General features: G+C 38.5%; 4 protein-coding genes across 7 annotated transcripts; 3 read left to right on the forward strand and 1 right to left on the reverse strand.

Annotated features, from left to right (window-relative positions):
• Positions 1-370: 370 nt before the first annotated feature.
• On the reverse strand, positions 371-27,360 carry SEPSECS (Sep (O-phosphoserine) tRNA:Sec (selenocysteine) tRNA synthase). Its single transcript, XM_065837597.2, has 11 exons — positions 27,079-27,360; positions 25,630-25,784; positions 23,241-23,359; positions 22,995-23,153; positions 20,364-20,517; positions 15,418-15,520; positions 13,056-13,185; positions 12,846-12,937; positions 5,476-5,569; positions 4,764-4,854; positions 371-3,340 (listed from the first exon to the last, which is right to left on the reverse strand). The coding sequence occupies exons 1-11, from the start codon at positions 27,190-27,192 to the stop codon at positions 3,091-3,093; spliced, it is 1,461 nt and encodes a 486-aa protein (XP_065693669.1). The 5' UTR covers positions 27,193-27,360; the 3' UTR covers positions 371-3,090.
• A 3,149-nt stretch (positions 27,361-30,509) lies between these two features.
• Positions 30,510-50,400, forward strand: PI4K2B (phosphatidylinositol 4-kinase type 2 beta). 3 transcript variants are annotated; one of them, XM_065837128.2, is made up of 10 exons: positions 30,510-30,910; positions 35,213-35,370; positions 39,407-39,607; positions 40,122-40,253; positions 40,937-41,090; positions 42,670-42,737; positions 43,238-43,337; positions 44,360-44,493; positions 46,091-46,150; positions 48,727-50,400. In XM_065837128.2, the coding sequence occupies exons 1-10, from the start codon at positions 30,634-30,636 to the stop codon at positions 48,898-48,900; spliced, it is 1,458 nt and encodes a 485-aa protein (XP_065693200.1). In that variant the 5' UTR covers positions 30,510-30,633; the 3' UTR covers positions 48,901-50,400. The 3 variants fall into 3 exon arrangements, with proteins under 3 accessions (XP_065693200.1, XP_071663473.1, XP_065693201.1); XM_071807372.1 differs by having other exon boundaries at positions 30,510-30,796; XM_065837129.2 differs by lacking the exon at positions 30,510-30,910 and adding an exon at positions 31,063-31,176.
• Positions 50,401-50,540: 140 nt separating this feature from the next.
• On the forward strand, positions 50,541-61,752 carry ZCCHC4 (zinc finger CCHC-type containing 4). Of its 2 annotated transcripts, XM_065837680.2 has the most exons (13): positions 50,541-50,642; positions 50,876-50,994; positions 52,332-52,414; positions 52,966-53,241; positions 53,755-53,835; positions 54,146-54,218; positions 55,790-55,940; positions 56,442-56,542; positions 57,656-57,777; positions 58,366-58,441; positions 58,947-58,998; positions 59,753-59,897; positions 61,524-61,752. In XM_065837680.2, the coding sequence occupies exons 1-13, from the start codon at positions 50,564-50,566 to the stop codon at positions 61,645-61,647; spliced, it is 1,482 nt and encodes a 493-aa protein (XP_065693752.1). In that variant the 5' UTR covers positions 50,541-50,563; the 3' UTR covers positions 61,648-61,752. The 2 variants fall into 2 exon arrangements, with proteins under 2 accessions (XP_065693752.1, XP_071663474.1); XM_071807373.1 differs by lacking the exon at positions 53,755-53,835.
• An 810-nt stretch (positions 61,753-62,562) lies between these two features.
• On the forward strand, positions 62,563-84,596 carry ANAPC4 (anaphase promoting complex subunit 4). The gene is made up of 28 exons (XM_065836592.2): positions 62,563-62,796; positions 63,504-63,609; positions 64,693-64,825; positions 66,085-66,159; positions 66,270-66,296; positions 66,390-66,434; positions 66,919-67,003; positions 67,397-67,507; positions 68,069-68,152; positions 68,410-68,496; positions 69,207-69,271; positions 69,366-69,408; positions 69,519-69,595; positions 70,024-70,124; positions 70,201-70,252; positions 70,535-70,590; positions 71,761-71,807; positions 72,534-72,590; positions 72,742-72,798; positions 73,343-73,436; positions 75,092-75,189; positions 75,670-75,731; positions 75,815-75,853; positions 75,941-76,042; positions 77,135-77,212; positions 78,011-78,181; positions 79,388-79,511; positions 79,907-84,596. The coding sequence occupies exons 1-28, from the start codon at positions 62,689-62,691 to the stop codon at positions 80,120-80,122; spliced, it is 2,400 nt and encodes a 799-aa protein (XP_065692664.1). The 5' UTR covers positions 62,563-62,688; the 3' UTR covers positions 80,123-84,596.
• Positions 84,597-112,829: the final 28,233 nt, after the last annotated feature.

Below are 112,829 nucleotides of genomic sequence, written 5' to 3' on the forward strand. Positions count from 1 at the left end.
TGAACCCAAGTATATTCTGAAGCCCAGGCAACCTTCCGAGGTCTCCCACCAGCAATGTGGATGCTGGAGACATCAAGGTGGCTCTTGCAGATTTTTGAGATCTGTTAGTGACATGTGCCTACACAGAGGTTAGGAACAGGGCGGCACAGTTAGTTAAGAAGCTTCTTACTTCACCGTACAATTTTACAAAGATCTTCAGAGAAGGCAAATATATATCAATAGCTCTGTTTTACTCTGCAGAGTTTGACAAACCTATGCCCACACTATTACCATCTTTCACAGTACTACTTTTAGTGGGTCAGACCTGCTGTAGCCATGAAACCTCCCCATATCTGTTACACAAAGGAAATGAAAACTCTGCTCACGGGTGTATGTTCCGATATTATTTCACTACTTTATTACACATATAAGTTAACAGAGAATAAAGTGGTTTATACATTTCCTTGAAAAATACTTTTTGACATCTACTGAATCTCCTGTTTCAAATATGCCGTAAATAACCAAGTCTTCTCTAATTACTTAAAAGTATATTACCATTTGAATTACTTAAAATTTAATGATATTTACAGTGACATTATATAATGCTTCTGTCTCTAAAAAGTAAATATTAAAACTGAAGACATTTATAGGGACAAAGCAAGTAAACAAAACTGTGAACTGGTACAACAGGTAACCAAAGTAATGTAACATGAATATTTAGTTTGAGAGTTTATACATCATGGTGGGGCACATTTCTCAAAATATTATGAATATCTGGATTTTGGGTGACATCCCTAAGATTTGTGAAGAATTTTAATGACAGCGAACATTTTTGTTTTTAATTAAAGCCATCATCTTAAATTGTTTTTTTAAATTAAAAAAATCTTAAAAGGTTGAAATCAAAACAAGCCACTTAATTATTTCCCTGGATACTTGTATATATAATTTTCAGCTTTGATTTTAGAAGGGAAATACTTCAAAGACAGGAAAAACACCACCTGAGAAAGCAGGTCAGTCTACAGTAGAAATGAGTGAATTATTTGCAGCAGACAATTTATTATGAGAACATAAAAGGCAGAGGTTTCTTCCGCTCAGAGAAGGCAAATACTGCTTCCTTTATTCAGTTTCAGGATATTATTAATTAAATGCTTATTTCAGTTGCTACCATGCACCTCCCTAAACTCTCATAACAATAGTTCTAACGTTTGCATTCTGTGACCAGTCATCTAAATCAATCATTTATACTCATTCAGGCACAGAACAGCGATATTAAAAAAACCTAAACAAACAGGAAGAAAGATATCACTAAGGCCTTGTGGTTTTTTCACTGCCTGCTCCAATACACTGAATACTGAGGCAGTGAGCTGCACAGTTTTGGCTCCCAGGCTTGTGGAAATGCTTTACTGACAGGAAAACCTGAGGTATAGCATGCTCTCAATTAAAAAAAGAGAGTGGGGAGAGGCGAAAAAAAGAGAGAGAGGAAAAAAAAAGAAAATAAAATAAATTTACATCTTCTTGGAGCCACAAGGACTCAGTGGCCAAGTTACATTACATTTCTCCTAGGATGTGTTTGTACAGCAAATAACAACCGTGACTGCAGGCTGGGGAGCCATTCCTACACAAGCTGTAATCCATCTCGCCTCTGACTGGAGCAGTAACAACGGAGAAGCAGCAGTTCAATTCAAACTTAAGATACAACAGACCTCACTACGTGAGAACAGCTCCATGATGATTAGCATATTATTAACTCCTGCACATTAACATCACCTCTTGTATCAACGCATTTGAACAAGTTGGATAGACAACAATGCATTCCAAAGCACCACTGTTTTGATGAAGCAATTTAAAGGGGGCTCTGAAGGACACGTCTCAGATCCCACCAAAGTGGCTAGAATACTTCCTGACATTTAGAACTCATTACTTGTGGTGTCCCAAGTACTACTGTACTACAGACAAAGAAAATGCCGTTGAACATTAAACTCGCTTTGAACAGTAAACGACATAAAAACTACATATCATGTAGTAATTGCATTTAAGAATAACTAAAAGCTTTGCAACTTAGAGCCCTGTCACTCCAGTGATACGGAACCTTTGTTTAAGGAACAGTCTCCAAATCTATTGTTTGCTTAATGAATTCAAATCAGCAACTGCACAGAAGCCACAGAAGCAACAGCGAAAATGGCAAGAGACACTTCAGAAATGGAAGTCTATACATTTTAACAACAATGGACTAAAAATGCCAAAATACTCTCAGGTCACACTGGCTCTTGAAACCTCTGCATTAATCCCACATGGCAATCCTCCTTTCCAGTCTCTGACCTGATCGCCCTATCAAAGAAAAGATGGAATAGAAAACAGACAATAAAAGAAAAAAAAGAGATGACTGTACCTCTCCGCTCCACAACCATTTGCTTCCATTATCAAAATTCCTCTGGGTTACTGAATTACGCAAATGTTTTAAAGAGCTGAGTACTGAGAGGATGTAAGGTATTCTAGGTTTCTCTTTGCCACTGAGGGCTGCTTTGTTCTACGCAGTTCTTGAGAGGTGAGTATACCTGAAAAACACTACTATTCCAACTGTATCATTTCCTAATGCAGTTTTACCATTGTATTTAGTAAAGGCTATCCCAACACTTACAGAAATCTTCAACAATAAAAGTGGCAAGTACGCTGGTGAGAAACAAGGCAGATTTTGAGAGCAGCAAAACATTTCTTGCTGGATGGTCTATACCTGGGAAGGAATTCAATCACTGCCATAAAAAATCTTATTAATCAAAACTATGTGAATAAGCATTCCGCGATTTGCTGAACACTGATCCAAACAGTCACCCACTGACTGAAAGGCCAGCTCAAGGTCTTTATGAATGTAAAGCTTTACTTTGGCAGATATTAAGAACATTTTTGTGCTGCAAAAAACTTTTGTCTGGCCCTCTGCCTTGGAGAGAATCTCACCTACTTTCTTTAAAGCTGAATTTCACCCAACTTTCTTTTGTCATTGTTTTCAGATCGGGAATACATTTTCTGCACTGCAGATTCACAATGTTAAACCAATACAAATCTGACATATTTCAAACCATAGCATATCTTCCTGTGTTGCTAAATCTGTATCTCCTAGTCTTCAAGTTGTTCTGTGCCTGTATTAGAATTACTTATTTCATTTACACTTTTTTCTTTCGTTGCTTCTTTTCCAAAAGTCTTCAAACATTTGTCGAGTCTTTTTAGGAATACATCTACATCTTGCTTTTTGATTCCAATTGCTGAGGCAGCATTGAGGTAAGCACAGGGATAGTCATTTGCATGTGACATAAAGCCTTTAAAAGTGTAGTTATTCACTGTCTGTACAGACCCACAGGGAACAACCCTGAAACAAACAAAGCTGCGATTCAGTTAAAGGTGCCTTAGATATTTTATGTGACACTCTGTGACGAACACATTTACACTAGTTCCTACATAGTTTAGTGTCTGCTAACTCTAAACAAATTACCGTAAGCAGGCTTAGAGCAGGCATTCTCCAAGCTAGTGCCCAAGCATCACTATGAGCGACAGTAATAGCAGATCCTGAATTAGCTCAAGTTTATGTGCATACACGTATGTCCCTTCCCTTCTTCAGTTAAATTATTAAGGCTTTCACTGCTGGTATTTACGAACTCCCCAGTGTGGATGGAAAAGACATCTGCCACAAACTTCCCTATTCCATAACAAGCCCAAGCTATCTGACCTGCTCTGTCTCTGACCTGGGTCAGCTCACCGCTCCTTAGGCAACCTGGTGACCCCAGTCTCCCCGGGACATTTAAAATCTGTTGAGAGGCTGGGTCAAACAGTGTATATGCTATAAAAGAATGTGAGTAACATAAAAAAAGGAAAAAACTGGAACCTTTATATCAGGCAAAGAATTGGGCACTTTTAACTTCAAAAACTTAGCCTCTTAAACTATTTCAGCCAAAGATGGCTGAAATTGCAGGACAAGCCAAGGTTAGGACAGGAAAATTAAAAAGAGCATTTAACTACAGTACATATAGATTTACTGTCATGCATCTGTGCAGGAAGCGGAATAATCCAAGCTAATGAAGCATACCTTCTGATGTGGAAACATTCAGCTCTGCCACGAAAAAAATGACATTAAGTCTATGGCAGAAGTTAGCATGGCAGCAGTAATATTCAGATTAAGGAACACTGCCAACACAAATTTTGAATCACTCTCTTCTTCTACAAGGTTTAAACAAAAAACATTTAAAATTATTTGGCTTGCATTTCCATGTACCAGTGTCTCTAAGAATAAATTCAGCTCAGACTGGCCCAGGTTGTAGATTTTTGTTTTGTTTTTTTTTTAAATGCAATTAGTTCTGGAAAGCAGGATTTTCTTCCATATGACAAAAAGCTATATAGGGTATTAAAAGCTTATTCCCCCTGACATCCAGCATGACCATATTTGTGCTGCAATAAACAAAACAAAGATCTTCCCTAAGTAGCTTACAATGTAACTATAAGATCAGACAACAGCTGGAAACTAAATGAAACCAAGGGGTACTAGGGAATAATGACACTAAATTAAATGGGCATGGATTATCTATTTAGCGTACCGAAGCGGCCTCATTGTGAACTCAGGCAGGTAGACATTATTAGCAGATAGCAGTGATGAAGAAGGGTGTATTGCTCTCTGACTTGTTATTGTCAGACTATAACCCATAATCATGAGACAATTGGTACAAAACAAATATAACAGGATTTCACAAAATGTATACTAAAACAACCACCCACATTTTTCAAATTCACAGCATCCTCACCTTGCACCAGAAACTTGTCTTGTGAAAAGCATAGATCCAAGCTGGGTAACAGCAGCATCATTATTTTCATCTAGATTCTTCAGTGACATGGCTAAAGTAACAAAAGGTCAGGTTAGAACTATTACAAAGCTGCTTTTTCTCCGACAAAGAACCACAGGGGACAAGCTGTTTTCCAACAACAAAAATGTACCCAAATATTGGTGTACAGATGCAAAGAAAAAAAGAAATACAAATACTACATTTCATAATTTTTAATTTTTTCACAAGCTGTCATAGATTACTTCTTCAGTTACACAGGTAGACTCTGCACAGGCAGGCAATATTATCTTGATGTTCAGGAGAATTTTTGGTTAGAACAATCTTGAGTAGGAATTCCATAACCTCTTTTACAGCACTATAAAAGCATGGATAAAGGAATTATACCCTAATTTATTTTAAAATTTACTTATTTTTAAAGTATTAATACACGCTAACATCTTCTGCCTGCCTGGATTACAATGAGGATCGGACAGGAACAATTTTGCAAAAAAATAAAAGGCTCAAGGGGCTACTCTATTTTTATAGTAGGTTACCTTATTGGGTTCAATAGTCTCATATCAGCCTAAGAACAATTTAATGGAGTGTAGTGGACAATGTTTAATATATAGGAACTGTATGCGAAAGTGCACAGCATATAAGATTTTTTTTTAAATAGATAAAAACCAACAATTACCTAAGGAAATGGGATTATGTGGTGTTTCTAGCAGTCTCTCATTGTGGCTATCTGCCAGCTTCTTCAGCTCACTTGAAAGATAGGAAAACATCTCCTGGAAAAAACGAGACAATATTTTTGTTATTAGCTATCAAACAGAGAAAATAGTACCTATTTCACAAAATGGTTAAGTCTCCATTATAACCCACAGGTGCCCAGCTGATCCTCTTTTCATGTGTACCAAGTAAGTAGACCAGGCAATTCCCTGAAATCATTCTATAAAGGAACAGCTGCATTTATTGAGCACTGTTTTTCCCCCTCAAGCTGGTACAAAGCTCTCTATCTGGTCTAATAAATGTGCTTGGGATGTCATTCTCTCTGTGGCCCTGAAACCTAAGGAGAAGAGATCTTGAAGAGATTCCCAGTGCACAGCAGGTCTCACCCACCTCCCCCATCCAGGCCCCTGAACCACAGAAAATGAACCATTACCATTGCAGATGGCCACGTTATGGCATATTGCTCCTTACTTTTGTTTTCTCTCTATTCATGTAATACATTCCAGACTAAAAGTAGTGTGTTTTGTTACCAGGTATCACACAACTGCAATTACCACTAGTGCAGACTTCTTTTTCTGTACGAGAATGGCAATGCCGTGGCTTAAGGAGCAGGCTGTGAGTATACATTTAGTTTCACACAGTATCTACTCTCCCGAATCCTCAGCTCTGTTGTGAGGCCAGTCCTCATCCTGGGACTGAGCCCTCCTGTTCAAGCCTACCAAAAGAATGGAGATACCTGAATTTCTGCCATCGCTTGGATTGCACCTTTATTGTAAAAGTGTCATAAAACTGGGACTCATAAATGTTTTGGCTCAGATACAAGTCACACTGCACACAAAAGGTTGCTTCTCTTATTTCATATGCATTTTATTCCCTCTCTCTTCCCCAGTAGTAATCTATGATAATTGCTCATGGTCTTCCTTAGTTTAGTATCTTCACATATTGGCTCAAAACACCTATGGACAGAGAATAAACGCTATTCTTTTCATGGTATCCTTTGGCTTCTTCTCCATTCTTCTCAATGCTTAGCCTCCCATAAAAACTAGCAAAAATATACAAATACTGGGTAGTCTTTTTAAAAGATACTGAACACCAGATTTTTTTTATTTCTGGCCATAAAGGTTGTGCTGCTCTTCTGCTTCAATGCGACTGCCTGTTTAAGCACCCTTATCAATTTCTGGACCTGACAAGTGATTTTTTGCTCTTTAAATAGAATTGCCTCTTCTGTTTGCAGACCAGTATCCTGTTCTAATCTGCACATTCTGACAGATACAAATTATAACTTGTCATCAAAATTCTGTTTTTAAGCAGAACCTCCCAGAGGTCTTAGGAAACCAAATGAGCTTTATGGCAGCTGAGTTAGAAGAACGTTACAGCGGCTTTTCCTGAGCCACTGCAGGGAACCCAACCTCACTTCATGAGTGACCAAACGAGCACAGCTCCTGACCTGGTTTTCCTCCTACCATAAAATGAATCCAGACAGAGAGGAAAAAGTATCATTGTTACTGTCTAAATGATTATGCTATTGATCAAGTATCAACAAGAGCATAATGCGACTGTAATACTTGAACAACAATAAAAATTTCAGAAGGCATCTATGGTTAATTATCAGAACTGGAAATTTGTGAGAAAACACTTATTTTTCAGAGGCATGTGCAAATCAAATTATTTTATGCATTCAATTTACCAGAGTTTATTTACAGTTCATGCACAGAAGCTGAAAAACATTTATGTTTCAAATGTTCAGACACTTTTGCCTTCCTTCTGGTCCCTCACTGAATATAAACACACTACTCACTCGTTGTTTGCTTTCCACAATAAGCATCACCAATGTGTTAGTCATTTTATTAGTTGTTGTTGGTTTTTTTTAATCCAAATCATAAATTAATTTGTGCTCCCTCTGCTGGCTATTTACTTCTACAACTGAAGCAAAGTATTACAGAAATGCGCATAAATTGTGTCTACTATGGAGAAATTACTGGTGAAATTAGGACTGAGAAAAACCTGTACTGGAACAGGAATATATTCCAAATGAATTAATTTTTGTGTGTTGTACGTAGGGAATTCTCTGTCGCATCTCTTGCAGTATTTATTACTGAAAGGACTGCAAGTTGGTGTAACCAGTTAGCCACTGTATAAATGTTTTACGTTAAATCAAGTATTGAGGTTACTAGATGAGCATTTATGTACATAGGAATTTGTTGAAATAAGGGACAATGGGAAGATGGCAAAAAAAATCTAAGTATGTATTTTCATCAGATTGACTGAAGCTATCTGAACCCAAATTCAAAACTTACTTTTTACGAACGACACTATTTTGCATCTTTTCAAAGGAAGCCCTCTAGATATTTTATAGTTTGAGAAGTTAAGCCGTTTGTTGCAAGATAGATTAATGGCCTTTCCAAAAAAAAAAAAAAAAAAGGAAAAAAGCAATATTCTGTGAGGTCAAATCTATAACCAACCTCTATCACAAAATATTTGCTACGTGGAAAAATTATAAGCACCCTAAGCAATTATATACAAATGAGCTCTTACATAATCGATTTTCTGTAGCAAGGACCCCAGTGAAGCCATTATGCTAAAGTTGCATTGAACAACGCAAGTAATGCTAAATGTCAGTTAAGTTTCATTATTTCATTCACTCTTTCCCCTTAGAAACTTATCACAAAACCTCATCAGGCTAGTGAAATGAATGTCAAACTACGTGAAAATGTCTTGCACTTCTTCTGGTCTTTCTAGCACTTGAAACAATAAAATACTTCAAAAATTACAAAGAACAAGTCAACAAGGGAATATGCATCAAATGTGCTAAGTGACTCAATTAGCTGGACAATATGGCCCACCTCCACACACATATACAAAAATATTTTCAATAAGTTTTGTAACAATTATTAAAAGTATTTGCATCGTGCTGTATTTACACTATAAAACTATTTTTTTACTAGAACGTACACTAGTATGGGTGACTTTTCATTTGTTGCTCCATTGTAACAGGTACTGTTCTTCTTCCAAATGAAAATATCTAGAGGGAAAAAAAAAGTAAGGAGAAAGCCAGTAGGTCCAGAGGAGAAGCACAAGATGGGGGTACTAAATATGCCATTAGTCCCACAGCAGGTGACAGAGAGACAACTGATGAAGACCAGAAAACTTTCTGTGCATGGCTGAAACTATCGCAGCTGGTTCTAACCAGCCAACTTGCTCACACTCCCAGCCTGGAACACTCTGCCTTGCTCCCTGTGCCACTCTCCTCTGGAGAGATGAGTTGTCCTCAGAGAAGAGCCATACAGCTGTTTGTGGTGCTGAAGAACACAGTGCAGAAGAGCAATTCTATAACCTCTCTGCACTAGATACAGACTGCCAGCGCTCATGTGCTGTACCTGAGACTGATCTGGTCCCACCTTAATTTACTTTGCAGCAGCAGCAGCTGTTTATAATGCAACTGTCACGGCCTCTCTTCTGCTCTGTGTGTCAGCCTGACCAGCTGCCTCTGACCCAAGACGTGGCCATAGCCCTCGGCCACCGCTGCGCCCAGACAGCAGGAGGCTGCAGCACCAAGCACGCAGAAGCCTCAGCTCCATTTCTTCAAAACCAAGAACAAATGCAAGACAGAAACTGTGCGTGTACATGTGTGATACCTGCATATGCCATCTACCCTCGTAGATAGATTCTCCCGCACTGCAAGATCGAGAATTTTGTTCTGAATTTATAATGTAATGACAAGTTTTAAAAATATGAAACTAATTACAGAACTTTAAAATCTCCATATCAGGTAAAAGTAATCTAACGTGAACTGCCCAGTAAGTCTTGCCTATCTGCTATTGTAACACTAATGCTGACAATCACCACACTCATGTATTTTTGAAAGGTCTTTTTTAACAACATGTTCTCTTCAGCACTTGCAAGACCCGGCGATCGGGCTCCTTGTGGGCCACACCGCTCCAATACAAGCTCTAAGTATGTACAGCCTCTTTGAAGCTTCCATTCATACCTGGCACTTGTTCAACCACACACCGCCATTTAAGATAATAATTGAATTCAGTTAAATTATCTTGCCTCCAGCCACTCTAAAATTTGAATATGGTTCCACATATTTCACACAAGGAAAATCCTGCAATATTACCACATATTTGGCAAACTACAGTGCAGAAAACTGACTAGACCAAAAAAGAGTAACAAAAGTCTGTCTTCTTGTAAGAATACTTCATTTTTTACATGTTCAGTATCCAGCATTAAGTAGCTTTTCTCTTATTCTTAAATTCAATCATAAATAGAGCAACACTATAAACTCACACTGAACTGTACAAATAATTTATTCCTATAAGAATAATTACATCAACGGTTAACCATAAAATGTAAACCCAGGATTTTACTGAATTGTGAAAACCAAACAACTTCCTCCCACTCAGTGTGATTTTAAGTATTTTAGATACATACTTTATAAGGACATAAAAATTACTCCAGTTTATCACTCTTAGAAAGTATACAGACAGAGGATACAGATATAAAAAGCTCCATCATGTCCCAAGTTGCACAAAAATACATTTCAGAAAATCAGAATTATCTTGATTGTTAGATTGCTAAGGAAAGTCTAACAAGAGAATCTATAACTGTTGAAAACAAAAGGAAGCCATCTCTTCTTCAGTAATATACGTATAATAATTAGTTAAATGGATTAAATGGACCACCTTAGAAAATAGTTAACAGGTATCAAACCTGATATGTAAGGTCCTGAATATAAACCCTGAATGTCCTTGCTCTCCATCGCTTCTGAGGTGACAACTGAAGTCTACAGTTTATGCTACTATACTGTGCAATCACTATATTCGCTACACGTGGCCTGGTTCAGACACACAAATGCATATCTGAAAATAGTGTTTTAGACCTTGCAATGCACAATACGGGACACAACATAACGTGTATAGAGGAAACCAAAGGAGCCACTACTAAAAATTAATCTTTACATAACATTATGAGTTATTTAAAAGCAAAGACTAACAAATTTGACTAAGGGTCAGTTGCCGTTATCTGCATTACAAAATAGCCCATAATCCCCTATTGAGATCAGAAAAACACTGTGCTAAACCTTACATAAACACAGAAAAAGGGATACTGAACATTTAGAACAAGTGAGCAAACATTACTGGTGGTGGTCTTCTCCCATCCCTTCTCTGGAAACATCAAGGCTAAATATGACTATTGAAAACGTTCCTTATTAAGCTTTCATATGTGGAAACTTTTATTTAGACATTTGGACAGCAAGTGTATGTTACTCCCTTGCTCTTCTGTTTTCAGATCCATTGAACCATTTTACTCCTTCATATCGTAACATATAATAACATATATTCTCATGCTCTTGGACAATTGCACACTCCATGACTGCCAGCTTGTCAGAAAATACCATTCTATGTACATGCTCCTCTCCCTCATATAATCTTTTCCCCTCCTATATTAAACAGCTCATCTGTGTAAAAGAAAAACTGGGCAGATTGTTTCTTTCCTTGGTTGTGTGAGATTAATCTCTTCTCAGTAATATTCTGGTCTTTCTGGCTTGAGCTCAAATAACCTGAAGTAACACTCACCTGAATAAGGTAAAAAGAAAAAAAACCCCACAACTTGGAAGTCTTTTTACAGCTGACTTTTTGTGCGAGTAGGTGTAGCTGCACCGATATAGAAAGGAGTACTCAATGTCAAGCTATAAATAGCTCCTGCTGGGAGCCTAATAGCCTCTGCCTCTGCTTTCACAAAGCACAGGCAATAAACTGTCACTATTACATTTTTACAATTTGGGAACAAACAGATTTAAGTAAAAAAAGGTTTATATTTCTACAGCAAATCCAATAAAAGAAACATATTTATGCCATATAAAAAGCTGTGTTTATAGAGTATACTCCCATTTGAAACAAAAATACCTGAAATTGTAAAAATATAATGCTTTATTCACTTTAGAATTCTACTTCCAAGAAAATTACATGATTCAAAACATACAGTTATTCATGAAGACTATTTATGAACAAATTATTATTTATGATTTCGAGAATATTTATACTGCCCATTACATTTCTGCTATTTGTGTAAATCTAATACGAAAATCAGCTTTGCAGAAGACATGATAAATTCACTTGAGATTCTTTTGGAGATGAAAGCGAAGGGGGAAAAAATGACAACTTGCTATTAGTGAAGACACAAACCATACACGGCAATACATACAACGGTCCAGAATAAAATGTTAGAAACTGTATTGCAACAGTGGCAGAAGTGGTAACTGCTTTCAGTGTTTCACAAACCATGTTTTCACTTTGGTTGCACACATCACCTCTTAGTCTCTGTAAGGCCACTAAACTGGATTGGTTTTCTATAGTCTCGCTATTCCTATGGGATCTCAACTCCAGTACAGAATTTCTGGATGCCTTTACGAGCAGCTAGAAACAAGCCACAGCATCCAGCGCTATTGCCCTGCCAGGTAATCAGGGGCATCAGCAAGCTGTCAGCAGAGAACAATTGGAACACAGTTTCTAAATAAAATAATGGAACAGATCATGCATGATTTAAAACTATTAACAGTACTTAATTCAAAGCATTTCCTTACCTAAAACCCTATGCAAAAAGAACTCTGTGTGTTAATATGTACAGATAATCAGGGCTGTAGTATGTTCAGAATTAAGGACAACTCCAGAGGTACAGGTTCCAGCCCTAGACCACTTGAATGTCTGTGTAATGCAGTTATATCCAACCTAAAACAGAGTCTGTGAGAAGCAGAGAAGAAACCTAGCTCTCTACCTAGCTGAATACCTTGAATGACAGTATTTTTCTATTTTGGTGCCATGCACAGTATTAATAACCTAACCAGAAGCTGTGATTCTCCAGAGAATGTGGTACACAAACATTTAATTAAACATTATCATAGCACAAAGGCACAACAGGGCCAAATGAAGAAGAGCAGAAACCCTGGGTGACCTCTGAGCATCTGATCTCAATGCTTTGGTCCTGGAAGCAGTGTGATCATGGTAACACAAAGTGCTTCCCAGATTAGACTTTTATGAGCAAAATTCTATTGTGTTAGTCACACTTTGGAACAGATATGAATAAAGTACAAGACAGTACAGGACCTCAGTTCAGCCTTCTGGTTTGGAAAACAACATGGAAATCAAACTTACTCATGAGCACCATTTGGCCAAGAAGTAGTGATATCATATGGCCTTTCCAGATTCAGAGCTGTGAGCTCAGACGAACTTCAACAGCTTTCTAGACAGAAACTGGATTTACTACACAAAGCAGTTTTGCAACAAGACTGTTAACAGCTGACTTCAAGAAAGTGCTGCTTGCCAAAAAGCTTACCTTTCTCTCTTTCAGCAACTGTTTGTAGCCGCTGGTACCTAGAGACAGAAGCGTAATGAGGACATCTAAAGAAGGAGACGCAGATGCTCTTCCTGAAAAGCACAATATACAGATTAAATCAGCAAAAATAAATTTTATGTGAAAAAAATCTGATAATCAAGTTTTCTACAGTTATTTCATACAGATGAAATCAGTCCATGAACTAGTTACCTGGATACATTTTGCTGATCTCCTGAATGAAGGACTCATTGAAGCCAGCAATGATGGCACCACCTACTGGAACCATAAAATTTTTGTCCAAGCTCTGAACAAAAGCATCTATTCTGCCTACTCGAGCACCCTTTATCAAAAAGAAACAAACAAACAAAAATCCACAGCTTATATTAGGAAAAAGGAAACACATGATAGCATCATAATTACACAGCAATGTAACTGAAATAAATTCCTGAAACTCTCTCAAATATTGTATGTGCTAAAAAATTAAAAATCACAGTGTTAGCTCTTCTCAGCATTGCTCACTATTATTACCATTGTCTGCCTAAATAGTACCTTTCAAATTCCAATTTTGCTATGATTTAAAATACTGACTTTAGTTCCTGCAAGTCTAAGTGCAGCTTATTTTCAACAACAAGCAAAACCAAAAACCTCTGCAACTGAATTGGAATTACACAGTTAAAACTGTACAACCCAAAAGGTTTCACAGATTCTCACAGTAAAGGGCTACAGGTTAATGCTTCATTAGGAAAGAAGCTTTTACTTGATACATGTGTAAATTTCCATTAAAACAACTGGGCTGTGACAGTACTCCTTCTTACAAGTCTGCCTGCAACAATCAAAATCCAGATAACTTCTTGTACTAGCTTTCCCTACTTCCCCGGAAACCAAAGGTCCTCATATTAATAGCTAGCTACTCAGATACTCTTAAAGGATAAAATGCGGATTCTGCAGTACATCTTCAACTTGAGTTACACGCTACTGTGAAATGTACAATTAAAAAATACGCAGCATAACAGAACCTGAAAAGTATATTAAAGAATGTACAAATTAAAGTATATGAAAATACATACGTATTAAAGTATTATACACTAAAACCAAGAAATAGAAACAGAGTAAACAGCTACATCAAAAAGAGTTTAAAAAGCAGATCCACCTAAACTGCAGTTGTTATTTCTATGTTTTAACAGCTTAGTGCATGGGAGATGGGAAGACGGACTCCAAGTTTGTCAGCTTTTTGATGGGAAGATGAATGTCAACAGCTATCATTTGATTTAATTGGCGGGAGGCCACCAAAGGAAAAAGCACGACAAATGAAATGGTCTCAAAAGCTCTTTCCTGTGACACCCTTCCAAGTTCTGTTCACACTGTGCTCAGCACGTACATATTCCTGTGTTCATTAATAACTACTTCCTCACAGACTACATTTTCTATCACGGGAAATACATTTTTGTAAATAAATGTAAACCAAATCAGAGCTCAAATGTATACACTTGCATAACCAAAGGAAAAAAAGAAACAAAACCCACACAACAAACAAACCTCAACAACCTATGAAGAAGCCAAGAAAAAACCACAGAAAGCAACACAGTAACAGTTCTATTTGTAGCTTTGTAGTCTGAAAGATACATTTCATGCAGTAAAATTGAGCAATTCCACAGCCCCCTTCATGTCAGAATTCCACTAAATTTGTGCAAATTAAATACAATAAACATGTATCAAGTACATTACAAATAAAGCATATCCCATTTTCTATTTCATGTATCACTTCAAGTTTTGTCAAATTCCTTCAGTCTCTCAAGATTTAGAAATGCCAACATGATGTTCCTGTCATACATCAAGCTGGTCTGTGCCCAGTTAATAACACAATGACTTCTTAATTAGAAAAAAAAATATGACCAGCAGAATAGTTCAGGATCCCTTGGATCCTGTTGAAAAATATCCCTCTGTTCTTTTGATATGGGCAACAGAGAGAAAAGAGAAATATTGAAGAAACAGTGCATGTATATTGCAATGAGCAAAAATGAAAGAATTTTAAGTTTCATGACAGATCTTGGATATTAAGCAACCACCTTTTTGAACTAAACAGGAACAGAAGTTAAACTTTTTCAAACACAACACTGAACCCAGTTTCATCAGCTCTTCTCAATGACAACAATATTTTAACAGTGGCAACATCTACAAAATGTTGCTGTAGAATCTTGTACCTTCACCTGAAAATCTGTAACTCACATTCTGTTGAAGGCTTAATCCCTATTCAAGTATGATCCATTATTTTATTTTTAGTTAATAAGTTTATGAAATATTTTAAGAAAGCTTTTTAAGGACATTTTTCCATTACAAAAACCACTTGAACATACACCAAAACCTAAATAAATTTGGGTTTAATAAATAAAAAGCACATAATAGAAATATTTTCCTCTGCTCCGCTTTCTCTGAGATACGTTCAAGTATCAGACACACACAGGATTAGGCTCAAAGCTGTGAAACATCCGACAAAATTTCCTATTGTCATCTACAATCAGAGAGTTACTTATACTTGTTAAAAAAAAAATTATTTGAAATACACAGCTCCTACCTGCTGGATAAGATGCATACATTTTGAAGACTGAACTCCATAAGCATTGTTGACAATATGGGGAATGTCATAATTAGCACAAATCACAGCCAGTTCCTCCAGTCTATGAGCATAAAATTGTAATTTAGAGAAGCATTGATAACTGTAACTCATGTTACAAATTAGACCATTAAAAGACTGAAAGGTCCACAAGGAGGCCAGAGTGAGAAAAGAAACTTTTTTGATTAGTACCTCAAGGTGCTACTTGTCACCTTAAGCTATAAAGGTTGAGAAGAAAATTCTGTTAGCTTTTCCATATATGACAAATTGTCGACCTGGGCTGAATTTTTTTATGCTTCTCTGAAAGTTTTGTCAGGAACACAGTAAACAGATCCAAAATCATTCTGCTTCAGATATAAGCATTTTTATACTACTTTAATGATAACTAACAGAGCTTCAGCTATTCACACTTTTTTTTTTCCTTCTAATATTCAACCTGAAAATGGCCTAATGGAAGTTACAAGATGCACACTGGGAATCAAAAGCATCATATAATAGTAAGTCTTCACATGGTTCTGTTCATTTCAAAGAACTAATATTTCAACCCTTTGGCTGAAATCCCATTTGCATATTTCAGATAAACTGATTAACAGAAAAGATATTCTTCAAAGGAATGGAGAGCCCTAAAACATCTGAACATGGAAACCAATAAATTAAAACTCTGTTTAACTGTTTACTCAGAAATAAAGACAAATCTTCCCTTGCTTTTAGAAATCCCTGAAACCACAGTGAATTCAGCTTGGATTGATTTCTCAGTCAAACTAGGATTTATGTGGCTGCACAGGTCATTTTGGGTAAGGGCCTTTAACAGTTTAAACATACATGTACTTAGTATCCTTTTTTGAACCACCCTAATAATGCTCTATTTTTTTAAAAAAGCTCATGTTTTCCCTCAAACTTGTGAATATATTTCAGAAATAAAATCTATTTGAAAAAAAAGATAATAAACAATAATGTAAAGTCATAATAAAGGTAATAATATTTTTTTTTAAATGAGGAAACTCTAAACCTTCAATGCATTTTTACTCTATCTCCTTCTGTATCGCCTCTCACTGTAATTTACTGACATTCACATAAAACGTGACAGAGTATGAAAACATTTTCCAAGAAGTGACATTCCATTGCATTCTATTACATTGCCTAGTGTCGTTTTGTAACGCAAAATTCAGTTGCAAACCTCAGATTAAATTTTCTAAGCCTCAGTCCTTTGGAAAACATCATCACTGTATTATCCCTAAAAGAATCACAAGTATGTAATGATTAGGAAACACAAATAGTATAATGTACGTATTGATCTCCTAGCGTCAAGATATTCAGCAGGAGCTGCATGTCCAATAATTTTTCACCTTTATCAACATCCTGAATCCTGAACTATGTAACACTAACAGAATACTTCAGGAAATATAACACTGCACGTGGCAAAGTTTTTGCCCTCTGATCTGCTGATCTTAATCAGATTCATTCCTTTTGAGCGGCGGATGAACACGCAGGTCAACTCAATATGAGTGATAAAGCATAGTTTGATCTATTAGCCCAAATAGCATATATTTATACAGTTCACAATTATGCATACCTGTCACCTACTAATTGGCTTAAGCTCTAACAGTACATTTGCATGGTCCTCCTATTTGCAGCTGCTAGCTATGCTTATTCCACATTGTTGTGCTGTTGAAAGCTGTTTGTGAAACTCTGCCAAGGTCTCAGTGACCTTGCTGATTTTACTGAAACAGTCAGCGGTTCCCACTGTGGCCTAGTCTTGCTACTTATGCTAAGGCCTTCGGAACAGGCTTCTGCTTGTACAACTGCTCTGTAGACCCATGTCCTTTATCTTTAAGCCATTCTCCAACATTTCCTCACCTTCCACAGAGAGTCAAAGGAAAACAACAGTTCACCTCTTACAGTTATCTTTTCAAGTGTAGATGGAGAATTTCACCAAACTGGAAACACAGAGGGTGTACTGCTATGTACGTTTGGCTTTCTCGCCTCCTGAGGCTTAAAGGAGCAATAAGCTTCTACAAGGACTGCAAACAGAAAAGTCTCTTTTCCTAAAAATATTCTGTTGAACAATTAGATCCATATTGCAATACAAGATGGGAGTGCTACAGCCTAGAAACAATATGTAATTATGCAAGGGAAGCAAACAATTATGCACAACACGTCTGCTTCCAAGACTTAGAATGAACCATTAAAAGAGTTGCTGGTCATATTAGGAAAATAAACCAGTTTGGCTACTACTCAAGTTCTTCAAATTCACAAATGGAACTTAAAGAAATATTTTCTAGATCTTTTCTTTTCTTTCTTTCTTTCTTTCTTTCTTTCTTTCTTTCTTTCTTTCTTTCTTTCTTTCTTTCTTTCTTTCCTTCTTTCTTTCTCTTTCCCTCTTTCCTTCTTTCCTGCTTTCTTTCTCTTTCTTTCTTTCTTTCTCTTTCCCTCTTTCCTTCCCTCTTTCTTTCCTTCTTTCCTTCTCTTTCTTTCTCTTTCCCTCTTTCCTTCCCTCTTTCTTTCCTTCTTTCCTCCTTTCTTTCTTTCCTTCTTTCTTTCTCTTTCCCTCTTTCTTTCCTGCTTTCTTTCTCTTTCTTTCTTTCTCTTTCCCTCTTTCCTTCCCTCTTTCTTTCCTTCTCTTTCTTTCTCTTTCTTTCTCTTTTTTTCTCTCTTTCTTTGTCTCTCTCTTCCTTCCTTCTTTCCTTCCTTCTTTCCTTCCTTCTTTCTTTCTCTCTCTTCCTTCCTTCCTCTCCTTCTCTCTTTCTTTTCTCTTTCTCTCTTTCTTTCTCTCTCTTTCTCTCTCTCTCTCTCTTGCTTGTGAAAGTTCATAAAAGTGAAAGCTTTGCTCTTTCTTGTAATATTAATGAAAATAACAAGATACAGAGTTCTGCTAAGTACATAAACTAACTGAAAAAGGCACTTTTTTTCCTTTAGTTCTCTTAAAGACAGTAGGTTTAGAGACAACTCACAGCCACACATTGTCTGAGAACTGATGTGTCTCTGAAAGACAGTAGTGAATTATTGCCATGAAGTTAAATAGTACTTCAAAGGAAAGCTATACGTACGCAGGCATAACGTTCTTACCTGACCTTTTAACAAATCCTAAGCCACTTAAAATTTTAAACCACCACAACCACAACTAAACAAAGCCTTATAAACACAAGACATTTAAAAAATGTACACTCCAGAAATGCTGCATGGGATTTTCCTTCCTGGAGGAAGATGAATGTTACAGCCTTCAATAGTTGACAGTATCCTTTAAATAGAAAGCACGTTCAAATCCTCCTATATCTGTGGTATATCATAACACAGTGCCACTATCTAATAATTCATCTCTTAGTTGCAGAGGACAAAACAATCGCATGTCAAAAAGAGGAGGCAGATAAGGAAAAGATTCATTTATCCAAGCTATAAAATAGACTATTCTATTTTGATGACTGTGATTTAAAGTTAGCCAATAAATCTGCAAGTCAACTTCAAGCAATGTTCATAGTATTCTGACAGAATTATATTGTTTTAACTTCTGCCTAGCAACTGAGTTAACCCATGATAAATATTGGGATTTTTTGAAGGTAGGAAAACAGAGCAAAACGTATCTTCACTTGCCATGTTTCAGAGTCAATAATATTTCTTTCCTACACTTGCAAATAGTCAACTAAATTTTCCAGATAAAATAATTTACAAAAGAGCATGCACTGCAGAGTCTTTGTAATTTTGTGATAAATTAAAAACAATTAAAGTGGAACAACTGAGACACTACATTTAAAACCACGTAAAAAGAGACATCCTACTAATATCTCATAGTTCAGCATACTACATACGAGTCCATAAAAATATACCTGTTCAAATGTAAAACCTAACAAATTTGCTTCTTGATACTTATTTTTTTAAGAAAATAGAGGAGGCAGGTTTTGTGAGCAACAATAGTGCTCATTTGGACAAATAACTCAATATACCAAGTACTGTAGCCACCTCAACTCCAAGATGTCACTTTCAAATTGAGCAGTTTTTCAAATATTTCATAACCAGTCTACACATTGAAATAATGTCTCAGATACTCTGTTTCCCATCCAGAACCGTAATGTTCATCTCAGCTTCAGCTAGTGCTTGAATGACATCTTCATAGCAACTGCGGAAGCTATGTATATGGACACATAATATTAGGAAAGAAGGCAGTGTAGTTTAAGCTTCTTTTAATGGTGATTTAACAGCTGGAAATTATAAGAAGCAGCATCATGCAATCAGGCAGCAAATGTTCAAACCAAGAGAAGTTAGAGCAGTGCAAATCATATGTTATAGTTGTATAGCACATCTGCCCTAGATGGTTACAAGAGTTTCCTTATTTCACTATATCTTAATTAGCCCTATAAACATCAGTATAATACAGGAAAGAGTAACTCAAGCAAAGAATTTAAATTTAGCTGTGGCTTTTTTTTAAAACTCTATTAACAGCTTAAGAAAATTCATCATTGGCTAGAGGAGAAGAGTAGAAAGGCAACAGTAATATCAAAATGTCGCATTAGCTATGGAACTACATTTTCTGGACTACAGTTCTATGAAAATCTACTTTTACTACTTCCATGAAATTATAAGAAAGCCACTGTCAATACGACATTCATTTCATCACAAGAGATCATCATTAACCTCAGTTATATCACAGAAGGAAAACCTTCTGCATTATTCTCACTTTAAGGTACTTTTCTGAAAGTGGAACATTGTTTCAACTTGCCATTTTCCTTAAGCAAGGGGATCAATGTATCTTTACTAATTGTTGGCACTAATAAAGCAATTTTAGGAAGATGGACATTCAAAACACGGAGGTTTTGTTTGGTTTGGGTTGCTGTTTCCCCCACTTTTGGGTTCCGCTCCCCTCTCCCCCCGCTTTTTTAGGGACAAATAACATACTTCTTACAAAGATGACTTACCTATCAGGTACCCTTGGAGCAAAGCAAGATGTTGTAGAGTGCACACAAAGAATACTTTCAGCACCAAGAGCCTTGATTTTAGCCTCTACTGCTTCGATGTCTGTCCGTAGCTCATGGCCTTCTAATACATTTTCTATCACCACAGGCTCAAAACCTGGCAAAAAAAAAAAAAAAAAAAAAAAAAAGCAAGACCTGAATGTATATCATCAAATCTTTAAATGTGGGATTTTAGCTCCAGTATAAATCTGAAAAACCTTCTGCTCCACTGTTTTTAACAGATTATTTCAGACTTGGATTAAGAACACAGATACATAAGCTGTTTCTTTGTACAATGCCCATATAGCTAAAAACTAGAATAATATTCTTGTTAAATATAGGACTCCAGACAAAAGGTTACCTTACATTCTTTGCATGCAATAGCAATCGGCCTGCAGATTGTTTTAGAAACAGAATAACCTCTGCCCTCCCAATTAAAAAGTTTTTGACTGGCATTCTTGTAAACATCAGCACACTAAAACAGCCTCTCTACAAAGGATGCCATTAGATGTAGCAATGCAATAGTGATATTTATGAACTGGTTTTCATCATAAGGCTCTGCCTTATTCAACCTATAAAATTCCAAATTACTTCTTAAAAGATAAAAATGTCCATGTTTGATCTCATTTTGAAAGTGAACTTTAGCTTGGATTTTATGATATGGCATTTCCCAATTCTTTTATTTCATTAAGTTTCCAGTTTGAGTTTGCATTTAAGATGTACAACAGCTGAAACTCGTAAGGTTGTTTCTCAAGGACCCATATAAGAAACATGCAAAAAAAGGCAACAGTCCCCTTCTTGTAAATGCTGGAATGTTTCCAGTTTTGGAATGGGCTGCTCAGGATGGACCAAGAGGGTCCATCAGAGAGCTACCAAGGTGGTTACAGTACAGCAGCCCCGAGCCATCTGAAAGGGAATTACAAAGACAAGGATATAGTAAGAGGCAACAGCAACAAATTTTGGTTTGAGAGGTTCAGAACAAACAGCAAGAAAAACTTATTTTTCATTCAGATGATAGCACAGCACTGGAACTGCTACCCAGAGAGGTTGTGGAACCTCCATCCCCAAAGGTTTTCAAAATTCAGCTACACAAAGGCATCTGTGACTTAATCTAGCACATAAAGAGTTTTCTTTCTTAAAAAAGGAAGCCTGTCATGGTAGCTGCTCAAATTTCTAGCTCATAAATTATTAAATAAATAATTCAGGTTTTGTTTACAGAATAAAACACTGGAAGCCATATATTCCCTTCCACAAACATGTGTGGCATGGAAGCACCATCATGCTAACTGAAACAATCACTACTTTCTTAAACACCACATATGTTCAGTTTTACTGAATGAAAGTAAAGGAGGAGGGGAAAAGGGAAAGAGTGACTTCCAAAGCAGTGTAACGTGGCAGCAGCAATGTGAATTTTTCCTTCAAGGCTCAACACTGTGCCTTAACACTGACATGTAAGGCTCAAACTCTGCACAAGAACTTGGACTAGAATGATTTATTGACATTGTTAGCCCTAGTCTGGTTTTCAATTAGTGATCTAGAAGGCAGAGACTCCACTTACTAGATAGTTGATAGATACCCAATATCTGCTTCCCTCTTATTTTCAGTTGATAATTCTTCTAATTAATTATGTGATAGCTATTGTAACTGTTAAAAAAAAATATCAATTACATTTCCTCACAACCTTCTCCATTATAAATGTAATTTCCTAGCTTGATGTGCTAAATTGAGCCTAATATTCTGAAAACACTCCCATTTTTCTTATATACGTGTTCTATTTGTTATCTGATTCCTTTTAAACATCTCTGTACCTGACCTGGACAGAATCCAGTCTCTGCTTCCAATTGTTTGGTCATTTTTATCTAATGAGTCTTTTATGCAAAAAATAAATGTGTCTTAGGAACTAGGACCAGAATCCATGCCACCACCTGCAGGTATGTGCACTGAGCTGGAAAATTATGGTCTCCCTTACTTGCCCTTTCCTTGATCTCATCCATCTGCTGCAGGAGGGGACAGCTTCAGTGCAAGGACAGATTTCTATCCTTACCTTACCTACAGCAGGGTAAACAAGGAATTCCATTTGAGAGAAATCAAGGTTTGAACTAAGGCACAAAACTCATTTCCTGAGTGAGCTGGGTGACAGTGTGAGATTAAAAACAAACAGGGCTGCTAACACTTCTCATGTTCTAAAAAAGAATGTGCAAATCAGACAGCTTGTCACCTGATCACAATTCCTAGGACACATGCTTTTTGCATAGATCTAAGAGAAAGGTCTGAACCATGAGCCTTGATTTTATGTAATTCTCAGGACAGCAAATCAGGAATCTCACTCCAAGAGTGAACCGTAACTTCCTCAGTACTGTGTTCTCTACTTACAACTTTATACACCTCTGTACCTCAGCATATGCCTACATTTTACAAGACATTAAGATGACAACTCACACGTATTAGAAATCAGGAGTACAGAAATAAAGCACTTAGAGCTACTATGCATTAGGTCTTTTTTGGATCTTACTGCAAACATACGAAGTCATCCTGCCAGACAAAGTTTTATATCTTTGGAAGAACACACTGTGCAATAAGTCAGCTCCTTCTTACCTGCAGTTATCATTGACTTAAAGCAAGATTTCTGGTCTATACGTGGCCAGATAATGTATTTTGCCTTTGGTCTCTTGTGCCGCAATGTTAAAAAACACAGAGTTAGACTCATGCCAGTTGCCATAGGAACCACAAAGCAATTGGTCACTGTCCGGACACCTGCACATAAAAAGTAAGTCAGAAATTAAGATGAAGAACCCATGACACGCCCCAACAAATTGGAGATATTTTCGGATTTACACCTACCAGCCAGCTTTATAATATCCAGAACTACTGAATTAGTAAGTTTGTTCAAAAGGCTGGATCCTGCAGCTTTAGGTTGGACTGCAGAAATGTCACCTGACCTTCCAATTCCATGGATCAACCTAGACAAAAAGGTTGAAAACATACATCTATTTTTTTTCACATCCCAAACCAATAATTCTTGCTAACTGAAGAGAAATTAATTTGATAAACAATTGTGGAAAATGCTGCACCCAATGCAACATCAATTATCTGCCGTAATGATTTCCTTTATAACAAACTACATATATTCATATGAAACTGTCTTTTTTTTTTTTTTTTTAAACAGTAGATTCACAGTGTTCCAGTACCTAAGTAAAAACTTTGAGAAGACCCATAGTAGCAATACCTTTAGCATCCGGCAGACTTCCTTTTAAGCGCACCTCAGCACTTCTTAGTGCCTGTTGAATTAGCATTATAAATGCTGACACGTTCTGACACACAACTCCAAGAAAAACAAAACTCAGTTGCCTATAGTGTAGCATACCAAAGGCATAGAGATATTATACAGGTACTTCCCTGACAAATACTTCATCTCCACAGGGCAAAGAAATAATACATACTGTGACAAAACATCCCAAAAGACAGTAAGGTTAATGTATCACTTTGCCCACCTTCTACATTTTCACTTCATCTACCTCATTCTACCATTCAGTATTATGTATCATGCAATACCATCTCTCTCTGCATCCAGTTTATAAATTATGTTGATAAACTGTGTTTATAAATGTTGGATATTATTTAACACCTTTCACAAGTGGAGGATCCTGAAACGGTTTATAAAATGTAAGCATACAGAAGTAACCTTACCCATGGCTGAAATGCAGCAGCTGCTCAAGTAAACTAGTAACTATAGGTATCTATTTATGCCTCTAATTCTGTTTTTGTTTCACGAATAGAATAAAATGGTGCCTGATGAGTGCATGGAATTCAGGACTTCTTAGAGCATAATTTTACAGCTTAAACTTTTTTCCCCATTTCAAGACATAGGTTGAAATCAACAATAGCTTGATAGTTAATATAAACTTGCACATAATCCTTATTTCATCAAAAAGATTTTCTTCCCTCATTCCAGCTGCCATGTTCTTAACAGCTTTCTCATACTACTACTTTTTCTTTTCTGCATACTCCCTTCCTAAGGAGTAATCCTCTCTAAGGTTGCCCCTAAGAATTTATTAAGCTGGAAGGAAATACAGCTTGAGAACCACATCCTGCTACCTCCATCACTCCCAAAGATACCTGTAAAACTTAACTACAGAGATAAGTGGAGCAGAGGATGCCTCTATACCTTTTCTTGCTGTTTCTAACACTCACAGGTGAAGGTGAGATGCCAGGTAACAGAGCTGTATCAACAGCAGCTGAACGCCAGCCCAGAAGCCGGGCACGCTTCCTCCAGTGCTGTCAGAAAGCAATACTGCCTCGGAGACACTCCCCACTGTCACCCCCACCTCCCTCACCATACATAATCTAGACTAGAAAACAGTACTGAAAGCAAGAAAAGCCAAATGAATGTATTACTAGCTTTCTTCATTAATTTTTCATGGTAGAGTAGGGCTTATGAAAGCCATTAAGCCTAAGTAATTCAACTTCCATATGGTATAGCTCACTAAATTTTTGCTCTCTAATCTTTCGTGTTTATCTTTCAAGGACAAACATTTGAGGAAATTTCACTTTGTTTCATTCCTGATAGATATAACATCATAGTTAGGTACTCAGCACAGAACTCTACACACACACACACACAAAAGTATATTCATAAAGAAATTAATGCAGAACCTCTAAAATGATAGCATCCAACATACCCATCAGGTGTCAGAAGAGCTACAAGCTCTTTTTGTAATTATAGATCTCCTTAATTCATATAAAATCTATGCCAGATGGACTGGATTTTCACGTGCATAGCAACTAATCATATTATGAAGCTATTAACGAATATAACAAAATACAAATAGTTGTTCATAAGGAATGTTCAATACTTTACAACTACAATATGCAGTAATTTTTAATAATATACAGATAAAAAACTGGACAGTATTATACCCCAGGCAAGTAATGTGAGGAATGTTTCAAAACAGGAAGACTCTGTCTCCCCTGCATGCAATCAACTCAACATGTTCAGCTTCTATCAGTTCAGCACACAGGATATAACCGTCACAAACATTTTTGTTTCATTCAAGACTTTGCAATGAGTTATTGATGAAAATTCAACACAGAAACTTTTATCAATACAGTATCACACTATGTTGTTTTCCACAAATGTTATCAAGCTCTCAGATAACAAGTCACAACTAAATATGCCATTTGAAAGCATTAATAATAAATCTGAATAATTCAAATTGCCAATAATTTGTACCTGTAATGCCTTCGGGCAACGAGTCCTGATGCCACTCTTCCTTCCCTCTCACCCACACCACAGTTGCCCAGAAAGTTATTGCTGTCCATTATAGCAAGTTCATGAAGAAACAGTTCAATGGTGCTTTCATCCCATCCATCTTCAGGACATTTTCCCTTAACAATAATAATATGAAGGTAACTACCCAACTTGGAAATTAAGAATTAATATAACTTCAAGCAACTGTTCGATTAATGTTACCCTTCCTTCCCACATTGAACAGCAGCTTGTATTTTCATTATGCCATTTTATATTATCTAATATTATTAACCTGTATTCGAAGAAATGTTAAATAACATTTTTCCATATGTTAAGTGCAATTACATTAGCATATCCTGATATTAAAATAGTCAAGATATTTTTCACTTTCAGGTGTTCTTTAAAGTACACACAAAACCACTGCAGCACATACATGTTAATTATTCCCTAGAAGACTATAGATTATTTGATGTATTCTCTGAGTAAGAATATACTACTATAGGAATTCAATAGAGATAACCAATGAAAGGGAGATAATCTGGCATTATAGAACAAAAAAATATTAATAATGAGCAGAAAGAGAAATATAGTTTCATTTGTAACATGTTCCTATCTGTATATTTTCCTTCACAGATATGATCTAATAGGTAAAAAAAACACTTACAGAATATGTGTTAAAACCTGCAACCAGAGACATGCTCTTTCTTGTGCTCTTTACTGCGTTAAGAACCGCACTCAATCTTTGCAAACTGCAGAAAAGTTCCTCAGAGAAAAGGAACCCATACACCCGTGAGCAACACTGTAGCAGCTCAAAAGTCCAGAGGCTTTTTTAACATGTCCAAATAACAGTAAAATAATTTCAGTAAAAAGTAATTAATTTCTGAAGTGTGGTATGACAGTTAAGTTTGAAACAGTGGATGATGTGACTAACGATGTTCAAGAATTGAAACATTTGAGAATTCATTGATAATGATTTCTGTACATTGGAGACAAATACATTGTTTTGGCAGCACATAAGTACCGTTTTTTACCTCATATAACAATGTTAGTATCTTATTGTTGTGAAAAACTTCTTTAACTGTTTGCTGGGCCTTTCTCAGCAAACACACCACAATCCCTTTTTGCCCCGACCGTGGCCGCTCATTTCGGGGCTCCATAAAGGCTCTGCCAGCACGGCAAAGCCAGCCAGGCTGTCCCGAGCCGTCCCACCCGGGCCGTGCCCCTGTCCAGCCGCACGGCAGCTGAAGGCGGACAAGACCAGGGCGGGAGCTGCCGGGGCAGCACGGGCGGGGCTCCGCGGGGCCCGCCAAGCCGCGCCAGAGCTGGGCGGAGCACAGGCGGGGCCGGCTCACTCGCGGAATCCCAGGTCGGGCCCGCGGGCAGCTCAGCGCCGCCTCACCCGCCGCAGGCCCGGCGGGGCAGCCCCGTTACCTGCTCCAGCAGCGCCCGCAGGCGCAGCTCGTGCGCGCGGCGGCCTTGCGCCCCCTGGCGGACATAGGCCGCCGTCACCAGCCGCTCGCTGGAACCGAAGTTCTCCGCGTTCATGGCCGAGGAGCGGTAGCACGGGCAGGGGCACCGGCTCCCGGCAGCAGTGGTTCCGGCCGCTGTTCCCCCCTCGGCACCGTGCTGTATGCGGAGCGGCCGAGCGAGCCCCCCGCTACTCGGTCAGTTCGCGCCGGAGACGGACAGGGAGCGCCGCTGCGCATGCGCGAGGGCGTCCGCCCCGCCCGCCGCCGCGCTCGGGGACGGCCCCTCCGGAGCGATCTGCGCCCGGCGCAGCCAACGGGAGACTCCGGTCCCCGGGTGGAGCGCTGGGCCAGCCCCTGTTAGAGGTGCATTGGCTGCCCCGGGCCCATGCCTGCCTTTGCCCGGAGCCACCGCTGGGTGCTCCCGGTTTCCGCACTCGGGGTCGGCCCTCCGCAGCCAGCAAGGGGTCCCGCCGCGGCATTCCCCCCGTGAGGGGAAAAGGCCGCCAGAAACCAGGCTGCTTGTCTTTGAAGAACGCGTTGCTGCGCTGTTTCCCACCCCTCCGAAGTTTAGCATGAGGCTGCTGAGGACAGCCACGGAACTCCCCATGAGGTTCCTGTCAGGGCAACGGCCTGTGCTCCTCACAACGTTTCTGTGAGCGAAGGTGTCTGTGTGACTGTCTGCAGCAAATACCGGCAACCTGCTCACTTGGTGCAACTGCAGCCGGCCTACCTGCCAGCGCTGTGGAGACAATGCAAAGAGTTACATTACAGGTACAGAGACATGCTACTAGCAGAGATCTAATCTCTTGTCATTTCATGTTATTTGGGAAAATACAGTTATGCCAGTAGGAAATCTGGGACAGGCATTGCAGCTTTGCTGGGGCCTGCCAGTGAAACCTCAGCAAGCAGAAACTTACCTGGAGCACAGGAGCAACTTTGGGCACTTGGGCGCCTGCTCCCTCTGCTGTCCTTTGTGCTCAGGCAGCCATAGGGGCTGGCAGCGCCATTTGCCTTCTGAAAGGTTGAAAGAAGTGCATTAAGTACACAGTGTGTTTGTTCCAATGTTTAGTTTTAACCAGCCTGTACCTGGCCAACTGAATTTGTTTATGAAGTCTTATCTGGTTCTTCCGTTTTACTGTTTTAAGCTCAGGTGGCTGATGAACATAGTGACCATCCTGCTTCCATAGGTTTCATTAGCCTGATTAGGATCTTCCAGGCATTCTGACAGAGTAATCTTACACACTTATTTGAATTATTGGCTCAGACTCTAATTAACACAGTTTCTTAGTCCTTTTTGACAGAAAATAACTTTGCAAGTGGGATTGTCCTGCTTCTTAGTCCCCGTAGACCTGTTGTATCTGGACTGTTATGATGTGTCATGTTGCAGTTGCTTTAGAAATACTGAGTAGTTATTGATCTTGTTCTTTATTTTGAAGTATCACAAGAGGGCGCTCCCCTAAAGCTGTAAGTGCACGATTGTGCGTGTATTCCCCTTTCTTTCTGTTTTTTCCCCACTCCTTTGTTTCAGCATAGCGCTCAGACATATATTATAAACAGATGACCAAGTCTGCTCTATGGATTGGAAGGACAGAGACAAAGGTGCTACCATGAGGAAAATGACCCAATTTATTTGCATGATTTGTTAGTAATTTTAATCCAGGTGGCTGATTGAGAGTATTAGCTACTCAGAAGTAAAATTAATAGTTTGTTAATAACTATGATGGTGATGTGTATTTTATTTAATTATGAACTGTCTTAGTGTTTGAACTCTGCACTACCGAAAATTGAGGAAATATAAAGACTTTGTTAGATCAAGAGCTGTAAGCAAGCTACAGAATTCTCACTGCAGTAGAAGGGGAAAACTAACAGTTAACTGCCTTTAGACATACATTAACATTTGTTGATGAACCCCTAAACCAGAAGAAATAACTAGTTAATTACTTCTTGTTTAGTTTATTCAAGAGAACTTTCAAACTTTTTAGAAACCCATGGATGAACTGCTTGACAGAGCATTACTGAAACAGCCACAACTCATAACTAATGTAGCTGAAGGAAGATGCAGTCTTCCTTAATGATCTGCTGGGCAAAATGTCAGACTTCTCCTATTTTAGTCTGATCTTTTTGTTTACTTCACACAGGAATTAACATCGGTATAATTTTCTGTGCAGAAAATTGCATCCAGTTGCTGTAACCTTCATATATTTGTTAACTAGGCATAAAATAGTTATTCATCTGGAATTGCCTGGATCTGTTCACTATTAATAGAAAGGAATGGAATCAGAAATGCAAGCGTGAACAAATATCAAATGTTGCAGATATTAATAGTTACGTAAGTAAATGACACTCAACTTAGTTCCAAAGTCCAGTGCCGGACGGGTAACTTGAGACAAAACAAACATTTCAGTAAGCTATTATTTTGTTGGTAACCAAGGAAAGTAATTTTCTTTCTGCGATCCAGGTAATGTACAGAATGAGTCCTCATATCATGAATAATTGTGACAATAATGAATAATAAACATGTGCGATTACTTTTTTAGCTGAGAACCGATTTGCTTTCAGTATAATCCAGAATACCAGTTCTATACAAATACTTAATGCCTGTATCTTTCTCTCATATTTCACCAAAATCGCTGAGTGCTGCACTGAGGAAAACCCCTCTTCTCCAGGGAGGTGTGGAAGAAGGTGCCCATGCTGGTGGCTGGTGCAGCGTGTTGGGGCTGTCATTGTATTTTCTTTCTTCCATTTAATAATGTAAATATGGTTGTGGGGACATGGAAATCATGACAATATATTGTTTTCACTTATATTTTTTTTAGGCTTCCTTTTGGAAATGAGCGTGATGGTGTAGAGCAATGCCTTTCAAAGTACATGGAGGGAGAGCAGCTAGCTAGTGGGAAGTGGTGGTCAAGAGACAAGCCCGTTCCAGACACAGATACAAAGCAGCTTTCAGGGATATTTTCGTTAAACGACTAGCAGTTAAAATAGCGCAAGTATGGAGACCTGTAGCTGTGACTTCCCGCAGGAACGCTGAGCCGATCATGCCACTCTTCGGCGGTCTCACACCGGCTGCAGACAGACAGACAGCAGCTGACGGCAGCGGCGGGCGCTGCCCAGTAGCATTCCCCTCCCCCGGCTGACCCACCGCAGCCTTTCCACGGTACCAACTGCAATTCCCCGACTACCGTTTTGCCGTGAGGTATGAGTTCTTTACAAATTGATGTCCTGGCCCCGTGACTGGCCGCTAGCCCGGAGGAGACTCCGGAGCCCTGAGAGTCCGACGCCAGTTGCCGTCCCCGCCCAGGAGCAGCTTTGAAGTTTGCCCGCCCAGCAGGGGCCGCGGCCCCTTTAAGGCAGGTAGCAAGGGGCGCGGTGCCGGTGCGCGCATGCGCAGGGCCGTGACAGGGGGCGCGACCGCGGAACTGGCGCTAGCGGCCGGGAGCGCTATGGGCTGCGGCGGAGGGGCCTGAGCCTGCCGGGCTCGGTGGCACCTCTCCCCGCCCTCAGGCCGCGGCCGCCCATGGCCGAGCCGGGTGCCGAGGAGCCCGATGAGCGGCTGCTGCTCCTTGCGGAGCCGGCGCCACAGGGAGGGCCACCCTGGCGGGGGCCGCAAGCGGTGAAAGCCGCCCCCGGCGGGGCTGTGAGGCTGTGTGGGGAGCTCGAGGAGGAGGAGAAGGAGGAGGGTGAGGAGGACTCGGGGCCCGAGGGAGATGGAGAGGACGAGCCTCTCCTGCGGGCGTCGGGCCGCGGCCGCCGGGCGGGCGCCGCCTGGGACAAGGAGCCCCGCGCCGCCGCAGGTACGGGCCGAGGCCGCCGCCTCCCGCCGGGCTCGGCCGAACGCGGATGGAGCTGCGGGGCTTGCGCAGCGCGGCTCGGGGCAGGGCCGCTCGAGTGACTCCGCGGGTAGAGGGGACCCTGCCCTGTCCTGCCAGCGGGGCTGTGGCAATGCCTGTGGGGACTGAATGAGTTACGCGTGATGTGCCGTGCGCGGTGCCGCCTTGAGGTGTCCCTGGCTCATGGGGAGCTTGTTCTATGGACAGACGCAGCATCAGCGAGGGCGGAGGTGCGCGGCTCTTGCTCGACAAGCGGGCTCGATGACTAATAGTCTTTGAAGGGAAAGTGCTGCGAATGGCTCGAAATTCAAATGTTTGCTCTTTTTGTGCAGGACTGCACGAACTCATTTACATCCTTATGAGTGTCTCCACTGTTACTTCTTGTTCTCTGTCTTCTGTTTGTTGGGCTTTGCTTTCCTTATTTCTGTGACCCTTTTTTTATTTTGAAACTTTTTACTTCGTACATTTTACAGACTGTTCTGTGGAGGGACTGGCTGTTGCTGCTTCCTGAACATTTGGTGAACTCGTCTGACAAGTTTTCTATTTGTCTTGCCTGTTCCAGCAGTTGCTTGCTTGTGACCCTTATCTTTTCATCCTGTAAAAAAATTTTACTGTGTTCCTTCATCCAATAATCTGTTTGCTTCTTTGTACTATCGCATGTATTAAGAGTTTTAGATGTGGCCTCTTCTGTCATTTTTTTTGGTTTTCTTAAAAATTAGTCTGCTTTCCATGTTTTGAAATCCAGTCTCGAAGAGAGAAAGAAAATGTGATGTGAAAATTCAGAAATGCAAGAACTAGGTTCTGGATTTGAGAAGAAGCAGAAGTGTGGCCATAATCTAATTCTAAACATAAGAGCAGGATGATAAACTATAGAATATCTATTGCTTATTTTTTTCTTTAGACTTTCAAACTTTCTGATTCTGTGGAACTTTGTAGATAGATGTACATCTAGGATAGATTTGCTGATGGAAATCTGTGGAGTTCCATCACTTAATAGTGTTTGCTGTTGTAATTATAGCTTAGGATTTCTTGCCAGAGACTGGTAAAAATTTTTAATTTTGCAACAAAACCCCGATCAATTTGCAAAAAAAGTTATGCTAGTAACTTCTTTTAGCAGCCACAGAGAACTTTTGCTCTTGTACTATGTTTAAGGATAAGCAAAAAAAATCTTCTGTTTTAACCAACGATCCTGAGTGTAGACCAGGCCTGTAATGAGAACATGCCATTAAAATGTTAGTGTTCTCCTGTCTTGTTCCCAAAAGGGTTAAGATGTGTTAATATGACAGTACTTCTCGCAAAGTGTAGTAGTTAATGCTTCAGAGTGGAGATTAGAACTGTGGGTCTTGGACTACTGGGGCAAATAGGGTGGTGAATGCAGAATTCCTGGGATCTGCTCCAGGAGTGTGTAAGAAAATCTCAGAACTCTGATTGCAGCATCTCATCTCTTGCTTTTTTTTCCTTCTTCTTACCTTTTCTGTATGTCTAACACTTGAAGGTACAGAATTGTTTCATATGTCAGGTGGAACAAACATGCAATAGATGTTATTCATGCATGTTATTGCAACACGGAGAGTGTTTTCATAATGGATTTAAAGTCAGCATATGAGACTCTGTATAGAAAACATGAAATCAGTTCAAGGGACTACCTTTAATTATGTTAATGTTAAAATAGTTTAAAGCTAGTTTAGTATTGAAGGAGTTCATACATGTTACTCATGCAAAGTGTGTTTAGCTTATGTCATATTAACTTGATGGAAGAGTGGGTTGAGGTGTAGAGGTGGATGACAGCATTTGTATCTTCTTTGGTGTGTCCTCATCATTCAAATATAGCAGCTTCGCAGCCTTAGGCCTTGTCCAAATTAATTTGAGGAAAGTTATTGATAGTCAGACTGTATGTCTAAATCGTGGTCTCCTAAGTAGAAATCTAATAAGAAGAGTAGTTTTTAAGAGTGGCTGCAAGAAAAAAACTCCGTTAGTAATACTTGTGAGTTTAGAGATTGTACTGGGAGTAAGTTGTGACCATCATGTGCTTTCACAGTGGAAAACTTGACTAAAATAATTTTTGAAGAAACCAACTTGGAAGACTCTGCCACACTGAGCAAATACTAGCTTCAATTAAAATGGCTTGTTTTCATATGGAGAGTGTTAATAAACCAAAAGTAAGCTTCTTTAAAGTACCAGTTTCCTTGTCTTCAGCCTGTATGTTTTTGTACGGCCACATCACTGTGGTAACAGAAGGCTTTGTAGTAGCACAGTGGCAATAATGGACAAATCATAAGTTTTAAAAAACTTACTCCTTGAGCATACAGCATAATGTGGGGGGGGGTTAATTTTTTTTTTTTTTTAATTTGATTTTTAATCAAATATATTTTTCCTGCAGTTATCTGTTATGTTAGAAAGGACATGATCGAAGAATTTCCTCAAGACAGCGAGACTTCTTACATTTTAGATTCTGGAATGAATGCACAGAAATTAAAAGCTGACCACTGGGAAAGTTGTCTTCTGCATAGACAACTTCAATCCCTGTAACAGAAAGTTCATCTGTAGGTCCTTTTCACCTCAAATATTAATGTACACAGCAACTTAGTACAGATGCTGCATTTTTTTTGCTACCAGTATAATGCACAACCCTCATTCTGCTTTCACTGACAAAAATATCTGGTAGTCGCAACTCAGCTGTATGATGGGATGTTTCTCATGTAGAGATAGTTGAGGCTTGAATATGGAACAAGAAGCACTGATTCAAAGTGATTTTTTTTCCCATAAAAATAAGTGTATTGTGAGTTTTTGGTTTAGTTCCCTAACTAGGTACTTTGTGATGGAGAAATCTTAGAACCCTTTCCTTCTCTCTTGGTGGCTGACTATGAAATGCAATTTGCCGATTGTCCTTCATAGTCCCAATAAAAGTCTTAAAGTGTAGTTTACTGCAGAAGGATTGGCCAAGTAGTCTTACAGATTTTGGTCCAATGGGTTGTAGTTGCTGGTCTTTAATAATGAGCTGTTATTAGTTTTAAGGCTTCTCTTCCTGTTGCCAACTTATACTAAGGTTTTCCCATGTTTCATGCTTTTTCATTGTTCTTGTTTGGAAGCCATGTTATTTGTGAGTGGTTTATGCAAGGAAGTGCTAATGTTCTGGAAAACTTTGAAGAATGTCTTGTGCCACAAAAAAGTGTTCCAAAACACCAAGAGTGATTTTTTTATTGTTTATTTTTTTATTTACCTGTTCACAAACTATTTAGGAATATCTCTTCTGAATGGATTCTGTGTCAGTTGTCATTCCAAAAGAATATATGCATTTTATCATATGTTTTTTCAGGTGCTGAAATGGCAACAACGCAACTTTATCTGTGAATGTTTAATTTAGGATAATGTAGCTGTTTCTTAATACAAAAGTGAGCCCTAATGTACCAACCCATTAAAATGCACTCAGTAGGAATGTGGAATAATCCTAGCCTTAAAAGTAAGGTATAAAAATCTACAGTAGCAAAACTTGCGAAGAAATAGTTTGAAAAATTTTAAAGAGTAGTGGAAGTATTGAATTCTTGCAACTTCTTTTCTAGTTATCTGTCTAAAATATTTGCTTTTGTTATAGAGTTTGCATTAAAGTCTGCATAGAGCTGATCTTTTGGTTGGTATGTAAAGAAATTCAGCAAGTAGTGGATAGTGTTTCAACGTTGGAGTGGAGGTGACATGCAGTACTGCACTGGGTTTTTGGTGCCACTGGTTGCTGCTGCATGTCACAGGTTGTGAATGACATCGTTGAGTCTTAGCAGATAATTAACATGTTAGGGAGACTGTTAAATGAATGGTGTTATACTATTCTAACAGTGGGCATTGGACAGTTTACTTGCAGGTAGCTTTCTCTACAAAAGGACACAAATCTTAATAAAATTGTATGTAAAATCTTTAGCATTTTTTTTTTACAGATACAGTTTTGAAGGTGTTTTTTTTTGTTTTTTTTTTTTTTTTTATAGACTTCCTTATGTAAATGAAAGTAAGTTTAAAATCCTTGAAAAGTGTAAACACTTTGCAGTGGTAGTTTCAAATTAGTCATTGCAGATCAGGCTCATTTACTCTAAACAAAAGGTTGATTTGACATGGTTAAATCAGTGGGAAAACTTGCACTGCTTTAATGGACCAGGTTTTTCAGCCTGCTGTTGAATAAGCATTAGAAGCAAAGGCTGTTTAGCTATTCAGCATGTTTACTTATGTTGTTAATTTGTAGTACAAATCACACTTAGGATTGCTTGTTTTCTTATTTTTCAGGGCATGCTGGACATACTGCTGATATGAATACATTTTTAGATGATCCAGAATTTGCAGAAATTATTCTGAGAGCAGAACAAGCTATAGAGTGTGGAGTTTTTCCAGAAAGAATCTCTCAAGGATCCAGTGGAAGTTATTTTGCCAAGGATCCAAAAGGGGTGAGCATGTTACTGCAAAGTCAGAGACACTGTCAGCAATGAGTTCAAAATGGAAATTTAAACATTCTATTTTAGTGGAAATTCGTTTAAATAAGTTGTTTATTATTTAATGGTACGCCAAAATCTATGTTGGAAAAATGAACACAAGTAATATTTAGGTTTCTAATTATGTCTTGCAGCATAAGCTAAGTACAAGGTGACTATTATTTCTCTGTTGCAGTTTTAACATGTTTTGAATGATCTGCACCAAAGAAATATGGAGAAAATTAGAGGGCCTCTTTAACATCTGAAAATAATTCAGGAATTCCATTATGCAGGGTCTAACATTTTGTTCTTTCTATGTTTTAATTGATTTTGACGTAACTGAGCTTTTGATTTGGGTACTGTTTAGGTTTCTTTAACCAAACGGCCTATATTTTTATCTCTTTTCATGTTAGAGAGCCTTTTATTTAGGTCATGTCTCCTTCTTCCTCTGTAGTAAACTCAGTAGTTTACTTCTTTGTAGGTTTTCAGCTTGTATGCTTATATATACATATTCCAACTTTATATTGTTTTTAAAGAGGTATTTTAAATTAGGATTATATCTTATTTAAAATGCGACAGGAAAAAAAAATCTGAGTAAGTAACCAAATACTGGTTTAAATCAATATTTTTTCCAAAATGCAGTGCATGACATGTCTAAAGAGTTTTCTACAGTGTTATGCTAAAATGCTTTAAAACTGGTTAAGTGGGTTTTTTTGGTGTTTTTCTTAATGATATGCAATTGATATATTTTATTTTTAGAAAGTTAGTTAGGAGAGAAAATACATAATTCATAATACTTGTGGATTTCCATATGTGTGAATCTGTTTTGTCTGAAGACTCTCCAGACTGATTTTGCAGTTTTCTGGTTACCAGCAATTGCCTGAGACACTCACTGTGCCCTGAAGCTAATGAGAGAGCACTTACACATAATTTCTGTAACCATAGTATTTTGGACAGAGCACCTTATTTCCTTGTTTCTTATGTGGTGATTTTCTTGTCAGTTTCATTTCTGTTTTGCTGTGAAGTGTTGTTGTTAGTTTTGTTCCTAGTAAAGCTCCTAGTAGTGACTTGTCCTCATTCTTCATGCAGGTCATTGATTTGAATGTAAGTATTTAGGAGAAACGAAGACTAAAAAAAAACAATATTTTATGTGGGCCAGTAAAACTTCATTGCAAAATGTGAAAGTGTTTGCTAACATGGGACTGTGTGAATACTGAGATCCTAGCTAACTTTCAGTTTTGCTTAGTTTTTGCACTAAATTCAGGGCTTATCTAAATTCATTGTCCATATGAAAGGTCTGATAAAACTTTTTGTCAGTAGTGCAACTCTCATTTATAGAATGGATTTCTAATCCTGTTTGACAGAGTGTTGCATCATTGTGCTTCAGACCAGTTTTGTGACTCACTTTCTCCTGTTCTTCTTGAGTAACCTCCTCTTATGCTGGGAAAGAGATTACTAAAGACATGCTGAGCCTTCTTACGGGTCAGCATCTGAAGTGTTTACCCACACTAATACAAAGTTACAGGTAAAATAATCTGTTGCCATTAGGTCACCTCATTAACTGATTTGGGTCTATCAGAAGGATAAGACTAAAATTGCCTAATTAAAATTAGTTTTTTGCATTTATTGACATAGTTGTATACTGATATGAAGCAGTTCAGGACTTAAGCAGCACTAACTGCTAAAGTGTTGAATATTTCTGTGTTGCTCACTGTGTGACCAATAAAATAGAAGACATAATGTCTGTTAGAAACTGTTCTGCAACATGTTTTTGATGATTCAGCTATTGGCTAACTGGTAATGCTAATGAAATCAGTCTAGAAATTAATTTTGACTTGCAAAATTAGGACTGGCCTTGGTAGGCTGTGTACATATTGAACTTTCTGATTCTACTCTGGTCCTCAACAGCAGTGGCTCTGTGAAATTTAGTAAGGCTCTCACTTCAGTGAAACCTTGAAAACCATATCTAAATTTGATAATATAGCACAGTACGGTCCTGGCAAGAAATGGAATGAGCTCTGTTCCTTTTTAAAATGGGCAGTTTGTAGGAAGTATTATCCAAAGAGTGATTTGGAAAACAGATAATTAATGGCTTGGTATATACAGCCAAGTACAGCACTGCGTTTCTGGGAAATGGAAAGCTGCTAGCTTTGTTTTGAGCAGGTAGATACCTGTGATTCAACAGGAAAAAATTGAATAACTTTTTAACAATTCTAACTCTAACATTAGAATTTTGACTAAACTGGTATAGCAAGTAAATTCTGTTTCCAAAGAGTTGTGATTAAAAAAAGTATTCAAAGAACATTGTGGCCTTTCACATTCTATAGACTATTTATTGAGAGTGTAGCCCATTTTGTAGGTCTAAATTGAATTGTCTGTGCAGTTGCATAGAACTTGCTCATGGTTTTGAATGTAACCTTAGAATCACAGATAACAGTATAACAAAAACAAGATAATTTTTGTCAGTTTGTTTCCTGCCCCTGTTGATAAAAAATTTTTTTAATAAGATGAATGCAAATAATGGTATTTTGTAAATTTCTCCTGGTAGTTGAGGGGAATGAATCCAAATAGATGGACAAGACCAGTGGTGCTACTAATGCCTGGTGGCTTGTGTAACCTATTTACAAACTGAATGAAATAAGTTCTCTGTGGTTAGCTTGTCTTGGACAAAGCATGATTGTCATGGACAGTCTTGGACTAGTTGGATTTTCTTGGACAAAGTGGGTGAAAATTCCCTAGAATCTAGAACAACTAGTCAAGTCCTCTCCCTAATGTGGCTGGATTAGGAGTCACTGCAGCAGAGTGCCGGTCTCTGGTTGCCAGCAAACTTCTCCTGACTGAAGAGTGGGAATCAGCTACGAGTGCTGGTGCAGCAACAGGCAGTGTTTAGCTTATTGAGATATTCACATTTTTGGATGATATTCAGGAGAGTACTAATATGTGAAAACATTCCTTAAACAGTTCTTAAATATTTATTAGATAAGGATTTTATTTGCTTACCATGTGAGCAGGAATGAAGATGCAGCATTTCTGCAGCGTTTCAGTTGAGCTAGAGAAGAGTCATTACATGGACTTTATGTACTGGGCTGAAGTTTATCACAGACAATTAGAAGGTTATATATTTTATATGGTAATAAACTTGTGGTTTGAGGTTAACAATTATAGAATCACATGTAGGAGGCACCTTGAGAAATTACCTATTGAACGCCTGTGTTGTGGAGCAGGTTTGCAGTTCATTGTGCCCTATTTTCTCTTATACTAAACAATCCATGTTCATGGAGTCTTTCATTATTCACATTTTTTTGGGTGTTCTCATAGTTTTTTCAGCCTTCTCCAGTTTAACAGATTTCTTGAAGCATAGTGTCCAAAACTGGACAAAGTACTCTGGGTAATTTTGAACTCCAGTTCATGTCTCCAGTGTCAGTGGTGGCTGACAGTGTGAACCAGTGTCAGCTCTGAGTTGAGGAATCTACAGCAGTGGTAAACGACACCACTCTTTGGAATTGCAAAGCCAAGAACGTTTAGATCCAATCTAATTTAAAGCAGTAAATAAAATACATATAAAAGAGAAAAGGTAACATTTGATTATTAGCATTCTGTGCGTTTGTCACTTTTCTGGAACTATTATGTCTCTGTCTGAACTATCTTGTCAATGAGTTAATTGGTGGGCTGAAAATTATTTTTAAACTACTTTTAAATCCCCATTTTTTAAAACTTAGGATATAAAAAGGTGTATATTCTAAAATGTGGTCCTTTAATTTTGATGACTAGTAAATGTTTTGATTTTTCTCATATGAAAGGCGTCTTTGGAATTTGTACTACTTCTGTAGAAGCAGTTCATGATTAATTTATTTGGAATACCATTTTGTTAGTTTTATTTCATAGCCTAAAAAAAGCAACTGTAAAATGCATTGTGCAATATCTAAGCAAAGTGCTAAAATAACTTATTTTCAAAATAATTCTAATATTTTGCAACTAAAAGCATTCATACTTTAATTTTATGTTATTGTAGAAAATTATCGGAGTGTTCAAACCAAAATCTGAAGAGCCTTATGGACATCTAAATCCAAAATGGACCAAATATTTTCACAAAGTTTGTTGTCCTTGCTGCTTTGGCAGAGGCTGCCTCGTTCCAAATCAGGGATACCTCTCTGAAGCTGGTGCCTATCTTGTGGATGACAAGCTGGGGCTGGGAGTTGTACCTAAAACTAAGGTAAAAGTTAAAATACATAAATTATTAAATGCAAAAAAATATATAGTGATAGATTTGTCAGTCTCTGGATTGTAGTTGTGGACACATCCTTGTATATCATGCATTATCCCAAGTCATTTATAAACTACTGCAAGTTGAAAGGCACCATGGTTTGGTGTAGGAATAGTGGCTGTTATTTTTGTTTAAAGGGAAAGTTTGTGACCTGAATTGAATCTTTTCTTTGGAAACACTTGAGTTTTTTTGCATTTTCTAACACTTTTCTGCCTTATATTCTGGTGAGATGCATCAACATTGCAAAAAGCAGCATATAAAGATTCCCACTTAGAAGTCTTTTACCACTTTTTTGTTTGAGATACATAAAATAGCAAATATTCACCTTTGCATATAAAATTTGCCTGTTGGAAATGTCTGTTTCGTTTTTGCTTTTTTGACAACTAAGCATAAAATTTACTGTGAATTTATAATTGAATTAATAAGGAATTATAAGCTGTGTTTTTAACTTTCATATTTTAAGGTTGTCTGGCTTGTCAGTGAGACTTTTAATTACAGTGCAATAGATCGTGCAAAGTCAAGAGGAAAAAAATACGCTTTAGAGAAAGTGCCAAAAGTTGCTAAAAAATTTAATCGAATTGGACTACCTCCTAAGGTAAGATGAAAAATAAGTAGTTTGTGCATTTCTTGATTGTTAAACAAAAGTTTGAGTAAAAAAAAAGGTGACTTCAACAGTAGAATCTTGTTGCATCTCTGAGTGACTGAAGTTTGATACATATGACTGTTTTTACGCAAAATCTATCCGCTCTGTTACATCATTCCTTCATTTGAACTACTTTAATAATCTTGCCACTTCCTGTATCAGTCTTCAGTGTAGCTTCCTGTTGGAGGAGTAATGTTAAAATGTGGAATGTCTCCTTTTTAATTTCTGCACTGCTCAGTACGTTTCCCTTCAGTGTCATGTTTTTATATTTTCTGTTTCTCCCCTGCAATTTATCTAGTTCTCTCATTTTTCTCAAATATTTTTTTCTTCCTTCTCTTGTTTTTATTATTCTTTTATGTATCCTATTGCTGTGTTCATTCTACCTTCCTTTCATCCTGTGTGCAGTCCTCCACTGACTAAAACCTCAAGTGTTTCTTGCCTAATGAGCCTTACTGTATCCCCAAAATATCATCATGGTGATAGGAATGGAAGGGAAACCACTTAGTAATCTTCTAGTCTCTTACTTCCTGTGTTCTGAACTTTAAAAGGATAGAATCAATATTTCTGCTGTTGTAAAGATTAGTTGTGTGACCTGCCCAAGTGCATTTACCAAATGCAGTTTATTGCTGTTGCAGGTTGGCTCCTTCCAGCTGTTTGTTGAAGGATATAAGGAAGCTGACTACTGGCTCAGGAAGTTTGAAACTGATCCTTTACCTGAGAACACAAGGAAAGAATTTCAATCACAGTTTGAAAGATTGGTTATCTTGGATTATGTCATCAGAAATACAGGTATTCGTTAGTGTCTCTTGGTATCTGTCTACTTTTGTGAAGCAGGAATGGTAAGCAATGCTGGTGGAAAGCTGCTGCTAAAGACTTTTAATGCATATTTCAGATGCTTTTCTAACAATTGAAGGCTAGAATATTACATTTTAAACTTAAAAAAATCTACTTTGGATTCAAACTTTAAATATTGCAATATGACAAAATCCACACAACGCTTTTTCAGCTGTTCATATTTTTAGGCAATGTAAGAATTCAAGAACAAATCCTTTCATTATGCTTTAATTCTGTCAGTAGGCTATTAACTGTCTGTTTCCCCTGTTTGGGATAATGGGTGGTGGGGCTGCAGGAACTATAAGAAAAGCCGTGACTGCGGTTTCTTTTATGCAAGGCTGGAGCCATAAAAGCACAGTTTTGCATCAGTGCAAAATAGTTCATATCCACTGTGACTAGGCACTGCAGTACAACTGTGATGGATATCTCTCAGTTCTCCTGCATTTCTGCTTATTTCACTCAGAAGCCATGTAAGTGATTTATCTAACTATGTGAGTGATTTATTTCCTTCAAGAATCCAAAGGCGGTTTTATATTTTAAATATTTCTTTTGCTGCTTTTGTCCAAGTTGGACATTTTTAAGCTTCTTCAGACATACCAGCTCTAGTTCATTTTCCTTTTCTTAAATTCACTTATTAGAAAGGAATTAAGCTGAAAATAAGTCACTCTAACCTGTGGCTTTTTAGGAGAAAACTAAAATAGGAAAATTTTGTAAGAATGTAATACTTTCTACCTGCTGCTGTGGTCTGTCAGCCTTGTCAAATAGATCCCAGTGTTTCCAAACAATTAATGTGTCTTGTGACACTCTTAACATGGTAAGGAAAACGCTCAAAATGTAAAATCTCATGACATGGATGATTTTACCTTCATCTAAGATATGTAATCATGATAGAACATGAAAATCTTCTGATGGTTGTTTAACTGAACTTAAGGGAACACCTTAAGATGATAGAAGCACCTACAAATCCATGTAATCTTCCTGTATCTGAAAGACCTTGTCCAACCCCTCAGCATCTCCATTTTGTCTGAATGGTGCAGACATTTTCAGCTTCTGATTTTCCCCCCTTCACCACCTTTGAGGCATCTGTTTTCTCCATGTAATCAAACATCCGACTATCTATAGATTTGGAGGGCCTCTCCTTTTTCCCATCAGCATTAGAACAAGCTTAAAATTAAGTCATTGTGGCTGCTGCTGCTGTGACAGTCTTTTCCCCAGGAGAAGTACAAGTACAGCCAATTTTTCTGCATAAAATGGATGAAAGTAGTTTCTCTTGGCTTTCTTGATATTTTATCTTGATATTCGGCCAGTACATACCTAAGAACACTTTGGTAAATTTTTGGTCTTTCCAGTAAATCAGTTGCCTCAAACATTTCACTAACGCTAAAACGTGTATTGTGATTGGAAAAAAATTTTTGAACAGTTTCCCCGACTCCTTTGGTAAATTCTCAATTTACAATATTAGTCATTGCATATCACTTTAGATTATTACTTCTTTCTAAATGACATGTTGTGACATGCATTTTCCTGTTTAAAGACAGAGGTAATGATAACTGGTTAGTCAGGTATGAAAAACAAGATGATGGACTTGATCTGTCAGATAAGGTAAGAAAATTGTACTCTGAAACTTATGTTCTTTAAATTGTTTAGTTTTACAGCTTGGTCTTGCAGAGGATTAAGTGCATGGCTTTAATCCTGGTGCATGGTTGCAAGAAATGTGGTAACTGCAAGTTATTCTAGGCGAAACGAATGGAAAATCTGTTTGGATTAGACTAGTCTGGATAGAACAGTGCTAGAAGTTGTTATTGTTCTGCATTTTCTCTATACTAGCTTGGGCTGTAATAAGGATTAAAACTGCCCATTGTTGCTCAAGCACACTTCTTCAGCTGTTTAGGTGCTCTGCTTAGCTTGTATTTGTGGGAAGGGCTCTATTTTAATGGTGGCAGAGTAAGAATTATATGTGCTACAGTTTATTTGGATACTCCTTTATATTGTTTGATTTTAAGCAGTGAAGTTAAAAGTATATTATTTAGTATTTTTAATGTATTTCACTATTTTTTGTAAGTACATATATATAACTTATTTTTGAAATATTCCTTCTTTAGGATGGCCAGTGGACTATAACTAAAGAATCTACTATTAAAGTTGCTGCAATTGACAATGGTTTAGCATTTCCTTTTAAGCATCCTGATGAGTGGAGGGCGTGTAAGTATTGCATTTTTCAATCCTCTTCCTTTTGGGAGAGTAGCTTCTAAATAAGTATTTTTTTATTCGGGATGCAGTAGGAAACTAAGAAACCATCACTGTAGTTATGTATTGACTTTTTAAATAACATACACTTCAGAAAGTTAACAACAAATGCCATTTTTACAGTGGCATATGTGACTTAGGCCTTGTTCATTTTTTTTTACCCTTATACCTTTAAACAGTTTTAATACATGCATATTTACAAACATATTACTGTATGCAAGCAGACTGATGGTGAAATTGGAAAAACTCAGCAACATGTTTCTCATATGTGTTTGCATCAGGACTGTAGTGGAAAATTACGTGAGTGCAAGGATATGCAAGTTGTCTCTTACGGCCAAATTTCTATTTTAAAACAAAGGGTAGTGTTGTAGGTGAAGAAGCAGAGAAGTTACATGTTATTTTTACTTGTTCTCAGTTTCTGCAACTGATACTGTTTGGTGGTGTTTAACTTACAAAATTTCTTGAGAAAGCTGTTTAATAGCAATTATGTGAAAAGTTAAGAATGTTTTTCTCAGCATGCTTAGAAGAAGGCATTTTAATAAACTAAAGATTCCATTAGAGAATAGTAGCTACTTTTTTTGTTAATTTTTCAGTATCAGTCAAACATATGAAAGATTTCTGTTTGATTGTGGGCATTATTTTACTCCAAAAGAAATTGCATTACTAAACTAGGAAAGGCCTCTACTATTGCTTACGGTATTTAATGTGTGTATATATACCTTTTTTAGTTATTGCTTCAACTAAATATTTACTACTTAAAATATATTTTCACTGTTTGGGGGAAAAAAAAAGCTAAATAGCTGTAAAGCGGCTTTTCTAACTGTAGCCAGAAGAGGTACATGAGGTAATAATGTTGTGAAGAATGGTGTGTTACTGAGAACTTTCAGTAGGCAGCAGAGTACTGTATCAGTGGTAAGCACTTGAGAATTTAAATTTGCTTTTTCTTAATCAACAAATGTTCTGTTTTTCTGCATTAGATCCCTTTCACTGGGCTTGGCTGCCTCAAGCAAAGGTTCCTTTCTCTCAGGAGACCAGAGACTTAGTTCTTCCTCGCATTTCTGATATGAACTTCGTACAGGATCTTTGTGAAGATCTTTATGAACTATTTAAGGTCAATGAAGGGCTTCTTTGAATTTAGCATTGTTGAAATATTAATAGCTTATAGCCATAATGGAACAGTTAGATTATTTTTCTTTTTATGAATTTAACTTCTGTATATTATACTGTGCTATTTTAGCTTTAACAATGAGGCGGTAGGAAGGGTTTATGTAATTAAGAGGAAACTGTGTCAGTAGCGTGGCTAATTGATAATAATCAGCTCATCTGAAAACATAATACATTTTATCTGTTTCACATAATCAGTTAAAGCTACTTAACTTTTCTAGCACAATTTTATGTAAAACTCTATTTACCATACCTGTGTGGTATGTATCCACATAAGATAAACTGTAGCAACCTGAGGAAATAACGTATTTAATGTAACTTAAAGTACCTGCATACTTTTCATATACTTGATTTTACATAACTATATTGTGTGAAGTTGGTGCTGAAATATTATTCCTGTTTAAAGAAAGTCAAACTTCTTTTAAAGATGCTAAAACTGTGCTACAATAGACATGTGAAGGAGTATCCTAAACATTCAGTAAAAATTGTGTCAGATGTTCAAGTGGAATAATCCAAATGATCAGGATGGAAAGAAATGGAAAGTTCAAACTTTTAGTGAAAATGCAGCTGTAATGTCAAAACTAGATGCTGGAACACATCTGCAATATTTGCATCCTTGACTCAGTTGTATTCAAAGTGACTCTGGGTTTTCTCTTAAACCCAGTGGAATCTGAAGTATTTAATAACCCTGAAGGAGAAAGTATTCTTTTGCCAGAGTAAAGGTGAGAGGCAGAGTGGTGTAACATTATGTGATGGGCTTAATTTTACCTACCAATGCCCTAAAGTGGTATCCACTGGTATATTTTACTTTTTACTTATCCTTTGTTTTAGCATATGTAAACTTGCTGCAATAAGTCGACCTTTTTGTGGGTTATACTATGACACCGGTGAGGCTGCACCTTGAATCCTGTGTTCAGTTTTTGGCCCCTCACTGCAAGAAAGACATTTTGGTGCTGGAGCAAATTCAGAGAAGGGCAATGAAGCTGTTGAGGGGTCTGGAGCACAAGTCTGAGGAGCAGCTCAGGGAACTGGGGCTGTTTAGCCTGGAGAAAGGGAGGCTGAGGGGAGTCCTTATCGCTGTCTACAACTACCTGAAAGGAGGTTGTAGTGATGTTGTAGTTGTACTCTTCTCCCAAGTAGCAAGTGATAGGACAAGAGGAAATGGTCTCAAGTTGCACCAGGAGAGATTCAGATTGGATATTAGGAAAAATTTCTTCCTGGAAAAGCTTGTCAGGCATTGGCACAGGCTGCCCAGGGAAGTGGTTGAGTCACCATCCCTGGAGGTGTTTAAAAAACACATAGATGTGGTGATGTGGTGCTTGGGGACAAGGTTTAGTGGTAGACTTGTCAGTACTAGGTTAATGGTTGGATTTTATGATCTTAAGGTCTTTTCCAACCAGAATTATTCTATGATTCTATTTGAAGCTTCCAAAAAAATTATTGTATGTAAATATGTGTTATAGAATTGAAGAATTTGTTTACTAAATATATAGCTAAAAATAAATGGGTCATTTCCTATAGTAACTGTTTTTTCTTTACTAAAGACTGATAAAGGATTTGACAAGGCTACTTTTGAAAACCAAATGTCTGTAATGAGGGGGCAGGTAAGACTGCTTTTTGATTTTTGTTTTTATTTTATTTTTTAAAAAATATATTTAATTTGTCATCACTTCTCAGCTGTGTTTTAGAGCTACAAAAACTGACTCCTATTGAATTGAAAGACTTGAAGGTATTTTCATCGGAGAAAACTAAATGTCTTTCTAGAGTTTGTTCTTGTTTGCATATAGATGAGACAGCAGAAAGTCTGTACTGATTTTTTTAAAAATTTTATTTTTAAAGAAGATGATTTTATTAAATAATGTAATTGAGTTTTATTGTTTTTGTGGGAGATAGGGCAGGACTTAACTGTGTATTCTTAGAAGGTATTTTAAAAACGAAACACTGGAGAAGGGTCATAAATTTGAATGGAAAATTTGGGTAATTATGTTATTAAAATAAATATGACTTTATTTTGGGGTGCTAACTTGATTGAAATACCTCTCACAAGAAAGCAATATTAGGTAATAAAATTTCTTCATCCTAGCAAATGTCAGAACCATACTTGGAACCAATCCAGCTGTTGTTGGATTAGAAATTTGATGATAATTAAGTTGGTTTTGGTTTTTGTTTTTTTTTGACACTGAAACAAGAGATGAGAAGAGTTGCTACATATTTCTGTTTTAAAATGTAAGACTGATGTGATGCACTGGAAAAGAAGCTTTAGCTAAGAAAAAAAAAAATAGTTCGTTGTAGGCATAAGATAGTGATTTGTGAAAACGCAAGGAAATTGGACTAGATAAATTAATAGTCCTGTTTACCCTGAAATTATTGAAACTGACTTCTGTGTTCATAAATTCAACATGGATTGTTTAAAGCCAGATACTCAAAATTCCTTGAGTGGCTTAATGCAACCTTTCTCTGTAGAGTTTCCTGTATCAAGAATTACCTTGCCCAAGAGTGCAGCTCTGCTTAGTCAAACATGATCCCAGTTCACAGTGGCAATGTGTGATGGCTACAAGCCAGCAAACCTTACTTATCCAATTGAATTATAGGAGTTATTTCTGAGGAGTTCGTGCAGTCAGTGGAAAGCCACTTCTGAAGTGTTCATGCATCTCAAACCATCTTAAGTATTTTTTTTTGCGATGAGACGATTGGCTGCGGGAAATCTGTTATTTAACAAAAAAACTTACGGGAAAACCCTGATCCGCATAATTGACAGAGATCTAACTAAGATTTTAGAAATTATTTTCCCACCATAAAGGTTGCATCTGGAACCTTTTCACACCCTTTTGCTGAGGTGGATTTCAGCAGAGGTTTTTGGGGGTTGTGTGTTGTGTTGTTTTTTATTAATTAATTATCATTATTATTATAATCAACATGTTGTTGTTGTTCTCTAACTGTCTAGCAGTACAGGAGTGTGTTTCACTGCATGAGATGTCAGGCTTTCCAGCATGGAGTTAGGGAAGAAATGCAGATAATGAGTTATTTATTCTTGGATGTGATTTGAAATATGTCAGGAAATTGTGCCTTTTAGCACTGATTTTTGGACTTGCTTTTGGTGTAAAACCAAAGCATGTTACAAGGACATTATAGGAAAGTTACATAACTAGAACACATGATAATGGATTCATTCAGTTAAGACGAATTTGCAGGATAGCCAAAATGAAGAATCAAGTTGACAAATAGGCTGAAGAGAAATATATCTTGCATGTAAGGAGTGAGATCTTGAAATCTAAGGTACCAAAAGTAGTGAGAAGCACACTTTTGTGAAATGGGGGGGGAGGGGGAGGAAATATTGGAAAGGGTTTCAAACCCGAGATAAACAGTTCTTTCAAGAACATAGAGAATAAGCAACCAGGTAAAAGATATCTACAAGGATTGCCTTAGAACTTAGAAAAGGTAAATGTGAGGAGGAGTTGCCAGAAGGTCCAGGTTGTGGTAAATGATGCGAAAGATGTGATCAGTCAGGGTTCTTCAGCCATGAAAGTGCAGAATGAGCAGGGAATCAGTAAGTCACACAAGGAAGAAAGGGGCACTGTGCAGGAAAAAAAGGGTCTGATATTAAGGATAATGCAAATGTGTTACCAGAACTAGGCTGAATACTTGCCTCAATTCTCAGCAGTATAACATTGAACAAGGAGTAAATTATCAGGGCAGTTAATAAGCAGTGAGGTTTTGGAAGGAAGATAACAAATTCCTGGGAGCTGAGGGTTTAGCTGGGTTTGGTGTGGGTTAATAGTATGGCTTTATATCTTCTGATACAAAAGTAACTTTTAGCAAAACTCCTGGTATGTTAAATAGGTGTTGATTGCTTTATTGCAGGTTCTTTCATTAAAGGTGCAATGCTTTTAAGAGATGTGGTAAATTTAAAATGCTCTTAGATTTTGATCTCTAACACTTTCTGAAAATTTGGAGAGAATTGCATGAAATATTCAAGAAAATAATAAAAGGGTAGTAAGATAGCAGTAGGATATCATAATGATACCAAGTAAGTAAAATATTTCCACTTGCAGTAGAGCATCTTTTAAAGATAATTTACTTGGCAGCACAGTCCTCTACAGAGTTGATTCAAGTGTGGCATCTGAATTTATAAGCCTGTTAGCCACAGTTTCATTAACTTTCCCTGCTTTTACTGTTTTAGATACTAAACCTTACTCAGGCATTGAAGGATGAAAAAAGTCCCATTCAGCTTGTCCAGATGCCACGTGTGATTGTGGAGCGAAGCAGCACTGGAAGTCAGGGCCGAATTGTTCATCTGAGCAATGCGTTCACTCAGACCTTTCACAGCAGGAAGCCTTTCTTTTCCTCCTGGTAGCAACAAAAATGGGTGGGAAGAGTAAGTTTTTCTTAACTTGAGAAAGCTACTTCTGTGTAAAGGCCCTGCAATAACGTACTTCTGCTGTATACCAAGAGCTCTGACTGCTGACACCTCAGAACTCAGAATTCTAAAGACTTAAGAAATGTATTTTGAATGTAATAGAAGTTTACAATTTTTGTGTCAAAATTGTGCATTCTTATGTCAGGGAATGAGAAGAACTTGTCCATATTGTATTTTTATAGCCTAGATTAATGTATTCTGAATAATATTCTGAATAAGGGAAGATACGCAGTTTGCTGAGAAACTACTTTTGAATACAACAGGAATTTTTTTAATATAAATGTGAGAACCTATATGCTATCAATTTCTTTTCATATGGTCTTTAAAAAAGAAGTGCAGAATGTTAGCTTTCGTTGTGAACATGCTTTTCCTTGGAATTTCTTCCTGATAATTTTAAGCTGTTTATAGATTTTCTTAGGCTAGTTACTTGAAAAGTCATGCACTAAAAAAAAAAATATAAACATCAATTAAATAAATAGAAAATCAGTCTATCCTTGACGAACAAGAAAGGGAGATGGGATGAAATGCTCCAAGTAGGTTTGGGGTTTTTTTTTGCACGTGGGGACCAAAAATAGTTAAATAGTTGAATTACAGCAAAATTCAACCTGAATAAGTACACGCAGTTCCTACTGTGACAAAATAAGCTGAGTGTACATCTCAGAGGTTGAAATTTCACCTGTAGCTTTAGAACTTGTGTATTTGAGCACATGTATGGAAAATTGTGATATTTCTTTATAGATCCATCACAGATGAAAGTGGCACCATGTTGTTACAGGTTTGTTTTGCCATATGTGTAAATGTGTTCATCGGTGCTCCCCAAGGTGGTTCTGCACTACTGACAACAGGAGCACTGATGTGTTCATCACAAAGCCAGTCTACCTTCTAAATTTCTATCTAAACACAGCGTTCTTTTTAGACCAGAAAAAAAAAGACGGTAATATGTAGAGCACAGAGACTTGTTAGCGTGTCCTTAGTGATGTCCTGCTCATCTACCAGTCACATTTATGTTTAAGTTACATGGTTTAAGACTTAATGGTTATGTTCCTAGATCTGTGGCTTATGCAACACGGTAAATATTTTTCTTTAGTAATTTTCTGGACAGTTAAGACTGGGAGTGGGAGAAAAATTGCTGCTTTTATGAAACTTTCAGTATTTCGGACATTGCTGTATTTTGTAATTCTAAGCAATACTGTTGAACTCAAAAATAATAAAGTGCTTGTATTTTGTATAATTTTGAGTGGATGTAAATATTAATGTAGCATGTCAACATTTCACATGATTAACTGAAATGTTTAAGCCTTAAATGTAGAACTCGCTGTATGGTGGGGTTCAAAATAAGATTGAAATCCTTTATAAAATTTCCTTAATTGTTTTTACCCAAACAGTTTGTACCAGACATGCCTACTAAAGAAAATAAATGACATCGTTTAAAAGGCACGGGTCTCGTGTGTTCTGCAGTAACTAGACCCCAATTTGGGTTCGTTTCACCCGCGTCGCTACACCTGCTCCCTTCTCCCTTGGCGGTGGGGCCGCCACACCGCTGGGGGGCGCCGCCTGCCCCGCTGCGGTGCCCGAGGGCTGCCGGGAAGGCGGCGGGAACATGGCGGCCGGGGATGCCGAGGGCTCGGGCGGGCTGGCCCTGCTCGGCGCGGTGCCCGGCGCTCCCCGCTGCCCGCACGGTGAGCAGGGGCCGCTCGGGCGGGATGGGGTGCGGGTCTGACTGAAGTGGCCGCAGCTCCCGGGAGTGCGGTCGGACACCTCCCTGAGCGTGCCTCCCGCTCGGCCGGGCCGCTGTGCTGCACAGCAGCCGGTGTTGGTGCTTCATCCTGGAAGCCCGACGCTTGCAGCGGAGGCATTAAAGCACATCTGCTCGTGTCCTGTCTGCCGACGTATAATTGCGTTTGTCCTTTAGGTCCCGCTCTCCTGTTTGTAAAGACCAGCCAAGGGAAAGAGGAGGGAAGGAGGTTTTATGCTTGTTCGGCTTGTAGGGATAGAAAAGATTGTAACTTCTTCCAGTGGGAAGATGAGAAGGTAAGAGAGCACTGCTTAAGACTATGGTGAATACCGGGAATTTATTTTTCTATTTAACAAAACAAACAAACGTATATTTTGTTTTGGAGATCTGTGGCAATTACTGTTTTGTAAACTTTGTCTAACATTTGTATTTAGCAGAGCACTTATTTCTGTCAGGAGAACATGCTTCAAATGTAACTTTCAAGGAAGGCTGTGTATGTTTTGAGCAAAAGTGGCATTTGTTGCTGTATTGTCAAAACATCCATATTCAGGTTATGAAATTTGCCAGTACTGTGCAATGTTGAAGAACATAAAATAGTTCTGATTCTGATCTCAAGATGTCATTGTGTTCCGTGATCAAAACAGAAAATCTGGTGGATATAGGCAAGCAATGAGACATACAAAATAGCGGGATGGTTAGGATCAGCATGATGCTCAGTAACCTCAGAATATGCACAGCAGTTTCTCTTTGTCTAAAGAATATTGGTCAGGTAATTGTGAGGTAACGAAGCTGGGATTTATATGTATTCACGGAGAGCTTACCGTGGTTTTTATCCGCTAGATTTTGTGTTATTTTTCTGTTTCCTAAATGAGTACCTGGTGCGGTCATCACAGGCTGGAATTTAATTGGGTTCGTAAGCATTTCATTGCTGTACCAGTTCCTACTGAAAGGTTGTATAAAGAGAAAATCAGGTGGTTAATCACTCGGTTGTGTAGATTTAAGTGGTATCTCCAGTGAAATTTCATCTGAATGTCAGTTGTGCCATGGCATCTTTTGTTCCATTGAATTTTCTGTCTCCCCCTTTAAACAAATCAATTCCATAAGCTTCATGCGAATGTTTTGAAACTCTGTTAACTGTGAAACCATTACATGTATCTTATGGGAACAAAGTAGAAGACTCAAAGAAGAGCTGTCATGCTTTTAAAATAATAACATACAAAAGATCTGGGCGACATTTTTACTGTCACCAGTTGTACAGGATCAGGTTATAGTTCTTAAGAGGGAATGTGACCGCTGACATGCATTAATGGAGAGTATACCTCTTTCTGTCCTCATCATAAACATGTTTTGATTTTTCCCTGAGTATTATACATGGTAGAAGAATGAAATGCTTTTATTTGGTTTTTTTTTCAGTTTAAATTCACATTGAGAGACTCATGTTGTTATGCAGCATGCTTCTGTGCTGCAGTCATGCTTGTTCTTCTGAAACAACAATCCAAAGAATGTGATCATTTTCCTATGAGGAGTAAAGCATGAGACCTTTGCACCGTTTTTGTTTAATATTGAGGTTTAATGTACAATACAGAAGTATATCTGTTCATTTTGTAACTTTTTATATACATAAATTTTACAGGTATCAGAAACTAGGCTTGCAGCACGTGAAGAGTATAATAGAAATCATCAGCCTTCTTTTACACACAGACAGAATGTGGAAAGGTATTGTTATGTATATTTTCTTCAGTAAAAAATCAAATAATGCAAGTTTAGGTACTCTGAATGTAGAGAGAGTATTTCAGGATTCTTTAAAACATGAAGACATGCCACAGGGATTTGGAAAAATATGAACTGGTTGACTATGATGGGAAAATAGCATGAAACGTCTAATTAGAGCATAGTATTTTTATCCTAGAAACTATTTCTTTTTTTTTTTTTTTGCATGTGTATATAGTTGTTCCTACGTTAGTGCTTATAATATGCTAACAACGGGTTAGTAGCAGTTTCAGTTCAAAAAAATCATTCCTGACTTTATTGTGTGAGAGTAACAGGCTTAACATTGTGAAAAGAAGCAAAAGCAATACAGTTAAAAGTATTGTCCAAGTTTTGTATATAAACATACAGGACTCCTCACTGGTAGTTGATGTGGAGTCTTCACGCAGTAATCCAGTTATTTTATGGGGACTCTCAATATATTTGGCCAGCATATTATATGCTTCCTTGCAGGGGAGGTTTTTTCAAAGTTTTTTCCCTGTTGTTGTTTGTGTTCAAAGGCACAAGAATTTTGTTCAGTTGCCGTTATCAAAGAGGAGGTTTTGCCAGGAATGCCAGCAATTGCTATTGCCAGCAGAATGGGAAAAACACTCAGATCACCAGTTCCTGTGTGATATCTCCACTGCTCAGTTAAAAAGTCCCAGTCAACTTCTGTATCCGTTGGAGAATAAAAAAACAAATGCACAGTATTTATTTACAGACAGAAGTTGCCAGTTCCTACTGGATCTTATTGTTGATTTAGGATTCAGACGAGTGCTCTCTGTTGGAACACCCAGGTAAATCAGTGAGAACTGTTGCACTTTCAAATCATGTTTCTGTCTTAAGACTGTGTGGCTTACTAATATTTTAAAAATCAAGGATTTTCCCACAGTAAGAGGTTAACTATGCTTTAATTGGTTGGGATTACCCAAGCATCTACTGGGGTCTTGCTTTGAGCTTGTAAGATACAGGAGAAGACTGTAGCTGCACTGCAACTAACGCACACACACACATGCACATAGACATTTAGTCTTGCTTTGTTCCTTACAGAAATGACAGTGAGTTTCTTTGCTGATGTTTGGGGTCTTGTTTTGTTCATGGTGGCCTGGTAGGCTCCACTGACCTTTTAAGACTACCATATTTTTCTAACTTAGAATAATTAGACACGTGGAATAATCCAATTTCAAATTACTTAATTTTCTCTATCTGTTTGGTTTTAGGTTTAGTAAAGTACCAGGCATTCTTGTCTTGCAAGATAATTTCTGAAACCAATGAATTTCTTAAATTTCTTTGCTCCAATTATAATTCAGGCTTCATGAAATGATCCAGTCGAACACATCACAAGAAGAAGATATCAGGGTTAGAAGCCTTCTGCTAGATATTGATTTTAGGTAGGTTTCGATAAACATTTATCTGTCTGAAGAGTCTGTACAAAGATTTGCGTTCTTACTGCTTTAAAAGATAAATTGGTGGATGTTTCCCCTTTCCCATCTCTGCGTCTGTTCTTGCACACATAGACAAATGACATCCAGTTTATGAGAGAAGTAATTACACTTAATAATTCCCAGTATTGGTATGTGTTGTCAGTAATCAGAACCCAAAGATGTTGTTTTTCTTAAGGCCTTATTTTCACTGTTAATGCCTCTTAGGGAAGGCAAGAAGTTGTTTATACTTTTCTACCACTTAAAACTTATTTTACAGGTATTCACAGTTTTACACAGAAGATGAATTCTGCCACTACAACATGTTTAATCATTATTTTTTTGGTGGAGAGGTAAGGCCAAGTATTTCTTGAGTGCTTTCTAAAGAAGTACATGTTGTTGATGCAGAATTTTGTAAGAAAGTCATGGCTAGTCTAATAGAAAAAAACTATCATGAGATAAAAATGGTCAACAGTAGTGAAAATCAAAGAGCAACAGTGCCTCTTCAGTAATTCTTTCCCACTTCATTCAAAGATAAAATTGCCTATTAAATTTATGCTAACTAATGTTACTTAAACACCTTAAATGTTGCTTTTATTAAAATGAAAATTTGATGTCAGTTGTTGCCTTATATGTGAGTATTTATTAGCCCCATTCTTCAGTTTCTACAACAGATTTGTTTTATTTATTCCCAGCCTTTACAAGCACAGTGGATGCCATGGGATGTGTTCACTGGTACTTGAGGTGGGAGGGGAGAGGAGGTTTTCCTGCTTGATTCTAGTCAAGCAAGGTCATAAAATGTTGTCATAAAATGAGGTTGAATTAGTGTCATGGTTAAAAAAATGCCGAATTTCTTGTTTCTTTTTAAATGTCACATTAAGTGCTTAAACTTGAGTTCATTAGGAAACCTGCAGCTGCAGTAGGACATTTCTTGTAGCTTTGTACAGAGAATCACAGTGTAATTCAATCTCAAACATTAATTTCAAACATTTATCCCAGTAGTATATTCATTCTTCACTCTTCCCCTGCCACTATTAGTAAGCACCTGCTGATTTGCATAAACATGTTTATTTTAATACCTTTCATACTCTGGAAAAAATCTGAAAATTATATACATTCTAAAGCCTAATTTTGAATGGGATCTTGAAAATACAAAAAAATTGCCTAGAATGAAATAGGAGGCTGGTCTGAAATACTTACTCTTTAATATTTTTTGTCCATTAGTGTATTCAAGTTTGGTAGCATTCTTCTCCAGGTGTGAAAAGGTGATACCTGTAGTGGCACTGTATTGCAGTGTACTCAAGGACTGAATTGCATCACTTTGAATGCATTTTAATGTTAAAAATCTGAGCTTGGAATGCCATAGAGTCTAAGTGATAGATGAAAGAACGCTGCACGATGGCAACGGCTCCATAACTTTTTGTATTTCCTTTAATAATAGAGTGTGGGTTGAATTGCCAAAATGTAAACATAATCTATTTTTATAACCAGTATGGATTGAACCGATTTTCAGTGGACAGAAATTTGTCCCATTACTTTGATAATGCTTTACAGAATAAAATTAAAGGGCATAAATAAAATGTATTCTGAGCCTGAACTTTGCTTTCTTGGAATGAATAACATATTTTTTCCAAATTAAATTTAGTACCCTTAGGAAGAAGACTATTTTAGGAAGCTCGAACTGCATCTGCCATGGAGACATTGTTTCTGACTGAACAGGGCATTTGTTTCCAGTGCTTCAGATCTAGTTTTGCGCTTTGTTTTGTTTTTAAGTGCTGTACAAGACAAAATTCACCTCCACAAAAGGAAAAAACTTCATGTTCAAAGCTAGAACTTCTAAAATAATAATTTTATTACCAAATACAATATGTTTTTTAAACTTCTTGAATGTATATTTCTGGAAAGTAACCTCTGTTTCTTACAGGCTGCACATGAAACTTGCAGGAAATTCTTACATCAAGACAATGGTGAAAGAGTCATTATGGTAACTGATCCCCCATTTGGAGGTTTAGTGGGAGCACTGGCTTCTAGTTTTAAAAAACTGATGGCAATGTGGAAGGAGACAGAAAAAGAAGGTATGTATTACAGCCAGATAGGTGGGTGCAGCTGTAACATCACTGTAAGAAAAAGTACCTATTTAAAAATCTGTGATTCTTGCTGCTCAGGTGAATGTAGACACATTCATGTTATAATTTCTAAAGATGAGCTACCATGTATCTGATATACTCTCCTGATACTTTTAGGTTAATAATACTAAATTTTCTGCATCTCTCTTAAAAATTTTTACAGATTGTTTAAAAATCTGCTTTGCAATTAAAATTATCTTTAAAGGCAGGGAAGAACTATCAAACCAGTACCATTTCTTACCAAGGTAGGCAGGTGACAAGAGTTGTTAGTTAAGTGGAACTTACAGCTCCACATATATGAAATATACCAAAACTTTCTGTCACCTAAAGGAACTAGTTCTTATCCCCAGAATGACATACGTATGTATGTTTATATATTTACTGTACATCTTTTCATGCTTCGCGTGCCTTATTTTTCTTTAATGTCCATCTGAGTCTTTTAATTACTAGGTCCTAACAACCAAGAAATGCCCATGTTCTGGATATTTCCGTACTTCTTTGAGTCTCGTATTCTGGAATTTTTCCCAAGCTTCAGTATGATGGATTACCAGGTATAACTGAACACAGTGAATCTGCTAAATTTCAGTCATGTGCAATGTGAAGAGGAATATAAATGCAAGCTGATACAGTGTCTGTGGATGGGCCAACTGCACTGAAGGCACTGCAAACCCTGTGGTGCTCATCACGTGAACGCCAGATTCTGTATTTGTAGTAGTCATACCTTTGACAACTTTGTCATACTCCTACAGTTTATATACCTTTAACTGACCTGTCCATTAGCTCATTTCTTCTGCTAGGTTTTCAGTGTGATAAAATTTGTACTGATTTTGACAGGTGCATATTGCAGAGGTGACAGGTAACTTGAAGAAGAGTGTTTCATTTTTCCCAGATGTTGAAATGGCAGTAGCTTAGTGGGTAATGTGCCCAGCTCTGGTCAAAAAAAAAAAGAAAAAAAAAAGGTCTTTCATCTCCAAAACTGCTGGAACCAGAGCAGAATTACAGCAATGGACATTTTTGGAATTGTGTAGTAAATGAAGTTGTCAGTGATAAAGCACTAATCAGCTTCTCCAATATTGTATCCATTCTGTAAGTTATTTAAGAACATGAGAACATGTTCATCAGTGACTTTTAAGAGACCAGTCGTGTATTGATGATGTTTAAGCTTTATTTTCCCAAAAAACAGCTCTGCATAATGCTTGACGTGGATATTCCAGACAACATATTTGTGTCTTGTAGAATGGAAAGTTGTGGAAGAAAATTGGAAGCTCATGCTAGGCCAGACTCTGCATTGCTGCTGGTGTTCAGAGATGGGAATTTGTGTGACAAGTCTCTGAAGGCAGTGCCGGAAAAAGCAGTGCTGATTTGATTTGCAATGTTGTGATTATTCTGAGATATGTTGAGATGCGTGTGAGCTCTTGTACCACCAGACAGACCAAACAGTATAGTTTTAGTTCTTTAATGGTTTTCTGATACTATGGTTGCACAAGTTTAAAAATAAATGAAATAAAATAGTTGCTGTTGAATTTGTAATCTAATTTGGGACTAGAGTCTTTTATATGAAAAAGAAAATTTCATAAGGTGCATATAAAGATAATAATTATGTCAATAGTCCTGCTATGCTTAGCATTCAATTTAAGACTCTTTCTATGGTTTTATTTTTCTAGGTAGATTATGATAATCATGCACTTTATAAACATGGCAAGACAGGTCGTAGACAGTCCCCTGTTCGTATCTTCACGAACCTCACCCCAAGTATGATTGTGCTTCCTGCAGAAGAGGGTTACAGGTAAGATGTGTTAATGTTCAAGTGACTGAAAGAGTGCATAAAGTCTCTAAAGGACTTTGGGATGGTGCTCTTCAGTATTGTCATGCCTACCGTTTGTATGCAAGGCTCAAGAACACGTTTCTCTGTCTCATTCTAAGGTTGCGTGTTCTATAAAGAGTGTGTAGGAGAGCTGAATGCCTAAAAAAAAGGTTTATGTTTTCCAGTGTGGAATGATGAGATTCCTCAGCTAGTCCATAGGAAATGTTGTGTACGTGTGTGAGAGACAGGTTTACAGCTATCCCTGATAATCTGCTTGGTTGAGCCATTAATAAAACACACACCAAGAGAAGCATCAAGGACAAAGAAATGGATTTGGTTCGATTTACTGCTGACAGTGTTGCTAATCTGAATTCAACCACCTGAATTTTACTATTTGGATGTACTGTGTCTAAATGATTATGAGGCTTGGGGCCTAAGTGGTGATTTTATGCATAACAATCATAAATGTAGCAAAGTGATTTTGCAATCCTTATATTTATTGTTTAGTTTGTACAAGATTCATTTATGTTGCTTCTTGAGCACATAGTGGACAAATATATTTTTTTCCAGGTTTTGTGCTATATGTCAGCGGTATGTTAGTTCTGATAATCAGCACTGTGAGATTTGCAATTCATGTACGTCAAAAGTAAGTATTTTGACTTCTTTCTGGATAGAAGTTTTAACAGTAGCCAAATAATAACTTCTGTAATTCTTGCTCTGGTAGAAAGCTATTCTGATATTAATTTCCTTGGGAAACCGCAGACAGTTCAGTTTTGTACACTTATTATTAATTTCACAGGACATAATTAATAACCCACTGAGTATTAATTTCTGTTTCCCCAATGCCTTTGTGTTGGGAAGAGGACAGGAAAAGTTTGCTGCTTGCCACTGACACCGTACTGTGTTCAGTGCCTGTTGACACGTTTCTTCTTACGTGTTGGAAGCTGTAGAACTTGCCAGCTTCACTATACAGCCATTTTGCTGTGGTTGTCACAGGTTCTCAGGACTGTTGTTTTTAAGTTACAGTCCTTCCTACAGAGCACCCGTTTCTGTAAGTATGGGGGACTATACATCAGTAGTTCAGTTTTAAGATAGAATCAGTATTTTTTAAAAACAATCAGAGAAACAATGCATTTATTCACCTTTTCTAGGACGGCAGACGATGGAAACATTGTTTTCTTTGCAAAAAATGTGTAAAACCCTGTAAGTACGGAAAAACACTTTTCTAAATAAAAGTACACTTGCTGTTTAAGCTATAGTCCAAAGAAACTGAGATGACAAACCAGAAGAGAAAATATTCTGTAAAAGAAATAAAATGTAATAATTCAGAAGACATAGAATAAAGGGAAAATCTCAATTTCACATGAGTTGCCATTCGATAGCTTAGGTATATTTGCAGTGCATGGAAGATGGTAAGTTCTTGTTAAGGTGTACTAAATCCCATCTACATTTGTTATGGGAAAACTTAAATGTTTTGATTTGTCATATAAGTATTTCCTGATTTGGTAAACTTTTTCATTAGAATTTTATAAACAAATAGGCTATTACTAAAATATTTGTGAGGACATGATCACATTGTTTCATACACAAATGCATTTGTATTTGTAGCTGTTGTTTAAATAGCTGAAGCAGTCATTTTTGCTACCGTTACAGAAATCACAATTTTTAAGTCAATTTTAACATATGGATCGTTTTTCATGTTAAAATCACATACAGGATAATACTTCTAATGGCAGAATAATTCAGTTATATTGAAATAGTTGCACAGTATATCTAATGAAGGACGTGCCTAGCTGCCTTATGAAATGTGGCAAGGGACCAGAAACTGATTACATCCATCTCTGTAAAACTAAAGCAAAATTAAAAACCTGGTAATACAGCCTTTATTTAAAGCTTAGTTTCAGAATGATCATTTTACACCTTTTCAAGATAATAAATCATGTTACTTACTTTGCAGCTTGGTTTCACTGTGACGTTTGCAACTGCTGCGCCCTCCACACCCACACTTGTGAGAAGGCTGATGCGGGCTGTTTTGTCTGTGGCAAGGCTGGTCACAAACGCAGTGCCTGTCCCAGCCTCTCCCGCGCCAGAACAGCTTGCCAGTAAGTGTGATGTTGCATTAATATGATCAAAGATAGCATTCAGGTGAGATGAGAACTTGTGTCATGGAAAAGATTTAGAAAGAGGTGGGTTTGGGCCTTGGGTGCCGATGTCAGCTTTCACTGTTGTCCGCGTGCTGGATGGCTGGGCAGTGCACACCGAAGGAGAATCTGATAAACACCAGGCAGGTCACCCTCTCTGGCTCGCAGTTCCTTATCTGTGGATTTTCTTTCAAAACTGATTTATATGGATCCAAGACATGATGAATGGTGTAACTCTGGGGTAACTCTGTCAAGAAGATTCAAAATTGAAGTAACTAAATGCTTTTATCCCCTTTGGATTCCTCATGAAAGGGCAGAGAAAGGAGACACTACACTTTTTATTGCTTCTGTCTCTTCTGCTTTTTTGTGGCATTATTTTCTTTTTTCCTTCTGGTACTTCAGGTGCTCTCTGTAGTACATTCTAAATCTCTACCATGTAAGGTCTGTATCCATGAGGGTCACATTAAGTGCTTTTATTGCGCCATGATTCTGATTCTGTAACATACACAAGCACATACTTGTGTGTATCAAAAGTAAAAAAAAAAAATGTGTCTGATAGTCTTCAGATGGAACTGAGAAGAGGAACGAGGCTTTGCTAAGAGATGATCCAGCAGTTGGCTCAGTCTTTCCAGTTTGGGGTAGTTGGCCCAGACTTCTGTAACTTCCTCTCCAGGTTGTGTGGGGTAGTTTATGATTCTTGACTTGAATGGCTGTAGCAGTGGAAACGCAAATCTTCCCTCCCAAAATACATACCTCTGTTGCATAGTGAGGGTCAGGCCTGCTGGATGGTGGAGGACTACAGGTGTGGTATTCTTTCATGCGCTGCTGGGATGTTAATCTGAGTTTTAGTTATGGACTATTGGAGCTAAAAGGTAGCAGTATTTCATTTTACATTTATAGTTTTAGAAATTTCCTCCCTTAAATGTTTTTTTTTTCCTTTTTTTTTTTTTTTTTCCTGTGCTTAAAAATGTCAGAAGGATACTAAAATTAATGAAACCTCATCTATTTGTTCTGTCAAATATATTTTGTACTGGAATGGTTCGGTTCTTTCAGGCTATCATTTCTTTTGCTAATTTATTGCAGAAGATAACTTAGGGTTTTTTTGTAATAAAAACATCTATATGTTGTTTTTTTTTTTTTAATTATTCAATACATCCTTTGTCAGAGACAAAACAGTCCACTTGCTAGTTATATTTAGGTCCTGTATTATTTGCAGGAGTCTCTGTGATGTTAAAGTTTATGTACTTTCTAAGCCTTTTTATTATATATTCATGCATTGTATGTTGAACACAAAAGTCTGTGTGTGCTTTTCATACTTCATGAGTGGCATTTCTTAAGTTTTCTACATCTATTTAAAAGTAAATGCTGAATAAGTATATATGTGAAAAATAATAGCAACAAATTGGACAAACAGTTACGGGAAGATTAAATGTCCGAATACTGTAAGATGGAATGTTCCTTGTACTTTTTGTGACAGTACTTTTGAGTTGGTATACTTACATGGACAGATTATTTAAAATACCAGCAAATGTAGAAGTATGTTCTCCATTTTGTTGTAATCTGTGTGTTCCTTTTTTTGCTTTACAGAGCTGACAAAAAGCAAAGGCAGAAAATTCTAAAGAGGGTGAAGATGGGGATCTGTAAAAGATCAGCTATGAAGCAGGCCATGTTCTTCAGAAAGAAAGTGAAGAATAAGAAAAAAAAGACATGATTTTGCTTGCTTGTTACATAGTGAATTTTTTATGGCCAGCCTTTGATCCCATTTTCTAAAAAAATCTTAAAAATAACATCCAAAATAAAACCTGATTGAATTAAATGTGACCTTTCTTTTATTATACATCATTAATGGCACAAAAAAAAGCTAAGTAAACCACATCCTTACCATGTATTTGTATAATGTAGCCGTCTTTTGTGTTTAGTATTAGCTCTTGGGCTAATTTAATGTGTCTGAAGTTAAGGCAGGAGGAACTGGTGGATACTGTGGTTCTTTGGTAGGTACTGGGGGACTTGTGGCAAGGCAGTGTGGGTGATGGGACAGCACAGGTTCTTAGGAATCTAGGCTCCATGAGTTCCAGTTGCAGTATGGCTTTGGGTTTTTTGAATTTTCTCTCCAACTGGAAGAAAGCCTAAGAACAGAAACATGCTTCAGAAGCTTACTAAGTGGAAACAGGTGAACTTCTAAGTACGTTTAAATTTATTTTTAAACTACTTCGAGTTAAATAATCATTAGTTTTATAGTTTTGGACTGGCACTGGGAGCAGAGGTGGGTTACATTGTAAAAACGGGAACTGAGCATTGATGCAGCGTATTCTTGGGTGGGAGCCTAAGAAAATGGCAGGTTCGTGTTGCGCAGGAGGGGCTGACCCAGCTGTGTTGTGACACCAGGTCCCCGCAGCACCGCTGCAGGCAGCCCGCGCCTTTCCCGGCACCAGCCGCCAGCCCAGGCCCGGCCGCCACCTTTCCCAGCGCCGTGCGCGGGGAGGGCAGGGAGCTGACCCCGCCCGGGGGAGCCGTGACCGGCTGAGGGGCACAGGGCAGGCGGGGCCGTGGCCCGGCCCCCCCGCGCTGCCGCCCCGCTCCGCTCCGAGCCCAATCCGCGCCGCGGCGAGAAGCACCGCCTCCGGAAGCCGGGAGCGGAGGGCGGGAGGCCGGCAGCCGGCGGCGCGGTGGGATCGGTGGAGGCCCGAGGGAGGGAAGGGGTTCGGCAGCCGCTGGTAGAAGCGCTGGCGCCCGGCTGGAACGCCCCGCCGCCATGCCCGCGTTCCGGCAGGTGGGGGAGAAGCAGCTGCCGCAGGAGGTGGTGTTCATGGCCTGGTCCCCCAAGAGGGACCTCATCGCCCTAGCCAACCGGGCGGGGGAGGTGAGTGAGTGCGGGGCGGCCCGGGTGACAGGCGGGGGAGGTGAGTGAGTGCGGGGCGGCCCGGGTGACAGGCGAGGGAGGTGAGTGAGTGCGGGGCGGCCCGGGTGACAGGGCGGGCTCTGAGCGGGAGGCAGGAAAATGCCACCTCTTGTGTGCAGTCGCGGAGGTGCCTTTGCAGTTGTCTGTGGCAGAATTCTTGTAAGCTAAGCCAAGCACATAGGAATAGCATTTTGGTTTTTTTTATTAAGTGTATCAATGCTTACTGCCCTTCCGTTTTTGCTTTCTAATTTCCAGACAAATCACTGATGATACTCTCAGTGCCCGCATCTGGGGGATGTTAAAGCACACGAAATTTACTATTTAAATTAATCTATTTTCAGGTATTTTTGCCTGGAACTGCTGTTTGCGATCATGTGTGTAGATAGGCTTGTGCTCGCAGTCTGTCTCTGCTGGAGAGCTGCGGATAACCCCTGCTGGTTACAGCCTGTGGGCTTATACAAGGCACAGCTTATTTCTGTAGAGTAAACAGCATCCTGCCCTCTAAAGTGACATAGAAGTGAATCACCTACTAGAGGAGCAGGTGATAAATATATAAGATGCAGGAGTTATCACAAATGGTAAAAAAGTGTATCTTGAACTGCTTTACAAACTGCTATCAATGTGAGAATGTGGTTTATTTTTCTGTCTTCAACATGTCTGCTTTGTAGGTTTTACTTCATCGTCTTGCAAACTTTCAACGGGTGTGGAGTTTGCCTCCAAACGAAAATACCGGAAAAGAAGTGACTGCTCTTGCTTGGAGACCAGATGGCAAAAGTAATGTCAAGTATATGAGGTGATGCGGTACAATAAAAATCCCATTGGAAAACAGTGAAAGTTGTGGTGATAATGCCTCTTATTTGTCAAAGAAATTTTAAAGTAAGCTGTGTTTGAAGAGAAGGGTAGCTTAATTTTATGTAGGGTTATTCAAAGCAATGGAGTTAGTTTCACTGTTGAAAGCAATTGCAAGAAAGATTTGCAAGGTGACTTTATGTCGAAAGTACTGCTTTTGAAGGTATAACAAAAATTCCAGTTCCTAAGTGCAATGTTTTTATTTGACAAAATTTATTGTGGGAGTAGAGGCTGGCTGATCAGGGTTGACTGAAGAGCTTAGCTTATTTAGCATAGGCTGAACTTTAGAGACTAAAATGGCTCTAATAATGAAGGAAAAAAAAAAAACCCAACCTATTCCTTATCAGCAGAAATAATGTTGAAATTAGCAGCTTAATAAGCCTAATGTGGAAATTAGTTACTTTTTTTGACTCATTAGAGGCTGGAGAATGGTGACAATCTTCTGCCATGACATGTGGGTAAGAAATACCTACGTATTATGATAGGAGGAGTTTAAGAAAGTTATTTTTAAGCTCATTGCCTGTGATTACAAGGAGGTAAGCAAGGGAACCTTGGCTTGCCCTATGCTTTTATGGTTAATAAAGTTCAGAAGGTGGTGATGGAAAAATTGCTCTGCAAGTCTTAAATTGTATTTTGTTGTAACAAAACCCTAACCTTCCTGGTGTAACTCTTTCTATGTAATTTTGGCCTCAACATTGCAAAAACTGAAATCTCTGCTTTATAAGGGCTGTTGTTGGAAGTGTTAGAAGTGTGTTCAGTTCAATGTGTAAATAAATAATTGTGGGATCATGCCTTTGACTTAAATTTGTCACCTAAAATACGATAGGAGTTCAAACCATAATTTTATTGAGGAGGTTTCATATGATACTTTGGAAGGACTATAAATAGACAAAAAGAAAATTCTATCCAGTAGTTGGCTTTGAAGACACGTTATTTTCTAATTCAGTATAAAGTAACTACAAAGTTTTGCATGTTGGCTGTTCATATGTTTTACTCATCTTTCTCCAGTTTTGGCTTTTGGCCTTAATGATACGAAGCGGATTATTCTATGTGATGTAGAAAAGCCTGAAAGCTTGCACTCGTTCTCCGTGGACTCATCTATTACTTACATGCATTGGATGGAAGTAACTGAGGAAAGCAGGCGAGTCTGAAAAACTCTAGAAGTAAATTATGGGCTATGTAGTGCCACCTTACTAATAATTTATACTTAGGTTGTTAGAAGCAGTCATATAAAATAACATGATATTATGTAGCTATGTCTTTTTGTTACCACTTGGCTAAAATTTTCCATTTAGTTAGAACAGACACTTTTCATACACTTGTTAATGTTCATGTCTTAGACTTGCGGTTCTTTACATTATACAGAAAAATTTCAGCATGGTCTTGAGCACCTACCTCTTAAGAGCTGCTTTATCTAGTGTTAGCTTGTACAACCTGGCTACTGATCCAGTTTACTTCAATATCAATTAATTTATTAAAATCTAATTATAATAATGGTATTACGTTTGTCTATTTTGTTGGTCAGAATAAGTATTATTTTTAAATCATTCTTCACTTGTGCTTTCAAGATCTTTAGTTCGGTGCTTATGTCTTTCATGATGTGCCTTTGGTGTTACGTCCAGGCCCACTGGCAATTCTGTTGCTTCAGGAAGTCAGATTGCCCCTAGCAACCGTGAGCCTGTGGTGTTAGACAGTTCTCAGCAGCACTTGTGAGGTGGGGGACATTGTGGTCCCTATTTCTCTGGTCTTATAAAAAACTCTGTTATGCGCCTTATTGCAGTGCAAGACAATAATATTTAAAAAAAAAAAAAAAAAAAAAAGAAAAGAAAAAGGGAGGTGGTGTCAGCCTGACTTGGGGTTTTCATCCCCACCTCCAAGAAACACCGATCTTAAAACAGCAAGAAGATAAGTGCATCTGAAATCCCTCTAGCATTCTATTCCTGATGCAGATAGACTTATTTCCCCTTACGGGGAATCTCATCCTTCTGGCATGTTTAAGGTGTGGTATTAAGTGTTGCACTTTAGTCTTCCTCTCATTGTAATATGTCTTTATAGTGAAGATTTTTTGAGGTGCGGGTAGGTTGTACTGCAGGGTTGTACAGGGTTTAAACAGAAAGCCTCAGTCAGTTACTGCGTTGCAGATGATAAGGGGTTTGGTGGCAAAGTACTGAGCCAGCAGATACAAACTTTATATTCTCTTTTGGTGGAAATTGAAAAGATTGTCAGTTTTGTTTTATTAGTTTGATGAATTATTAAAAGTCCCATAAGGGATTATCCTCTGATACTTGTAGCTCTTCAGTATATGTGACATATTGAGTATATGCTGTAACTTTGAAGTTAAAAAGAAATTGTCCCCCATTTCTACAGCTTGGGTGGTAAAGACAGTCGTTTCTTTTTCAGTGTTCTCACTTCCTTTTACAATGCTGAGGATGAATCAAATCTCCTTTTGCCTAAATTACCGGCACTACCAAAAAAGTAAGCATTATACTAGTAAGCTTTAGAAGGTACAATTTGTCATTGTTTTGGTTATTTGTCTTTAATGTTCTGCAGATGCTCATTGTTGAGAATAATAATTTTGTTTTCAGTTACAGTACCACAGCAAAAATTTTCAGGTAAGAAATGGTCATCTTATATCCCTCTTTTTATTTTGTTTTCTGGTATTGAGACAAGCTACATAAATCTCAATCATGTGTTTTGTATTTCAGTGAAGAAAAGTCAGATGAGATTATGAAACTTCTGGGTGATGTAAGGTAAATTCCGTATGTGGGGTTTTGTGGCCTTTTTTTTTTAAGCTATAAAATAATGGATAAGTGCGTTTACTTTTAAGTTATTCATAACCTATCTGTAAGGGTCCTGGAGGTAGGATATGGAATGTCTCTTGTTTTCATGTACAAAGATAAAATTCAAAAAATATATTTAAAAAAAGTCTCCACCAGTTTGCACCTTTCTCAGCAACTGTTTTTTGTGCTATATCTTCTTTTCCTTAGAAGGTGATTTCTTGGGGTGAACTTGAAGGCTATGTTGTTTGTGGTAGTTAAGCTCATCCAAGTGAATGTTTTTTTGCTGTTTTTAAATTTCTTGGATCGTAGACAGTAGTACGGTATTTCTTATAGTTCAGTGATTCTTTAGAGGATCTTTAGAAAAAGAATGGAATTCAATTATTAAGAATTATATTTATATGCATTAGAATTTGTTTCAGTGTGCTCATCAACACATATTCTTCTATTTTTATAGGCTTAATGCTCTGGTCCTTGGTGGCAGCTCAGGATTTATTGAGATTTATGCTTATGGAATGTTCAAGATTGCTACAGTAACTGGGGTACATTCCGTTCCTTTCCATGTTTTTTCTTCATAATATACCGTACTACAGCTGAATTGAATTAAAAATACATATGTATGCTTACACATAAGTGAAACTGAGTAACTGCAGTTTAAAGAGTGGAATAGTTCTTTCGCTCCCTTGGGTTGTGTGGTTATTGCTGGAGAGACATTCTTGCTCTGGCGATTTTAACATTTTGTTTCAAATGAAACAAAGTTCAGCACTAATCCACAGTAAAGAGGTTCGTTTTGTTCCTGAACAACAGCTGGATATTCCACTTCATTTTTACATGTTGTTGAATGCAGCCTTCTTTGTATGTGAATGTGTTGGAGCATTAAATACATCTTAGGGGAAATGCAATATTTAATTAACTTTTAAACTGGAATTCTTCAGGTGGCAGGTTCTTGTCGTGGATTGTGTTTGTCTAGTGATTTGAAATCACTATCGGTTATTACAGAGATACGAGACTCTTCAGACAGCAAAGCAGAGATAACATATTTTCAGGCAAGTAAAGTAATTTTAAAATGTTATTTAAAAGTAAAACTGCTTTTTAAATTACTTTCTGGTAGCTTTCTTGCTTTCCCATTATTTGTGTAAGAACCACAGTCTGTTTCCAGCCTTTTTGAAATTCACCCCAATTTAACTTCTGGATTTATGACGTTAACATGCAGTTTCACTGATGAGATTGATGATGATGATCTGAGGCATTCTTTTAAAATATTGCTTTAAATATGACATTCATTTATTCAATTAAAGTTACGCTTATTCAGATTTTCTTTATTCTGAACACAACGGCATAGGAGTGATGCTGTTGATCATGCAGTCTGTCCAGAACAGTCATCCTTAAAACTGTTACTGTTGGAACTCCCAAATGAGGAAATTTATAGATGTATTAAAAACATGTATTGCCCTTTTGAATTACATGTATTACCCTCTTAAAATCAACTTTAAGGAAATGAGAAATTACAGTTTTTCTGTGAGTCCTGCTCATCGGTCTTTTGTGTAGTCTAAAATTTCTTAAAAGACAAATCATCTGTGAACTGTTGCTTGTTTTGTTTGTTACAGCTGGACACTAGTCTATTATCAAGTTACTTACCTGAGGTAACTCGGATGGCCCGGAAGTTTACTCACATTTCAACTCTGTTACAGGTACAGTTGTGTTTTGAAATCTTTAATATTGCAGTTCTTACCAGCTTCAATATTCTTAACACAAGTAAAAATTACGTTTTCTAGTAGGAAGCTTAAGTTGGTTTTAAATCAATGTAGAGCTCTAACTTGGAATTTGATACTGAAGATATTCTAGAAAATTTATTATGTCTCCCCTTTGTATTGTAACATCCAGTTCTTGCATGTGTTTTGAAGGGTGGAAAAAGGGAGTAACGTGAAAGTGTATGTCTGTGTTACAGTATATAAAGTTGTCATTGACGTGCATGTGTGAAGCGTGGGAAGAAATATTGATGCAGATGGACTCACGTCTAACAAAGTTTGTACAGGTACTGCGATCTTAACCATTCTTTTGGAAAAGCTTTTTTTTGCTGTAGTTCTGTTGTTCACGTTAACATGCTGCATATCTTAATGTTGTTTAAGCATAATGCCTCCAGATAACAATCTCTAAGTTCAGAGGCAGCCTGGAACCTATTGTGTGTCAAGTGCTCTGACGCTAAAGATATCTGAGCACAATCAAGCACGACTGTATTGTGATACTTCTATATTTTATTTATTCTAAGTTATTCACAAGTGATCATTTTCAGCTTGCACAGCTATTGATCAGTTGCTTTCTATTTAAGGTTGTGCTTTTTGTACTTCAGTCACTGATAAACTGAATACTGCAAATGTTAAGTAACGGCCCCTCAGCACTTACATCTAGTTCAATAGAGCCTTTATAACAGCCATGATAAGATACTCTTGGATTTCTTTAAATTTTGGGTTCACTGACCGTGACTGGAAGTCAAACTAATAAAATAATTTATTTACTTTTTAAAAATGGATTATTGGTGATGGAAAACTGCTTATAGTTTTTGCTGGGTAATACAACTCAAAATAACTTAAAATACCAGAAAATTTCCAGTGATCACTAGTCTGATTTCAACATTCAAGTATATGGGTGGGTTTTCTGATCTATTTTAATTGAAGTGTTCATAAGATCATTTGGTAACCTGGATTTAATCTCTTATCGATCTATTTCAATCATTTTGACTGACAGGAAAAGAATACAACCACTTCTGTTCAGGATGAGTTTATGCAGCTGTTGTTATGGGGCAAAGCAAGGTAGTTACAGTTGTTTTATCTGAGCATGTATTTGCATTTGATATTGAAATACAAAATTAATGCATATTTGGTTCTCTCCCCCACCCCTTTTCAGTCTGGAACTTCAGGCATTACTAATGAACCAACTGACAGTAAAGGTATATTAATACTTTTTAACATATTAAAATAATCTATTTCAGTATATTTTAATCACTGTTCTGTTAAGTTAATGGAACATCATTATATACTTGTATTTCGTTTGTAACAGGGTTTAAAAAAACTTGGTCAGTCCATAGAGTCTTCCTATTCCAGCATACAGAAGTTGGTCATTAGTCATTTGCAGAGGTAGGTCACAGAATGTCCAATGAATTATAAATAAAATGGCTAAAAGGCAGAATGCTGTATCGGTGGTTCTTTGTACGTAGATGTGCTGGTGCAGAGACCGTGATCATGGCAAAATGTACTCATTTACTTTTGGGTAATGGAGAACTATTGAAGCATTTTGAACAATCTCCGTGACACATCACCTGTATATTATTGTGTGATGTGTTTATAGGATATATGCAAAATATTCACACCAGCTTTGTATGGTGGTTAAAATCATTAGGACAGTATGTGCTTTTCTGTGAAGTGATACTTTAACTCTGATATGCCAGGCCACCTTATAAAGCTCTCCACTTTGCACATTAAATGATAAAAATGTAGCATGCAAGGAAGCAGTGAATATCCAAAGGCTGACTAAACAATTATATTTCTCTGCTCTGCCTTCCTAGTGGCTCTGAGGCACTATTATACCACTTGAGTGAATTGAAAGGAATGGCTTTATGGAAACAAAAATATGAGTCTCTGGGATTAGATGCATCTGGAATTGAAGGTACAGTAGTGTGTGTGCTACTTAACCACTCTGATTTCACTTTTGAAAGCTTAATAATGGCTGGCTCTCTTTGCAGATGCTATTACTGCTGTTGGTTCTTTCATCCTGAAAGCAAATGAGCTACTTCAGTAAGTATAAAGTCCAGAGAATTTTTATAAGATGCCTTTTGAGTCTTGTGTCCTAGGGAGAGCATGTGGCTGGGAACTGAGTAGGTTGGGAGAGCGAGGCTGCTCTGCTGGCAGTGAGCTTTACCTTGTCTCACTGCATCTCATAGACCCAGACCGTTGCACTGGGCATTTTTGAAGAAATTGATAGTGCTTGCAGGCCTTTCTTTAGTGAAGATGGGACTTAAACCTGGAGCAGCTTGTGACATTTAGATCTGGTAATTTATTTTCTTTTTTCTTGCTTAGAGTTATTGACAGTAGTATGAAAAACTTCAAAGCATTTTTTCGATGGCTGTATGTTGGTAAGTGAGATAATGTAGTAAGCATCTGCTATCTGTTTGGTGTTGTAAGCACTGGAAGTGTTGGCAAGTAATTAAGCCAATCTTAGTTGTAATTATTTATTTATTTCTATGTTAGAAAATTTCCAGGCATTTAAAAGGTTACAGTTGATGTTACAAGAATAATTATAATGTTAAACACATAGATCATAAATTTGATAGTTCTCAATTGAACTTTGTGTGTGTACAGTGGGTATTGTGTATACTTATCCTGTAATGTTAATGCAAACTGTTGTCTGCTTCATGAGCAATTTGCTCATCTTGACTTGGATAAATTAAAGGCCTTTATTTAGTTTACACCAAATTTACTTTTTTTTTTCTACACTGTCACTTGCTTCCCTTGTGGAGACCTGGTTAGCTGTAAGGTCACCCACAGATGTAAACAGTCCCTGAATGTCTGGATGCATTTAACAGCCCCCTCCAATTGTAGCTGGTAGCTGCAGGTAAAATGTTAGAGGGATGTGCAGAACACTAGTTTACCCTGCTTGTTTTTATAAAGCAGTTATTAATAGGTTTATAATTTTAATTGGTATTTTTAGAATTACTTTACAAGTAGTCTTACCAGATACTGTACTAGCACCAGAAATGGAGTTTTAGCACTAACTAGCAGGAATATAATAAATTTAATTTTAAAAATTGGAGAAAGCAGAACTGTCAGAGTTCTCTGTCATAACATGAAAACTTGATTTAAATGTTTACTGTGTTTACGTGTGCTGAAACTAAACAGAACTGCTTATCTAAGCATCACTGAACTAAAATAACTTCTGTGCAATTCTCTTAAAATACATTACTCCGGGCATGACAGTATTAGTGTATTTTTTATATATCCATTTTATTGCTCTTAGTATGTACAAGAATAAATTCTTATTAACTCTTTATAATAATCTTATCTCAGTCTTATAGAGGGTATGATGCAATACTGGAAAATATTAAAGATAAAAATTCTTCAGGATTCATATTGTAAGCTAGTGGATGCAGCTGAGGCATAATTTCAGTCTCAATTCATATTCTTCATTCCAGACTCTCTTGCTTCTGACAAATTACTTTCCTGTTTTATTGCGGAGACATCAAAAATTAAGAATATTAGGAAAACGTATTAATATTGATGCAGTAAAAATATAATTTTTCCCTCAGCCATGTTGAGAATGTCAGAAGATCATGTGCTTCCAGAGCTAAACAAGGTAATAGTAACATTTTCTAATAAATGGTGGTATATTCTGTATTCTGCTTGACTTAGAGGGCAAGATTAAAGGTTTATTTTTGTTCCAAAACTTAACGGGTGGTGTCTGTGTCATTTCTGTCAGAAAGTCGATATCTGCAGATACACACTAATATGCTGTCTCGCATCAATTACTTTTTCAGTTTTTTTGTTAATACTACTCTTTTTAGCAAACTGTACGTGAGTGCCAGACCTCTGTGTATAGCAGCTCTTTAGATGCCCTAAATTACTAAGTTAAGAGGAATGGGTTTTTAACATCTTTACCAATGCACCACTAGAGGAGATCATCTGCAGAGGTCCCTTCCAACCCCAGCCAAACCTGCATCAGGTTTACTGACACCATCACGCTGGGTGGACCAGTTCGTATGGTCCAGGGCAGAGGTATCTTCCAGAGGGCAATAGATTAGCTTGGTGGAATGGACAGACGGGGACCTCCTGAAGTTCAACAAGGATGATTATGAGGATCTGTCCTGGGCAGAGTAACCCCCTGCAATGGCCCTGCAGGGCCCCAGCTGCCAGGGAGCAGCTCTGTGAGATGGACTTTGGGGTGCTGGTGGGTGCAGACTGGGCAGGAGCACAACCAGGAGGTCGAGGGAGGTAGTTACAGAACAGGTGTTCTATCCTCATTGAAATGTATTTCTTATCCTTTTCTTTTCTCACTTATTTTCTTTTTTTTTTTTTCTTTTAGATGACTCAAAAAGATATCACGTTTGTTGCTGATTTTCTAACTGAACACTTCAATGAGGTAAGTTATATTAGTTTGCCAAATACAGCATCTGACTGTATTTTTGCTGCCAAGAATTTAATCAGAAAAATCCTGTAATAAAATAGTTCAATCATCTTTTTCTCATTAACTTTGGGTTTAAATAATGGTTTTGTTTCCATTATTTTTTCAGGCACCAGAACTTTACAATCGTAAAGGAAAATACTTCAATGTGGAGAGAGTTGGCCAGGTAAAGAACTAGGGAGTAAGTGGGAAAAGAGTAAATGGCGAAATCCTTAGATGGAGAAGCTTTTAAAGCTGTGCCCACTTTTCTTCTCTGTCCCTTTTGCTCTGTGTTCCACATTCCAGTAATGGTAGATGACAGTATTTTAATTATTTTCCACTATTATTATGAAAAAGAATGTTTGAAAACATAGTTTTTTCTTACAGATGTTGTATCTTTTAAGAAAACGATGGTACTTCTTCACAGCTAGCAACAGTAATGTAAAACTGAAATGTTTTTGTCTTTATGCCATTAATCACTGGATTTCAAAACATTTATGCTCAAACTTGATATAAAGATCAGTTTCTTACGGAAATATCACTATGTGATCTTAGACAGTAGTTGATTTTTCTTATTGTTTCAAGAAGGGGTAGAATATTTAGTTTTAAGAGTAGGGCATGTTAAATCAAGAAGAAATGTTTAACAGACTCGTAAGGGGCAGTATTGGAGGTCAGTTCTAATGTCCCTTATTCTTAAAGTGCAGTCTTACAAATATCTGTTTATTTTCTAGTACTTGAAAGATGAAGATGATGACCTTGTATCACCACCTAATACAGAGGGAAACCAGTGGTTTAACTTTCTTAAAAATAGTACTCATCTTAAAGGTAACGTGTGCTTCAGTAAAAAGTAAAAGTGGACTAAAGATATACATAGACCGTAACAAATGTAGAAGAGTAATCTGTGGTTTTTTCCTGCTTATTTGTTATTTTCATAGTGTTAGTCATGGGTCTCCATCTGAGTAGAATAAAATAAATCGGCCTTGTTATTTTTCACAGTTTTTATGTAACTGCTTACCCAATCAGCTACCATTTTCTGGGTATTAGGAGTTTCCTACCTTTTAGGTACCAGTCTCAGAAGTGTTGGCTTGGAAGAAATCCCAGGATACATATGTTTTAGGAGTTCTTAATTCCAGTTGGAGGAAGTAATGTTTACACTTAGGTCATACCTAGGGGAAATGTCCTAACTTGTTCTCTTTGACTGTAGTCTGAGACTATTTTGTTAATTAGTGGTGAAAAAGAAGAAAGATATTCTAACAAGGTGATAGTGAAAATGATTCTTGTTTAACATTAGGGATCGTAGGCTGTAAAACTGCCACAGCGTAAGCTGTCTGTAATAGGATTTACTATGTAGGCTGCCTTTTTCTGCTTATTTAATTCAATAAAAAGGGGTGAAATTGAAACATTTTTGTTTGTCAAAGTCGTATTTAGAAAATGTATTTTTAAACATACTACAAAAATATTTTTGATACTCTAAATGTGTAGACTAGACTGGTCATTTCTGTTACTACCCAAGATTTGTGATTGTAGACATGGATTGTAACTGGTTTTGTTGGTATTAATTGGGCAAATATTTAGATGTTTGTCTCACTCTTAGAACTATGAGGTTTATAGGGCAAGCAATGCTTCTGACATTGACGCTTTCTACTCTTTGGTGTTTTATATTGCTTTGTTGGTTGGTTAATATCAGTTTTCTGGCTAAACATTGGAAAAGAAACAGGTTATGTACTTAAAATAAGTAGCAAGATTTATCTCCGAGCCTAAATGAAGTCCTATTGAAGCCAAATCATAGCTACTACAAAAGTATGTAAATTGTTGCAAAGATATTAAACAAGATATTTTATGACACCTATGTTTGTAGCTCTTGGGTAAATGCAATTCTGTCTTTTTGCAGTTTTGAATGAACTGTGAAGAAAAGCTGAAGGGGCAGGCAGACCTCCATTTCTCATTCATTTATCTCGTTTTGTATTGTAATGCAGTTAGTTGCTTGACTTAGAATTTATAATCAGGGAATAATTTAGTCAGTCACCTAATCCAAGCAAAGCAGGGCTAATTTTGAAGCCAGGCTGGGTTGCTCAAGGCTTTGTGCAGTCGAGTCCTCTACGCCTGCAATGGTAGAGACCCTGCAGCCCCTCTGGGCACCCTGATGCAGTGACTAACCAGCCCTTTTTTCTTTATATTTGATTGGGATTTCCCTTGCTGGAGTTTGTGACTCTTACATCTTCTCCTCTCTCTGTGTGCGGCTTTGAAGATGATGTTTTCCTTAGGCAGATGAAGAAACCAACAGGTTCCTCCTTGTTAGCCCTTGCTTCTCTAAGCTGAATGAACCCAACACCCTCAGCTTCTCATAAAGATGTGCTCTTGCCCTGTGATCATTCTACTGACCCTCCACTGGCCCCATTCCAAGTTGTCACTGTAATAGCAGTGTAGTATACTTTAAAGAGATACAAGCATTTTTAAAATTTAACTTCATTTGTTTACAGAAAGTCCACTTCTGTTTCCCTACTATCCTGAGAAGTCACTGCATTTCGTCAAAAGGCAAATGGAAGGGGTCATTGATAAGTGTTTACAAAAGCCAGCAGTAAGTTCCATTATGTAAATGGTAACTTTCTTTTAGGGGTAGCAGCCAACTGGAAATAGTAGTCATGCTTAGTAAGGCCTGAAGTCTTAATCTTTTGCCTTTGAGTGCCCACAACTTAGGTGGCAGCAGGTAGCGAAGCTTCCCCAGTGCCAAGATGTCTCAAGTCTTTGAGCATAATGGGGGATTTTTTTGTTTTGTGTCTTCTGTTCCCACATTATTGGGATGTATTTTTAAGATTAATTAGCTGGATGTACTAGATACCTGTGTTAGTCAGCAATATGTTAGTGTATACATAAAGGAGAAACATGAAACAAGCGTATCAAGTGACACTAGTGTTTGCATGAGGGATGTTTATTCCAGCAGAAACATTGGTGGATTTTTCTTTTAGATGTACTCAGGTGTATTTGTTTGGTTGGTTTTTGTCTTAAAAAGCTGTATAATATTGAATAACTTTCTGCATTTTTTTATTATATTTGTAAGGATGTAATTGGAAAGTCAGTGCATCAAGCAGTCTGCATGTCTCTTTACAAAACTTCTCAAAGGTATTTCTTTACATTATTTCTAAAGCTCAGTTGTACAAAATTTCAGTAGCGTTTTATAAACTGGCATGTTTTTTCCTTTTCAGTGAAGATTCCATACCTCAATTATTTAAACTACCATTTCTGTAAGTATACTGCTATTTCTTGTTCTGTGTTACTTACCAGTTATTAAAATATGACCTAATGTTTTATTTCCTTCTCCCACATTGCAGGTGGAATGACAAAACATCCAATATACATTATGTTCTCTTCACCATATTAGAAAATTCTATTTCTAAAATATACATTCTGAGGAGACATACTGATACTTCCAGGTAAGACAGAAAGAGAGAAGTGATTCTTGAGCTTCGGCACATGCATAGAGAGACAATTACAATTTTAATCTTTTTGTAAAAGGAAGGAATGAGCAGCATGAATACAAGCTTTTTCTGGATACTAGAGAAAATTAGGAGGACATTAGAAAGCATGGCAAGAAATCGCAACAGGAGTTTGTGTTCATTCAGAAATTGAGTCACAGACCCATGATGATTTTAGGCTTAGAAAAAAAAAATCAGGCTCCCTTAATTTTGCTCCTCCCAGAATTACTTGTTTGTGTAAACTTGTGAAAAATTACAGGGAATCATGCTAGCAGCATTGCTTTGTCTTACTGTAAATATTCATGGTTAACCCCTTGCAGCCTGTAACTTAATACTCTAAGGAAAAATGAGAGGTGGACTCAGGTGCAACAAACAGACTACACCTCTTTAGGATGTAGTTTTTTGTACCTTCAGGAGTTTCTGTGTCCAAGATGCAGTTTGTCACTGCCTGGTTGTGCTGATGCAGCTATTAGGATGCATTCTGTCAGTGGGAGCACTGAAATGCCCTGGGTTTAGAAAACACCAAAACCTCGTCCCCTCTGTAAAATACTGATTTTTATAATCTGTGTAAATTAATTTGAGGAGATAAGGAACTGTGATAGGGGTGGAAATTTTTAAAGCAGTTTTACTGCTGAAGAAAACAGACAGTGAATCCATCTTTTGTGTTTCCAGTTGAGAGCTGCTGATGACAAAATTACAGCCTTGTGGTGTATTTTCCATCCTATTTCCTCCCACATTGATACGTAGATTTGAGTAGCAAGTAATGTGATGGACCTGAGACTAGGACAATTGAATTCAGCAAAGAAGAACTGCATCCCATAAGCCAGATCCAGTTTCCCGTTTGATTCCAGTAGTCATGTTTTGCTGAGGGACAGAAGAAATCGAAAGGTTCCCATCCACCAGTTACATCACTTTGGGATGTAGCTGTGTATTGTCTTAAGCTTAGACAGGCTTACACCATCTCTCACCGCAGTTGCTGTTGGAGATTTTGGATTCTCTGTGAATGGAAAAGAAATTAGTCACTGAGCTAATAAACACTTGTTCTTCTAGGTCTGTCAGTAATGGAATTCTTGCAGTAGATTTTGGAAACTTCTTGAACAACAGTATAAATGAGAGCTCAGACTCCAGGTCAGTATATTTGATTTTTCTTCTAGAATTGCAGGTTGCTAAACTGAGGACCATGTTTTCTAGAGTTTATTTTACATTAAGATAACTTCTCGGGTATTATAGTTTGGCTTTTATCCTACAAGTTATTACTGCAGTCACTGGACCAGCTTGTAGTCCCTGGGTGAGTCAGGCTGTAAGAAATGGTACAGGTGAATGAAGATGCAGGACTGTGGGAGTCTTACTTTGCACTTCATCTCAAGGTCAAGTAAATTTTAGTTTTCTAGATGAAAACTAGAGCTGTAGCACATGTTCAAGAAATGAAGCTACCTGGAAACAGCTCTTGCTTGTATCTGTAATGTTCTTTAAGATGGAGTGAGACTTGATACACCTGAATGAAGGCATCTTAGAAGGTGTGGCAGACTAAGCTCATCCTTTTCATGTAGAAAGGCCAATGGGGTTGCCCTCATTACCTTCAGTTGTGTTTCTAAGTTTTCTTTGGTGTTTGTGTGTTTACTGTTTTCTTTCATTTCACTTGAAAAGAGAAAAAAAAAATCCTTTTGTTTTTTTTAAATGTGTGTATGGTTTGCTTTTTTTCTTTTGCCCTTAAGAATAATTTTTCCTGCATGATACAGGAGGCTGCTGTGGTTATGGCTGTCTTTCAGTGTCTTAGCTGCATGGTTGACTTTTTTTTTATCATTTACAGTAAAACTCACTGTTAACTACCGAATAGTTTTTAATATGAATGCTACACAATGTGAAAATATTTTAGTTCTATATTCATTTTTATTCCTTGATGTTTTCTAAATTGTTTTCTTATAGGTGCTACAGTTGTTTAGATGCACACTTCTATGATGATGAAACTGTAACTGTAGTCCTGAAGGAGAGTGTGGAACAAGAGGGGAAGGAGAGAGTCTTGGCTCAGCTGCCTTTATCTTCAGTGTACACAGATGAGGACCAAGACAGGGAATTTATCTGGGATTCTACTAAAAGGTACAGAAAAACTTTGAGCAAGTCTGAGAATGCAGAACCGAAAGGCAGATTAAGCAAATGTTCTAATTGTGTACAGTTACTCATGCTTTGTGTGCGTAAATATTTTAAAGACGAAAACTCTTTATGTGCCAGGAAGAGTGGGGTAAGGAGATGGAAGCTTCCTGAACAGTTTGTTTAGTGTGTTTTTGAGGGCAGGGTCAGGGTTGCATTTGCTTTTTTTGAGACTGAATACTGCTTGTGTACATGGCTCTCATGAAATGGGAGGACCAATTGAAGACATCCTGTAGAATCAGAAATCTTTTCTTCAGAGAATGCTAACTTTGCTGCTCAGAATAGTTGAATTTAGGATGCTTTCAGCATATTTTTTCATATACCTCTATCTTGTAATAAGGATACATAGATATTTCTTCATTTTTACCCTGGCAATCACACTTAGAACTATTGTCAGGTTAGCCTTGAAACATCAGAATTGATGCCTCTCTGTGTTGGCACAGAGAGAGGAGAGCATCGGGGGAAGTGAACGCACACACACAAATTGCCAGTGTCGTTCAGGCAGTGAATCTAATCTTTTAGTTGTTGTGCCTCACCTGCTTTTTCTTTTTTCTCCCTGTGCCTTTCTAGTGGATTGCCTAAGATACATTTTTACCTCAAAATAAAGAGCCATACCGAACAGCAATTTTTTTTTTGTGCCATAAAGAGATTGTGTCTTGAAGAAGGAACAGTTAAAGTTCAGACTAATCCTGGGCACTGTAATAGTCTGGGAGTTCCTTCGTAGAATCCCTGTGAGTGGGAGTGAACTCGAGTGATACATCTTCGAAAGGTCGTGGAGGCCAAACGTCTATGTAAGTGGAGGCATCACCTCCAGAACTTTGTTCAGAAACTCCTCTTGTTGCAGAGGAGAGGTTTGAAGGATGGCCATCCTCATCCTCCTGCTGTAGCTGTTACTTGGGGAAAGATCAGGCTTTACAACCTCCTTCTCACCTGCTGTGATATGTTACCTCAGTTGAAACATGCTGTGTCTCCGCAGTTGGATCCCCCACTCTAGAGTATCTGCAGCGATGTTATGATGGTTTCAAATACTTGTCTGCTTGTTGCATATCATATAATAAAACTTAGACATAAAAAACTGGACTGACTGAGGTTTTTCTTAGTACTGGAATTATTTCTTATGTACTAACTTTGTGCTTTTCTTCTTGCCATTTGCAGGCTGGACGAGCAAAGTGATGAGATACCCACACGTACTGTTTTCTTGGAGAATCAGTGGAGAGTGCTGGAGAATATGAAAGCTCAGTATGTTTCTGTAAATGGCATTAGAAAAGTTTCCTGTGTGGTAAGTACAGTGTCTGTGAACAAGCCTGTAAACTACTAAAGAGAACACGGTATGACTGGTGAGAGTGATAACCCATTTCCGCTAATTTAGTGAGATTTATCAAAACTTTTTTTTTTTTTAACAAATATATTGTTGTCTCAAAATCTGTTATAAGTGTGTCAGGATACAGTCATAACTCTCTCAAAACACAACATCGAAAAACTTTAACAGAAGTTAATAGATCTTGCTTTACTTTTCAGCCTGCAGAGCAATTAAAAAGTTGCTAATATCCTTGAGAGCTCAATTTCAAAGATAAAGGCTATTTTCAGAGCTGTTAGCTAACATTTACAATTATATTGGTGCTTTTATTTATTTATTCATTAATAATGTTTCCATGTCTCTTACTGTCTCCATAGCTAAGTTCCAATCTCCGTCATGTGAGGGTGTTTGAGATGGATGTAGAGGATGATGGGGAAGTTGAGGAAGAAGAGGAAGAAGAAGCAACTCAGATTGCAGCTGGGGAACCTGATGAGCAAAATCAGTCCGCCGACAACCAGGACAATGTGTGTGGTGCATCTGCTGAAGAACTGCTTGATGAAACTGAAGAACAGGAATCGAGTCTGGATCCTTGACACAGGCTTTTATGCTGGTAAAGGAATAAGACTATCATCTAACTTCAGGCTGCTGAGATGATGTATCCTGTACCTACTCAGGCAGCTGTAGTAGGGTGTTGTGTGTCAAAATTCTGTATTGCTTCTCAGCAAAGACTGTATGTGTTCTAGATCACGTTTATCTGACCCTTTTTTGTCTGGCACATGGTTTGGTATGAACTGCACTTCCTTGAGAGCTTTTCCATTTGCATTTTTTAATAGGCGAGGAGAAGAAGAAATACCAACTGATGTTTTGTAGTTGACCTGTTCAGTCTTGAATGCTGTTATTAAGATAAAATGAACTTGTATGTGAAAACAAAAAAACTCAGGACTGAATTCTTTTCTTCTCAGATTTCATGTTCTACTAATGGGTACAGAAGCTTCCTGCAGAGTTGAAATGTCAGTGTGTATGACCAACAACAAGCTTGCAGATCAGCATAAGACTGGTTAAACAACAGAACTGAGCAGCTGTTACTTGAATACATGCTTTTAAAAAGTCTGACATCTATCCTCAGTAATACATTATTTCCATCTGCGCAGTTCTTTAGTCCCCAGTGCAACATTTGTGTATGTGTTTTGTCAAATGTTTCCATGGCTCAGCCTGCCTAGTTTCTGTGAGATTGTTCCTGAAGGTCTGTCTTCTCCATCTGGTATTTTTGTAATGAAAAGTTACAACAGAGAGTATATTTTTTTTATTCTGATGTCATATTGTATGTCGTGCATAGGCTTCAGCATAATCATGTTCCTTGCTAATTCATATATTGCTGTAGGAATGGTGTAGTGCTAGAAGCTAGAAAAAGTGTTTTAGAAATGTAAAATGTTCTTCCCTACTAGCTTAAAACAGCTTTCTCAATGAACAATGCTGCTAATGCATGATCTTCTTTCAGAACAGTGAGGGTACCTTGTATCGTGATGAGGATCAGGTCTTATGCATGTGATCCATTCTGTGCTTCAAAGCTAAATATATCTGAAGTTGCTATTTGGCATTGCAAAAATCAGAAGCTAGGCTTTTTCTCTTGTTTTGAAATACACCATTTTTAAGTAGCAGGTTTTTAAACTGGAGTTTTTAAACTGAAGTTTTTGGACTGTTCGGGGATGGTGGTTGTAAACAAGGCTGTTCGGCTCTGAGAGAGACTTCTTACTTTTTCCCTTCCTTACCAAGCTCCTTGAAAGCTGCTTGCTGTTTAGCGTTCTCATCTAACACTCATGGTTGAAGGCGCAGTGAAGCTGTAGGACAGGAGCGGCAGAAATGCCCATTCAAAAGCATTGTGGATTTTCTATGTAGAGTAAGTTTCTCTTCATGAGAAATTACTGCTGCAGCAGAACCCATTCAGCTTAAGCCTGGCCTTGTGTTCTTCCAGGAAACTTTTGCTTCTGATCTGAATTAAAGAATTGTCACACCAGAGTGCTTAGAAACAATTATTTTGCTGTGCTTTCTGCTAAGTAGTTTTAGTCTGTGGGCATATGGAAATCTGATCTATGCTGCCCATAATTGTTTCTAAATGTGTGCTAAGAGCAGGTGTGTCCCGTGCCACAGGGGCAAGGCCTTCAGAAATCTCCCTGAGGTTTTCTTGGATGTACGTGAGTCAATGGGAGTTTTGCTTCTGTCTTGGATAAGTGCATGTGCACTTTCTACATTTCACAGTGAAATAGTATGAATGCACCAGTTTAGGTCAGTGCTTCTGAATGCATTGCTGATTTCCCCTATCAAACTTATTTTTATTTTGGTACCAGATTTCTGTAATAATAAAGGTGTCAGTAATGCGCTTATGCATCCATTTTCAAAAGGGTAATAGGAAATACTTGATTTAGAAGTTTTTCAGGATTTTGGTTCTCTGTGGATCTGATGATCTCACTTGCCACTTTGATCTCTTCTTCATCATCCTTTTTTAATGCTAACTGCAAGCTCATTCAGCCTTTTTCTGCTACGAGTTCTCATTCTTGATAGTTTTGAAGTCAAAAGAACCTTTTATATTCTCAGTAAGTGTACACACAACCCACTCTTTGTAATAATAATCGTTAGGTCTCTAAGAATCATTTGCTGCTGCAGCTTTTTTAATGTCTACCTGTTTTGTATGTGGCATTTCTAGTTTTTTAAAGATCTTGGGCAGCTTTTTTTATTTCCTGCTGTTTGCCTTGTGTAATGCTTTATCTAGCCCTTTCGTCCATGTGTTTTCTGCCTGATCTTCATGACTTGAAGACTCGCCACGTGGCTGAGTTTTTACTTCAGTCTCTCAGCAGCTGGTGCTGTTCTGCCTCACAGCCTGGCCGGGCCCCGGGACCGTTTCCTCACATTTAGGTGTATTTCATTGCACACTCGCACCTGCCTTCACAAATGACCTCTCCAGCTGCTCAAAAAGGCAGGAGATTGATGGAGAGAAATAATGAACAAAAGCTTGCTTTAGTTAACTGTTTCTTTTTGTAGAGGGGAGAAGGGATGTGTATTTTTGTAACAATACCTACGGCTTGTCTTAATGCTGCTTGGCTTTGAAAAACCTACTTGAAAAGCTTTAAGGCTACATGTGAACCTTGTGAGAATGGGAAAGCCATCTACGTAAGTGCTTAAGTTCTTTAGTAAGTTTCTGTGGCCTGTGTTAATACCTGTTGTAAAAATTGGCTCATGTGTCTTGTTACATACTGCAGTAATATCCGAGAAGAATTCTCTTGCTACCTTAAACTAGCTGTGGCTCTTTGAGTTGTGACTCTGATTTCTTGCTTCACAAGCTGGTTTAGCAGAAGAGTTGGCTGAGCTTGTGCCATGGGGCAATGGTAGCAATCTAAGAAGGACATTTTGGACAGGGGTAGGAAGATTTCACCATAGATCACTTTATAATAAGCAGTAAGAAGAATGCATATGAATGAGGAGAGAGGATGAAAGGAATTGCCACAGGGTGAGTTTCAAGGACGGAAAAGCAAAATGACATAGAGATCTCTATGGAGAATGTCAATGTGGAAGAACTCTAAGAAAAAAAAGATACCACCTTTGTAAGTGGAAGAAATGCCACTTGTAGGTGATCAAATGTATTTAACTACACCTCTAGTTTAAGTAATAGAGCTCCTAGCAAGTCAGTCTGGAGACCATTGGTGCCAGCAAAGTCCGAGGTTGAAGTTATAATGTGATACAGAAGTAGTGTGGGTGTTGCCACATTCTTCCCCCAGGGGCTATTACACCGCTACTGCTCCTGGATGGCAGTTTTACAGCTCTGCTGGCAGCTCTGTGCTAATTAGGTAGTTACACCTGCTACTGTGAATCAGAAGACCTTGAGTGGTTTTATGCAGTTCTCATACTTAACCTAGATGATAAAATAAAGAGTCCTACCAAGTTTAGTTCTTACAGTTCTCACCAGGAGTGCTACCTCCTAGAGTGAGCCTATTCTTACGAAGAAAAAAAGAAAAGAACCACTTAGGGCCTATATAAGGAAATAAACGACTCTGATTTCAAATCCATTCTCTTCCTGTCATACAGAAGAAATTCAGTCCCATCTCAGTAGAGCTGTTGCTTATTGGATCTGGTGTTGGAGTTCTCTTAGCATATAATTGAGTCTGTTCTGCTTTGAACACACCAATTCTTTATTTCCTTGACTGAAAAATGTTTGATTCTACAATCTGGAGATCAGGGTACATGCTAGCTGCCTGAGAAAGTCAGGTTCAAGGCCTTCCCAAGTTACTTGAAAATAGTATTTGAATAAAACCCTCTTTTTCTCACCCTAGTGGTTCTTTTACAGATTTAGAGCTGCAATCGTTTTTCCATGTACTTTTTTTTTTAAATTACTTATTAAAGTCTTCAGAGATTGATTTTGCTTCCTGTAAATCTCAAGAAAATTCTCATGTTAATTCTGTAATAAAGATTAAGACTTTCCCTCAGGTGCACTGGAAATCATCTCTTTAACAGCCACTACAGATGAGACCTGCAGGGGCAAAGGTAAGGAATTTGTTCATCTGGTCATGTATTTATTTTACTACATTTTCCTGGGAATAGCACAAAGACCAGTGCTTTCAAATGTTGCGGTAATCTGAAGAACAATAAACTTTATCTTTCCATATGTTGAATTAACCCTGTTGCCTTCGTAGTGGAATCCTACTAGACTAGAAGCAGACAGGCAATGCTTTTTGCTTTCTCTTCTAGAAAAGTGTGGTGTTCGTGAAGTTCCCCTCTCGCACAGCTAATCTGTACTAGACTTAATGTTCCAGCTACTTTGGTGATGTTCAGAACATTGAAATGCAGAAAGAGGATGGAAGGTATCAGTGGGCACTTTGGTTTCCAAATACTGTGTATTAATTTTGAGGTGATGTTACTTTGATAAGTTGCGTGAAAAAGAACATAATATCCACTCTAATTTCTAGTTATTATATTTTTTTAAAGTATTATTAAGGCAGGAAGATGAGCTAGTGAGTAAAGCAGATCAGTGTTCTGGATTTTTTTGTGGCACCTAGAAATAAACGTCTTCTAAATTAATTAACTTTCTAGAACTTTTTCAATGTATAGTAATCGCTTGAGAGATAACATGGAGTGCATATGGTCTTATTAGGAGACTATCAAATAAACTAATATCAGAAGACAACCTGTTTATAACCTGTGGCCAAATTCTGGTTAGTTTACTTCTTGCCTTACAATATTGTGCAGTTCTGCTGTGTGCTGGAACAGTTTCTCTGATTTGTTTTGCACAGGGTTGTAATTTCTGTATTTTTTTTCTGTAGTCGGTGATCGCTGAAATTTTGGAGAATTGTAATAGACACATTAAGACCAGTATGAATGGGGCTGTCTGAGCGGGGAGGTACCAGAAGGAACTGCAGCAGCAGAAGGGCTATAAGAATGGCATGTGCTCAAGTCACTTAGATTAGCAGGTCATTAAAATCCCAGCGTGTGTCTACGTGCAAGTGGTCAGGAGGCAAAGGACCTGGGCAAACCAGCAAATCCTGATGTCTCTTGAGGCAGGACAAGATGGACAAGATTGGCTGTTCCCCAAGGGTACAAAAAGGCCTATCCAAAACCAGCCTAAGAAGAGCCCAAAGTGGCAAGAACTCAGCAGCTGGTGTCCCTTTTTCTCTGCATTGTCACAAGGAGTCCTAGACAGACCTCTTGGATTTGGGAGACTTGGCACCTGAATTTTGCACAAACTACTTGGACACAAACATCCTTGTGCTTGTGAGTATGTGGGTATGAGGGTGTGAGTGAATAAAATCAGTTTTGTTTTAAAATTAAATCGGCTTCCTTTCTTATACTGCCTGGCTTTATGATTTGCTGCGCGTCTGCTGCTGCGGTGTTGATTATGTAAGAAATAATGGCAAAGGGGATGGATGGATGGATGGATGGATGGATGGATGGATGGATGGATGGATGTAGACAGGTGTTCTTTAAAGACTTAAAGGGTGGATGCAGTCTAAAGAGAGCATGAAGTGAAAGCGGAGAGCAAGAGCTGGATGCAAAGCTGTTCAGCAATGCATATGATGAGGTCATTTTGGAAGACTCAAAATACTAGTCCGGAGTTTAGGGGTATGTTGATTTCTCTGTGGTATTTATTAATTGTCTTGATGTCTGAATGCAACTTAAAAGCAAATTGTTCTGGGTCTAATTTCACCTTTGATTATCCCTGTAAAAGGTCACTGGAGGCTCCTGGACACAAAAGTAGGACCTTTTGTTAAATTCCCACTATGTTTATGGCCACGGTTAGATCAGACCTACATCTTTGTCTGGTTTCTCATCAGAACTTACGACAGAAGTTGGTGGTCATGCAGGGTCAATGATACCATGACTTGCGATAAATGGCTAAAGAGAGTTCCTCCTGCTCAGTATCAATGTGCAGACTACAGTAAAAAAAAGGTGCAAACCAGCAGAGCTGACTGCTTCATATGAATTTCAATATAAACTGATGTTCCCAAATGGTGCCCTACAAGTAACAGGTGACCAAGATTTGCGGTTTCCCAGTTACACATTTTGCTTCCATCTATGTTCTAAGTTGAAGATCCCTGCTTAGTAGATAAATCTCAAGGCTGATCTCTGCTTTCCAATAAAAGCAGACACTACTCGGAAATCAGAAGTGACTATATGACTGGGCTTTCAGTTTTCACTTACTTCACACCCAGATGACTTTCTTCCGCTCAAATTTTGAGTATTATTGCAACTGCAGGGAGGTCTACAATGCTGGGTGTGCAAATAGAAAATGTGGTTTGTACCTGGGAGATTCGTGCTCAAAGACTTTTGCTGAGGATTGATAAATACATGACTGATTACAAAGTGTCTTGGTATCCTCAGTTTTCCTATTTATTAAATATTAAAGTACTTTTTTTTTTTAATGTGAAGAATGACTGTAGTTGGCAGAAAAATTGAAATGATCACATGTCAAATAATGGATGTGACATGCTTTTATAATGATGCAGTGTGTATTTTGGAGAAGTTTTAAGTTACTGAAGGCTGAGAGTAAGTAGGATCTGACTTAAATCAAGAGATCTGGTGGCTCTCTAAGGAAGAATGGCACTCCAGGAGCTGGTTTGAGTTGGTTTTCTCCGAGGCGATAGATGGAGATGACCAAAATGTAATGGATTTTAAACAAATTGCAGGTGGAGGAGAGTGAAGATAAACAGTTTCCCCTTTCTTGTATCCCATGTGTATTTTATCATTGTAGATTACTGGTAATTCCTTGACCTGAAGCTTGATTGCTCAGTACTGAGTGAAGGAACAACCTTATCTGTTACGGTCAAGTATATTGACATTTTATTGGCACAATCTCAGCTCTAGCCAAAGTCCTGGGCCAGCCTGTCCTCTGTTTCTTTTTAAACTCAATCCCCTTTTTGTTAGCCATTACAGTTTCATTTGTGACCTAGGTGCATGGATTTATAGCATGCATGTTTTATCAGGTAATTTTATTACTTTATTTCAGTATGAAGGTGAATAAGTTCAAAGCTCTAACAATCTTTAAAAATGGATTTGGGGGCATTTTATAGCAAACTGCTGTGGTGATCTCAGAAATTAAGTATGACTGGACTGAGGCAGGAGTCAAACGAGACTTCTAGGTGCTACACAGAACACCTCTGGTGTTTTCAGGGGATAGTGTTTTTCCCTGAGTCTTCTCTGAAGGCTGGACACGTTTGCATTGCTAACTGTCTTTCCAAGCTCTCCATTATTGCCCTCTTGTTTGTTGCCATCACTTCTGGGATGGATTTTGTGACTGTTCCTTAAGCTGATCTATTGCAAAGTCAGTGTTGCTTATACCGCTTTCCATCCAGCATAAGCTGATCCAGGTGTCTTTGCTCACAAGAACTTTGCTGCTGCCTGTGCTTGAAAAGCAGTAGGAAGCATGCACAGAAGGTGACCTCTTTGCTCAATTTAGATTCACAAGAGGATACCAGACTTGGCAGTAAAATAAAGCTTCATCATGGTATTATGTCAGTAAGGTGTCAGCACTGGGAAATGATACCAGTTGGGACTGTTTCCTGAAGCTCCCTCTCCCAAGAGAGAGTTTTCTTTGCAATTCCATCTCTTTGCCAAATGCAGTTTGAGTTACTACTGTTGTGTGTCAGTGCTTCAGCAATACTCTGCGACATGTCGAGGTTGGGAAGTATTATTATTATTTGTTTTGCAGGATGAGAAACAACTATGGCAGGACATGGATCATGCCATACGTTACCTTCCTTGTCGTTTGTTCTTCCACCTGCTGCTTTGATGTAGCAGCTTCCACAGTGAAATTCTGCTGCTCAAGCCAACTCTTAACGTGAGGCGGGGATTTGCTCACAGCGGGACAGCAGTGGTGGAAATCCTCTACTGGTTTCTGCAGCCAGGGTACTGAGTTGCTGTTTTCTGGTCTAATTTTTGGAGACTGCTTCCTCATTGTCTATCATAACCTTATTTAACCCTAATGCAAACCTCGTAGTTATTTAAAGTAATGTTTCTAAATCCCACACACCATTATTGCTAATGCTTTAGATCATTACTTGTATTTTAGTTTGTTTGTTTTAGAGAAGGAAGACCTTTCAGTTATTTAAATTTCACTATTCCTTCAACATATCTAGAAGGCCTCTGGCGATGTGGGCTGACACAAGATTCTGTAGCTCCATGGCAGCTGGAGGTCTGGTTTGAGATGTGAGGGAATGGATCAGTTGTAAGCAGCCAGCAAAAGTCTCAGGCACTGACTTTGGAAAAATATTCAGTGCTGCAGATGGCCGTGTAAGCTGCAGAGGTGACACTCTTGTTTCAGCTTTTACTGCTCCTGGAGAAAATAAAGAAAATGTCATATGCCAAAAATAAGTAAACAGTATTTTTGTAATCTGATAGGTTCCTTAATTAACTTAAACTCTCAGTTCTTTTTCTGCCTACTCTACACTCATGTTCTCCAATTTTAACCCATGTAACAGTAGGGACGTGCTTATATAACTGTATCCTTGACAAAACTCTTAATTTAATGCTTAATTTTATACACTTGTAGTTCTGTAATAGGTGATTTTGAAGGAGTTGGTCATTAATGTGAAGGAGACTGCATATGTGTTCTCGAAGGACTTCCTATTCAATCAGAATTGTGCATTATTTTAAGTAAAATTATTTCCGGAATCTTGTTTTCTCAGTTTATGGAAGTATTTTAAATTAAGTGGGAAATATTTGATAGTGCCAGTTAGACTAAGGTGGGGGGGGGGGAGTATTCTTCATTCTAGTTGGCTTTCCAAGTGTTATTTTAAAACATTTTTCCAGAGTTGAGAAATTATCTAAAAATAGTTCTGTTTTGTCAACGCAGGAAATAATTGGAAGTGTTGAGTAGAACAGATAATTGAGAACATCCATGAGAAATGAAATTGAGTACAAAGTCTCTTTTCCTACACAAACATTTTCTACTTTATCGTGAAACAATTTTTGTTCCAAATGTTTTGTTCCTCCCAGTGTCTTTTATTTTTCATTGCAATACCTGATTGTGAGATTGCTTTTAGACATTTAGTGAAGTAAATATGTAAGGGAGGCACTATTTCTGTTACTCATTGCTGGAAGTTGCTTCATTGTTTGGATGGAATTTACCTAACATTTGCTCAGTAATGTAAACATTTTGACAAATATTCATAGTTTCAAATAACTCAAAATCATTTAGCTAATACAAGAAAATCTTCTTACCAGAAGAAGCTGATGCTTTCCCAGAAGTTTGCAGTGAGGAGCGTCACAGATCACTGGCACACGGTATTTGAGTTGCGTGCTCTCTGCTGAGCTCTGACATTCCTTGTGTTGCAGAGGCCTTCTGGAGAATGAAATCAGTAAACTAAGTCCTTTTTTTGTGTGTGTTCCCACACTTTGGATAATAAGCTGTTTAATTTCAGGAAGAGCAGTAACTCTGTGTTCCTCTCACATTATCTATTCAAACAGATGTTTCTGAAGTTGTCATTATTTCATAAAATATAAAACACAGGCCATTACGAAGACAAGATAAATAGAAAAGCTGTTTTTTCTAATCAGGAAAATTCAATTTGACTTGATAATGAGATAGGGAAGGGAAAAGAGAAAACCTGTATTTATGTGTAAAATGTGTGCCAAATTTTCACTTTTACTGAAAAAAAAACCAGCTTTGTCACTTTGGGAAAAAGAAAAGCAAAACAAGAAAACTGTTTCAATACTTTCCTCTAGCTAACAAAATATTTATCTATGTTGTCGGTATGTTACCAAATGTACGCCAGACAAAGGGTGAGACACAAGGCATGGTATGTGTCATTTCAGGTTTCCTACTTATCCCCATAATATTTAACAGTAGAGCATTTTCTAGAACAGGAGTTTTCTGGGTGCTCTTGATGGAGGGAAAATATTTGGTAGATACTGGCTGAGGGTTTGTTTCTGCTGGCATGGGTGGGATATAAGAAGGTTCAAAGCTGAGAGTGGATGAAGAATCCAAAAGAGTCAGACATCAGTAATTTGGGCAAAGCACAGAGAGTGGGAGGTGAAGAAATGAGGAAACGGCAGAGATGTAAGTGGAGACAATATTGGGCAATGCTGGTGACCCGGGACCTTGTGCCTTGAAAATGGGAACTGGTGAAGGGTTCAAGAGCAACCCCAACTTGACAGATGCAGAAGGACATTTTGTGTCAGAGCAATTTGGTTCCAATATAGCAACACAGAGTGTATCCAGAGAGCTGCTGCTTTTGTTCTGGTTTATTTCCACACATAAAAATGACAATTGGGAAAAAAAAAAAAAAGTAATTTTCTTTAGCAGACTTGTATCAAGTAGGAGGTCCAAACACATTGCTGTTCTTATCAATGTTGATATAATTTTGTCAGCAATTCTGCAGGATTTATTTATCTAATGGAATGTGTCAGCCCTTACCAAGGGCACCATTTGCTATATAGGAGTGGTAGGTGTATTAAAGGAGCATGAAGTTGCCCTGCATCTAAAAATAGAAGTTTCTGGCAGAAAGCAAATGGAAATCTGCGTCATACATTTTTATTTGAAGGAAATTAACTGTAAATCAGATCTGGACATAAGAAAGGAGTTGTCTTAAAATTAACACGGTGTTTCTATTTGAAGGAGTATATCTGTAAATCATGACTGGACATAATGAAAGGTTTATTTTTAAAGTGTTGTAGGCACACGCTGATAATACCAATGCAATGCCAAGTATGTAATGCCTCTTTTTAAAAATACAACTGAAGCTTCTTACCTATCGGGAAGAATTTGAATTAAAAGAGAACACATATTTTTAGTGTCTCCCAATACCTGCCCAGTACAGTTTCTGTGTGCTAATAAAGCTGTTGTTATTATAGTTAAGCTCAGGTTAACTCAAAAGGTTCACACAGGCAGACGGGACTGTGCTTTAAATGTCCTGTGCTGCATGTCTTAATTAAAAAATAAAATCTAGACAGTTTTCACTGTTGTAGTATAGGCAGTGACTCAGTCTTGCTTTGTGCCAATCTGTTAAATGCCTAATAGCCGAGGTAAATGACTTTAAAAATCTGGACCGGTGCATGTGGATCCACAAACACAATACAGTATAGTGGTGGAAGTGTTTGTTTTTATATATACACATATATATATATATATATCTTGGCCTGTGCGCCCATTGTAAGGTTGGTCTGTATGTGCAAAGTGACCATTTAGCAAGGATTCCTAGATACTTACCCCATTTCTAGATACTAGCCCCATTGAAGCAGCAGTTACCTGACATCCAGAAAACACAAAAAATACCTAAATGGGAAGAAGAGGGTCTGTGTGGGAAGAAACGCTCAGAGGTTGGGTGGTACTACTTGCTGACTGCTGGATAATTTGAATGTTTTAGTACATAAAGAACTACAATTATTTTAAAGGTCCAGCTGTTTGGTACATTCATTGCTTCCTCAAAGCTAATCTGTAACTTCGTACCAGGAGAAAGGCTTTTGCATCTGTCCTTTTTCCTTTATGTCATTTCTATTTCAGTTGAAGACCATACTTGTGACATAAATTTCCTATAAAACCTGTAGTTTACCTTTTCTGACTATTTGTGATGTGATGCCGAAGGAATGCTGCCATGTCTTCTTGGCTGGTCCTTCAGTTGTGAGACCCAGCCAGGAATAGGTCTGGGATGGCTACAAGTGTGAGAGCCCAACTGGAGAAGACAGAGGCATTTTTTGCTTTGACTAGATTAAGCTGTTTAAGAAGCAGCGATGAGATCCACCCTGTTGTATGAAATTGGAGGGGAAAAAAAGGAGAAATTATGTTGTGAAGTTTGATTTTGGAAAACTTCTTTGGTTTTACTGTGCTACTGGGGAGACTAGGAGCAGGGGGAGCATGTGGTTGGGGTGAACATGGGTCTTAAGAAGCCAGCTGTACCCATTGCTTTTATTTCTTAAGTATTTTGACTACCCAGGTATGTCAGTTGCACATCCTCCTGAGATCCAGAGCCTTCAATAGAGCAGTTGATGGCTCTTTAGCACCTTTTGTGTCCCATTGTGCCTGTCCCCAAGTACACATCCAGGGCGGTACAAAGGTGCGGACAGTCACATCCTCCCCTACCCCAGGGCAGGGTGACTTCACCTCCACCAGCTGGGGGGGCAGGAGGGGTGGAACCCTCAGTCTATTGACAGGGTCCTCAACAAAGGAGGTGCCCAGAGAAGCTGAGAAGCTCATGGACCGTGTTGTAATGGCCACAGCCAGATCTGACCAGGCTGTAAAACCGGGTCCCTGTTGAAGCCCCACTTGGAGTGGTCTTCTTGGAGCAGCGAGTCTGTGAACCGGAGCCCTCACCTTAGACCGGGACACAGTCTCAGGAGACTTCGCGGGACTGAGAGCGCCTCACCTCCTTGTTTGGGTGAGTGGTTATTTTTCTTTACTGGATATATCCTTGAGTGAGCCCTCACCCAACCCGGGCAAGTGATCATTTCTTCTGGGTAGCCCGGAGTGAGAGGCCTCTGGTTTTGTTTCTTGTGAGTGAATGCTTGCACGTTCTGGATCCTCATTATTCTTACGTGGTCACACCGCAATAATCTCCTCAACTGGTATCTGAATCTGTGGTTTATGTTGTTGTAGTGCCAAATAATTTGTATAAACCCTGTTTCTAGTAGGTTTATTTGCTATACTTTTCAGGCGAGAATAAAATCTGTTCTGGAACTTGTTGTCTTCCTAAAATTGACTTTTGGGGTGCCCCTGTGACAACAGAATTGCTTCTCCTTCCCCCACCCCCCCGCCTCTACTCGTTTAGTCTATGCTTGTCCAGTCTGCCTTCTGTGTGTATGTTCAGCATTGTAAGTTCAAAGTGGTATCTCTAGTAGTTGCTTAAGAGTTTGTTTCTAAAAATATTCCACCTAGAGCAAATGCAGAAAATGAGAACACAGATTAGGTGGGTTTGTTTTGACGTAAATGAGTGGAAAATATTTACAGGATTCATTGTTCCCTAGCTGTAAAAGTTGCTACTGAATTCCTGTTTGTCTTCATCCTAAATAAGCGTGTATTACTGGGAGCCTTCAAGCAATGTTTTTTTTAGTATCAGATGCCCACTTCAAATGCCAGTGTCTGCTGCTTAATGACCTGCCGGAGGCCTCCTCACGCTTCCTCTGTTGACCTAATCCTTGTGTCTGGGAATCCTGATAGGAAGGTGTGTAGGTCAGAGTCAGTCATCTTGTCCCGTGCTTTGACCGTTTGGAGTTCATCCTAACAGTAGTGTCTTGAGGAAATGTACTTTGCTTGCTAGTAACTTCATTTGCCTATTTAAATCTGAATTGTCTTCATTTGTGCAGTCTGAAATGCTGTGACTGCATTATTGGCGGTTCAGAAATACAGGTTTAATCCTCCTCTACGGTTTGTCCTAAAATGACTCTTTAGATTACAAAACTGTCACATCAGTTGTTGTAGTGGTAGTTTTGGTATATCGGTGATGTTCTGAAAGGCCATATTTATAGGGAGAAACTAATATATTTTATCAGACCAACAAATGTAGCTGGAAAAAGTAGAGTTGCTTTAAGGAAGAGAAGTGCTGCTTCAGCCTCTGCAGCCTTTGTCCTGCAGTGAATGATTGGTTGAAAAACAGCTCCAAAATATTACTTCTGTCTAAAAACTTGTTCGGCCTGCCTTTTGAAAAAACTCAAATGACCGTCTTCTGAGGTCATTGTAATCTGCTCCTGTAACTGGAAGTGGGGTTTGTCTGAACTCACCAGATCAAGAGAGGTGAATGATTTTACCTCTATATGGATTCAGATGAAATGGCAGAAGTTGCTGTGAATATTTCATGATCCTCAAGTTCCCTAAATTTGTGTCCAATTCAGTTGTTTGTTTGCTGTCTCAAGATGCTTCTCAGAAGGTGCCTGAAAGAACTCGAAGAAGAGCAGTGAACTACATGCCAGCACAGACAAACCAGAGGTGGTGGCTGTAGGAGAGCAGAGACCCTGCTCCTCCTTTCCGTCCTTCTGCTTGCACAGGGCTTTGCCTTCTGAGCCACGGCATGAGCTCTGCTCTTTTCCTGGGGGCAATAGCTCTGTTTCCATAGTTTGTATGACCAGCGCTAGCTGGGACCTAAGCACGGGTCAGGTGCAAAGAGGGACAAGCCAGTTCTGTTGTTCATTCTTTCTCCTCATCTCATTCACCTCATGTTGCTGGTGTAGCTGGAAGAATAAAGCACCCTTCAGCTGTGTCTTTGTGCTGCCTCAAAAAAAAGAAAGATTGGAAAAATTATTATTGACTCGTTCTGCCATCCCTTCCTGTCAGGATGACTGGACAGTGTGTACTGAAAGATAATTTGAACCAAAGCAAATGGGAAACTGGTAGCTAAATATTGGTTAGACAGCTGACCCATCACCCGGTACCAGAATACCACTGAATTTTGGACTTAAGGTGTAAACTCATCCAGCACAAATCTCTGCAGTGAAATGTGATGTCTGAGGTGGATTAATGATTCCCTTTGGTAGAGATTCCTAAATTGAATACTTGAGCAGCAGGAAATCCAGGCTAATTGCCAGAACCGTTTCACGGGAAGGATTTGATTGTCCATCATTCTAATAGCTTTAGGTGTTTTAAATAATTTAGAAATCTCTCTTAATTGCTTTCTAAGCTTTTTAGATTACTATATTTATTCATGTAATCATCTTCTATAGAAATATATTTCAAAATAAGAAGATTAAAGAAGCTTTTTCTTCCTTTTCTGATAGAAACAACATGGGAGCTCAGCCTCCTTGTAAGGCTTGTTTTGAAAACTTCCAATAATTATAGGATGAATGAGTGATTTGTATTGCTTATTTATCACACCTCATCTGGATTTCCCCTTGCCTGTGAAACTTCATTTGGACCTAAATTACTTAGATGACTCTAATTAAAGGAAGGTCTCTGATTTGAGAGCAGGGAAGCATGTTCACGTGGAGGCTACACCCTCTTCTTTATCTGGCAGCACCTTGAATGTTAGCAGCATGTAATAATTAGGCGTGTCAAGTTATGGGTTGATTCATCTTGAAGTGGTCCCAGAGGAAGAGGTGGGGGATGACTGTTCTCCAGAGGAGGCTGCAGACAGTAAGATTCAAAATGTTTCTTGAGTGAGTATCCTCAATTCCTGATACTTCCTTAGAATACGTAACTGCTAATATTTAAGATCCTGAGCTCTGCAATATCCCTCAAGAGCAGACACGAAGGAAGTAAATGCTGCTAAAATAAAAGGTGAGCAGAAACACAGCATGTGCATGGAAGTAATGTAGCTGTGTTGGAGAAGCAGATCAAAATTAATTCATCTATAAAGTAAAACCAAAATCTTCAGCACACCAGTCAGCACAGCACTTGCATCCCTTCTGTCTGTTTTGTGTCGTTTACTGTGTGTGTTTAGCAAGTGTAAATGCTTAGTCCCTCCAGTAACTGATAAAAGTAACCAGTGTCCGTTTGATTAATATTAATATGGAGGTCCAAACACCACAAACTTGATGAATTTTTTGTCCTAGGAGTGATTTTCAAGAGTTGCTGAGCTGTTGATCCAATATTGGATTAATGACTGAAGCTAACAAAGTTCTTTAGCTCTGATTTTGGGTTGTAATCCACCTACATGTGGGGACAAGTGCATCCTGAAAAGAAGTTGCTATTAATTATAAAGCAGACTCAAAATACAAAGTCATGTCCTTAGCTCCCTATATTCTGTAATAGCATCTAGTGCTCTGTAATAACATGATTCTGTGATTCTATGATCTAGAAGTGGCTAACCTTTTTCAGGATGTTTTAGCAACTTTCTGGTACATGTCAAAAGGACAGCCCAAGCACAAAACTTTGTTCAAATTCCTGTGTCTGGACCAATGCTCCATGATCTGCTCCTTACATTTGATGTACTTCAGCAGCTCCAGTACCAGACAAAGAGTAGTGTCTTCAAGCGTGTAGGAAGGATGATGGCAAAGTCCTACCTCCAAGGTGGAAGAGCTTTGTTTCTGAAGAACGTGACACTGCAAATAGGAGGAGAATTAATAAATTAGAGTGTTTTTTTCTGTTTTCTGGCACTTCTGGGAAGGAAGCCACTACCTGTTACCCATACTTCAAAGTCTCAGTCTGAAGGAACTTGACAGGAACGAGGGCTGTTGCAGGAAGGAGACTGAATTAGGAGCTTGTACTGCTACTTTTTATTTGTTTTATTCACTGTCGCAAGGAATCTGCTGCTAGATGTAACTGTCTAAGCCCAGGTGTTTCCCTTGAAGGAAAATTATTTTTTTAATGGTTTATTATGAAAACTTGCACATTATTGCTGTAATTTAATAAATAGATAAAAGCTTGAAAACATCACTGAAATAAGATAGTTAAACACAGAAAAAAATCAGAGATCATTTTGCTGTTGTTTTGAACCTGTTAACTGCTGTGAAATGAGCAAATGATAATATGATGAAACCGTGTATCTATGATACCAGAACTTTTGCCATTGAGAAGATCAGACCTCACAACAGAAGCTAAGTCAAATAATATCTTCTACATGAGGTGAGGGTTCAGTCTTCAGATAATTTAGTGTGATGATAAGGTGTAGGCATTAGTTAAGTCATAAAGTAGAGACTGGGTGTCATCTAGGGAGTTTCTTCCTGCTCACAAAGCAAAACTAGCAAATAGTTTATCTTATTTTTAAGATCTTAGCTCTAAACACAGTAAGGGAACACTGAAAGCTGACATAGAATTTGCTGTCAAGAAGCTTTATCGATATTAAGGCCACTTATACTGAGGAGAAGTTCCTAAATGAAAATTACAATTGTAACACTAACTGTGAAATTGATGGAGGGTGTGGAAGATGGGACCCAGCCTTGTTTCTTCCTCTAACTTGCCTTAGAAAGTTTCAGAACTTGGCCCACGCCTGGCTGACACGATGGTGCCGTAAAACTTGTGTTCCCAGCTCATGGGATACGTCTGGGAACCTCCAGGAAAGGGAGTCCAAAGCTTCTCGGAAGGTATCCAGCTAAATATCAGCCGGGTTGTGTTCTACACTTGTGATACTTCTGTTTTCAGTCTTCTAGTCTCACCTGACATCTTCCTAAATAAGCTTTTGTTTTGTCTTGAAGATCATTTGGCATGATAAGGGATAAGGACTCTCAGGGTGAACCAACAAACTTTGGAGGCTGCTGATCTGGGAAAAACTAAAACCAATCAAAAAAAAACCCCAAAAAACCTCCAGGAAACCAAACCAAACAAGGAAGATGTACTCAAACACCCCTGTGAGATGGCCATGGTCAGATGAATGTGGGGAATGCAAGACCTGAAGCGGTTTTAGATTGTAGTACAAAGGCCAACAGCATGGTAGACAAAAACGAATTCCTCTCCTGCAAGGGACAGACAGGAGAGTGACTCCCCATTGCTCTGGGGGAAATCTTAAACCACCGCCTTGAGGGGCTTTGCACAAGGAAAGGCATTCTAAATATTGGGGTAAGTAGGGGAGGGACGGGAAAGTCCATGAAGATAAGGTAGGAAATACACCTTGCAATGTTACAGGCCATCCTGAAATAATGAATATCTTATTCGAGGGGAGTGCATGATCCTCCTCTGGTTTTGACATAAGCATATCAGAACAGGTTAGTGAGTAAATACTTTTTTTATGGTTGTTGGAGGTTCAGTTTGGTTTTGTCCTTCCTGGAAGATAACAATCTGGATGTGCAGCTCTCAAGCTGTCTTTCACAAACGATACTTGCACATGTATATGTAAGCGAATGCATAGCGAAAAGAGTTTGCTTCACATCCAAAAAAATAAATCACTTTGTTGTCAGCACTCTTATCTACCTGCCAGACCTGAGTTATATATCCCAAGAATAACAGGAAAACTGGGTCCTCAAATTGTCATTGTGCAGTCTTAAAAGCTATTTTTTTTTCTAAATGCAAGCAAAATGGTTTCTTCTACAAGTGACACAGTTTTATGTAATACCCACTCTCTCAAGCACAAGTAAGAGTTATTGGAGTACAGGTCTGCAGTCGGTAGATCTATACAAAGGCGTCAGTCTTCATTGCTGACGTAAACTGATCTGAGAATAGGTTGTCACCAGGGTGCAGCCGCGTCCTCCTCCCGCTGCCGATACCGGCTCTGTGGTCTCACCCTGTAGCTGCTGGTGGCCGGGCCAGAAAGGCAATCAACAAATTCACCAGGCTAATGTCCAAGTGTCCGGTTTTAGATTATCTCTTCTGAGCTCACCTTCATCTGTTTTGATGAACAGTGGTTTAGGAGTACTTTCCTACTCTGATAACTCTATTTAATTCATTGCCACACTAATGAAATTAGTAAACAGATTTGATTAATTATACTTTTATGTAGTTGTAGTATTTTTCTAAGATTAAATAATGAGGAAAAAATGTTCTGTGTAAAAGTCAACTGTCTGACTTTATCTCTCGTGACAAACCAACTCCCACAATACCCTTAATGAGTTATTTAGCTTCCTTAACCAGGCTAGATGAATCATTAGATAGCGTTGATGGTTCTTGTTTACATTTTTTCAAGTTCTGTGTTCTCGCTTACCGTGGTAAGTGTTAGTATAGTAAACAGCATTATACTTAGGTTAATAATCACCACTCGAACTCGAAGATCAGAAAGTGATGCAGCAAAACCCTCAAGTTTCTTGTAACACATCTGTAACTGCTTCTGGGCTAGGTGGTGGGTAATAAGAATATGAACTAATTTCTGCAGGCGGTCCTGTTCAAAGCAAGTGTGCTGCTGTTTCAGATACAAAGTGGCACTGTAGCTTGGACATGTGGAAAGGCTGAAGAGGCTCCAAAGTGCTGGATTGCATCCCAGGGGTTGAAGAAAAATGTGTACTCAGTGGCACAGACTCAGTTGTTCCTCTCTCTCCCCATGCTGTTCACATCTCTCCCCGCCTCTCCAATCTGAGCCCTGTCCCTTGTGCACCCTGGCTGCTTTGTCATCTCCCTTCTCTTAACCAGTCTCCTTCTCCAGCCAGTCCCAGATGTCCCCCGAGCTCACTATGGAAATCACTACCCAAGCTCTTTGACCTTCCTACCTGCAAACCTCTCCCAGACTGACACCACTCTCCTTTCTGGGGTGCCATTGTCCTGTCCCCTCTCAGTGTCCCCACATATTTTTCCTATTTTGCTTGTTTCGCTGGTTACTGTTGCACCTAACTACCCTTTTTTTCTAATCTTTCCCTCCTACTCAAGAAAAATGTTTTTCCTCAGCCACCTCCTCATTCCAAGCTTCCCTTTTTCCCAGGTCTATCTCACACTCATTACCAGTCTTACCAGTACCTCGGATCTGTCTCCCTCCTTGCTCATCCTAGACAATTCACTGATTTCTAAACCCTAATCTCCTTGTCTAACCAAGCTCAATGACCAGCTATGGCTGCAGCTCCTCCCTTTTAGATAATCAATTCTTGCCAGACTCTGATCTGTTTCCTCTCCCACCCTGTTGTTTCTGCACACCTTTGCTCTGGGGATAGGGCACTCCCTGCCCTGGTGGTGGGCAGTGTCACCGAGGCCACCGTGGGTGTAGGAGACCAGGCTTCCCTGGTCCCAGCTCCAGTGCTGTTTCCACCTGGTTCCACCAGCTTTGAGCTGATGTATGCTTTGCAGTGCTGGAGCACACAAGGTCCGGAGTTGTGCTCAGATGGAGCCAGCTCTGATGACTTTAAGTATAAAGCCTGTTACTTCTTTTTATTCGTGGTATTTTTAAGAGTTTTTGTGTTCTGCTCTCTTTGGAAGTGCTTTGTAGTTACTGTTAGCATAGCAATACTCTGATCTAGTGCAGGCTGTATGTATATGCTACCAAGCTTCAAAAACAGGCTACGTTGGTTTTACACATTATGATGAAAGACCATCTGGAATTGTCAAAGGAGATTTTGACACCTGTTTCAGAAGGACCAAGATTTGTCACACAACCGTCATAGCTTTTTATTCCCACGCTCATGACACTCAAAGCATAACACACTGCAGTCATCCTGGGAGGTTACCTGAGGGTGTGCTTCTCAAGGAGTTACCTCGAAACATAGCCTGTAACAAGTACTCAGAAGTCAAAGCAGATCCATGTAAGCCTGCAAATTTATGCTGCTTCTTGTTTATTTGTAAATCTTTATTATATAGCACACCATTTCTCAAGCAATACACTATCAGGTCAAGTTTTTTTTCGTCAGTTTTTTGAGGAGTTGGACTTGATATTCCTTATGGGTCCTTTTCAACTCGAGATAGTCTATGATCCTGTGAAACTGAAGTGCATATTGTAAGACTGAATGTGAATGAATTCAACTCTGTAATAGTTCTGGCTTGATTCGTTTTTTACATTTTACGTAAAGCTATAGGTAAGTTACATGCAAAACCGGTCACCAAAACTTCAGGGAAGCTCTCTAACTATTCTTATTTTGTGAATGAGTCTAACTTTGAAAAAAATCGTAGGACCTTCTCTACCCTTAGCACTTCAGAGGTATGGAAATGGTAGCTCTGATTCGTTTATAGGTTTATAGCTATATATTAGTTTATATTCGAGATTATAGGAGGAACTTTTGAAGGTGAAGAGAAAGAAAATAAGGTCAGAGACCTGTAGGATGCTAATAGAAAGTGGAGGAGAGTGGCAAAGGACTCAGAAAGCCAAACACGTATTCTCAAAACTGTAAGAGAAGAGAAAGCAAAGGCTGGCAGAGAAGCAGAAGGAAAACAACCTCCTATGCAGAAGAGTATGAGTGCCTGTGTCAGAGGAAGGTGAGGATGCAGCACCTAGGCTGAGGTCATTGCAAACTTTGGCAAGACAGGTTTTGTGAAATTAGATATTGCATTATATCTGGATGTTACCTAGCATGAGAGAGGGTGTGGCACAATACTTTCTGTTTGGTGAGTATAGATATAACATCAGCAGCTGTGAGACATCCTTCTTCTGGAGCAGCCAGCTTCTCACAAACCCAGGGCTGCAGCTCTGGCTGGGTGGGACCGCTTTGCAAATCCTTTCTCTGCTCGCCTGTCACAGTGGTTAAAGCCGGTGCCTGCTCTGCTCTGTGTGCTGGGGATTTTTTTGGTCTCTTCCAGTGCAACATCTGGAGGTGCATGGTCCTTGTAGGGGAGCCCGGGTACCCTCCTCAGGCTGTTCTGGTGGGTGCAGAGCTGCAGCACCTGTGGGTCTCCAGCCACAACACCCTCCTGCGTGGGGCAGGGGAGGGACCTCTCCCACCCTTTGTCTCTTCTAGGCCATCTGTGCACAGCCCCCCACTCATTACTAATCTCCCCTTTGTTTTTATATCTGTAAATACTTTATGTAAAGAACAAAGATAATTTTAAAAAGTAAAAATAGTAATAAAAAACCCACTTGGCTGTCATTCGTGGATTTACAGAGACCTGTTCTTAGGCAAAGGGACTGCACTATCTCCATGGCCACGATACCCATCTACTGTCCCTGCAAGTAACCAGTATTATAGGTGAGGAATCAAGTGGTCTTTCAGTGCATCTCTGGTGACATTATAACCCAGGGATGACAAGGAGAGTTGAATGTGAACAAGGTTTGTGTGATTCAGGTGTTTCTTCACTGGGAAATGAGTCTGACCAACAGGCAGCCCAGCTGGTGTCAGTCGGTCCCAGGTGATGCAGTTTCAAATGTAAATACATGGCTGAGATTAATTAAAATTTTACCAGCTATGGAAGAAGTATGTCAGTACACATACCAATTTTCAGCCACCGCTGTCATAGTTTTCAATGTAAATACATGACCAAGATTAATTAAAATTGTACTTGATGTGGAAAAGGTCTGGTAGTAGGAACGTACAAGGTAAATAATGGAGAAGAAACCATAGAACAAAACAAATAGACATAGAAATTATTCTTTAATTTTTGCAATGATTTTTTTTCTTCCGCATGATAGCAAAATTTATATTTCTTATCTGTGAATGTCTATTTGCAATTTCAAGTCGATTCAAATTTATCTTCTAATTATAAACATGCTAGGATGAATACAGAAAATGAAAAATGGACTCGTGCATCGATTTTACTACACTGTTCAGTTTTGAAGTAAAAAATGTCTTGGAAAAACTACTTGCTCTGCCCATGAAATAATTTTTTCTGAACTCCTATGTGAATTTTTCAGTTTGACAGGTCAGCAGATACAATTTTAAGTATGCTCAAGGTAGAACTTGAATAGTACCAGATATTTAATTTAATTGCATCAAGAACAATATTCAAGATCTTAAGGATGGAGAGAGAGAATCTTGGAATGCAGTTCACGTTTTTAACTGTGAGGATCATTTACCCTGGAAATGGTTAATTCAGGGACATATTGGCTTTCTTATCACCTGGACTTTTTAAACCACAGCTAAGTATTTTCTGTAAGCAAAATGCTTCAACTTAATCTAAAATGGTGGGGTTTATGCACAGTCATTGTGTCAAATTCAGAAAGTGCAGTTGTGCAAATCAGAGAAGATAATAAATAATATTTTCCTCTTATACCTATGCAAAATTTTTCCTCAGTTATTGCAGTTGTTACAGAACTCTACACTTTCTCCAGTGTATTTCAAGGAAATAGCGCATGTTCTTAGATACCGAAACAACTACAATTATCATCACAATTTAGCAGCAAGGCATGGCAGCTGCAGTCTCTGTTTTGGAGGAGACTCCAATCTGTTAATGAACTAATGCCAGCACCATTGCTTCTTTCTTTACAAGGGACAAATCACCTAAATATGCTTTGCTTGTTCTTCCTCTTTGAGTTATTAGGGGAGTCTTTCCTCTTGTCTTTCTGGAGTAGGTCTAGGTCTGTAAATGGAAAAGAGATCCATTAGATTCTGATATTTATGTTGAGAAAGCTTTTCTGTAGGCCAGGTGATTTAAATAGGCCTCCTATAGTGAGAAAGGTGTTGCTGACTGTGGGTGAGGACATGACAATGCAGCCCTTTTCTTGCTCTTCTTACCTGCAATGTGTGTTAGGCAAACCAGTGCTCACTGGTTTGTGCTCTCTCAGCTTTCTCAATTTTCCAAAATAAGCCCTATTCTTTGGACATCCCGAGCATGAATGCTAAATTGGTCAGCACTGCAAATACCTGCAGTTCTCTGTGTTACACAACTTTAAACTCGGCGTTCTCTCGAGGTTGTCGGGTCCTATCCAATGCCAGCTTGTGCCTGCGCTTGTCTGGCCAAGGCACAGTCCTTACAAACTTCACAGGGGCTATTATTGATTGACTTGGATTTACTCTTTCCATAGTGTACAGTCTCCTAGAACGAGGCTGGGGTGCTCTATTGTCTGTTTGATTTTCCTTTCATTGTAGGAATGTGACTCTGCTTGTTAGTTGGGGCTAAAAATAGTAATCATGACTACAAAGCCAAAGAAAACGAAGAGAGAATCTGGGAACCCTGAGTATGTAGGTCTTCAGGTTTGGCTGGTGTTTGTTTGGCCTTTTTATTTGGATTTTTTATTCGTAATCAAATGAAACTCTGATAGATGGGTTTGCAGCTAAGCTGACTTTATCTGAAAGGCTAACAAGCTTTTCAAACAAAACATTTTTTTCAAAATTGAATCATAAAGCTGTCTTCTGTGATACTCCACAGGAATGAAGCAACGTTGAATGTTCAGGGGATGATTAGCTTACAGAATTTGACATTTTCAGAGGCCAGAAAAAAATCTAGGCTTCTCAGCTTCGTTTTCTATCTTTATCTGAGGTTCATTGCCACCCTAGCTGGACACATTTGGTCATCCAGATACTGTGACATAGAAGAAAAGTAAAACTGATGTAAAAAAAGTATATATATTCTTGCAGTCCTTTTTAATGTTCTTCTTCCATTCTGTGAAATGGGGAATCCGTTAACATCACTTTTCTACTGATTTGTTTGCATCTGTATTTCAGCTCCATCTGCTTTGTTGGCTACAAGGCTACCAGAACAGAGGTTACAAGAGCACAACGAATAGCTCTTAGCAAAACCCTCTGAACATCAGTGTTATAAATAACGGAGAAAATTTATTACCCACGTTTGGTAAAAAGCTTAACAAGTAAATGGCAGCGCTATATGGCCACAGAAAAGAAGGATGTTTCTACAGAGTTTTTGTGCCGAAGTGCAAGCAAATGCGTGTAGCCTAGGTTTTAGTATTTAACATCACCAGTGCCTCAAAGGTTAAGCCTCTTGTCAGCTAATTGTGAGCACCCTCTGTGTTGCTCTGGGAGCTGCAGAGCTGCAAGGGGCGAGGCTGGAGTCTTCCAGAGGTGTGGAGATGCTGTACCTCTCAGCCTGATGTCCCATCCAGGCCTCTCCTCTTACAAGGCTAGCTACTATTTTTAATGTTTTTAAAGAAATTGAACTATTTTTATTATGCTATATGTATATTTTTATGATGATACTGTTTTATTATATATTTTTAATTATACTCAGAGACATGAAGACTGTTGGTGATCAACCACATGAAAGCTATGAGAATAAGAGACACTGAAGAAATACCCTGAAACACGGAATGCTGTGGTTCCTCATGTATGCCTGTAACTTGACTGTTTTGGCCAGAAGAGGGGTGTTTGTCACAGTAAAATGAAGCCCTTGATAATGTCAAAAACATTACCTCAGCCTCATTAAGATGTCTGTGGAATTTGGGCTTCTAATTCCCAGAGGACAGGTCAGCACCAGACACTGGAAGATGGCACAAGAAATACTTGAAGTAGTGCCAACCCAAGCTCCTCTGCTCCTAATCACTGCCTTTGCACAGAACTGCGTGCTTGGATCCAGAGTCAAGGTAGGTGCACTGGAGAGATGCTGCACCCTGTCACGTACCACCCGCTAGTTCAGACACTGCTTAGCACCGACGTGGTGCCACCACTTAAACCCTCTGAGTTCTGCTCCCTCAGAGGCACCTGTGCTCTGTTTCAGCAGTTCCTGGAGATTGACATGAGCAAGCAAGGAGCCTGAGACACACACCATTGTTCAAAAATATGTGCTCCATAGCACTTTCATTGCAATCTCAAGCAGCAATTTTTCTTACAGTCCTGCTTGCTTTAGATATAAGACCAGTTCTGTGGAATTCATGGTGTCCATTAGAAAAGTCTGAGCAGGATGAAGCTTTTAGTGAGTAAACTTGGATGAAAAAACAAAAAAAAGAGGTCTGGCATTAAGTATTATTAACACAGGAAAACACAGATATATAACCCTTGCCCATTTCTTTCCTGCTTTTGTGGATGAAAACGAGTCTAATGTTTGTACTCAATTTTCTGAAGTTTCCATCAAATATTAGCCAGCACTTGCTCATCCAAAAGTTTTTAACACCCCATCCCATTGATGCCAATAGAAAGAACTGAACAGTCTGTTTCTGATTTTGGCAGTTGGATACAGTATAAATTCAGTGTAGATATGAACGTAGCACAAGTCTAACTGAAATAAATAATCAAATTTTTGAATGTGAATAAATATACTAAAGACAGATATTTGGGGTTAGATATCATATATTGCATGACCGTACATTTTCATAGGCTTACAGGTGGAGCCACAAATTCTTGTATTTAGACCTACATATATTAGTATTTCTCAATCAGCACTATGGTGTACCAAGTTGGTAAAAGTAGCTATTTAAAGTATTAATGTTACTTATGGAGTAACTAAAACTGCTTTAGAATACATGTTGAATATTGACAGTAGTTAAAATAAGTGTTACAGAAGGTTGCAGCATACATGTGGATCCAGAGCAATAGGCAAAGCTACTTGGAGCACAAACCCGATGCAACTTCCTTCAAGTTCTTTTAGGGAAAACAGAATTACACTACAGAAAGTCCAAACTACTAACTTGATCTGATGGGAACGGTGGAGCTGGACTACTCTTGACATTGAACAGGAGGCTGTTATGCTATTAGGCTGTTAGGTTTGGGGGTTTTTTTAACCTGAAAGTTCCACTACTGCAGAAAGATGAAAACAGTGGAGTTAGACAAGACACAAGGGTCCCTTTGTTTTAAACACAATTGTCCTCTCACTCACTGGAACTTAAGCAATGTTTGGCTTGGTTTGGGATCTTAAATGTACAGAGGTGTAATTCCCTGACTACTTAAAGGGGAAATAGGAACTTCCTAAGTACTTCTGCTGCACCACTTGTTTTATGCAGTTAGCCATTTTTCTGAGAATGATGTCTCTTCATTCATAGGAAACACATAATTTATATATTATTTCCTTTTTTTTTAGCTTGCAGTCTCCTCATACTTTACATGCTGTTTGACACCAGCTGAGGTTTCTGTCGCATGTACAATCAACAGCTGAGCAACAGGGAATTTTTCTTTTTGCATGCTTTGCATGATACTAGGTTTGGGGAACTGTTACTTGCTTCCTTCTTGTAAGTTGGATACAAATGAATTTCTGAGGATTTAGTATGTTTAAACATTCCTTGACCGTGTTCAAATGTCAACACCCAATCTTTCTTCACCCCTGTGATAACTGCTGGTGTTTGCAAAGCACCATGCGCGGTCCAGCTGAACTCTCCCAGGCAGGTGAGTGTGGTACAAAGCACCGATGTGACCGCAGCAGGAGGGCATCTGACAAGTCTTGCAGCTGGAGGATGGCACCATCTCCAGATTGATTGTGGTATCCTCTCTGCAGCACTTCTTAGGTGATGCTGTTACACTATTTCAGTTCTGGAGCTGGTTTGACAGTAGGTCGACAAACCTAAATACTGACTCAATTTGACATGTAAATATCTCTTAGACCTTTGTAAAGGTCATTGGTAAAGAACAAGATCAGACTGTGGTCCAGCCTACATCATAACTGGAAACATGGTGGGGTTGTTTTTCCCCCTTTTTCTTCTTCTTGAGTATTCACAGGGTTTTGCTTCTCCTGTGTTTTGGCCATACTCCACTGCCTTCACTCAGGATGCCCCTTCATTCCAAGCAGAAGACTCACCACTGCTGTGTCTAAAGTCATCAAGTCCTTCAGCCTACTCCAGTGGACAGGACAGTTGCTTATCACTGCCTCTGGGAGCTCAAGTTATCAAGATTATTCCCCTGACATAACCCATCAGTCAGCAGGGGTCACCGTGTACTGATTTAGTTCAGAAAATTAGTTTAGGGGAAGAATTCAAAGGAGTAAATGTTTGTAGGTGCCTCTACAACTAGCAGAGGAAAAAAAGCTGGTTTTGCAGGGGTACTGTGGTTTGTTGCTACCTCCTGAACATCTTCCTGAAGAGGAGGTCTCTCTCCATTGATAGTGACTGAGTAGCAACTAGCAAGAGTAAGTTTGTGAAAGCTAAAGCTACCTCATCGCCTCTCTGTGTTACCTGTTCTCAGGTTTTTTACATCATTTGTCTAATAATAATTTTAACACAGGCATGCAGCCGTGTGCTCTTCTGCAATCCCCAATTGTTCCACTTTTCTAGATGACAAATTTGCTTACTGTGCCTATCTGCTGCATCTTCCAGGTTACCCCCAAGACCTTCTGCAGTGAAGGGATATGTCAGAATAAACCCTATGTGACAAGAAAGCCCTGATTGTTTTCGCCTGAGCACAGTCAACGTAAAGCTATATAAAGAACTGGCATAATACCAGTACCTGAAGGCAGACTGGCCCAGTTTGACGCCAGACTGGTGCAGATGGACTGCTTCCAGCACCTTTGCGTATTGCTTAGTATTTCTATAGCTTTCTTATCCTTAGGTTGAAAAGGTGAGTCCTCGTGTGGAGGTAAATGAAATACAGATGTCAGGAATTTGTCAGGGTTTCGTGGTTTTTTTTGGTGGTGTTTTTTGTTTGTTTGTTTTTGTTTTGTTTTGTCCTTTTTCTTTTTCTTTTTTTGACTATGACAAGACAGTGAGTATTACACTAGTAATCATTTCACTGAACTTAGCCCTTGAAGAGACTAGTGGTGGTCCAGGCTGCCTACAGTTAACAGAAAGCACATCGATCTATTTTGCGTAAAGTTTTTATGTAGGGGAATGAAACATCTTTTGGAAGTATCCATGTTTTTCCAGTGACTGGACAGGAACCTCAGCGTTTCTGTCACCAGTTGCCAGATGATCTTCACACTTGGGAGGATGAGGGAAAGGATGAGAACAAGGAAGTAGCCCAGGAGAAGTCCAAGGATGTAACTTAGCACCTCTGTAGTTAGGACCTCTTCACATAAGAACTGCAAGCTGTGAAATAATGGAAAGTAGTTACCGATCAGTAGCTATATCTTACAGTTAAAATCCTAGTGTTAAAGTGGATATGCAACATGTGTTTCCATGTAAAATCAGCAGTGTCCTTTATTTCTGTTCTATGGAGTGAAAGCTACTAGAGAGCATTTTCCCATGTTGAAAGGACTGACTGAAAGCTTGCCCTCCTCTCTTCAGCTCAACATGTTTCAAATTTTCAAGAAGTGACTTTACTTTGTCTCATTGCCTAGTATTTGGGTGAGTATTGGCTTTAGAAAGACATTTTTCTTCTGCTACAGGGGATTTGCAGAGATGCTGCATTTTTCTAAACAGAGGAAGTTAACATCAGCACTAGAAAGGTCATGTACTTTCTTGTTAGTCTATATCACTAGAAATGCAAGCTTGTAATAATGTCATTAAACTTCACAGATCTCTGCATTCTTTGATGATACTCATCACATCCAGAAGTCCTTTTTACGTATTCTTGGCAATTGCTTGGTGTTCTTATGAATAGTCACTGATAGATCTAATCAGATTTAAACATCTGAATCAAATGAATATAAAAAGAGTTGTGTTGACAAAAGGGAATTTTGATGTAGATTAAAGCTCAAAGAAAGGTGAAATTATAGTTTGCCCATGTATCTGGAATATATGGCATGAGGGGGTTATTTCCATGGGAGCACGTCCTTAAATGTGTTGTCATCAAATTACTCCTATGAGTCAGCAGAAGAGGCACGTTTTGGGAAATGGAAACTCTGTTTTGTACATCTGTGGGGGTTTTTTGTTTGTTTGTTTTGCATTTTTTACTCATATTATATTACAATTTTGGTGCAGCTTTGTATTTAACTACATTCTTCACATGGTACTGTAATTTTTGTCTATACCCATTATCTTTTTTCTCTCCTCCTTCTCTTCTTTGAATTTCTGACTTTCAAACTTTAATTTATTATGAAGTTTATGTTTTGTTTGCTTATAAATAATTATTTTTAAATTTCCTGTGCTTTGCTGTGATTTACCATTAGTAGGATGCAAATTACTTCCAGACATGGGCCCTGAATTCTTTTTGCATTCAGGAGTGATATGTATCTGACATGGGCAACAACAAAAAGCTTATTGTTTTCTCTCTTTTCTGACCACTAGGTGAATGTAACAGGTACATTTGTAATCTTATGTTTGCTTTGTAGTCTTACTCACTAGACAATCGGTACTTGGTGTTAAAATTTGATGTGCCGATTGACATCGAAAATCTTGGTGGGTTCTCTTTGTATGAAGGGCAGCTTCATTAGGTAAATGAGGTGCATCTTCAGGCCCCTCCTCTGCTCCAAAGCTAGCTCTCCTGCTGAGTTGCTGGGGTTATCAACTCCTAATCTTTTCAAGTGAAAATGAGCTCAAGTAGCTCTTGACCCCAGCAATTGCTATTGAAATGACCCTGTTCACAGGTGTTTGGGTAGTTGTGGTTGGAAGACAATGTACAGTCAAGCTTTACTGGGAATTACTCATGAACTAAGCTTTCTGGGCTCACATCCCACCAACTCTTGTTTGAACAACAGTCCAGTTCCCAGTCCAAGAAACCATTCTTTCAGCAGTTTAATTGTTAAAAAATGTATGAATCACAAATAGTTTTGACAAATCAGAATTGCCAAGAAGTGGAAGGTCCCAACCACCTCTAAGTCTGATCGCCTTTCATGACTCCTTGAGGTTTTAGGTAATGCTTCAGAAAGGCAGCTTGAGTGATCTGCTCCATGTCTCTTGAGGTACTCAAATGACAAAAGCCTGAATATATGGACAGTGAGACACACAAGTATTCTGTTGTTCCATGAAGCTGTAATGGGTGGTTAGACTTATCTAATTTCAGTTCTAAGTTCCTGATCATCCTTATGTAAACTATTGTTGAATGAAGGCCATGTTTACTGTGCTGGCCTTTTACAAAACATAAGTAATAAATTATACAAACTGTTTTGGATCAAATGTAAGAAAACAAAAATTAATTGAAAAGGCTTAAAAGTGGGGAGTGGTAGAGTGGCCTCCTTCTCCAGGGTCCCTGAGATCTGTCATGCTCCTTCCCCGACCCAGCGGTTTCTGTACTGGGAAAAGATCACATTGCACCAGGCAGCCTGACCAGGTTCTCAGGAAAGGTGGGGGCACTTTCCTGGGAGCTTTTCCCACTTCTGGTTTTGTACTTGTTTTGGTTTGGCTGAAAATGGGTTAATTTTCTTCGTGCAGTTAGAAACTTTTGTTTTCCATAGCTAGCACGGTCATTATTTGAACTTTGTTTGAAAACAAGAGAGAACATCCTGGAACAGAGTTAACGTTTTTAATTGCTCTGGTCTGAGAGACAAGAATGTTCTGATCTCTGCCCACAGGTGTGAGGCATCAAGGAGGAGGGGGCAGAGATGGGGCAGAGCTTGACTGACATCCAGACTGATCAATGAGAGTATTCTGTCCCATTAGCATCATGCTTCTTATTTAAGGAGAGAATTTACTAGTAGTGTATTAGTATTTTGTTATTTTATTAAACTGTATTCATCTCAATCCAAGTTTCTCCCTTACCTTTCAATTCTCTCCCCGATTTGGGGGGGAGGGGAGGGTTGGGGAAGGATTGAGTGAGCGGCTGTCCTGGTTGTATTGCTAGCTCGAGTTAAACCATGACAGTACTCAAGGGCTATGGAGTGGTTACCTTTCAGAGGCACAAGCTGCGTCACTTGGCACCAGATGAAGGCTGCACCAGGTGAAGGTCATGCCAGCTGCTCTGCATGACATATTACATAAAATTTCTCTGCTGTCATTTATGAAAGTATTTACTGTAATGACTGTAAGCGTCCCCCATTTTTTTTTCTTAGGCATTTTTGACACAAAATGTTTCTATGCAACTGCATTTGGTGAATAAGGGTCTCCAGTGAGTTCCCATGCTACACGTGCACTCCTAGACACAGTGTGCTCTTATATGTTATTGTTTGATGTAAGAGCAGCTGAGGTGGTGATATGCTCTGTAAGGCAGTTCTCTCCTCCAAGATCTACCTAAAAAAAGAGGATTTTGAAAAGTATATTGCATTCAAAATCCTAGGGCCTCTAAAGGTTCATGTGTGTAAAACAAATCCTCCAAAATGTAGCTGTGTGGCTATCTGTGTCTCATGTTAATCACCAAGTCAACAGTGCATCTCAGAAGGGAAAACATAAAGAGCCCTGCTCTTCCTGGGGGAAAACACAGGGCAGCTATTAGGGTCAGAGCTGTGGGAATATATGGACCACGTCTGAAATGGCAGCAGGAGCTGCAGTGTGCTGGGGAGGCTGGTTACGTGTGAGAGGAAATTCTGAAGTAATGGGCAGAGGGAATTGTGGGTCAGATGGCTTGAATGTCTGCTGGTCCAAGAGGGAGACAACAGGACTGGAAATAGCAAGTGTAGCACATTAGCCATGTGAGAAGGGAAAAAAATAGTGACCAAATCAATCCAGGTTTATTGTAGCATACAAGATCTCAGAACAGTGTTCAAGGCAAGAATTATTAATATATGCAGGCTCATAAAACAGAAAGTCAAGTGCAGGGTGGTTGTGCTAACCCATACATTTTTTAGTAAAGGCATTTATTTTCTAGGCCTGCTGAATTCCTTATCTGTGTTTCTGTGAAACTGAGTATATTCTTAAAAAGGAAGTAATATGTAGATCTGAAAGAGAAGTGTGAGAAGTGTGATATTGGTTCAAGTAGAGAATGTTCTCAGAAATGGTTTTTCAAATGGGGCACCTCCTTGTCTTTCCCTTCAAATAACAATTTTAAGCTCAGGACCACCCAAAATCTGGAAAGTTTAAAACAAAGATTGCAGAACAGAGACATGTTGGTATTTCATGTATGGTATGGTATCTATCCCACGCAACATTAACTCATCATTCACCAGGAATTGCTCTTAACCATTTATATCACTCTTAATCTTACATCTTCAACACGCTGTAACAGATTGATTCCCTTTTATGTGAAATGTGCTATACAAACATCAGATGTTATTATTATATTGTTATCAGACATAGTTAGCCTTATGTATTTTGTTTACAGAACATACCAAAGGTCCTGGAAACTGTTCTATATGCTGCCTGAACAGATTGTGTTGGCTTTGCATTATTATTTGCTTGAATCTTCAGCATGAAAGACCAGTAGCTGAATCTGCTGCGTAGTAAATACTACACCTCTCATAAAGTGGAGGGACTAAGAACAAGAAGTGACTTTCCAGAGGTGATATCGGTAAGTCAGTAAAAGAGACGCAATAACATGCTCGATATTAAAAAATCAAATGGGTTGTATGAGCTGTTTCTCCTTCCTCATGCTACCTTTTGCTGTGACGGTTTGCTGTCTTCATCTCTGTAATATCCTGCTACATAAGAGTGCTTCATCTTTGCAAGCAAGTGCGTGACATAGGACAGACATGAAAGACAAACTGCAACTGGTAATAATGTTTATGTGGACTGCTTCTGTGAGCAAAGGGTGAGAGAGTTGGACTGAGTCCCGTGCATTTGGGTGATGTGTGCAATCACACTATAAACTCCATTGGAAGCCTTGACAGTTCGCTGTGTTTCCTTTTTTCCATTTTCCAGAGCTTGTACTTCCTCACACCACTTATTCATTCACGAGGAATAACTCTGTGTCTCCCAAGGCACCACATCTAGAAAGTGATGCTCAATTGTCCCCAGGCAAACCGCTGGTCCCTGCTGGCTGCGGTTGCCAGCCGGCGCCTCAGACAGACTTTCATCCCAGGCACAGCGTGCCCTGCTGTCCTTAATGCACCTGCGCTGAAAA

The sequence above is a fragment of the Patagioenas fasciata genome, chromosome 4 (genome assembly GCF_037038585.1).
Source record: "Patagioenas fasciata isolate bPatFas1 chromosome 4, bPatFas1.hap1, whole genome shotgun sequence".
NCBI classification, from domain to species: Eukaryota; Metazoa; Chordata; class Aves; order Columbiformes; family Columbidae; genus Patagioenas; species Patagioenas fasciata.

Bases quoted from the DNA above. Each gene is read 5' to 3' on its own strand.
- SEPSECS (XM_065837597.2), bottom strand. From the start codon at position 27,192: ATGAACGCGGAGAACTTCGGTTCCAGCGAGCGGCTGGTGACGGCGGCC. The intron at 12,938-13,055 runs GTAACTAGTTCA...TGTGCTTTTCAG, and splicing joins GATCAGCAAAATGTATCCAG to GAAGAGCATCTGCGTCTCCT. The intron at 5,570-12,845 runs GTAAGCTTTTTG...CGTTTTTTCCAG, and splicing joins AGTTGCTGAAAGAGAGAAAG to GAGATGTTTTCCTATCTTTC.
- ANAPC4 (XM_065836592.2), top strand. From the start codon at position 62,689: ATGCCCGCGTTCCGGCAGGTGGGGGAGAAGCAGCTGCCGCAGGAGGTG. The intron at 70,125-70,200 runs GTACAGTAGTGT...CTCTCTTTGCAG, and splicing joins AGATGCATCTGGAATTGAAG to ATGCTATTACTGCTGTTGGT. The intron at 77,213-78,010 runs GTCAGTATATTT...GTTTTCTTATAG, and splicing joins AATGAGAGCTCAGACTCCAG to GTGCTACAGTTGTTTAGATG.
- PI4K2B (XM_065837128.2), top strand. From the start codon at position 30,634: ATGGCCGAGCCGGGTGCCGAGGAGCCCGATGAGCGGCTGCTGCTCCTT. The intron at 30,911-35,212 runs GTACGGGCCGAG...CTTATTTTTCAG, and splicing joins GGAGCCCCGCGCCGCCGCAG to GGCATGCTGGACATACTGCT. The intron at 40,254-40,936 runs GTAAGATGAAAA...TTGCTGTTGCAG, and splicing joins GAATTGGACTACCTCCTAAG to GTTGGCTCCTTCCAGCTGTT.
- ZCCHC4 (XM_065837680.2), top strand. From the start codon at position 50,564: ATGGCGGCCGGGGATGCCGAGGGCTCGGGCGGGCTGGCCCTGCTCGGC. The intron at 50,643-50,875 runs GTGAGCAGGGGC...TTTGTCCTTTAG, and splicing joins CGCTCCCCGCTGCCCGCACG to GTCCCGCTCTCCTGTTTGTA. The intron at 58,999-59,752 runs GTAAGTACGGAA...CTTACTTTGCAG, and splicing joins CAAAAAATGTGTAAAACCCT to CTTGGTTTCACTGTGACGTT.